The 144,179-nt window shown below is 32.6% G+C and overlaps 1 protein-coding gene across 4 annotated transcripts; it reads right to left on the reverse strand.

Annotated features, from left to right (window-relative positions):
* Nucleotides 1–14,684: 14,684 nt before the first annotated feature.
* Nucleotides 14,685–115,319, reverse strand: LOC127879568 (vascular endothelial growth factor receptor 1-like). Of its 4 annotated transcripts, XM_052426506.1 has the most exons (8): nt 97,659–98,273; nt 97,127–97,409; nt 19,370–19,500; nt 18,639–18,873; nt 18,390–18,410; nt 17,354–17,653; nt 16,603–16,632; nt 14,685–16,380 (listed from the first exon to the last, which is right to left on the reverse strand). In XM_052426506.1, the coding sequence occupies exons 2-8, from the start codon at nt 97,209–97,211 to the stop codon at nt 16,217–16,219; spliced, it is 966 nt and encodes a 321-aa protein (XP_052282466.1). In that variant the 5' UTR covers nt 97,212–97,409; nt 97,659–98,273; the 3' UTR covers nt 14,685–16,216. The 4 variants fall into 4 exon arrangements, with proteins under 4 accessions (XP_052282466.1, XP_052282469.1, XP_052282468.1 ...); XM_052426509.1 differs by lacking the exons at nt 97,127–97,409; nt 97,659–98,273 and adding an exon at nt 114,697–115,319; XM_052426508.1 differs by lacking the exons at nt 97,127–97,409; nt 97,659–98,273 and adding an exon at nt 37,991–38,274.
* Nucleotides 115,320–144,179: the final 28,860 nt, after the last annotated feature.

Below are 144,179 nucleotides of genomic sequence, written 5' to 3' on the forward strand. Positions count from 1 at the left end.
ACACTAGTTTTAATTATGTTGTTGGGCAATTATTTCTATGTCTATATAACATGGATGTAGGATGCAATTCACACTTTTTATATTTAACCACTTTATCCAGCAACAAATGTTTATCATAATATTGTCACAATATTGATAATTATATTAATGACAAATTACCGTATATGGTACACCTTAAGCTAGCACCGTACATGTATTTGCAAAGCATTATTAATTAAATTTTAGAATGGCAATTTTTCAGACAATCACAATCACTCAGCTTGCTTATTTTAATTTGCAATATCTACTACCCATTGGATTTGAACTGTAAGCATGTATTTTCACCTACGTGCGCCAATATCACTATAATTTTCAATTTGTCAAAGAAGCTATGTAAATGTTTGCTCATTTGATAGACTGTATTGTGTTTAAACTGTTGTTTTCGTCATTACGCAGGAGATTTAAGTCCTTGTTGAAATAAAATTCCGGTTAAAATAAATAAAATACTATTTACACAGACTTAAATGCGAATTTTCACATTTATTGTGTGCCAAATTGCATGCACGTTTAAATTAAATACTACAAGCTAATGTAATATTTGACAGAATCCATCTGCGTTAGTTTACTTAATATTTATGGTATAATCATAAGTGTGTGTGAAATAAGGTTGTATGGATATGAACGGTGCTTCGTTTTCATCGTTGGTGTTAACTGCTTAATTTAAATGTCACTGAAATGGTACTTTATCATCATTTATCATGACGACGAGACCACCGTATATGCAATGCATCAAATCGGCACCATTTCCATTTAATATTGTAACAAAATAATTTTATTTTTTTTAAAGGCTTGAGTATTAACTCTAGAAATTGTTGTACGTGTTATCTTACTGATCTACACGTGTTTCTAAAATGGAAGAAATAGGTCACTGACATGATGGCAAATTTAATGAGGCAGTCAAAGTATAAATTACCGGTTTTCTGTTCTTAGGCTAATAAAGTCAGCCTTGTAGAATTTAGTTAATTGATTCATCAGACCCAATTTGTTGTTAATTCTGTATAGTAAGACAAGGAAAGTGAAACAAATACTTGACCAGTTAATTGCCAAAAAACTCTTCATATGTTTTGTTCGTTTGGTAAGCTCAATATGCTAATGTGATGACAAAGTGATATGTTAAATGATGTTCGTTATAATTTATTGTTAATTGGTGTTGTGAAACTTACCAAATAACATATATAATATTATATCTCTTCTATATGAACCTTGTTGATGATCGACTTTTGCTACCAGAATCACATTTTATTTAAAAATATGGAATGGCTCTTAAGAGTTCCTTAACTTTATATTGAGTATCATATTATACTAGTGAAAGTTTTGATGTGTAGTCTGTTAGAAACATTTCATATACAGAACGTTAACATGTTATAACATCACATACCACAAAACCAAAAGTTAATTTTTTTTAAAATAAGATCATGCGTCAGCTGGTTAATAGTTATTATTCATTTAGCCCGTATGATCACATGGCACACTTTCTATACAAAATAAGTGAAAACAACAACAAAGTGAAATTACAGTAAGTGCATTGTGTGCTATGAAGATTGCATATATAATTTCAATTTGAAGTTTTTCTGCCATTTACTATCAATTATAAATGCCTTTCATGTTGATCATATATAATGATTGCTTTTCATAAACACAAACTTAAATACATTCAAAATAAATTTTATCCATATGTTTCTTTTCAAAAAGCTTTATACTTGTTCTTATTTGCTGTCGTGAGTTCAAACATAGCTGACTATGTTTGTTCTTATTTGCTGTCGTGATTTTAAACAAAGCTGACTATGCCTGTTCTTATTTTCTGTCGTGAGTTCAGACATAGCTGACTATGTCTGTTCTTATTTGCTGTCGTGAGTTCAGACATAGCTGACTATGCCTGTTCTTATTTGCTGTCGTGAGTTAAGACATAGCTGACTATGCCTGTTCTTATTTGCTGTCGTGAGCTAAGACATAGCTGACTATATCTGTTCTTATTTGCTGTCGTGAGTTCAGACATAGCTGACTATGCCTGTTCTTATTTGCTGTCGTGAGTTCAGACATAGCTGTCTATGCTTGTTCTTATTATTTGTCGTGAGTTCAAACATAGGTGACGTATAAGTACGACCGCACTTGAGTCGAAGGACTGATTAGTATCTTTATTAATTAACCGTGACTTGACTAGTATACATATAAATTGATTGCTTAAAGACAATTTATGACCATTTTTGTGAAAAGGAATATGTTGTCTTTTATATGAAGTAAAGCCAATTAAGAATTGTTTTGAGTGAACTATTAAAACTACAATCAAAGGCCTGGCGTACAACGCTTTTATTACCGTTTACTTATAACATGTGTAAAATATAAATTGTGAAAATTAATGTTAATGGCAATTATAAATGTTTGCGACATATAGCTATTGAACAAAAGGCGCCGACAATATTGCACTGTTTTCCCGAAAGCTTGAAGATGTATGTTTATAGTACAAGTCGGTTATTTTATTACAACAGTTTTACCACGACGCGTGCGTTTACTATGGTTTTTGAAATGTATTTGTTTGTAATTAGCTATTGTAAGGAAAAACTATTAAGGGCAGTATATTATTAATGGAAACAAACGAGTTGTAAGTGGAAAAACAGTCAAGCTAACGCAGTAAATATACTGCATACACACACCCAGACACGGATTAGTCGAAACGGAAATACACAAGTGAACGGAGTTTTAAAATATATTTTTCGATCGATCAAATTATTATATGTTTCGGTCATTTAAACAATAAACGCATTTGAATATGTACACAAAACGAGCTATAGGTTAGTGTATGTACACTATTAAACGATACCAAATTTACCTCTGTGAAGCAGTAATTGTGTTTATGAAGCACGCATGTACGGCCATTGAGAAAATAACATGTTAATGGTCTAGTACTTGTGTTAACAGCTCGAGATCCCAAATTTCTAGAATTATTTTTGCTAGTAAAGATGATTGATAAGTAGAACACGGAACCCATTCATTCTCCATGATTTACACTGTAGGCATACATTAAGGTATCAATTAATTTTTCGAGGTTAATACAACAAAAAACCATTAAACCAAACATTAGTGATGTTGTGGTGAAACGATATAAGTTTAATCATTGAAATAAACCATATTGGCTTTCCCTGACATGAAACAATACAAACTATGACATAAATAATCTTGGTGGGAAATAAGACATACATGAACCATGAGTAAATGTTTAAGAAAGACAATTTATGCTTGAATTGTCCAGATTACACAACCAGACGTGAAACTTATCATATCGTTTTCGTTTACAGTCGAACATATAATTATACATGTTTGTGATATTATATTTATATTATGTTGCAGCGGATCATCTTCAGCTTTACACATACGTTTTGCAAACATTCACTGTATAGTATATCTTCTTATCTAACGATTATTTGCAATTCAATATAGAAAGAACTTAAGAAAAACTTAAACATTTTAATAATGTTAAGATTCAAGGAAGTCAACATGTATGTTTTCACATATAAATCAGTTATTTTGAAAATGCAATATTGTGAGTAAAAATCCCACGGAGAAGTGTCAGTATAAGCCCACCGAGAAAAAGCTAACGGAGCAGTGGGAATGTTAGCCCTTAGAATACAATTCCGAAACAGTGTAATGTGTTAGCCTACAAAGTTAAAGCCTACGGAGCAGTGGCAGTGTTCGTCCTTAGAGAAAAACCCCACGTAGCAGTGGCTGTGTTAGCCGTTAGAGAAAAAGGCCACAGAAGAGTGCCATTGTAAGCCCTTAGAGAAAAAGCCCACGGAGCAGTTGCGGTGTTAGCCATTAGAAAAAATCCCATGGAGCAGTTGCAGTGTTATCCCTTAAAGAAAAAGGCCAAGTAGCAGTTGCAGTGTTAGCCCTTAGCGAAAAAGCCCACGGAGCATTTGCAGTGTTATCCTTTAGAGAAAAAGGCCAAGGAGCAATTGCAGTGTTAGCCCTTAAAGAAAAAGCCCACGTAGCAGTGGCAGTGTTAGCCTTTAGAGAAAAAGCCCACGAAGCAGTGGCAGTGTAAGTCCTTAGAGAAAAAGGCCAAGTAGCAGTGGTAGCCCTTAGAGAAAAAGCTCACGGGAGTAGTTGCAGTGTTAGCCCTTGGAGAAAAATCCCATGGAGCAATGGCAGTGTAAGCTCTTAAAGAAAAAGCCCACGGAGCAGTGGCAGTGTTGCCCTTAGAGAAAAAGCCCACGGAGCAGTGGCAGTGCTAGCCCTTAGAGAAAGAGCCCAGGAAGCAGTGACAGTGTTAGCCCTTAGAGAATAAGCCCACGGAGCAGTAGCAGTGTTAGCCCTTAGATAAAAAGCCCACGGAGCAGTGGCAGTGTTAGCCCTAAGAGAAAAAGCCCACGAAGCCGTGCAGTGTTGGCCCTTAGAGAAAAAGATTACGGAGCAGTGGCAGTGTTAACCCTGAGAGTAAAAGCCATCGGAACAGTGTTAATTTTAAGAGAACAAGTACACAGAGCGATGCTAGTCTAAAATAACACTATTCGATGAGATATTTATTAACACACGTATGCAGATATCTTGTTCTGTATGCACCGAATGCGTTTTATAAACATCATTTTATTTTTACAAACAAAGAAATGTTATCATTTTAATACCTCAGTTCACAATAACGTACATTTTATGTATGCTTTGAATTATAGTCCTTGGACTGGATCTTTAATGGTCGATTGAAGTGAAACCAAAGAGGCAGCTTATGACAACCCATGCATTATTGAGTAGAAAATCATACACTGATGAAAAAGACAGAAGAGCAATTAAGCCCAAAAAATTTGAAGGAATTATATGACTCCAATACCATTAACAGCATTAACAGATTGTGAACCTTTCCTCGCAAATATGATCGCATGTAAGGTTAGTGATACAAAATATTCCTTTATATTGGATCGATGTGAACGGCCAAAATTTCTGTATGATTACAGTAAGAGAGAATATTTAACAATAGCTGTATTACCTCAATACGTGCAACGTAGTGTGTATGAAGACATTTACAACTTAGGGATTAATTTAGATTGAGCGGGCACAAGAAAGTACATCTTCATACCATAATGATTGTAACTGATACAGTGGGTGTATTTAAACAGAAATTACCTTATTATCTAGTATTAATGGTTTTGACTGTATCAATTATGTAAGGACGTAGAGAAAGACGTATTTCCTTTATTACTGAAGGATTTATTTTATTGCAAATATTCAATAACGATAAGCTTAAGTCCCATTAATTCGTTTACACTGGTCCAAAATGCCAAGCGTATTTATTGAACACATACAACAATGCTAGGGAAACAATTGTGTCGGGTATAAAACATAAACTTAGTATACTATTGTTGCTACCTTTGTTTAGAACACCTTTGTTCTGTATTTACATATTTTAAAAAGTAAACGTGTTTTGAAATTGTGCTTTATGTCCACTTCTATGTTTTCTAGAACAATATCAAAACTTTTCATGAACCAAAATAGACCATGCAATATAAGAATAATGTAGCTATAATGATATATGGATATTAATTTAGGTAGTGAATGTAATAACGCACGTGTACATAGTGAGGTTGCTAATGATTTGTACTTAATCATTATGTATCACGTCTGTAACTGCGACGCATCTTTCATTGCCGCATAGGCCCGGCCTGTGTTTTTTTTGTGTTTATGACCTTTCAGTTATATATTTCTTGAAAATCGTACTCAAGGAATACGCATCTTTGATACATTCGTATAAATACAATACTTCCCTTGACCGATAAATAATAGTCTGTCTGGCAAGATGATGCTTAACATAACTACTTTTATAAAATCTGAACGTAAAGATATGCAATTTCGCATGGCTTTTGCTTTATATTTTGGGGGAATTTTTGACACTTTCTGCTTATTTGAAACTACCCGTCAAACATGTATAAGTATACTAATATCTTGTTGGAACTAGCAAATTATCTTATAATGAACTTATGCAGGTTCATAAATTGATACAGTCCATTTAAGCTAAAGAATTATGGTCAATAAAATTACGTGTTACCTTCCGAAACGGCAACGGATCATATCGGAAATTAACATGGTAAAATGCAGGATGCGCCTAGTATTGAAAGTGAAATTGGCCACAAAACCGCGTTAAAATGCCAAATACTATTGCCCACGGAACATTATGGTATTTTAGCTAATGGTTTACTTCAAAATTGGTTATGTACATAAAACATTTTATCAAAACGAACGAAAACAAATGAACCATACCTACCTCAAAGTCATGATATAGTTTAAAATATTTGTTTTTTTGTAACTTGGGAAAAAAAACCATATAATACTACTACTTTACATTGTTGTTACAATAATTCAAAATTATAATGAAATTGTAGGAAATTACTGGCACTTCAAATACGTGAGTATTTGCGTTTAAAAAGGATTGCATATTGATTTCACGCGAACCGGATAACACACGAAACCACAAAATACTGGCACCGGATAAAGTCCGGAAAAACAACACTGTATAATACACGAAATCGATTGATACATGTACAGATTATTACGTGATTTTCAGCAGCTTTTATAAACAACATGTTCACATCGTATGTTCAACGTTTAATATAGTACTTGAAGTTGGTGACGAATTTTGAACTACCGGTATGGCAGCAATTTCCAGCCATGTGCTTGTAACTGAAAGATATTCATAACGACATGCGTATATACTATAGGTTTCTAAGTTGTTGGAGAAAAAAAACGTACCGTAATCATTAAACGCAGATATTTGTTACGCGTATTAATTCTTGTAAGAAAAGCTTATGATCTTAACTTCCAGGTAATGCGCAATTGACATTAAACCCATGAAATGTCATTTCACTAGTACCACCTGTCGTATATTTAAATTCCAATTAACTGCTAGATTTATTTACATTTAACTTTAATTTTTAGGAGATGGCTGCATTAATGTAATTTGTTTGGGTTTATATTTATTTGTTTACAGAAATCATGCATTTGATTCTCCATCGAAGCGCGGAAAAAGCCAACGAAAATCCAAAAGATCCGATATAAGTAAACCGAATGAAGCCGTACGGGGCTGTGTGCCAATACGCTGCTACCACAAATGTGATGGATCGAAGATTCTGCCGCCTACCACTCGTCTAGGCATAACATTGCAGGACAATAGGATAGTGTACATTGTATTCTGTCAACCTAAAAAGAGACATTGAAGCTAACTTAATTTGGTTGACTCAGTGTTCAAACCTGCAACTTCCACATTAGGAGACCAAACTGTTCAACACGGAATAGAAGGAACTATGTTTAACTCTGTAATAGACACTTTTATACAGTCCAATGTTGTTAGTTCAAAGTCTATAGACAATAACAATACACAACAAAAATTATAATTATGTTTTTTAGTATCTACAACAAACCTTAAATTTTGATGCAAAAAAAAAAGTTTTTACAAGCTAAAACACATATTACAAATATGTGGCTAACTAAATATCGTTTGTAGCCAGTTTTGTCCTATATTTGTTGTCACACATTTTGCACTCATAATTATTATTGCCGACAACAATTTCAACTGAACATTCTACATGTAACCAGCTATCTAATGGTTGCTCGGTGGCTTTTTCATCTTCATGATTGTTGCAGTCCACCTCAAACAATAAATTATCATCTCAAGACTCAACATTGTATCTGTCTTCATAACTAGGGGGAATAGGTACAGATAAAAGCACACAACTCTCCTGCTTCTCTTCAGTCTCTGCAATTTCAAACCCGAAAAAAACATCGGTCGGTCGTGACATTTTGAAATAAATTATCATAATTATAGTAATTGACATGTGCTAGTGTTCCGATGTCATGGGTTTGAGCCTATCAACTGGCACACTTTTCCTCCTTGGTTACTTTACACATGCCATGGGCATAGCAGTTAACCAAAGCAGGATAAATTGTTCCAAACAATTTTAAAGTTAATGATACTCGGAAATTGTACACTTAATCAATCCACTGCTATAGTCAACCCAAGAAAGATCGAACAGTAGCCCTAAGTCCATTGAATTAACTTATCAACTGAGACTATACTTACCATATTCTATCTCGAACTTCAAAGTCAGATGTTAGGGCATTGAAGTCTGAAACAAAAACAATACAGTAATGAGTGGATAATGAAATGAAAACTTTTGTATGTTAAACATAAATCGTGTACAAATAAAATAGCTACTAGCTCTAAATGTTGATAATGAATTAATCCAAAAACGAGCAATACCTAACTATATGTGCATTTGAAGAGCGCAATTGTAAACAAGGGAAGTATCACGATTGGGGAACTATCTCAAAATCTTAACCGTAGGTTACACACAACTTATTTCCCATAATATTAAATATAATAATCAATTATAATTATAATGCCACAACAGTAAATAAAAATGGTTAAAAAAGACTAATTATACAACAATCATATTTTACAATTAACACTGCTGAACTGGTCTTAAAAATTTCTTTTTTTCAAATTATTATCGAATCGTGCATATAAATTTTATATTTAAACAATCAACGGGTTCGTATATCTTATAAATATTATAGTTGAATCGGTCGCTCAACAATAGCACGCGTTCTACATAATTTTTTTAGAACCAATACCATGTGTAACCTTAAATGCCTAGTTTTAATAACCTTTTTCACTGTAGGGTCAAGACATTTTTCATGCGTTAAGACAGTGGTCAGGGCTGAGGGACGAGAAGTAACAGACCATTTCATTTAACAATAAATAATCAATAACTTATTTAAATGATTACCATATCAGCAGAACCCAATACATTCTTTAAACCTGCTATACATGTACTTTAAATCATTAGTCTCGGCTATTATCCGGTGCCTACTTCATGCATTATCCGGTGCCAGCAATCGACAAATAAAATACATGCTTTTTTCTACAAACTAAACCGTCACTCATGATTTAACAATAATTATGCTGCCGTTTTCATCAGGAAACTAGCTCCGAAATTTGACTTTCATTGTTAATATGGACCAATATCTGCATTTAACTTCCGTTTCCACAGGTTTTGTGCATAAACTGTTGGACAATATAAGTTCCCACTGCATAATTACTGAGCAGGAGTATACAATTTACTGAATGAATGTCTTAGTTGTTCCGTAAAATATTGGTTTGGTGAAAAATGTTGACGTAAACAAGAGAATATTCAAATAAAAGTACACACTTACCTCAAAACAGTCAATATATTTCTGATATGATCCGGTGCCGTTTCGGGTATTAACCGGAAGCGTTCAAATGTTTTCGATATTATCCGTATTGGTTAGGCACCGTGATTTATAGCAATTTGCGGCGTTTGTTTGATTTAATTTATAGGTGTTTTTGAGTGCAAATTCATTTATGTTTTATGTGAACTTTTAAACATAATATGCTGGATATATCAATGATTTATTAAGACCGTTCATCGGAACATTAAACATTTAGTTTTTTCTATGCATGTATATTCAATTAATCATATATACATATGGCGCTAATCTTCTGCATTATATTTAAAACATGGCTCTGGCCAAAATGCATCCCAATCAGTATGTCTTCCTTAAGAATGTGTTAGTCATTTCCAAATATATAACCAAGTCATTTTCATGCAAGGAACTCGCGCAAATATTTGAATGGCAACATAATTATGAAGAAGTTTATTAAAATGTCATTAATCGTTAATGAAAATGTGCATAGTTACGCATGACGACTCACAAAAAATGTATGATATATGATATTAAATACGTTTACAAAATATCGTACGTGCACCGACTCTGTAATTGTAATTCAAAGTAAAGATAACGATTGAACAGTAATTCACTTATAGATTACAGCAGAAAATTATTTAAGACAAATAGGAAACAATATCGAGAGGCATTTTAAATATTGAAGGATGAAGGAGAAAGTTATGATTTTGTAACGTTTCCAGTTTTTATATTATATCTATTTAAATAATGATGATTTAGTGACATTAAGTTATTATGCTATTAATAAAAAGAAGCAGTATTAAGTCATAAGCACTCATCAATTGCAAATTGTTTCTGCGCAAATTTTACCTTTGTTTTACGTATGTACTACAAAGTTGCATATTTAATCACATTTAATAACAAACTCTTTCTTAACAGAGGAACATATATTTGGTCGCCTGATTATTGGACAATTTGCACTTGTTATAATTAAAAATACGATTTATTTTCGTCAAATGGAAAGGAAAGTTTGTATGTAATTGCTTGCAAAGCATAAATGAACACAACCATATGATGACGTGTTTCTGGATACATTAAAATCGTGTACAGCATAACATATTGACAGACAGGCATTTGCCACAAAATGCTCATTCATTTATGGTTAACCTGATTGACTTGTACTAAAGGTTTTGCTGTTGCTTATGCCGCAACGTAATACATTTGTTTGCTTGAGGAATGTCACATTTAGGTCGAAATCAAACGCAGAAGGAAACAAAACTATAGTGCGCATGGTCATATGGATTGTATGCCAAAATTGCATGTGTAAGAAACGCTGCAGGTCCTTTCAAGTATATAGCAAGCATCATTGCATGTTAATCTTCATAATTCATTCTCCGACTGGCATTTATTACCTTTTTCGGAGGGGTTATACAAATTAGCGCAACTCCATGTTAACTAAAAGAAATACATTTCTACTTTGCAATAGTACATATTCATTGGCACAGTGGACACAAACAAATTTTAAGCGCATTGATAGCTTTACTATAAATTATTTAAACTATTTGCTTTCTTAAATAACATGCATATTACAGTATATAATATCTGCTATAAATTCCGATGCATTTTGCAAGTTTATTTAGTTACTTATATTGCTAATGTATATACAAAAGTGTTTGGGTTTTGTCACAAAACTTGTATTACCTCGAAAGACGACTGCAGTGATGCAGCTCATATGGACTGTGGATGATATTGTCAAATCAAATATGTGCGGAATGCTTTTTGTTGCGGGACACTATTGCGTCAAATAAAGTATATGTGTTTTATAGGTTGTTTCATTCCTTTTAGAAAACAGCAGATTTACCAACAAACAAGAGACAGTTAATACAGTTAATAGAAAAGCATTTAAATGCAATAGAGACAATTTGCTATGACAATACATGAACATAAATCTTGATCTCTGTTCAGAAGATATTTGATACTTAAAACTTGTTTTATATGCTCTTTGACACAACGTTTAATATAAACCTTAATTTGCTTTGAAATATTGTTACTATATGACGACCAATTTCATTTGTTTGATTTAATGTTTGAGAACATGTATATTTAAAGACCATACACTCATATTCTAATGTAAGATTATGTGTGTAGCTCTGAAAAATGTATGTTTCCAAAGGACTGAGGTCATATTAATCCTTCTAAAATTTCAGTGTACCTAGTACTCAATTTGAGCACTCTTAGTAATCAATATGCAAAGAACAATAACTGGCGTAACATGTACTCATCACAAAATAAAATGTATGTCTCATTGCAGCTAATATCTCTTCAGCGTAACTCATTATTTTCTATTGAATTATTCAGTTAAAGGAGACAGTCGAGATAGCTCAAAATGAAGAATTTAGAGCTTCAATGACCAAGATGATATGCAGTCAACCCATGCACGTTAAGTTATTTACACGATGTCAATAACGGTTTGGTTAAAAGCTGTTCTTGTCCAGTTATAACACGGTCCGTTAATAAAGAATGTTTTATGTTGCGCTGAAACAGAATGGGGCATACTTAATGGTCAAGTTGTGGTTATACATGCTCTATTACTGCAGTACAAACAATAATATAAACGTATAATAAAAGACAATCGCATGTGTATGTCGCTTCAGAGTAATTGAAAATTGTTTAAAAAAGCAATATGTCGTTCATAGTTCTGTTCTTTATTGCTAGTTTAAATTTTATTTACAAGTGTACAAATACTTTTCTCACAAAAAGTGTTTTGTTTGTTTCTTGTAAAAACCTTCAACGCATTATGGTTAGATTTGTGTCATTTACGTACACTGTTGAAAACAGTTCCTAGTGTGCAGTGTACTTATTGACATTATTTATCTTTATCGATGGTCCGAGAAATACATTAAACAGTGAAACCACAATTTTATGATATTGATATACGCGTTATTTCATATTCCCTATGATGAGTATTTAACATGCAAACATACACATATTAAAATTAATAATTGCTCGGCTTCTCGTGTTAACTGGCACTTGTCCCACTCATTTTGTTCACATAGTTCAATATACATTGCTATGTTAAACAATTACGATCTTGAGCTTAACTTGTGACTTGTAGCTGGCATGTAATATTTCATGTATTCAAATCGTACTCTTATGACCGATATAAATTACCTCATCGTTGATGCATTATTTTTTAACTGATAAAACAATGATAATTATTTTAACTTTACTAAAGACGATTGTAACCTCATGTATTTTTATTTTACACAATATTGCTTAATAAAATGCACACGATATTGATTTTCGATTGACTACATATTTAAACTACGAGTGAACATTGAGCGAGCGAGTGAACGAAACAAATCGACCATCTACCCATGTCAGTACTGTTTCGTGCTGGAAGATTTAGCTTGATAATTTTGCTAAATAATGACGTCATGACGTCAAATACATAACGTAAAGTCAACAGCGTGAGTCTTGTATTGTTTACATTGAAATGTATATAAAAATATTCATCAGATTACTTTTGGCACAGAGATTTTTAAAACTACTACAAAGCATAACAAAAAAACCCGTAATTTATGTAACGGATCGATTTTTATTGACGTTTTGCCTTAATTTATGGTCTGGAGGGGGGCATAAATACAGTAGGCGTTACCAATGTAGATGTACAATACATCTTGATAAATTATTTACGACAGTATGGTGGTCCATTCAATGCAAATTACCTTTGCATAGCCAAGAGAATCTTGAATATATGCCAATCAGGGGATAATACATTTATTTATCGTAGTTCGAAAGTTTCTTGAAGAACATCGAATGACAATTTACAATGCAATGCTAAGAATGACATATAATCTCCATCACTGCATTGTACAACCAAAACTTGGCAGAGGCATTTGACAAACGTTAGAAGTTTTGAATACATCATATGTTATACCGTCTTTCTGCTTTGAACCATAACATATGAACTAGTAGTGAACATTTGTTTTCATGACGTATAAAACAAATATACGTATCATTATGTACGTTATATTGGTTTTATTTAAGATGTGATTTATACTATAATGTCTATTGTCAGTATATTCTTGTATTTAAATTTGGTAATGGATTCGTGTTTCATTATATCAAATGTTTTCTTTGTAATACATATTTAACTAAATTCCGATCACGCCACTGGAAACGAATATTTTAAACATAGTTAATAACCATCCGCTAGTAAATATAAGTTACCATGTGGGACGTCTCGCATACCCATAACGTTTAGCGTTGTCGACAGATTAATAATATTTATGATACGTAATGAAGAATTCGAAAATAAACTTCCAAGACCAAACAAACAGATTTGCATAGCCAAGTGTATTAAAATAAATCATCAACATATTTCTTTAATCATTTGCCAACAAAATCATAGAATCAAAATATTGATTACCTTTGAAGATATGGAATCATGTTCCTGATTCTTTCCGTCTGCGTTAAGCATAATTGCTAAATGTGTTCTGAAGATTTATTTTTATATAACTAATAAGACAGATTATTAAAAATATGCAGACTTGTTATACATTTCTGTTATGAAAAAATTACGTTAAATTAAAATTTTCTTACATTGGAGCTTTTTAAAGCACGTACTAATTTTTCAACGCCCTTAGCTTAAAGGGTTGTAGAACGAATGTAAATATAACATACTTAAATTGGAAAATACACTTCTTAGGCTTATTGGCCATCAATGATATGAGAGGATATGCATATTCTTTAAGTATGCACGAAACATTCTTTCAAAAAGTGTACTTATTCACATCTCTTGATGATTGCACGTGACGTGGAATTAGCCCATACGATTGAAATTGAATTTGCATTTACTAAGCTTATCTTACATTTATAGCAACTAGGGAAGATTGATGTTGTCTATCGTCGTCAAGAATGTGTGTCGGTGAATATTTAATGACGCTCTAAAGAACTATTCAATGATGTTATGTCATTTTACTGTGTGCTGCAGGAGTTCTTAAGAGAAGAGTTATATTATGCTTTGTCAAAATATTTCATGCTAAAATCTTTTTAATGACATTGGTGTTGACTTCGAATAATATAATTACAATTTCTATGTTGTATCTCTGTGCCTGATGTTTATACTTTACTATTACGAATACAATGTGTGTAAGCAGATAATAAATGCCTGTAGTGTTATTTGTATTCATGTTATGTGTTCAAATATAATTACATTTGCGAAGGCCGTAAACGTAATTTATGTGAATTTTAAATATATTACTTTTCATGCTACATTTATCTAAACTTGAAGTCGTATTGTCGTATGGAGCACGTCTTAAACGTCGCTTAGAAACTTTCCAACGCACATTTGCTTCTTGATAAACTATTTAAGAAAATTAGTTTTCTAAGCTTTTAGTTAATTATTTGTACGACCATTTTGCCCCAAACAACTTAATACATAAAAAGCAACAGCATTTAGGGTGTTTGACGTTTATTTGTAAATAGTAACAACATAAATTATTACATGACGACATATTATTCATGCACATGGTAGTCACCATGCCTTACAATAGCAAACAACATGTTTTTCAAGCTTAACCCGTATTTACAGGAATTGTACAACACGTACACATAATAACTGGCAAATATGTTCACAAATATTAATTCAATGTGATGAATGTCTTAAAAAACGAAATGAATTGTAACATATCACAAGACCTTATACAAATGATCATCGACGCTACCAGTAAAATTGTTTTTGATATTAAGTATACTAACATGTAAAAATACATCAAATGGAATTGTGATATTTTATTAAGAATTATACAAGGCGAAAACAGAAAACAAATTTAATCCTCGACGGGTTAAATTGTATTTTATATAAAGCATTTATACTAGTAAAAACAACCTCGTTCGTTTTAATTAGAACAATAACTTTTAGTTAGAACGTCTAGGATGAAACGCTTCGCTATAATTGCTGCAACATATATAACGTATTTGAGAGATTGCGCCTTTTGCTGTATTGCAAACAATCGTAAATCTGTCAATATTCAATTACTTTGGGCGAACTTATTTACGTCTGTGAAACGAATTTATGTTAGTGTAAAAAAACATGTTTTACACTAATTCCCATTTTATGACGAAGCGCAATCGAATTTAAGAGATGAAATACAGTCGTATTTTCAAATGTTGTAGCAAACAATTGATGCAAACAAATAATTCATTATGCAAACGAAATAAATAAAAAGAGGTATTCATAGCACAATCTATAAAAGTATATTGTTTTCGTCGTTGAAACATTCACGAAATGATGATTAGGTTACATACAACATAATATTTTGTTCACACATACGCAAAATATATGAATATAATAAAGACGCTCGAGTGGTTTAATGGTGTACGCAATCCCCAAACTTTAAATATATAACGCAGTAAAAGCAATCCGAAGTCGTAGATGTACTTATGGCAAATCTTTCTAGGCAAGGTAAGACCGTATTATCCTCGTATTTCTTGTATAACGTCAATGCCATAAGTAAGACGTAGATGAGTGTCGTTCGGTTACCGTTCATTTTGCATACTCATGTAGTTTTGTAAGATATATAAAGTTATTATTAATTTTCAAAAGTATTTTTTCCAACACACATACGTAGACACAATGTGTAGTCTATTATTATGTACGCGATGGTTATTGGCCAACGTTATGCAGAACCAAATTAAGTCAGTTTTCATAAAATGAACTCAATAAATTCATCCAGACATCGTGAATAAGATTTATTTCGTTTTACAAACAAACCCACATGAACGCACCTTACTGCATTTATTGTCTTTACACAAGTGGAAATGCTTCTGTGTAAAATCATTGACATTGTTCACTTCAAGGATTCATTAAATTCGCTATTCCTAGCAACATCAACGCTCCATTTTGAAAAAAAGTAATAACAATTTGTGTCCGCAGGTCCAACGGAACTCTTCAATCTTCATCGGGAATATAATTTCCAACCCATGGCTATGATGCACATATCTTCCAGAATAATGTTACTATGGAAAGTGCCGTTTGGAAACATAAGCTATTACTCAATGTAAGTGCTCGTGCGTCATTTTTTCCACGTGATGCCATCGCATCTGACGGGTCGTTATCAGTAGGTAATGACTCTCCATCCGTTTCCATATCTGAAGAAAATTGAAAAATTTAAAACCACCTTATGCTGTACATTTCACATCGAAATTCTAATTATACAAAGCAAATATGTTTTTTGTATTTAATGAACATATATTTGTTTTAAGGTATTAAACTTAAATACTGAAGCAATCATAGTTATTACATTATTATTTAACTATTTTGGTTTTAATTGGTTTTAATTAACTATTATAGAAAAAAAATATTCTGCGTACCTCGTTTTGGTTCTTTATGATTCTTTTTGTCTGAAAAAACAACAACAACATAATAATAACAACTTACACATTGTCAATGCTTTCATGATATTCTTATTAAAGGAATCGTGAACCAATAATGACGAAACAAAAAAAGTTCTAAAATACCGCATTTTTTAACAATTATGTGTTTAAATTGATTAAAATATCACGACTGGTATATTACATTATTTGAAAAAAGCTATTAAGTTTATATATTTTCAGTATATTCGGTAATACATTTTACTGGGTATAGGTACCAGGTAACTACCAGTTAACTATAAATAACGCCAGTAGATTGATCATCATCGTCACGTGGTAAACCCAGGAATGCTTATTGTGCATGCGTAGTGAATTGTATATATTTTATATATAAAATGATAATTCTACTTGCGTTCTTAATAGTGTGTATATCGTTTGTCACCTATTTTCGCGAAGTACTTTCGATTTCACATCGCAAAATTTCATTACCGAAAATACTAAAAATATGAATTCTGTTCAAGTAATGTAATATACAAGTCGTGATATTTAAATCAATAATAATTGTAAAAAATACGGTATTTAAGAACTTTTCGTTTTCGTCATTCGTAATTGACGGTCCCTTTAAAGAAAAAACAGTAAATAATAATATCATAATTATTCTTATAAAATAAATGCCATATAAATACATAGAAAAAGTTGTATCAATACAGATGATACATGATGAAATGGGATAGAGACATACTTTGCATACCATTAAGAATATGGACCTTGAACCCCTGTGCCAGCTTTTTAGTCAACCGACAAACGTAATGCCCTCTGTCACCCATTGTCACGCGTTTGATCACAAGTTCACTTATCAACGAACGTCCGGGTATTGGTTTCCGGTTCAATTGCAGAATCCGTCCGAACCATTCGGGCTTCATTTCGCTGATTGGTTCCCCATTGAAGAACCAGTCTACTGAGTCAGGGGCTTTCAAAGCCCCAGTGGCGTTGCAGACTAGTCGAATATCTTCCATTAGGCTTACGTACTCAGTCCCAGTCAACTCGACTTCTGTAAACGTTGATACACATGAAGCTTAATATTAAAAATATCTCGTATTAGAAGTTAAATATTAATATTAATATATTAATATAAAATATTAATACGTAATATTTTAAGTAAAAGTATTTTTTCAAATACGTGGTCTATGCCCTTTTGCTTACAAACGAATATTTTCGACCTTGTTATATCTCCAAGAAAATATCTCTTGCCTCGCTACCAATATCAATCGATTATTGGTAATGTTTTTTTCCAAAAATGATTGAGAACATAATTTGACGCCGAAATCTACTTAAATCCATCTTGAAATAAAATTTCCCATTCAAGTTCCCGATATTATTTGCGTACTTCTTATTGCAAGTGATTGGGTCATACATAATTATTATTTAAAAACTTTTTGGGTTGTACAAAACTTATTTTTTAAATCAACTTTAATCATACATTTTGTTAGACGCTATCAATATTTGAATTTGTCGAGTTTGATTAAACTGGAAGAGTTTTTAACAATTACAGTGATATTTATTAATGTGTGTGTCTTAAATTCAAATTAATTATTAAAACGATATCCACTACATTGATTGAAGATCTTGTTTTATTGTATGTCAGACCTTTGTTTAGTCATGTTTGATTATAGGTCTGTACATCCTATTTACCGCGGAAATATCCTATTAATTATAGACAAATCAAGCTGACATGCTGTAAACGTTTCTTTATTCTTGCATTCTTAGTCGAGTGAAACAACACGTACCTGGTGAATATTTTATCGGATCTGAAAAAAAATGCAACGCATTAGTTTGTATGTATCCAGACGTTATTACTATTTGTTTAATAAGAAACGATATTTTTTTGCAAATACCATACACTTTACAAAAACAGATTATGCACATTACTTACTGATACAGGAGGTTTTAATTCGACATATGTAATTATTTACTGAGGGCGCCAACACATTTAACATACTGTTAATGATATATTTATAAGCGTATATTCTCCATACCTAAAACGTTTAACGTTATATTGAACGTGTAGTTATTTGTTGCGCTGATTTGACACGCGTATGTGCCCTCTTGGTCCTTAGATACGTTCTTGATGATAAGGTCGTATCTGCTTTCCTCATTCTCCTCATCGCTAGGATTGATTATTTCAATCTCGACCTCAATGTCTTCGTCAGGGGTGAAGGTCGTCTTACCCAGTGTCAGAGGTGATTCATCGTCCGCCTTCCGCCAAACGACCTGTTGTCAATCGAAAAGTAGCATCTACACTATACGTGAACGTTAATGTCTACTCAATGGGTCATCCCTAAAAATAATATGTTTATAGATACATTGATTTCAATGGACAGGACAAGAAGCGATAATATGTAAACGTTGTATAAACATATTCGTTCACATATCTGTCAGTAGATATTAACACACACATTTCTAACCCAATCAATATTCGTGTAAAGTTTACATTTGCCAAACTTCTTCAAAACCCAAAGTTATTAATTCACATTATTGGAATGCATTGTACCATCCTTCATAAATAGTTAGCGAGGTTACACTAGTTTTGTGTTCATGTGTGTGTTGTGTTTGTTAAACATCTTTTGCATTGTGCTGCAACAGTGGTGGGTTTCGCAAATGATCACTTCCCCCAAAATACAAGACCGTGTCATGCGTTTAACAGTTTTCACCAGCTGGAACCGATGGCCTATCATTTGGTCAATATTTAAGAACAGTAATAACTTACAAACTTTGGACCAAGGTTATGAATCCTACATCGGAGGTGCGCGGTCTCACCCTCGTGGACTGTGATGTTCATGGGGACGGGCAGAAAGCTTGGGATGGAGGAAGGGTTGCTTCTGTAGTAGTCGTAAGCATCTGAAGAATTCAATTTTGTAGTTAATATCAAATAAGTTAGTATTGTTCACGACGTAGAATTGCTAAAAAAAAACAATTCATAATATTGTTTTTTTAACAACCAACATAAATCTGGCAATGGTCGTTTTGCGTGAGATTTCAGTACACTTGCGATGAATATATTACTATACGTTTTGCAAGCGAGTAAACTTATTAATTTGCATCCAATAAATCAATAGAATATCGAAAATATATCTCATATAGATATACGAGAAAATATAAGCATGCATTTCATGCTCATAAAGTTCACAAGCGTAAGGTCCTTGTTTGAAACCCATGCTTTCATTGTACACATACGTGATGCGTTATATACAAGATTCATAGTTTTGTATTTTGGCTCTCACAAGAACATGGTCTTTACAAAAAATGCAAACATATTTTGTTCGTTTTTCCTCGATGTACACAAATATTGTTCCAAGCAAGGTTAAAACAGGATACATAAGTTTTATAACACAGCATTTTCATAGGTTTTGCCAGTGTTGCAGTTCGTATAAATCACGCGATACTTGCATCATAGGAACTTGTGGAATTGCAGCAACTATAGCAATAACTACTCGCGCTGGATGTTTATAATAAAATCAGAACTGTGTCAGCGACATAGCACACAGGCTCCTGAATGTGTATTAATTATCATATGATATATAGTATTGGCAGGAAAACACTAACACGCACTTGTAAAAATCGCGCTTTATCATATATGCGCTAACGTGTTACACTTGCTCTTATGCTCTCATGTAATGCATAACAAAATAGCACATTATTTACACTATACTTCAATGGTGTGATCAGGCATCATTTGTAAGCATGATAGCGATAACAGATCCTCGTTATGTTATTGATCCGAGTTTTTCGTGTCGCATGCATTATCAGTGTGCATAATCAACGAGGTTTTATATTACATAATACGTATTATATATTATATATAAAGTTATAAACTAAACGAAGTTTGACAAAAAGCGCCATTACAAAACTACCCATTTGTGTACACAATATGTTTTTAATGAAAACAAACTAAAAACATCCAGATTGTTCAAAACTGTATAGTACACGTAAGCTTGCATTCTGTTAAGTTAGACATAAATGAAATTTCTTTAAAAAGGCACATACTCATAAAGCATATAACACTTATTTGAGCATATCAATGTGTATGTCATACATTAATCAAAGGTGTAATTTGCTTTGCTCAAATACCATAATCCCATAGTAAACAGTCATTAGTTTAATTACTTTTAAAGTCAAGAGGAACTCGACTATGACAATATAATGACACTACTTCTTCACGTATGTTTAATGTTTAGCTATTTTACAATAAACACGTTCACGGAACCTGTAGAACATTACAAAGTACAGGCGTCTAAACGTATTCAAAGAAAATGCTATTTTCCTAAGCTGTCGAAAATAGCACAACACATTTTTCAAACTCATCAACGCCCCTTCTGCAATTTCGATAAGATAATACCGCGCGTGCGCTGTGTGTAGCATACACCATATGGCTTGTATTATAAAGAATTAATTCATATATGCCGGCACTTCATGATAGGTATTATTATATATTATTTCAACTTTATATTTTATAGTTAAAAAATAAAATAATAATGCTTTACAAAAGTGGTTGAGCACGTTATGTTAATTGACGGCAATTATGGATGTCTAATTTCACTTGATTGTAAACTTAACAATTTAAACCATTGAATTGACCTTTATATTTAAAATTAGTTTGAACCTATTTCTTGAGCACGACATACCATCGCGTCATGCTGATCTCTTCAGTAAGTTTTTTCCAAATCAATTATTACAGAGTGGAAAATCACGTGTTAGACAAGATGACGACGTCCATACCGAGGCAGTTATTTTTCGCCGTTTTATACCCTTTATTACTTCTGTTTATTTTTTAAATGACGCTCACTTTCCAGCCATATCAGTAAAAGGTGATTAGCGTTTACTTCGTATTTTAATTCGCTTTATATCTCGACTTTACTCGGTGCAACTTTTCTTAGTGGAGCCCTAATTAGGTCATCCCGCCAAGAAATTTTGCACCGAGGAAAGTCGAGGTATAGAGCGAATATTACTTCGAAATAAAAGTCAGTAACTTTCTTTCTAATATGGCTGGAAAGTTAGCGGAATAAAAAATAATAATACAAATAGTAAAGGGTATTAACGACGAAAAATACCTGCCTCGGCATGGACTTGTCACGTGATTACCCCCTCTGATTATTATGCTCCGGATAAAGTGTTATAGACTGATTTCTTAAATCATACCTTTCATTTGACCTTGACTTTGGACCTTCGGACATTGCGAACTTATTTCTTTTCTCGACATACCGCCTTAAAATGAGTAGTACTTCTTCCAGATAATGTAAAACTACATCGATGCTGGCAAAACTAAGCATAGGAGTATAATTTCCAGCCCTCCGTTTGTCCGCTGAAGCATATGGTCGTTGTTAAACTGGCGTATTAACTCAAATCGAAAGGTTACGTGAATATCGCAAAAAAAGTCAGACTGACACCCTAATAGATTTACACATACTTAATCAAATTCCAAATAAGTGATAATTAACCACATTGAACCATAGTTATTTGTCGTCATAATTAAACTGTATATAGACAAATTTAAGAGCAACAACTGCATTCTCGACTTCAAAACATATTGGACATATGGTTGATATCAAACACAACTTAACCACAAAAAGCGTAGATTTCTATAGATCATACCAGATGAAAAGTTACCGCAAAATACTCTTCATTAAAAAGTCTTAATTAAGACTAATGTGGCCTCAAACCTTTTGATAATTAGAAAATATTCATGTAATACAAGCGCGTGTAACTCTAATAAGGTATCATATATTGAGATAAGTTGGGTTTCGAATAACGTTTATTGGCAATATTGACTCGAACAGGTGGTTTTATAACCTTGAAATTATGTACGAAAGTCGTTTGATCTCAGAATACGTAACGCGTTTTCGCTTACACTTTGCAAAAAGTGCAACTTTTACAAATATGTTTCGTTCTGACGCGGGCATAGCAATCGCGCAAACGTTCTTTTCATTTCAACGATTTTGGCATGTATTGGAGTTTGTCATTAAATGCTCTATATTGATGAATTTAAACATTGGATCTAAAAATCTCCAGTAAAAAGTCATTTTTTTAAAATATAAAATAAAATGTAACCCTCAACAGGAATCGAACCACTGACCCCTGGAGTCCTGGAGTAAAAAAGTCTCCCATTTAGACCACTCGGCCATCCGTGCTCATAAAACAAATGTTGTATTTTATACTTTATATAAGCAATCCTCGCACAGTTGCACAAAATAAAACGACAACAACAGAACTCTCCAAAATTATTCAATCGTTTCGCATTGCAACGCTTTATAATTTTCAGGTTTTTAAATCGTCAAAAGATGCATGTAATGGCTATTTTAGAGCATGGTAAATGTTCAGTATTACTGTTTGTTCACAAATATCGTAACTACAACGAAACTTTGCGAATATGAAACAATTGTTTTAATTGTGTCAATTAACCAAAACCTGAAAATGCCCCTTTAATACTTTCGCACATGAAGACATTTTGTGCAGATCCATAACAGAAAAGCCTATTCAAGATATAAAATACAAAATGCAAAAAAAATAAAAAAATAAAACGCGATAAGGTTAACAAACTCTGTCGTGCCAACTCATGATATATGTACGGAAACAATGTTTAATTCAACATGTTTTATTGTTTTAAACACATACTAAATTATTCAAGTGTGAGAGACAAGTTGTTCTGTATTGTTTTATTGCCGGTTGAATTCTATAGAGATTGCCTTTACTCTTTCAAGACGATTAAACTGAATTCGATCATAATGGAAACAAATAGTGGATGTTGTAAATCATATAGATAACTGTATATCATATAAATCTATATGTAATGAAAAAATCATTCATCCGTTCATACGGCTTGTATAGTTCTTTATTAAATATGTTCAGGTGGATTTTAACAATAATGAAAACGAAAGATGACGCGAAGCGTGTATATTTCTTAACAAACAGAACAAACCAACGTTTACAAATATCTGCATGTGTTATGTTAAATGTTGAAATAAGAGACACTTATAATCAATACTTGAGAGTAAAAACCCATTGCTAGGCCCCATTGAGATTAAATGTACCGTACAGTTTACACGATGTATCCTCAAAAGCATTTTCATTCTAAAATGGCTTTAATGCGCATACTATTATACTTACAAAATGTACCGTTTAACAAAACATGTTTAAATGACGAAAAAGCGATTAACAATTACTAATTTTAAAAAGTTGTATTCCTGCATATTTATTTATATAGTTCTATGGTCGAATATAATGTTATGTGAGTGCGCTTTACGGATATCAAAATCACAATCTTTTTACTTCTTATTTTCTAATTTTGTATTACATAGGCAGGCAAAACATGCATGTCAATTGGCGAAACATTTTTATCATGTAGACCATTGCTTTTAATAAGATTGCGTTTATGTGTAATCATTATTTGTAAATGATACAATTATAAAGCGTTGCAGACGCAAAAAAATATGAATATTAAGTATAAATTTTGTATCGCATTTTCCAAACATCTGTCTGGATAGTTGAATTGTTAAGGCGTTAGCCGGAAGGAGCTCTTCACTGCCGCTCTTTAAATATTCCTGTCATTAACATTTTGTCATCAAATTTGTTATTGAATGGCTCAAATATATACACTACACATATATTGCGCAACCATTTTAATACTGCTTACGTTTAATGTATGTCGAATACGTATCGACAGCTGTTTTAAGATGTAAACAGTGGTACTTTTTAATCTCCGTATAATACTGCTGCATAATGGAAGGCATCGTATGTGTTTGTTTTATATATAAATATTTTGTAATTACTGATAACACAGTTTGCATCACTGATCAAGTCATACAACAATATATTGCCTCTCCCGTATCGGCCCCGATTGTAATAAAACTCCTTTATTACTCAACCGAATAAGCTGCAATGACTCATGGCTGGAATCTGAATAATTACAGAAATAAATTAATGTCGCACTGCATCCGATCGAATTGACATGTTCGATTGAGACTGAATAGACGGTAAAAGTGAGCCGGTTGACTCATGGTTCCCTTATTAGTCAGATCAGTTTTAATGCAGCGTTGCTTAATATTATGCAGGAATTTCTTTAATATGGATAGAACATCTGTGCTCTTCAAGCATTTAATACGCTTCGTGAGGCTTCGTGTTCGTTTGTTTAAAGAAATCTATTGACTACTACTTTATTATGCTGCGACTGGTATTTTTTCGATTTATAAACTTAGCATTAAATACAGGTTATACATTTTTAATAATTAACATTATGTTTGTATAATAATAATAATTAGACCAACACTACTACTACTATTAATAATAATAATATTATTATAAATTATAATTATAATTTATATTATTATTATTAAAATAAAATAATAATAATAAAATTATATTAATAACAATACTTTTACTACTACTAAAAATAAAAATAATAATTAACATTGTTATTATTATTAATATTATAAATATTATTATCAATATTATATTTTTACTTTGATGCTTTGTTTTATTAATCCATCTTTCCGAAATCACAATTTGTTCAAAGATGATTTTACACAAATATTGATGAATATACACCAACCTTTAAACGTACAAAACATGTATCTGTTCAATAGCGTATGAAAATCGCTACCAAAACAACAGCGTTACATATTAAAACCATAAACACAATACGCCTCACCTTCTTGGCAGACTGTGCCAAACCCACACTGAAGCACCAAAAGACACACTATTTCGGCATTTAACACAGAGGTTAATTCCATTGCAGTTTTACGCAATCTAATTGTTTCGTAATTTCAACATCTAACACTTCCTTATAATTCGTAATGCAATCAATAATCACAGTGGCACTATGCTTGCAACAAATGGTCGTACGGTAGCAAGGTAGCACTACGCAGCGGATATTCCTCATCGAAAGGATAATGCAATAAGTCCTGACACAAATTTCGACTCCTATTATTTTAAAAATTACAGTTTAATCCATATACTATACGCACATGTATGTATTAATAAGACATTTGCTGTAATTCGTATTGATATATCTGTATAATTGTCACAAGGTGTGCTATCTTAATGTTTTATCGGTCCAATTCAATCAATATAACTTTTATAAATAAATACTAAGAAAAAAGTGTTCGAGTTAATCCACACACGTTCACAAACCTTAAACAGATCAGTTGGACAACGTTTACAACTTAGCTGAATGTCACAGATACGTTAAGCGTTGAATGGCGTGAAACCGCTTCAACAACACATCCGCTGAAGCAACTATTCGACCATGCCATGTCTCTACCAGATGGAAAAGCCAATGCCTCCAGCACGCTGGCTTTTGCTCCAAGAAAACCTATGGCAACTTTAGAGGCAGCCGCAATGCAGAATATACGTCGATCGGTTTAAAGGTGAATCGAGCTGGATATGATTTAACAAATGCCCGGCGTTCCTGCCAAACCAACATTATGGCTCAGTTAGCACCAGTCGCGTTATGTGGGCTGATAGTTTCAATGCAAACGTGATTATGGCCATCATTTTTCCAATAACCGTGTATGGTGTGGGTATGCAGATCAGTAATTTGTAATCTCTGATACGGAGACAATTTATTGTACGTAAAATCATACAATTAGACTGATGTTATAAAACAATGAGGCTTATTTGCGCATTGTAAATCATAAACGTCTCCTTATTTTACGTGTCAGGATATCAAATACTAGAAGAAATATTTTGAAATAACATAATAACATTCATGTGTAATTAAATAGAATATGTTATGATACGCAGAGTGCATGATGTTTTAACAATCTTAACAATTGGGGAATTATGAAATCACTTTATTTGCCACTTAAGCTTAAATGTCAAGCAAACACGTAATTACTTCATACGAAATATTTGGTTCAAAAGGAAATTATTCTTATAAATAAAGTTCTGTAAGCGCTTATAAATACGATTCGTTAAAAACACATTTTCTTAAAAATACGGTTGGGTAAAAACACGTTTCGGTAAAAACACGTTTCGTCAAACTATCATTATCGACAAGCATTTTCACACAAATACACACAAATGCACAAAGAAATCAGCGTAATCAATTCACAAGCCTGACAATGATTTAAATGGAAACACAACGACATAATGAGGACTGCTTAAAGACCTGTAAAGATATTATAAATACGCGGTGCACACTTTAACAACACTTCTTCACGCAAAAGCGGATAATAATTTTCTTTTCCGATACGAGTGTACACGAATTCCTCGCAGTTTGGTTAAAGTGACATTACCTCTCAAAATCAACGAACATTTCGTACAATGTTTCGTAAAATAAACTTAACCAATTAAAAATCAGTGTTCCTGGTGACAATTGCCGAAATTTCATTGCCAGATGTGGTCTGGTAAAATATATGTTTGTAGATACAAAATGCTCGTTTTTAGTATTGCTTTGCATATTTAATTCCATTTTAATTTCCCGCAACGATATATATTCATACGACAAATAAACACTAACAAGGTGTTCGTGTGTCGTATGAATAGATAAATTCGCGGAAAATTAAAATGGAATTAATTGTGTCAAAAATAAATAAAAACGAGCATTTTGTTTCTACGAAAATCTATGTAATAAAACCACATCTAGCGTTGAAATTGTGGCTTTTGCTATAAGGAACACTGATTAGTGAAGTGTTAACTTTATTTTAAGAAATACTTTTACGAAATTTTCGTTGATTTTGAGCGTTATAGACGCTTTAACTTAGAAGCAATATTTTAAATCTTGAAGGACTATTTCCAAAAAATGTCAACCGCACACGATAAAGACAAACAATAAAGAATTTCCGAACATTTGTTTAAATGTAGGGTATTTCTTTGTAGTTGTGGCTAATTTGTGGGTAAACGAGTTAAACGAAGTACGCCGACATTTTAGCAAGAAGTTCGTGTCCAGTATATGTATAGCGTTGTTAAAATGTAACGCGCCTTATTGATTACATATACAATAGAAAATGAAATAATAAGCCATGCGCATTGTATGAACGTATGATTTAATGCATGCTTTGTATTTATTTGTGTTATAACACTTTGCGCTTTTCTGATATAATGAAAATATAATCGAAACAATAATGATATGGTATTGAAGAAGCTTTATAGTAAATTAAGATTTGGAAAGTAGGTATCTTATCAACTCATATACAATACAAAGTCTATTACAACTATTTGTTTAACGGCATGGCTTTCTTAAACAACGAACACGATGTACACATCAATTAATAAGGTTCATACAAGGTATTTAGCTTGGTACCACGACACACGAAAGTAGATAAATGACAGTTACATTTACATTTAGGTCTGTACCTAAACAAATTTTCAAATTAAGCGTTTCTTTGAGTGTAAAAAAGGCCTAGACGTTGTACCGCACCAACAATTTCCTCTGTTATTGTGTAACGGCCTCTGGCAATTGAATACGGTCCGTCAGAATTCGATATTGGCAATGTCAGTTCTTGAAGGGTTTTGTTATAGCCTAAATCCCATTAGTTTAAACGGAGAAGATGTTGACATATTAACGTCAGTTTTAGATCTAGAGTCTAGAAGGTTCGTGGCTACAGGAGCTTATCGTACGGTACATAGTGTTTTCTAAATCTAAACCTGTTAAGGATGAATAGAATGAATAAAACTCATAGTAATAAGTTTTCTTCAATGATGAAGAGGCAAGTTAAGGTGTATGCTTACTTGCGTCGTTATTCGTCAGTAGATGAACGCATATGAAAGTAATCATACTTTTATACTCATGGTCATATATATCAAATAGGTGTTGTTCATATATATTCACACAACCGGTCCGAAATATATAAATTTTTGTATAATATGTTGTGTGTGCATTCATGATGAATTACACGGCAAAAGGAAACCACGATTCAATAAAAAAAATCAAAATTGAAGGTGGCTTTGATGTATTATTTTAGCATTTCACTACTCTTGCTCGCTAAAGAATTAAACACGGACTCTATAGTCACACAAATACCACTAATGCATAGGTAAAATTCAACTTATTGTGTGCGAATTCTCGCATGAAAACATATAATTTAACCTTTATGTCTAACTGAAGTCCCAGGAAACACCAAAGAGAGCCAACAGTATACATAATTATTAAAGGAAATGTGTACAACAAATAAGCTTAATTTTGCAATATGTCACTTGTTTGGAAGGAGTTTGCATTTCCTGATAATGCTACAAAATTGAAACAGAATGTTTTGGATGAAAACTAGTGAAATAACGCCAGATGCTGACCGAAAAGATGCGAATTACAGCGATCGTGTCCACCCATCTGTTATTTGTCATGGTGTTTGATGCATAAAAACAGATTCATATTTTTTCTTTATGAAATAAGGACATACGTAACACTGTTAGAAACTGATGGTGTATGGGATATACATATATCATACCAAACGAGAGCGAAGCTAACTAACTGTGTAACGATTATATCTGAACCAACTACTCGATTACTCGGGGTGTATGATATTACTCGGGGTGTATGACAAATACACCATGGGCACGTGACCGCTCTAAGCCAATCGGATTAGGTCATTTTTGTAAGAGGTGAGATATTAACCTATTTCTTAATTTATTTCATGCAGAGTATACGATTTATTCACATACTAAATCTGTTTATACTAAACGAAGTCCGTTAGAATAAAATTTATAATGAAACTCCAGAAAAATTTTCAAATGAGTAGTTCCTTTTACTGTAAGCTGAGTAGTTCCTTTTACTGTAATCCAGTAATATACGTTACAGAACAGAAATAATAACAACACTAGTTGAATTATTAAAGTAGGAGTTAACGGCTTGGCACGGACAATTCAAAGCATTGAGAACTTATACCGGTATGAAACAAAGACGTTATAATTATACTTCATATAGAAATTGTTTGTTATGAAATAGCATCGAATATTATAAGACCGTAACTGAGGCGTATTGGCTGTGTGCATTTCTTGAAGTCTGTCTTTATTTCCTCCCCGATCAGCTGCGATCAGCAATCAGCCAGGAATGTTAATGCACTACCGTCTAAACAGAACCAGTGTTGTCACTGCTATTACATTCGGGCCATATTATCTGTCATAAGCGAGGATAGTCGCCATTATTCATACCGCTATCGGTGAAATTGTTGCGAGACAGATTCCATATCGCTGCGAGTAAAACATTTACACCGATGGAACCTTCTCAAAAGATATGCACATTAAATACAGTTGTGATAGAGCCTATAATTAAAGTGATATTTTAAATGATTCGATGTACGAAGTGAATCTAAATTTAGTTTAAGTGCAGATTCGTTCATACGACACACGAACACTAACTCCAATCCTAATAAAAAGACAGTTCCGCTCGGCTTAGGGGACTGTACAGTCATGTAAAATATCGAATATAATTTATATTATATATAAGCAACTGGTAGCAAGATAAGTTGTACATAATTGGTCAGTAACCACATTTTAACTAACCCTTTTAACCTGTTAATTCTTTTCAGCTCAATTCAACAGTGAAAAATGCACATACTATCACTTTAAGAAGAAATATAAAAAAGAAAACACTGCAAGTCCGTTTGTGATCAATATGCATGGCTTTTCTTCTATTAATTTTTACAATGGTTATACCACTTGTTTATGTGTGTCGTTTTGTTATGCATATGAGAATGCTAATGCCAACTAAACATATGGGCATAATATACTTCGAAATTCACAATACAGCAACGTTCCAGGCAAATTGGTGTTGGCTCATGTAGCACAATTACATAGTTGACCAATAATTGACAACTCGTTTGTATGACCCTTCAGCAATGTTATATCACTCAACGTGTAATTATATACGTGCCTGTGTCGGCAATAATAAAGCCATAATATTGATGCGTACCGTTAATTTTTACTTACTGAAAATATGTATTGACTACATTTTGGGCCGCGAATATGGCTGAACATTGATTCACATAAACATTTTAAAAAGAAGGGAGTGAGAAAAAAAAATTTATTTAGATGTTTGTATCATTATTTTTTCTATTAACATGGGAGACTATTTTTCGCTATGAATACAACCGTGAAATAAAATACAGCATTACACCTAAATCATTCATTTTTCTCTATGCGTCTAGTGTTGTTCAATTTCCATGTCTATAACGCATACACGTTGATATACTTGACGCATATATAAGATTAAATCCTTGCACACTATGAAGTCATATTTAACTGTGCTTATGATTTATAGAGGAGATGATGAAAATCGGCAGTCAGTGTCGTTCCTAATGGTATATTATATTTATCAGACTGGTATGACGAACGATTAAAGCGATGTGAATTGAGGAACGATTAAAGCGGTGTGAATTGACGAACGATTAAAGCGGTGTGAATTAAGCAAGATATGCCTCTTAAAATAAGCTTTAAACATGTGTGTTTAACGGTTTAAACGTTCGAGTACACTAGTAGTGATGATAGTATTACGATTAGAGTTGAATCTTTTATTATTATTTTTTTACTAATTCGTAAATAAATGTTTGGACATTAACATATGTAACCAGTCCGATATGCTAGGTGGTTCAGATGTAAAAAGTGAATTTACTTTATTTATGTCGTTTCATCGACTTGGTATCTCTTTAATACGATAAGTCGTAGGGACGATATCGAGCATACTAACTCGTAGTAGTGACATTAGAAGTAGTTAGAGCTTGACAAATCTTGATTACGACCCGTCACTAGCCAATCAGAATTAATGTGTTCATGCATATTTAAAAAACTTCTTATACAAGGGTGGCCAACATAATTTCATAAGATATCGATACCATAGATTTGCGTTCTTAAATGCTTTTTACACTGCTCGTATTTTGATCCGATGATTGTGCATCAACTGCAATAAGGGTCTCTCGTTCCGACGACATACTAAGTATTTCACACGATTTATTTGTGTCGTTCCCGTGAGTAAATTATGTCGTGTCAATAACTAATTAATCGTTGACGCAACCTAATTTGTCGATCCCACAAGTTAGATATCTAAGTAAGTTATGGGGATATTATACATAAAATGATGCACATGTCATAACTGTGCCATCGTGTGCTTGATTATTGCGATATACATTTATAAGATATTTGAGGAAACGTATCCAATGATTGTTGAACAACTGACCATCAGTTACAAGACATGAAGTTCAAAAAGAAAATAATACATTAGAGCATATGACAAGTCGATAGTGTATCGTGTTGTATCCTTATTTTTGGTGTTGTGTAAATAGAAGTTCTTTGAATGAATCGATGCGAAGAAAACACAAGTTTATGTATGTAATAAAATGAGCTTTATGTTACCAACACTACTTAGGTACAGTTATGGTTTATTTACCACACGTTCTATTGGATTTGTTCAAAGGGTGGTCTGTTAAACCAATTGTATTGCAATATACCGTAACAGTACAAGATACTTTCACAAGGGAACGTAATTAGTTTTTCGTTGATTTACAACGCATGTGTATGTTATCCATATTACAAAACTGTTCAATCATATTATTCTCATGAATAATTACTGGTGGTAAGTATTATATATAATTATCAACGCTTTATTACATATAAAAGTCGTAAAAGATTGTCAAATTGTAACCCCTCAACATACAATCAAACTAAGCTTTAAAAGTAACTTTAGCATTAATCATTAATCATCTATAAGTTAATACTCATTAATAACATCTAGCAAAAAAGTTGTAAAACTACGAAACATTGCAACATGGTTTGGTTCAAGCATTTAAACTTATTTGTGTGAATTTAAATCGTCTAGCTGCATTATAATGGCATGTATACCACACATTAAACTGTGCGGTTTAGTAATACTTAATATTTGTTACTATCAAGACGTTTATTAATTGCCAGATTTGTTAAAATATGCAAACGTTTATTGAGTGTCATATATGTTCACATATAAATTCGTTATATTATTATGCTTTGTCTTTGCCATATTTCTTTTGTGATGATGTATTTGGCCGAAGGCAGCAGTTCGGTATGCAACTAATTTTTGAAACTTTGATTTATCACACATGTTGCATACCTAATGAATATATATATACAGTGCCCATTTTCATGCAAAATATCGTTTGTACGTTGGAGTTAACAGTTCCGACAATAGTTCATTGAAGTAGACGTTTTACATTTACCCCCCGCGACTGACATACAAAATACAAACAGATTTTGTCTCGTTTCACTTAGCATGTAGCAGCGGGATGTCCTTGTTAAACCTAATACTTGTTTAGAACCGTAATTGCACGAACAAAGCAGTAGCTGCACTCTTAAATGAATAACTTGCATTATTGTGCATGACAACAAAAAAGCGGGGTTTCTTTGATCTCAACTTATCAAATAATACCACTAAAAGTGTATTTGTCTGATAGTGTATTCTTTGTTTTATATTTAAACCTATTACTTTTCTTTATATTACATGTAGATAAACAAATATATCACGATATATCTTATATTCAATAATAATAATATATTAGTTTATCAATTAATTTGACGAGTTACATAATGTACCATGTAATACGTGTATATGACTAAATACATGTATAACTTACCGTTTCGAAATAATGAACACAACATAACACACACTACTAACACAAGATGAAAATTGAACTCCGTCAAGTAAAGTATCCCCATTTTCAAGTTAACTTCCATATCCAATATCATCTAAACTAAATGTCCTTTTAATTATAACATTTCCGCATTTAAAACAGTGGCTGTTGCATTTTGTTGGGATTTTCAGCCAAAAGTAAATCCTTTTCCATGTCAGCGTTGACTTTCTACGATTATTTATTAAAATCTCCGGATATCATTGCCGTCCATAATATGATCAAAATCGATAGTCGCCTCATTCTAACAAATCGCCGATGTTCATGACGTTGAAAGATCACAACAGAGACAAGTAATTTCAACGGGCTGAAACATTTAAACAAGAATATGAAGTACCAAAATTGTGGTGATTTTAATTTGCTAATACTATCATCATACGACATCGGACGAGGAAAAGCTTTTAAAGTATTCACCAGTTAGCGTGTAACTAAAGCTGAAGGATGCCATGTATTTACCGGAATATAACGTTATAGATGAAACACGCGTTAATTTAACTCGCTGTGTTAAAACAACGCCGCGTGGTTATTGTATTACGAACACGAGAATTAAAATCAATTCAAAAGATTTCTTTCTTCTTAATTAAAATGTCTATTACATGTCTTCAACATACTTGTGTTTGTGTCTTTAAAAACTATCAATAGTCGCGTACATAGTAAACTCCTTAATATAGAATCTTCCATAGCAAACATATTAATAATTAAATGTGTGCATACAATTTATCTAAAATGTTTCATGTGCTGATTAAAAATTAGTATAATCTGGAATTGTTCTCTGTACTCTGTAAAATAATGTGTGTACATTTACTTTTGATGTGATACGTATTTCCCAAAATAACGTGTTCAAATTGCGATTTTTTTAAATCGTACCTGTATCAAATATTACTATTTTAGAATTAAACATTCCGAACATATTACTCATAGTGTTATAAATAAGACGTAGAAAACGTATTCGTATAACCTTGTTATGTGCTTCTAAATTGAAGTGAATATTATCAATTTCATCCGTATCGTAATATTCGCTAAGGGCCAAACGTATTTTAGTAAGCATACTCATAAAGTCAAGTGAACATATTATGAATTTGAATACAATGGTTGTAAAAAAAATAACGGTTACATTTTCGTAAATATTAATATTCCGATTAATAATGTATTGTTATTGTCAACATCATCTTAATTATATCTATCACACTGCCTCCTTGTAAATGTTAGTCAAACAGCCGCCAATGAATCCCTTAAGTAAAGATTTGATATTGTAGCTAAGAATCAATGTCTATCATCTATATACGAACACATAATTCAGTTATTATCGTGCATATGATCTAAAGCATGAACCACAAGCGGCTTAGATATATAGCGTCTTTGAGATAAAGCGTTGTTTGCACAACTACACCATAACGCGAATATGAGTTGGGAGATGAATGCTTAGTGGTTTATTTAATAAAGCGTTTTGATAACTGATTTCGATAAACAAAACAGGAACATAAGCAAGTTTTTGATGATGTTTAATATATGGTTTATATATTCCCTATTAAAGAACATTATATGATAAGTGCCCACGAAGACCAACTGTGTTTTTAATGTCTTTTCATAATTGCTGATGCATACAAAACGCATCTTATTGCATTATACAACTTACTGACATTAAAGACGTTAGGTTACGATGTTTGAAAAACAACCATTACCTATTTTTACAATACTTGAACAACATAATCATACTTGGTCAACATGTAGCCTATTAAATGAAAAAATAATTAGTTTCGTTATTCATAATAATTTCTGTACGCCGTCCATTCAAGTATTTAGGATTCATGCGCATGTCAATTTTGTACGCTGTGTTCTGATAACTGGAAAGATTGATTAATAATAAAATTCACTTACAAATCAGTTAGTTGGTGTTTAAGCATAATGTGTATTACAAAACGTGCCATGAATGTTCGTAAATTTTGAAATATGTGTCTACTTTGATAATAGTTTGCATGAAAAAAACATTGGATGCTAAGTGAATATATTCATATATTGAGAATCACAATGCACATTTGTATCCTTTACAAATTTGTCTTGCGTCTTGTATTTGTGTTTTAATACATATGTTGTCTATAACGGAAAACATTGCCATAACTCTCATCTCGGACAAATCTTCGCTTCAAGCGACGAAATGAGTCTGTCATATAAAACAATTATTGAGAACACACTACACGATAATCATTGGATACCACGGGCAGTGTATTTTACTTGTAATTGTCACCTAAATTAATTTAAGCGAACTTTCATTTTAAGTATAGCATTTATTTACAAGAAATCTTTGCATACATATCACAACGCACGATGGTAAAACTAGCATGGCAAAATTGTCGTAACATTTAAACAAAAGTTTTATCTTGATTTCAAAGCAAGTATGGTTCAACAAAATATATTTGCATTCATCTCATGTTTTACAGAATCATTCTTGTTTGAGATATGTATAAAACAAATAAGCATTACATTCACAAAGGATAAATGAATATTAAAGTGATAGCAGTGCCTTTATGTACAATCAGTTTGTATTGAATCAAACATGTTTCGTTCTAAGTTTTTACTATTACAGTACATGCTTCGGTGTACGCTGCAATAGACAATGCTTTCTATCATTTGTGTTAATCAAAATACCTATTTGATACAGTGCCATGTTTGAACATAGTTGCTGATTAGTACTTACTATGCTTACATAGGATAGAATCATTAAATAGCCACCTGTATCCCTATATAAAATCAAGTACCGGATAATAAATGATACTTCATTATGGGATTGTGATTCGAATGTATAGTGTGTGCTCCTTCGAAATTATAATGATTGTTATATTTCAAAATTATAATTATTATTTTATATTTTATACTTACTGATTATATACTATATGCTGATATATATTATACAAGTACAGCTATAATTCGTAATTGTGCCATTGCTAGTTAACTTATATGTGGTTTGGATTCGTACTGTTATATTCATACTCCATCAAAATACAATTAATGTTTTACCTTAATGATTATACAAGTATTAAAAAGCATCCATATGACGCAATAAACACTGGTAACATGTTATTTAAAACGAGTTTTGCTCAATTATCTGTAAAGTTAATCCACAACTATTTTATAACATTTCTGCTTAATCCACTTACAGTACTACATTCATGTATTTTTTATTATTGTTTTGTTTAACACTAGAAATTTTAAAGTGTATGTGTTAAATAATCATGTTCTGTTCTGTATAAAATCAAGCAAGGTGTTAATACAATTCATTTTAACGATATGGCATAGATTGCCAAACATACATGTGTTTTCTCGACATTTCATCCCATTTCAATCTCGACGCCCATTTTTGCAAGTAACCTCACGCCCTAGACATTTTAATACAACCAATTGTATCGACCCAAAAGTCAAATAGATCTGATGTCATTAAATGTACAATTCGACATTAAATAAATAAAAAAGAGATATGCGCTAAGAGATTTGAACATAACTAAAATAATGAGACGTGAAGAATGCGAAGTTATTGCTTTATAATGCAATATCATGGAGTTTATGTAAATGTTAGAGATACGGTACGTTTCCTCAAGAATTAATATGAAATTAAACATTAAATAAAAGACCCTTTTATCGTATAGATTTCATAATGCACTTTCGTCACTATGCAAACCACGCATGATATAGAACACTGCAACAAATGCGATAGAAGGGCCCTACATGTTCGTAAAAAGGAAACACTTGCTATAAATAAATGTTAATGCCCTTTACGGTGCAATAATTGTTGAATTATTATGTGTATCTATGCGTGTCATGGTTGCACGGTAAACAATGCCAATGCCATTATTTGGCTGGTATATAACTACACAATGTGGTCGAGAAGCATGCAACATATTGGGATAAATTACTATTACATTACACTTTGAGGGATCGTAAGTGCATACCTTAGAACTGTTTCGCTATGCCATTTTACAAATCGACTACAAGTTTTTAAGTCTTCAATTATATTTGGTAATAACTACGTCATGTAAACATTAGTATATAACGTAAGCATTGTTGAGCACCGGAAACACAAAACTTTGCAAAAGCAATACAATGTTATTAAAACATCGTCTTCTTTACATACTGGTTTGTGGTTACATTGGATAAGCGCAATGTCAGGTTGACATATTAAACATGTACTTAATAGAAAACTGCGCGATTCTGGTAGGTTGAAGCTGACTGTTATAAATTTGGGAAAAAATATATAGACAGAAACGTGATAAATATTACATCAATAACGTCCCAAAAGTTTTGCTACAAATAAAAACAGAAATGCACAAGGTTTTACTTTGATTTAAATCTGTTTTGGAACGTATCGGTGTCTCAGAAGGTCCATACAAATTTCGTCCTATTCCATTACATTAGCACCAATAACATGTGCCAAAATATTAGTTAACATTATAATTTGGCTAAAGCAAGACATAACAGAAAAGACAAAATAGATAGGTATATAGCGCAGGCGTAACAAAAATAAAATAAAAAAGTGTTGATGTATATTAATACAAGTTCCGTCACGCATATATTAAATGTATAAGGTAAATATTGTCAAACAATCTAAAGACAATTTAATTACAATACTAGTCAATTTTAATAACTTGTTCATCAAGTACAATTATGTAAGTTTTATTTTTAAATGAAATGAATTAAAATACAATTACAGTGAAAATAAAATAAAACATATATTTTATGCAATAATAAAGTCTTACCTTTTACAGAACTTATGGAGTTAAGATAAACTAAAATTAAAATCCAATGATAGTTGTAATTAATCCAAAACTTTGTTATCATTTTTAATTACTTTGTCAATATTTGATATCGCCTTTCATTTAACACTATTACGACTTCCAAACGTTTAATTTGTATATGACGTTTCTTGAACGAATTGTTAAATCGACGTCAAAACTGCTTAAGCTATCGACTGTAAATATGTTAAACAACTCGTATTAACTATTTACGTCCAATGTATCAATGTTGCTTTTTATTAACACAAGTTCAAACAAATCCAAAAAGTGCGTTCCAAAACACTGCTGTAAATCAGAATGCATTTAGCAAAGCTTTGTACAACAACGCACACGCAAAATTCGACCTTCAGGTATCCAGCTACTTATGAGTCGATCTCAGTGTGTTCTCACCACACCACAAGTGTACTTACAGTATAGGAAATAATGAGGAACCGGTTCTTAATGGATTCCTGTGCTCGCCCACTAGGCTAGCGCCGCAAGCGCAAAAAGATAATACAATCATAACAATGCAATATTATCAACAGTATGCTCAGCTCTCTGTTGTTTTGCTGTATATGTAATGCAAATATCATGTTCGACAGACGGAAAAGACACATTTAAGTAATACAACGTTCTTTGTGTAAACTTAACTGCACTGAACGGTAAAGGCAAAACATTTAAATATATTTTTTGCATACCTGAAGCTTATAAATTTCCAGTCGTTGTTATTGTATGTGTACCGCCAAGCATGAATTTTGCAATATAACCTTTGAAATGTACGTTAATGAAGGAATGCCTACGTAAGTTAAGAAAACGAAAATCGCATTTAAGTATGTTGAAAAACACACAAATAAGACAGTAATGTTAAATAAACGGCTATGTCAAAAAATGCATCTTGTTAATTTCTACAGTTTAGAATAGTGCACCAAAAGTATATTTTGTTTTATTATTCAATTCCAATAGTAGTGTACAAACATTTTAATCCATAAATATTGTTCTAACAACGAATTCAGACTAAATGAAGAAATTCAAGTCTGAAAATATTACGATATAACATTTAAAAAACAGTTTAAAAAAACAACATTTTTACATTAACTGTTGTGACAATGCGTGAATAAGGACATCATTATTGCTGTCAAAAATATATAATCGATTTCATGGCGTTATCAGCGTGATATACTGACGTACCGGTTAAATATATGGCTTTTAATTTAAGGTTAATCGTTTAACTTGATAAATATCTGGCGGATGTATTGCATAATTCGTATGATTGCAACTATTATATAACTCGCCGATATGATAATTACACCGACAGTGTGTGCATTTAACGATCAGCAATCTTTTTTTTTAATAAAATGACAGACAGACAGACAGACAGTTTATTCAGACTTATACACAAGTACATCGTCTTCATACTTAAGTTTACATATTATTTTCTGTCACGTAACTAGGTATAACAAATAAACATTACATAACATAAATATACATTTAGGAATACAAATACAAATCAACTATCAAAGCGGTAATGAAACTTATGGAACAGTATTATTCAGAATCGTATTTCTTATAACAAGCGCTTCTTTTATATATTTACATACATTGTAAATTACTGATTTGTCACATGAAAGTAATAACTTGTGGATTTTATATACAGATGGGTTTACATAATAAATACGGCTTATAAATTTTTTCCTTAAATCAGAATAACAGCGGCATATACAAATAAAATGGTACTCATCTTCTAAATCCAAGTCATTGCAACATAAACAATAACGTTCATTACGTGGTATGTTATTTTGGGCGTATCTGCCAGTTTGAATTCTCAAAGGATGTGCAGAGACTCTTAGTCTTACAAAAAATAATCGCAGACGTCTAGGAAGTGAGTCTAAATATGTTTCATATTCCAAACAGCTTTTAAAAACTTTATACATATCTAATACCGTACTATTATTCATTTTACCGTACCACTCTTGTTTAAAATTGTCAACAAGTCTACATTTAAACTCGCTAATAAAACTATTAACTTGAACAACGTTTGGATTTTCAAAAACATAACCAAATCCAAAATAATTTAACATGCTCTTGACAGTTGAGACCCAGTTCGTATAACCTTTATTACAATCGTTCAAGGCTTGTTTGTACACATTTTGCATTATGATATTTTCATTTCTCAAAATTTTAAACCAATATTTAATAATTTTAACAAATCTGTTTATATACAATGGATATCTACCTAATTCTCCATAAACAGCAACATTAAATGTATTTATTTTCACCTGCAGCAAGCGTTTGCAAAATTTTAAATGTATACGTTCTATATCATCTGACTTCGTGAAACCCCACACTTCCGAGGCATAATTTAATATAGAACCCACAAAAGAGTCAAATAACTGGCAAAATATTTTCGGTTTTATGTCAAATTCATTGCATTTAAACAATAATGTATTCAATGCTTTAAGGGCTTTACCAACCAAATGTTCTTGGTTTAATTTAAAACTTCCAGTATAATTCAACACCGTGCCTAAATAGTTAAAGTTATCAACAACTTCGATATAATTACCATTGTATGACCATTTTTCATTTTCTTTTAATCCCCCTCTTTTCCGAAAAACCATTATTTTAGTTTTTGCAGTGTTAACATTTAGCCCCCAAGCATTGCAGTATACATACAATTTATCTAAATGTGATTGGACCTCAGCAGGTGACTTGCCTAAAATAGCCATGTCATCGGCAAAAAGTAATAAAATCAACACAATATCATCTATACTCAAACCAGAGTTAATGCTATCTTGTAAGTAAAGTTCAAGATCTTCGACAAATAAAGAAAACAAGATCGGCGACATTACCTCCCCTTGCCTCAGTCCAACCGCATAGCTAAAATAATCTGAATAAGATGAACATGATTTAACACGTGACTTAACATTCGCATACATATCCTTCACTATTCAAAGCAATTTACCTTGTATACCAGACTTAAACATTTTCAACCATAATGCATCGCGGTAAATACTATCAAAACATTTTAACATATCGACGTAAATAACATACAAACGTTTATTTTCATTCAAATAATTTTGAACAATTGACATCAGAATAAAAATAGCATCAACAGTTGAATAACCTTTTCTAAATCCGAACTGCGCATCCGAAATAATAGTGTTTTCATTGCAAAAAGTTTCAATGCGTTTATTTAAAATCGTGGTAAATAATTTTGAGAAACAGCTAACTAAGGTAATCCCTCTATAGTTATTTACATCATTAACTGAACCTTTTTATGCAAAGGGATTATAACCCCTTCTGTCCATTTATCTGGGAAAAAGCCCGATACAAAAATACCGTTAAACACATCGCATAAATGGGTAGATAAAATATCACTACATTCAAGAAAATATTCATTCAACATACAATCACTACCCGATGATTTATTACGTTTTAAATGTTTAATCGCATTACGAACTTCCTCAACAGATATAGGCAAGTCAAGTTCAGGAAATGAAGAATTTTCTAAGTTAAAATCATTATTTAAGCAGAAATCCTCTGCTTCAATATTACAAACATCTGATATATTACTACTTAGGTTTTCAAAAAACTTTGTAAATTCTTCTAAAGATATTTTATTTTTAATAACTCTATTTTTAGATTTGAAAAAACGCCAAAAGTCCCTTGGTTTGTGTTTTCTTAAATTTTCAATCTCAATCATTTTTTGCCTATAACAACATGCTTTCTTCTTTCGAATTAAGTCCTTATAAATCCTCTTACAGGTACATAAAAGTTCTCTATTTATATCAGTTTTACTTGAGTTAAAAATACGTAGAGCGTCGTGGTACACATTTCGTGCAGTATCGCACTCGTTATCAAACCAGTCTGCATTCTTAATACAGCTATTTACATTAAAACTAGGGTTAGTGTTATAAACGTATGTTTTACTAAATAACGGGTCCGCAACACTGCGAATGGTTTCAGTAAATCTATTCAAAACATCATTGATTGCCGTTCTACTTGAATAATCTACATGCTGTACAATAGAATTGAATACAGGTAACCTAGAAATAATACCTGAGCGAAATTGACCTCGTAACACATCGTCCCATTTATACTTGACATCAGTGTGAGACTTGTACTCAGCTGAGACATTGTTACATAATAATGAAAAATGTAACGGGGCGTGATCACTAAATTCATTAAAATCATGGACGGTAAAATCAGATATACTAGAAAAACTGTATTCGTTTGCCAACAAATAATCAATTACAGATGTACCGTTATTGGAATAAAAAGTTTGTTTACAACTATTACCAACTCTACCATTAGCAATACGTAAACACGTAGATTTACATAAATCAAGTAATTTTAATCCATGGCTATTTATTGAGATATCAACTGAGGCCCTTACAGGAGTGTTATCTGGACAGTAATCGTCATCATCATAAACAGTATTAATTTTATCATGTACAATGTAATCGAATTTATTGCCAACCCTAAAATGCATAGTATTCGAAAATAAATTTTATTAATATGACAGGTATAATACAAATCTGTAATTATCAATCAATTACATTGTGCGGATTGTGTAAATTGTTGATAAATCAAAATTAATTACAATGTCTATATACTTAACCAAATATAGCATACATTAAAAATACATCTAAGTATTTAGCGATTAAATGGGTAATAATTTTTAACACTTCATAAAATGTAAACCTACGACACAGTGTAGAACTCACGATTCTGTTGCCACCTATTAAATGTACATACAAATCAAACAACCTTTACGTTACCTGAATCCGTCAGTCGTCGTTTTTTTAAATTATGCAATGACCAACTCAAGTGTTACCTTGAATAAACCCTTGAATCGGTAAATTTTATGAACCCATTTATGCCTAGCGTCTAAAAAAAGGCCTTGGCAAACAGCATAATGCGGCGTCTAATCTGGGTCTACGCTGTTTGCTTAAAGAAATTTCTGTAAGAAATATTCTAAATATAGAAATAAATATACTAGACATCCGTAATTTTGGAAATAAATTGATCCAATTTAGAAGGATGGGAGAGTGCACTTGGATAAATGGGTTAAAATAATAATGTCGTTAATTGCGAATTATACCTAGCAGGCAATTTGAATTGATATGTTTAGTCGTTTGGGTCGTTTTGTAATTCAACGCGTTTGCCCTGTTTTTGTAATTATGCAACGACCGATTCAAGTGTGATATTTAATATACAATGGTATCGTTTAATTGTATACACTTATATTATCGTTTAATTCGATTAATATCGTGTAGGCCATTTTAATGGTTAGGATACGCCATTCAAAATTCAACACGTTTACCTCAATATGTTATGATGAAATTTCTAGACGAATATATGCCAATTGACACGTTTTACATATGATTCCAAACGATCGAAATGTATTATCCTATTCGTGTCATAATGTTATTAATTAGCCAAACAGTTAATTATATCATTTTATATAATATATGTTTTCATTGACATCAACACGTGAATAACCGAGATAATGTCTATCTAGTTATACGCTCACAATGTTATGTTTACTGACAAGACATAGCGCCGCATAAAACGTACCTATAGTTAATATATTGCATATTGTGGTCTTACAATTTGATTTGATGGACCTAACATTGACCCATATAATGTACTCAGACTATGATAGTTCTGTTGGGCATGAAATAATATTACACGAATGATTCTGATTCTAATTGATCAATATATAGATAGGTTCTACCTTTATGCACATATCTGCCATTTACGGTGTGCGATTATTTAATATGATATTGTCTGGAATGCGTTTGGGGTTGAATTACAGTATGCGGATTATATACTACATATACTGTATGAAATAGCATATGCATTTCATCCAGTTACATGTACTAGTAGTTTTTCCTACTTGTAAAGAAAATTGTCCACCGGCATTTTAAGTTTTTTTTTCTTGTGCAAATAACTATGTGAGCACATGCATTGCCATGGCGTCCAAACTTAACTGCTCTATTGTATAATTGTCAGTCAATGTTTTCATAATTAACAAAGTTCCAAATATTTTTTCAATAAAAAACGCGAACAACACTTCTATGGCATAGCACTGTTGAGTACGCGTCATTTTGTTGGATGACTCTTATTATCTTTATTTCATATTTTGTAATTGCGAGTTCATAAATTCAAATGATCCATCTACGTGATCACTAACTGCAAAATAAAAAAGGTGACATTATACTAAGTGTTAAATTGTAAAATTAATGAGAAAACATTTAAAAAATATTGAAAAATGTTCTGCGAAATATCATTTAAGGGACGTCTATTTTAGTAAGTTTATATTTAATTTGAAGTTATGATACAAATATCTAAAATAGAACCAGTTTGAAATGTTTCCATGACGTGTTTGTAATCATAAATAGTTAGTTTGTTGTCTTTTGCTTTCGCAGTTATTCCCGTTTTAACAATTTGAACAAGATATACGATCATCTTAATTACATACTGTATCTTAATATACAAAACTGTAAATTCACAAACCTCTTTTTAATACATAATATATTATATGGTGCTTTTGCAATACTCACTCTCTGAAAGTGCACAATAAAATCTCAGATGTACATACAGACTTGACTTTTAAACATATTATGTTTAGCGACAACATTATCATGCTCCATTCGAAAACAACGTCGAAATCAGAGTGGTCAAAACAATTAATATCACAAGCTCAATACACATGTCATTTGATGCTAGGAGTTCCAGTCACTGTGTAACAGAAGTAAGGCGTGATAGTAAGGCTACACATGCGCATGAGTGTGATCAGTAGATTACGCGATTAGAAGTACAGTTGGATCATACTATTAATGTAATATGACAAGATAGTACGATACTGAACATCTGCATTTCATTGCGGAAAATCAATACGTCGTCAATATTACATCTCATCTAAACAAACTAGATAGTCTAGTCAGCATATTTGTCGTTAACGATAAATAAGCATATGTCATACACTACTTCCTTCATAATATTATAACAATCCTACAAGAGATACTGCTCCATACTAATATCGTGATTGGAATGAAAAACAAGACTAGACGAACATATATTTGCCAAATATTACAAGCATTACTTAAATGCCAAAACTGACGAGGAGAGTGATCTGTATGTAAATGTGTATCCGTCTTAGATGTATTGTGCCTCTAGTAGTACCACATTTTAATGGATTTCCGTCTGTACCGGAGTAATGTTGTTGTTACTACAATCACGGAAAAATAATCTTACATAATAGAATAACCTTTGATATAATTCATATTGTTATCGTAGCCAATGTTTAGAAGCACTAAATATACTCTCTAGCGGTCTGCATTAACAGACAGTGTATACAAGTTTTACTTATATATAATAAGCAGTTTATGATGAGAATATTAACATAACACAAAACAAACAACAAAGAAATGCAAGGTAATTTAAAAAAAAAAAAATTCTTAAATATGGGAAACGTCCTATGTTAAGCTTATAATTTTATCGCATTAAATATGAAAATTACAAACACTGTTTATATTTTCAACACTACAGTACACTTACCGTCAGTGCACATAATCATACCGCTGAGTTGCAATTCTTTCATATCGATGTAAATACAACAAGCGCTAACAAATTGGAAGTAATTTTTCAATAAAATGCGTCAACCATTGTCTTCAGATAAATTCTAAATGTACATCATATGAGTGTGTAATGTTTCTTCAATAATAATATTGAATAATATTAATATTATCCGTTATTTGCTCATTCATTGATTATAACCGTCTAACATTGCGTCTAGTACAAACGCGGTAAACGTTAAAATGAGATGTGCTTTTATTTGTTTTCCGGATTAAAGGCATACACTGCACAATCAATCAGCACTTTTTTGCACATAACAAAGAGTTTTGGCAGCGAAATACGTTAAACGAAAATGTCCTAATGCGTAACCGAACGTCTCTTATGATGAAATATGATGCTGCAAGTTGGAACCTTAAACGATGTGCCATCCACGGAGAACATTATATGCATTTACTACTCGTCTTAATTCTCTCTTAACCGTGAATATGTACGTAATGATCATCTTATCGCAAGCATATTATTTAAGTTTTATTCTTTACACTTATAACTCGTTAACTTGAATTTCATTTTAAAGAATCTTATAAAGTCCCCCGGGGCTATGTTCTAATTTAACAGATCAGGGTATTATCAACAAACCTGCATGTCCGGATTCAACATTATATTGAAATTAACAACATAGATTCACGACACATTACGTGTTTAGACACATTATAACGACATGATAAAGCGCATGAAAGGATTATAACGTAAAGACAAAAGGAAATATCCTACACGAAATGTCCTATAATGTCACATTGACAATTGTTAATTGCATTCATATTGATTTCACAAGTTTCCAACCGTCGACATCACACATTCTAATTTGTTTCTATAAATGATTTTGATAAAATCTGAATGCGGCTACGGTCTTTAATATTTACGCCAGGATTTATCTGCTTTTTAATAAGAACACATAAGAGAAAATCCTTTTAATTCAGCAGCTCACCGTGAATTCGAGTCCCATTTAGACAAGTCATTTCATTATCTGTATTGGTTCTATTACAGGGACTTGAACAGATTACAGATAAATAAGAAATTGGTCTGGTGCATTGTAGGGTTATTAATCACATGGTATATAGACGGTCTAGATGGTTTTGAGAGAAAGCATTATGATGCCTGACTTATATGACATCTGATGCCTTTAAATATAAATTTTTGATTAATGATATGGCAAATATAACCTGCTTTTTCTAAATATTAAAGATGAGGACAAACGAATGTGTTTTTATTAAATACAAGTATTTATATAAGTCACAAACATTGAAGCTGATATTATTCAAATCATTAAATTATGCAAATACGTATTAGCTGTGAGTTAAATATCAAACATCCATATTGATGAATGCGTGTAGCATTCATATCATTATCCCGATTATATCAGTAGATGTATGTTCCATATGATACTCTTCTGGTCATGGTTATGCGATTCAGGAAATATTTGATTTAATTTACGTTGACACCAAATAGTTAAAAAGGACCGGAATGTAGATATATGTTTATACTTATTACGGAATAATACGGTATACCGTTAGTGTTTTCGTTGTTACACATTAAAATCCAGTGGGCGATGATGCGATTGTGCGAATAGTACGATTGCGACAATGCGATAGTACGATGACGACAGTGCGACAATACGATACTACGATGACGACAGTACGATAACGCGATAGTACGATGGCGAAAATGCGATAATATGTTGACGACAGTGCGACAATGCGATGGCGACAGTGTGATAGTACGAAGGCGACAATGCGACAATGGGATAGTGCGATAATACGATGACGACAGTGCGATAGTACGATGTCGACAATGCAACAAATGCGATAGTGCGATAGAACGATGGCGTCAGTGCGACAATCTGACAGTGCGATAAAACGATGACGACAGTGCGACAATACGATGGCGAAATTTCGATAGTATGATGGCGAAACTGCGATAGTTCGATAGTACGATGGCGACAATGCGATAATATGATGACGACAGTGAGACAATACGATGGCGACATTACGATAGTACGATGGCGACAAAACGATAACGCGATAGTACGATGCTGACAATGCAATGATACGATGGCGACAGTACGATATGACTATCGCATTGTCGCCGTCGTACTATCGTACTGTCGTCATCGTATTGTCGCACTGTCGCATTGTCGTCATCGTACTATCGCTTTGTCGTATTGTCGCCATCGTACTATCGCATTGTCGCCATCGTACTATCGCATCGTCGCTATCGTTCTATCGCACTATTGCATTGTCGCCCTCTGGCTTTTAATGTGTAGCCAAGATGGCACTTACGGTATTCCGTAACTTATGAACACCATTCCTTTCGTCATTGAGCAGTACCGGAAACAGTCATTGCATATACTCCTCCTCTATACAATCAGACAGCGGTTTTATTCCAAAACGTTTATCCGTTTAAGTGTATAATATTAATCGTATCGTTTTGCATATACATGTATATGTTTGCGTGAAACATGCTGTTTTATGCCACCTACAAGCATCGGTTTCGTTATGCGTTGCGCGTCGCAATAAAAGTGTGTCCCATCTGTACACTCGGTACGTACACAAGTTTGATCTTGAATAGGTGGCGGCTTATATTGTTGTCACATCTAGACAATGGCCAGCCTCAGGGTTGCAATAAAACAAGTCAGTGAATTATATGTTAGAGACATTACCACTCAATTGATATGGTCGGTGTATTGTATAAACAAATGCACGTAGCATTCTTATGTTATTTTGAGCCACACACAAGAGGTTCATTCAGACGTCATTCAAATGTGGCTTCATGGGAAGCCTACCTAATCGAGAATTCAATTGTGGTATACGCAAATGACTCAACAGAGAACTTGACAAACCTAATAAAAGAGAAATGATGTTTGCTTAATTTTCATGAGCAAGTATTCTGAAGACATTGCTGATTATTTTATTCGATTGTTACTGTTTTTCTACTGTATGCATGGTGTTCTATATTGATAGTCATAACGTTAATTTGTATATTTCATTGTCACTCATTGAAATTCACTGCCACAATTTCATCTTTGTAATTGTTTGGAGACCGTACAATTCTTCCAAATGTTAGTATTCAGAAAGACATCGCTAATAATTGCAGGAGATGCACGTGTTGCTTATTTCGAAAGCTAGGAACGCTCGCATATTACATTTGAATATATGTACTTTGCTGACTTAAGACATACTTGATTTTTCGGATCGCCGAACGATTTGAAACGTGGATAGTGATGACAATCAAAAACTAACTCGACTGTCTATATCTTCTTGTTGGCATTATAAGAACAGCATGCACATTAGGTAAATCGATGTGAAATAAAACGAGTATGTGGCAACATTGAATCATTCCATAAACAGATACATAAAATGCATACAATGGAGCAACAAGCAATCTTATGCAGTACATTTATTGCCATATAATTATTCACATACTTTTTTAGCGTAATAACTTAACATTTTATTACAAACAATACTATGTTCATATGCAGTTTTGAGGAGAAGGAGTAAGCATCGAATCATGTTCATTAATTTATATGCAGGGGTAAAACTTCGGTTTAATCTCATACCTCATAAGCCGATTTTTAAACTGCATTTCACTGTTATAAAGGACTGTTGATAAATTCGAATACTGTGTTTAAAAGCTCAGAGTATCGTGTATAGTTCAGGGCATACACAACAAGTCAACTTCAAATCTATACCACATAAGCTGTTAAGTAATGTATCCTTCTGTTATTTACCATTAAATATCTAACGGCTCTTATGTAGTGCAAAATAACAGTATCAGTATCAACATATTAGTAGAAGGTCAACACATATTGAGAGTGTCCTAGTGGTCGAGATATTAAAAACGTATAATTCATTAACCGTTTATCCTAATGGTATTATTCACATTGTGTTAAAATTCTAAGCTTATTGTATCGCTGTCTATAGCAACACGTTATTAGGGGTACAATGTTTCGATGTATTTTTGTAACTATGGAGTCTTTGTGTTCTGTTGCATTAATGCGATTGACAATCTTTTTACATTTAAAAAACTTAAATAGTTTATGGACTGAGTTTCGTTTTGGACTGCATGATGTTATTCATCGCACATGTAAATGAACTACATTGTGATTCAAACAGTTTGTATATATTTGAGGGTTTCGCCAACTTGTTAATTTGAACAATTACAATCCCATTAAAACAAACAACAATATTGATAAAATTTATAAATGGATATATGTGTTGATTGATTAAAGTGACCCCATAAAGTAGTTTGTACATTCACATTTATATTGATTTGGGAGTGTTTGAAGCATTCGAATGTACTTGAAAGTTTACATTTATTTTTATTGTTTGTAACTGTTACTGTAAACACGTATAATTTCCTTTAAATTTATTATAATTGTAAAATATTTAAAATAAAGTCGATACGGACAGTGTTTAGTTTAAATGATCAATGAAATATATAATGTTTAAGTTTTTTTATTTATCATTTAATTACTTTAAGTTGGTATAATACATATTTCATATGAATGCGTTTTTACTTTAAATATATGGAAGTTATTAACCATATCAACGATTTTTTTTCAGCGAAACTTTATGATTAAACATAACTAAGTCGTAAATATGTTTCGTATTAAAATTGGTCTCTCTTTTACTTTGATCAGTTATACGCCCACTAGAACTATTTGGGTACATTTTACTTATTGATATTAACGAACAGGTATAGATTTTGCTATATCACAACTTCAAACTATATCATAGTTATTGCAGTACCTCACTACTTGCGAAAACGGCGAATGTATTTATTACATAGACTGCATATAATGCTCACTGTTGTGGTGTTATGCACTCCCGTTGCTTGTTAATGCATCGGGTATTTAGGCTTATTATAAACACATGGTGTTGATTATTAAAAGAGTTAAATCGTATCATTTGTGTAGGTAAACCTGTGAACCGTATACCAGTACGTTACGAAATGATATACACTACGCTTGTAGATGGACCGCAATTCTCTAGATTATGTTTAGCCGTTTATAAATAGCTAACATATTAATGCTTATTTATATAAATTATGTAATAATATTGCAACGAAAAATATTATATTGGATGAAACGACAGTTATTTAATTGGATTTTAAACCCTCAGTATTAAATAGCGTCTAGACTTAGACACAAATTAAAGATATAATGCAATTTTTTAGTCGGTTAAACCGGTTTATTGCATCATTTAGTGTGTTGCGCTATGTTTTGTGTGTACTTGCTCATTGTTTCAAAGTGGTAAAGGATTTTATTAACGCTTCCGCTGGTGATTCACATTATATTATATTCACATTTAATTGATTTTTTATTGAAAATGAATCTAACCAAAAAAGTCCATCTACCCTTACTAGAACAAAAGCATTAAACTAGAAACAAAATAAACAAATCACTTTGTGGATTGCAAAATCCCTGTTCCCATATCAAGTGAGATTAACACGTATACTGCTCTGGTCGTAACATTATGTACATGACACTCCTTACTTTGTATTAATACGGAAAAGTAGAGAACATAATCAATGATATTCAATCAGAACGATCGGACACTCAACTGTTCATATAAACTTTATTAGACTAATGAGCACCTAATTTTACTTTAACACCACGAAGACAGATTTCCACACTGCGATGCTGTTATCCAAAGTCTTACCTTAGCAGGTTACGTTTTCTGTACACTTTCCAACTGTGACAACACGCCTACAGTTATGAATTTCAATATTTGCATACTTGATACTTCCCCGCAGAATTTTGCAACTTAGAATAAATATAGGTCATGGTTTGACTCTCTGAGTGTGATTATAAATAAGAAATAACACCATAACTAAACAATTACTGTTCCTATACACTTTTTTTCAAATTTTGCAAAGCTACATTTTACGATAATTTGATATTCTTTATCAAGATTAAAACTCACAGGTAGTCCTGAGTATCCAAAATGATGGCGTTCACTTCGTGGACTATAAGGGTTAAAAGTACCTGCATAGAACGTGTATACATAAGAGATACTCGTTTACGCATCCCTAATGGCTTTTCCATTTTACTTTTTACCACTCCTCAACATATTAAACTTGTTTTTGTTCCAATTAGATGTCCATTAAGCAGTTCAGTGCTTTATATTTTCTTTCCACAAAGCATTCTCCGATGATTAACAGAACCGAAGCAACACGCTTAAACTGTACGGGCCGGTCTCTTGGAAAACCGTGCTTAATTTATGTCCGTCCATACAGGCTAATCTGGGACAGAACGTTCCGCTTACACTGGATTTTCGTTTTAATAAGACTTCCCTTAAACGAAAGACGGCTTATCTGATAAGCATTTGCGGATATACGGGCTAATCTGTGACGATACTTGCATAAATAACGGGTTATTCTAGAGCGAGTATCATTATATTTTAGGTTCAACACATGCACATAAAAACGTTTAGAATCACATGTAGAAACCAACTGCACGGACTCTAGATTACACGGATATGAAACGGGACCGTTACGCCAAATATCTTGTTGTGTCTAAGTCACCTGACCGTGTCGTATCTGTCGATCTTTTATCGAAGCGCCGATGTTATACATTTGATGTACCCACTCACGTATTTTGTTAAATTATAGTTTCATTTCTAGGCCGATTTTGACAAATTATATATCATTAGAAAGCTTTCGTAATGTAGTTTTCAGATATATAAATATATATTAAGTTTTTCTTCTGATTTTGGCAGCTCGGCGAGTTATAACTTTAACTTTTGCAAATATCATACCGTTTTGGAGTTTTAGAATCTAGATTTACGGTTGACATGTTCGTGCTTTATACCGATTTGTAGCGTTTATATTTGGAGTTCAGTTTTAAAAATAACATCTTGCTTAGGAGAATAGAATTCTGTATATGATAGAAAAAAAATTGGTTTAAAAATGAAAGCAAGTAAGGAATGAAGGCGGAAATAAGCAGCGCGCGGTCTTAACGAACCGAACTGATGGCGCTTATGCTTTTGTTTAGATACCGGCCATTGAATTTCCTTTGCCACGATTATTATATTTTTTATGGAATATATTGAAATATTTTGTTCTAGAGACATATCCATAAAGCTAAGTATTAATGAAGCTTAATAAATTTACGATTTCAGCTCTTGATTATAACACAGAAAGGGTTTTAATTTTTTGATGAAACAGCGTATACAAATGTATAGCGGACCCTCTTGATATTTTTCGGCTTTGCATACTTCAAATATAATGGGTGTCAAAACATTCATCGTTTGTTGTTTATTATCAAAAAGGTAATTATGTAAAATTATATGAAAGGTTATTAACCATAAATTATCAATTAATTAAAATTATTTAAAGATTCTTGAAAATCACGGTCAACTGTCTATGCATGTATATTGAAATATCTTTATAAGTTAACAGAGTTATAAATATATAGAATTCTAAATTAAAACTCTGTATTATTTGTATTTTTCGGAAAGATTATTTAACCCCGTTGTGGTCAAATGAGAATGCTGTTTTTAATGATGTTGTTCCGTACACTACCATACACTCTTTATAGGACTACGAAATGACGGAGTTTTTTTTACCGGTACCCGCTAAATACGTTAAATGTTAAGTATTAGATTTTTTAAATGTTTAAAATGTACATGTATAGGTATTAAGCACTTATAATTATTGTAATTTAGCTGGCTGACATCTATACAGTATTAAGTTTATGGCAATCTGTATGGGCAGATGACTATAAATGTTTTCAATACGCTACATATCTTATAAACGCAAAATTGAGTATTTGGCGTTACATTACTCCAAGAAATGACCACTAATACCACGATAAGACATGGAGGTATCATAAAAAGTGTAATCTGACCAGACATTGCCACCTGTGGTTAGGGACCAATATACAAGTATAGGTCCCTGCTGTGGCGTATGACACCATAGTGTTATTTAGTATTGGTCGGCACAGTTTCTGATCATAACGAGATAATTGGTTTGTGCTGAACACAGGGGCAATAAAACCACAGATCTATCAATAAACAAGATTATTGAGATATCTTTTTTGAACACCGCGATAAAAATGCTCAAACCATGGACTCTAGATTACACGGATAAGAAACATGGCAACATTCTCAGAATCATCACTGCTATATGTGTAATCACCTAACAATTCGTCTAAAAATAATTTATATATTTGAGTTGAAGACGATGTACTGTTGTTTAAGTCTGAATAAACTATCTGTCTGCCTGTCTAAATCCAAGCCGTCATCGTCCCGGTGAAAAAAAATCTGATTTTCAATAGTTGGACATGATGCCCTGATGTCAAAATACGAAATGACCCGCGTAACACGGACCGTGATTTTTAAGAATCTGTAATAAATTGATAATTTAAAGTAAATAACATTTCAAATAATTATACATAATTACCTTGTTGATAATAAACAGCAAACGATGAATGTTTTTGACACCCATTTTATTTCAAGTATGCATGCAAAGCCGAATAATATCGAGAGGGTCCGCTATATACGCTGTTTCATCATAAATTTTACACCCTTTCTGTGTTATAAACAAGAGCTGAAATCGTTAATTTATTAAGATTCATTTATAATAAGCTTTATTGATATGTTTCGTGAACAAAATACTACAATATATTCCATAAAAAATATAATAAGATGGCAAAAGAAATTCAATGGCCGGTTTCTAAACAAAAGCATAATCGCCAAGACCGTAGCATCAGTTCAGTGCGTTAGGAACGCGCGCTACATTTTCCCGCCTTCATTCCTTAATTACTTTCGTTTTTAAACAATTTTTTTTTCTATCGTATACAGAATTCTATTCTCCTAAGCAAGATGTAATTTTTAAAACTGAACTCCAAATATAAACGCTACAAATTGGTATTAAGTACGAACATGTCAACCGTAAATCTAGATTCTAAAACTCCAAAACGGTATGATATTTGCAAAAGTTAAAGTTATAACTCGCCGGGCTGTCGAAATCAGAAGAAAAACTTATTATATATTGATATATCTGTTTACTACGTAACGTAAGCTTTCAAATGATATATAATTTGTCAAAATCGGCCGAGAAATGAAACTATAATTTAACAAAAGACGTGAGTGGGTACATCAAAATGTATAACCTCGGCGCTTCGCTGTACGCTAATCGTAAAAGATCGATAGCCACAACACGTTAAAACGCGCGGTGGTAAAACATAAAATGTGTATTTCTTGTGGTTAACTCGCTATAAATCCATTAATAACAACGGGAATATACTAAAAGTTAAATTTTTTTGAAAGAGGAATTAATAAGCAACAAGATAACGTATAAACCAATAAAATCGGATGAATAGTTTTTGCATAAGATTGAATTTACTACAGTAAGGGTCAAATACTCGATTCATCTCCTGTCAATATACACTCCGTGCCAACTGTGATTGTCGTTGTACTAAAAGAAATATACCTGACATATCTGCATTGAGTATATGGTTTTTCAAAATACACGTCTTTGTACTTTTGTCTTAAAATATGCACATCGAAAACACATTCTTGGTATTTCCCCTTAACCAGTTTGTAACAAATTGTTTGTAAATCATAGACAACCGCAACGATAGTGTGCCCTCGAAATCTAAAAATTATATCCAGCGAAAACGTTTGAAAAGGTGATGGGATTGTTAGGCATATTTATGAATGAATATAATTCAATTATTAGGCGTACCTTTTCAAAGCATTATTTAGTTTTTCAATAATATAGCAAAAGCGAATATTATAAATATATTGCTATTTCGTGCAGATTGTTTTAAACAATTTCTTGTCTTAAACATTATCAACTTGTAAACACGACGCATTGTTCGAGCACATAATGTATTAGATTTCCGTTAACTTAAGTATTGAGATTCATTGCATTGTTAAAATAAATGAATGTTCATGAGAGCAGAAGAAATTTAACAATCAATGTTATGTATATGCAAATACGTGATCACGTGTTATACAATTTGTACGAGCGTTAACTGCAACATATTATTGCAAACATACATACAAACACTTTCTGTTTGACACACACCAAGCTCATTACATACTTAACAATCTTTTTACACTATTTTGTTTTAATCTTTTTTACATCTGAAAATTACATATCTATGAGTCAAAAAGTCAGAGGCCAGTTTCTGTTCAACGTACATAATGTATATCAATGTTTTCATATCGATTTTTTTAAATAATTAAATACGCAAATTGGTGTCCGTCTTAAATGTATCATAAGCCTTTAACAGTCCTTCGTTTAAGTGTCAGTGTCTAGTGGTGTATTTATGTGTTGATTCTTTCATCTCGAGACAAACATATCACTATCCCCTACCTTAAGAAAAGAACAGTTGCCATTATTAATAGTTTTATCAGTGCAAATGTTGAGACAAATGTCATATATCTTCTAGCGTTTCTTCCTATCAGACAGGATTCATACGTTTTCATTCCCTTCCTTAAAGTACAACATTCCAAACAATAAACGAGAATTGGTGTAACCAGTATGAAAGAAAACATGGAATGCATACATTTTATATCAATTTGTAATTGATGTATCCGTGTTGTAACATTGCCACTTCAAAGAAAAAGGCCTTTAGAAATTAATCATGACTTAATTAAAAGTGATTCTCACATCTCTTATGAAAATAGTTGTATTTGTCATGTGATATGATTTATAAACATATCGCATTACTGTTCCAAGGTGGCAAGCTCAAATTACGTCATGTAAATATATAAAAAGACTTTACTGTACTGGAATATATAGTGTATTTCAACGATGCTGAATGATATGAGATATAACACGCTGAAATAGTATTTTTTTATAACAATTGTTTAGATTTGTGCACACTTTTTGTATGAAGTTATGAAGCAACTAGTAGTGAAAATAAATCATTCGTATAGACAACCTAATGTACGGGTTGAAAATCTTTAAAAATCAATATGTATGCGGTAGCAACATCTAAAACTAGAAGTTGCGCGGTAGAGGACGACGCGTATCCCCACGCCGCATAGATGTTATATTAAAAGGCAATTTTGGGTGGGCAAGGCCTATGTTGGTGTGGCCCCGGGATGGGTAATGTGGACATGGATGGTCGATATAGACCGTGTTGTCATAAGGGATATTCAGTATTAATCTGAAGTCAATTGGTGAATAAATGAAGTTATGTTAAAACAAAATTTGGGTGGGCGTGGTCAATGTTGGCGGGGCCCCCCAGGGCTGGTAATGGGGCCATGCATAGTTGAGATTGACCGTATTGTCATGAGAGAAGTTCAGTATCAATAAGAAGTGAAACGGTGTAGAAATGAAAACGTTATAGTAAAAGGCAATTGTGGGTGGGTGTGGCCTATGTGGGCGGGGCCCTGGAGTGGGTAATGTGGACATGGATGGTCGAAATAGACCGTTTTTTCATAAGAGATGTTCAGTATTAATTTAAATTCAGTTGGTGAATAAATGAATAAGTGATGTTAAAACTCAATTTTTGGTGGGCGTGGTCTATGTGGACCGGGGCGTTACAGGGTTTGTAATGGGGCCATGCATAGTTGAGATTGACCGAATTGTCATTAGCGATGTTCAGTATCAATTTGAAGTAAATCGGTGTAGAGATGAAGACGTTAATGTAAAATTACCTAAAAATATAAGTGAAAATCTCTGACCCGGCCCCATCGCAACCCCAACCCCCATAACTTTTGACCCAGGGGTCAGATAAAAATTCCAAATAGTGCACTATCGCACATATGCTTATAGCTACCATGTGTTTAAGTGTCAAGGTTCTAGTGCTAATATAGTGTTTTATCCAGGCCTAATCAGCGTGGCGCCCCGCCATGCCGCTTTTTTCGGAGCGAAACACTGCCCCTTTCAAAGCCAATTAGGGCCACGCGCCCTTTTATCTAGATCCATATGTATCAAGTCTTATCTGCTTTTGCAATCGTGTTATCTCGGTGTCCCCAAGACGCGCATATTAATGCATGGCTGCGTATTACGCAATAAAAGAGGGCCTATTACTCAAAAGGTGCTGTAAAAATCAATAATTATCCCGTAGCGGTTAATTTCGCGAGTTGGTATAAGATCCAAATACGACAATTTAACTCCGCCAGGCATTTTTGTGTGATGCATACGTCATTTTGATTGGCTAAGCGGCATTTTCAATGGAAACCAATCCGAAAAATGAGTATGTTCTTATGAAAACGGCGTGGGTTTTGTGTCCACGAATTAATGATAGTCAGGTTTCTAAATGACAAACAACGACGACCCAAACTTCTGGCGCATACTATTTATCTGAAATAAACCAGCAATAGTTGTTATTCAGTCGTCGCGTATGACTGTTTTTTTTCGCTCACTTACATGAGGTACAAATAAAATTTACCTAAATGAACGACGTTACGTATTGTTATTAAAACTAAAATGATCCGACATCTTTTGTTAATATCAGAATATTCGTAAAACACAAGTGCCGTGACGGAAAAGATTTGTATTACTTAATGATTAGCCGAAGTTCACGCTGTTTGAAATTTTCTGTGTTTAATGTATCATTAATTAATGAATAAAGACAAGATTTATAGTTAAAAAAGTGGCATTTATTAAAGGCATTACGAAACACATGTTATTTAGTTTATTCAGGGACGTATACGAAAACGTGTGTTTGTATACATCCCTGGTTTATTTAACCTTTTCATTCGGAAACAACGAGAGCATAAATGTGACGTCATTGCGCAAATCCGATGCACGCTAGTCATAAAAATCTGGAATTAAATTTAATTTCAGTTTAGAGCTGCCATGATCAGTTACATTTTCGTGTTTTGCATTCGATTTGAATGTTTTCCAAACATATAATAATATAAATGCACATGTCAACACAATAGCTGTGTATTTTAAGAATACAGTTCGCGTGAATTTTTCACGAAAATAACATTTAAAATGTATAAAGCCAAGTTTTAAGCTGTGATTAAAAGTTTCAAAAAGTTGAAACACCCAATGTGCCCTTTGTAAGAGAATCGCCGTGCGTAATGCCCTTTTTAAGTCATGCGCCATGCCCCTCTACCCTTCTAGATTAAACACTATAATAGTGTAGGAGGATATAGTGGCCATGACGAACGGACGGACGGACAGACGGCGGAGATAACCACATACTAGGAGATTGATCTGTATATTAATTTGTATCCGTCTTAGATGTAATTTGCCCCTAGTAGTATCACATTTTAATGGATTTCCGTCTGTACTTGAATAATGTTTTGTACTACAATCTCGGAAATAATAATCATCCATTTTTGGGGGACCTTTGAAATAATGCATAATGCCGATGTTGAGATTCACTGAATTTACTCTTCAGAGGTCTTAATTAGTAGACAATGTATATATATATATATATATATATATATATATATATATATATATATATATATATATAGCTCTTTATGCTGGAAATACGAACATACTACACAACAAACAACACAGAAATGCAAGGTAAATGTTGTGCATAATTTCTTTAATATGGGAAATGTTCATTACATAGCTTATCATGGTTATCGCGTAAAATATGAAAATTACACACACTTTTCATATTTCCAACACTACATTTCATTTTTAAATAATGCGCCTGCTCATACCGGGGAGATGTATTTAATTCTTTCAAATCATTGTAAATACAACAAGCACTACAATTGTAAATTGGAAGCATTTAGTTTCGATTAAATGTGTTAACAATTATTTTGTGAGAAATTGTTGATGAAAATAATATCAGTGTGTAATGGGTCTGCGAAGTCACACATTCTTATGTGCTTGAGTTGAGTTTACTTAGCTTACACAGCGATCCTAATAACAACGTGTATTATATCCGATTATATATCAGAATATTGAATTTATATTATTTGTTTGCATTTATTTTACCACATCCCCAATCATTTGGATAGTATTGTTTCAGACTAGTGAAAGATAAAAACAGGTTACCAACAAACATACATAATATGCAACATGTGTTTACCTATTGATTGTTTATACACTGATTCTTACCGTTTTTACACTGCGTCTATTACATACGCGGTAACCGTTCAAAAGTGTTGTGCTTTTAATTAATTTTCAGACTAGCCGCATACACTGCACGATCAATCAACACATTTTTGCGCATTACCGAGCGTTGTGGCAGCGAAACATGTTAAACGAAATGTATTACTCCAAACGTTTCTTTTGATGAAATCTGATGGTGCGAGTTTGAACCTTAAACGATGTGCCATCCACGGAGAACATTGCATGCATATACTACTCGTCTAAAGTCTCTCTTAACCGTGAATATATACGTATTGATAATCTAATCGCAAGCTTATTATTTAAGTTTGATTCTTTACACTAATGCCTCGTTAATATGAATTTCATTTTAAAGAATCTTATAACGTCATCCGGGCCATGTTCTGTCCGGATTCAACATTATATTGAAATTAACAACATGGCTTCACGATACATTACGTGTTTATACACATTCTAACTACATGCTCAAGCGCATGAAAGGATTATAACGTAGAGGCTAAAGGAAATATCCTACACGAAATATCCTATTATGTCACATTGACAATAGTTAATTGCATTCATATTGATTTCACAAGTTAATAACCGTCGACATCACACATTCTAATTTGTTTCTATAATGGATTTTGATAGAATCTGAATGCGGCTATGGCCTTAATTATTTACGCTATGTTGTCTCTGCCTTTAGATAAGAATAAATAAGAGAAAAATACGAACTTCGCAACAATGAAAACGACGCATATAAACACTGAATACAGGACAATACAAACAACACTACAGAGAAAAATAAATTTGATTGAAACCTACGTCAGCGACTTTTGCGACTCAATAAAAAGCAGGGAATTTTACGCACATCGTAACTTATTCCTATTATCATTCCTTTTCTGTAAATTGCCTGAAACTAAAACGTATTACTATTGAATCCAATACATTTTTGATATTTGTATGATAACATTATTAACCGATGAGCAAATAGGTAGACCGCATTTAAGCACTTTACGTCTCATTACAGATTGGCTCGTAATGAATACATCATGTCAAAAGAATCAAAACAAAATAAATATAGTGAAACAACATAACGTCTTAAATATTGTTTGTCTGACAAACACATTTTTCTCATACTTGCGTTGTTTGAATGATATAGTTAATCAGTTGGTGTAGATGCGTGTAAACTAGGGACACACGTTGTTTTTATGTGTAAGTGTTTTAAAATAATTCACGTTTTTGTAAAAATAAACACCAATTTATTGAAATACCGGTACTCATTAGCGCTCAAGTATCGTCCAAGATTAGCTAGTTAATTTATCACTTTGTTTAATATATATGCCATTACTATGCTTAAGAAAAACATACACAATCGTGCATTAACTCTTTTAATTTTACAATAAATGTGTCAAAAACACTGACCTAAACATGTATGTATTTAAGGTCAAACTTGTCATTTCAAATTCTCCGATTGTAATGGCGGTGTTGCTAACTGACGTTAACGGATTGCCAAATATTGACATTTTAAAGCTGAAAACAATTTCGCTTGTGTGAGACAGTACGCAGCTTATTGCTATAATTTGAACGCGGCAAAACATTTCTGTAATTTATATCAATTAAGCATGTACACATGTATCACTTTGACACAGATAATAATGATCTCGCAACATTTAAGCTTACAATTAACAAGTTCAGGTATTTTGTAATGAATGCCAATACCTTCCTGAGATATGTGTTAGTATCGTTTAGCCATATAGTTGTTGCTTATTAAATATCTTGAAAACGAGAATGCAAATGGCTAGATAAAACTTACAAGAAATTAACGGACTACTTGTCCTAAAGTATACCTGATTAGCCCACTGCTTAGTCCAAAGAGTTGCTTAGGTTCAAGTAAAATGTTTTGACAGCAATGTTAAATTTTTTCCCGTTAACTTAACCTCGTTAATACATTTTGGGTACACTGTTTTTTATGTCTTGTAATGCAGTTTTTAATTTAACTTTTTCATGACCTATTTATGTTTTAATTAAGACAATAGCATGCCAGTTTCGTTTCGCCACATTGAAATGTTACACAACGTATTTATTTAAAAGTATTTTTTAAATACGTCTTTTGGTATTGCAAGAATGAAAGTATAGATAGATTTATTTCAACATAAAATGCATAGATTTACATGGCAGCATGTTATATACACACAATAAGTAATAAAAAACAACCTGCATGTATAAACAAAGCCATGTCAATCAACATTATACGTTAAGGATTGCACAATAAAGGGTTTGCAATTAAACCCTTATTTCCATTGTGGTCCTTTAGTTATAATATTGTATGACATAGGAGACAACGTTTTATATCACAGTATATAGTAATATCACAGTGAATAATAATGAAAGACATGTAACATATTTAAGTTACACTAACCTAAATGCATAGAATATATTCTGATAAGTCCTAGACTAGACAATTATTAAGAAGTTATCACAATTTAAGTGTTTAAAAATTAACATAAAATTATTTGCCAAGCTAAAGAATAATCATACAGCAACTAGATAAGACACAATAAATCTATCTATATTGACATTCAAGTTAAATCAACAGTAAAAAATCTTAAAGAGATGCACATTAAAAATCTATCTGGCTTAAAAAATGCTCCCTAACACTGTGTTTAAAAGATGGAATACTTTTGGCATCTCTGATATGCTGAGGAAGAGAGTTCCAGAGAGTACACCCATTGAAAGCAAATGACTTTTTGCCAGAACCCTTGACCCTTGGAATGGCAAACCTATTGCAATCATGCATGTTTAGATCAGTATTAGGAGAGTCTGACTGTGTTCTAACTCTGAACCTAGTATTCTTATTGTGAATATTACTGACTGGAGTAAAATTATCTTCCATATATAGCGGAGCCAACTTAGAGCTTATTTTAAAAACATGACAAAGTGTGATCTGGTTTACTCGACTTTCAATAGGCAACCAGTTAAGTCTAGTAAAATGTTCTTTACCAATGTGAGACCTAGGATGTAAATTTAATATGAACCTGATAAGTTTATTTATTTTTTATTAAGATAAATTATTTTAAATGCTATTGGTTTAACATTTGAATAGTATTTTAGATAATCGAATTCGAAGTTTATGCTATGTCACGATTATTGAGTGTTGAAATTATCATTACAATATTTCAGTCATTTACATGAATGTCCGATAAACTGATAAGTACAATCGAATTACTGTACTAACAAATTCCTCTGTAAGAAAAATTATGTATGTCCTATTTTAAAAACATGATAATTTATTGATTATTTATACAATTGGAATTCTTGTGTAGGTAATATCGCCAATCAAGGTTGTATTTAAATTGTATTTTCTATATGATGTACATGTATTTATCTCATTTGTCGCATTAAATATGGTTCCATATCATGTATACCATAATAACATGTTACAGATATACGGCGTTGTACAATATGTACCCCTTGCAAATTAAACTGAAATAGAAATGATCTCGTACTGAACAGACATTAATTAAATATACCCTAATAAAATTGCTCTAGCATGTTAACAGCTGTATTGGAAAGTTCGTAGTTAAATTATTACTAACTTTAATTGCTCCAAATTATGTTTTCTTTGATAGTAAAACTTACTTTGTTTGAGAAAATGAGTGGCGACACTATGAATACTCTCACCTTTGCAATACGTATTCAATTGTATTTGATCGACTACATAAAAATGACTGCATGAAATTGGCTTACGAGATGCAAAAACGATTCTTTTCACTTATTTAGTTCTATTAAGCTGATATTACGGTTTAATTTAAGCGAGGATCGTCGTATTATGCGTTATTTTTGAATGAAAATAAAATGCATAATGTACCAACGCTTTTATTTCTCGAGAAAAAAAAAAATTGCCCATACAAACAGAAATATGTACGAAATGAACCTGGTAAACATGAAATGGTTTCAACACAAAGAAAAGATGAAGTAAAATAATTATAAGTAATGAACCGTATAAACTTATAACTTACAGTTAAACTATTTAACTAAACGGGTCCTTAACAAGAAAATCAAAACGAATATAAAGTCAACACTATTTAAACATTTATTATGAACTCATTTATAAAAGTTACTTAAAAAATGCGTTATGCTTTGCAGTGTAATATAAACTTATCTCGATCAAAGTTTAACTAAAACTTGCAATTTCCAGTTCAGATAATCCTTTTAATTCAGCACCTCACCGTGAATTTGATTCCCATTCAGACAAGTCATTTCATTATCTGTATTGGTTCTATGACATGGACTTGCACAGATTACATATTAATAAGAAATTGGTCTGGTGCATCGTCGGGTTATTAATAACATGGTATATAGATGGTTTTGAGAGAAAGCAAAATGACGCCTGACCTATATGACACCTGACGCTTTTAAATATAAATCTTTGAATAATGACATGAAAAAATATTACCTGCTTTTATAAATATTATAGATGGGGGCAAACGAACGCGTTTTTATTAAATACAAATATTCATATAAGTCACAAAGATAGAAGCTGATTTAATTCAAATCGTTAAATTATGCAAATAAGTATTAGCTGTGAGTTAAATATCAAACATCCAAATAGATGAATGCGTGTAGCATGCATATCATTAGCCCGAGTATATCAGTAGATGTAAGTTCCATATGGTATTCTTCTGGTCATGGTAATGTGATTCAGGAAATATTTGATTTACTTTACGTTGATACCGTATAGTTAAAAAGAACAGGAATGTAGACATATGTATAAACTTATTACGGAATAATATGGAATACCGATAGTTCCATCGTGGTTACACATTAAAATCTAGTGGGCTACAATGCGATAGTGCGATATTACGATTGCGACAATGCGACAGTACGATGACGACAGTGAGATAATACGATGACGACAGTACGATAACGCGATAGTGCGATGGCGACAGTGCGATAGTACAATGGCGACAATTCAATAATACGATGACGACATTACGATAACGCGATAGTACGATGGCGACAATGCGATAATACGTGGAAGACAGTGCGACAATACGATTGCAACAATGCTATAGTACAATGCGATTATACGATGACGACAGTGCTTCAATACAATGACGACAGTGCGATTGTACGATGGCGACAATGAGACAAATCCGATAGTACAATAAAACGATGACGACAGTGCGACATAACGATGGCGAAAGTGCGATAGTACGATGGCGACAATGCGATTATACGATGACGACAGTGCGACAATACGATTGCGACAGTGCGATAGTAAGATGGCGACCATACGATAACGCGAAAGTTCGATGGTGACATTGCAATGATACGATTGCGACAGTACGATATGACTATCGCATTGTACTATAGCACTGTCGCCATCCTATTGTCGCACTGTCGCATTGTCGTCATCGTACTATCGCGTTTTCGTATTGTCGCCATCGAACTAGCGCATTGTCGCCATCGAACTATCGCATTGTCGCCATCGTTCTTTCGCATTTTCGCCATCGTACTATCGGATTATCACATTGTCGCCCTCTGGATTTTAATGTGTAGCCACGAAAGCACTTACGGTATTCCGTAACTTATGAACACCGTCCGTGTCGTGATTGAGCAGTACCGGAAACAGCCGTTGCATATACTCCTCCTCCATAAAATCAGACAGCAGTTGTATTCCAAAACGTTTATCCGTTTAAGTGTATAATATTAATCGTATCGTTGTGTATATACATGTAAATGTTTGCGTGAAACATGCTGTTTTATGCCACCTACAAGCATCGGTTTCGGTATGCGTTGCGCGTCGCACTAAAAGTGTGTACCATCTGTACACTCGTTTCGTACACAAGTTTGATCTTGATTATGCGGCGGCCTATAGTGTTGTTACATCTAGACAATGGTCAGTCTCAGGGTTGCAATAAAACAAGTCAGGGTATTATCTGTTAGAGGCATTACCACTCAATTGATATAGTCGGTGTATTGTATGAACAAATGCACGTAGCATTCTTATGTTATTTTGAGCCAGACACAAGAGGTTCATTCTGACGTCATTCAAATGTGGTTTCATGGGAAGCCTACCTAATCGAGAATTCAATTGTTGTATACGCAAATGACTCAACAGAGAACTTGACAAACCTAATAAAAAAGAGAATTGATGTTTGCTTAATTTTTATGAGCATGTATCCGGAAGACATTGCTTATTATTTAATTACATTGTAACTGTTTTTCTACTGTTTACAAGGTGTCCTATATTGATTGTCATAATGTTAATGTGTTTGTTTCCTTGTCACTCATTGAAATTCACTGCCACACTGTCATCTTCGTAATTGTTTGGAGACAGTACAATGCTCCCAAATGTAAGTTTTCAGAAAGACATCGCTAAAAATTACAGGAGAAACGCGTGTTGCTATTTTCGAAAGCTGGAAGGCTCGCATATTACCTTTGTATATATGTACCTTGCTGATGTAAGACAAATGTGGTTTTGCCGAGCACCTAACGATTCAAAACGTGAATTGTGATGACAATACAAAATAACACGGCTACCTATATTTTCTTGTTGGCATTATAAGAGCAGCATGCACATTAGGTAAGTGCCAACACAGAATTATTCCATCAACATATACATCATATGGTTACAATGGTACCAATATGCAATATTATGCAGTATCTTTAATACCATATAATTAATCACATACTTTTTTAGTATAATAACTTAACAGTGTATTACACATAATACTATCATGTTTATATGCTGTTTTGAGGAGAAGTAGTAACCATCTTATCATTTTCATTTATTAATATGCAGGAGTAAAACTGTGTTGTCCTCTCATACCGTATAAGCCAATATTTAAAACTATATTTCAAAGCGCCTGTAATAATGGATCGTTAATAAATTCGAATGCTGTGTTTAAAAGCTCAAAGTATCGTGTATAGTTCAGGGAATAAACAACGAGCAAATTTCAGATCTATAACACATAAGCTGTTAAGGTATTTATCCTTCTATTATTTACCATTAAATGTCTAACGTAGTGCAAAATACCAGTATCAGTATCAACATAACAGTAGAAAGTCAACACTTATTGACAGTGTCTTAGCTGTCGAGATGTTAAGAACGCATGACTCACAAACCTTTTATCCTTATGGTATTATTCACATAGCGTTAAAATCCTTCGCTTACCGTATAGCTGTCTATGGCAACACATAATTAGGTGAACATCTTTCGACGAATGCTTGTAACTATGAAATCGTTGTGTTCTGTTGCAACAATGCATGCGTTTCGTCTATCTTACATTTTACGATAATGCGAGTGCCACTCTTTTTACGTTCAGAACACGTATAGTTTATGTACCGAGTTTCGTTTTTAACTACATGATGATATTCATCGCATACGTAAATTAATAACAATGTAATTCAAACACTAGTATATTGATTTGGGAGTGCTTGAAGTATTCGAATGTATTTGGAAGTTTACATTTATTTTTATTGTTTGTAACTGTTACTGTAAACACGTATAATTTCCTTTAAATTTATTATAATTGTACTATATTTAAAAAAAAAGTCGATACGGACAGTGTTTAGTTTAAATGATCGATGCAATATATAATGTTTAAGTTTTTTATTCATCATTAAATTACTTTTAGTTGGTATAATACATATTTCATATGAATGCGTTGTTACTTAAAATATATGGAAGTCATTAACCATATCAACGATTTTTTTCAGCGAAACTATATGATTAAACATAACTAAGACGTAAATATGTTTCGTATTAAAATTGGTCTCTCTTTTACTTTGATCAGAAATACGCCCACTAGAACTATTTGGGTACATTTTACTTTTTGATATTAACGAACAGGTATATATTTCACTATATCACAACTTCAAACTATATCATAGTTATTGCAGTACCTCACTACTTGCGAAAACGGCGAATGCATTTATTACATAGACTGCATATAATGCTCACTGTTGTGGTGTTATGCACTCCCGTTGCTTGTTAATGCATCGGGTATTTAGGCTTATTATAAACACATGATGTTGATTATTTAAAGGTTTAAATCGTACAACGGTATCATTTGTGTAGGTAAACCTGTGAACCGTATGCCAGTACGTTGCGAGATGGTATTCACTACGCTTGTAGATGGACCGCAATTCTCTAGATTGTGTTTAGCCGTTTATAAAAAGCTAACATATTAATGCTTATTTATATATAAATTATGTAATATTGCAACGAAAAATATTATATTGGATGAAACGACAGTTATTTCATTGGATTGTAAACCCTCAGTATTAAATAGCGTCTACACTTAAACACAAATTAAAGATATAATGCAGTTTTTTAGTCGGTTAAACCAGTTTATTGCATCATTTAGTTTGTTGCGCTATGTTTTGTGAGTACTTGCTCATTGTTTCAAAGTGGTAAAGGATTTTATTAACGCTTCCGCTGGTGATTCACATTCTATTATATTCACATTTAATTGATTTTTTATTGAATATGAATCTAACCAAAAAAGTCAATCTACCCTTACTAGAACAAAAGCTTTAAACTAGAAACAAAATAAACAAATCACGTTGTGGATTGAAAAATCCCTGTTCCCATATCACGTGAGATTAACACGTATAATGCTCTGGTCGTAACATTATGCATATGACAATCTTTACTTTGTATTAATACGGAAAAGTAGAGAACATAATCAAAGATATTCAATCAGAACGATCGGACACTCAACTGTTCATATAAACTTTATTAGACTAATGAGCACCTAATTTTACTTTAACACCACGAAGACAGATTTCCACACTGCGATGTTGTTATCCAAAAGTCTTACTTTAGCAGGTTACGTTTTCTGTACACTTTCCGACTATGAAATATACTACACGCCTACAGTTATGAATTTTATTATTTGCATACTTGATACTTCCCCGCAGAATTTTGAAACTTTATTTCAACTTAATTGAATAATTATAGGACATGGTTTGACTCTCTGAGTGTGATTATAAATAAGAAATAACACCATAACTAAACAATTACTGTTCCTATACACTTTTTTTTTCAAATTTTGCAAAGCTACATTTTACGATAATTTGATATTCTTTATCAAGATTAAAACTCACAGGTAGTCCTGAGTATTCAAAATGATGGCGTTCACTTCGTGGACTATAGATGTTAAAAGTACCTGCATAGAACGTGTATACATAAGAGATACTCGTTTACGCATTCCTAATGGCTTTTCTATTTTACTTTCTACCACTCCTCAACATATTAAACTTGTTTTTGTTCCAATTATATGTCCATTAAGCAGTTCAGTGCTTTATATTTCCTTTACACAAAGCATTATCCGATGATTAACAGAACCGAAGCAACACGCTTAAACTATACGGACCGGTCTCTTGGAAAACCGTGCTTAATTTATGTCCGTCCATACAGGCTCATCTGGGACAGAACGTTCCGCTTACACTGGATTTTCGTTTTAAAAAGACTTCCCTTAAACGAAAGACGGCGTATCTTATAAGCATTTGCGGATTTACGGGCTAATCTGTGACGTAACTTGCATAAATAACGGGTTATTCTAGAGCGAGTATCATTATATTTTTGGTTCAACACATGCACATAAAAACGTTTAGAATCACATATAGAAACCATCTGTGATTGTCGTTGTACTAAAAGAAATATACCTGACATATCGGCATTAAGTATATGTTTTTTCAACATACACTACTTTGTACTTTTGTCTTAAAATAATCACATCGAAAACACATTCTTGGTATTTCCCCTTAACCAGTTTGTAACAAATTGTTTGTTAATCATAGACAACCGCAACGATAGTGTGCCCTCTGAATCTAAAAATTATATCCAGCGAAAACGTTTGAAAAGGTGATGGGATTGTTTGGCATATTAAGGAATGAATATAATGCAATTATTAGGCGTACCTTTTCAAAGCATTATCTAGTTTTCCAATAATATAGCAATAGCGAATATTATAAATATATTGCTATTTCGTGCAGATTGTTTTAAACAATTTCTTGTCTTAAACATTATCAACATGTAAACACGATGCATTGTTCGAGCACATGATGTATTAGATTTCCGTTAACTTAAGTATTGAGATTCATTTCATTGTTAAAATAAATGAATATTTTCACGAGAGCGTAAGAAATTTAACATTCAATGTTATGCATATGCAAATACGTGATCACTTGTTATACAATTTGTACGAGCGTTAACTGCAACATATTATTGCAAACTTACATACAAACACTTTCTGTTTGACACACACCAAGCTAATTACATACTTTACAATCTTTTTACACTGTTTTGTTTTAATCTTTATTACATCTCAAAATTACATATCTATGAGTTAAAAAGTCAGAGGCCAGTTTCTGTTCAACGTACATAATGTATATTGATATTTTCATATTGATTTTTTTAAATAATTAAATACGCAAATTGGTATCCGTCTTAAATTTATCATAAGCCTTAAGCGGCCCTTCGTTTAAGTGTCAGTCTCTAGTGGTGTATTTACGTGTTGATTCTTTCATCTCGAGACAAACATATCACTATCTCCTACCTTAAGAAAAGAACAGTTGCCATTATGAATAGTTTTATCAGTGCAAATGATGAGAGACAAATGTCATATATCTTCCAGCGTTTCTTCCTATCAGACAGGATTCATACTTTTACATTCCCTTCCTTAAAGTACAACATTGCAAACAATAAACGAGAATTATTGTAACCAGTACGAAAAAAAACATGGAATGCATACATTTTATATCGATGTTGTAATTGATGTATCCGTGTTGTAACATTGTCATTTCAAAGAAAAGGCCTTTAGAAATTAATCATGACTTAATTAAAAGTGATTCTCATATCTCTTATGAAAATAGTTGTAGTTGTAATGTGATATGATTTATAAACATATCGCATGACTGTTCCAAGGTGGCAAGCTCAAAATACGTCATGTAAATATATAAAAAGAATTTACTGTACTGGACGCTATATAGTGTATTTCAACGATGCTGAATGATATGAGATATAACACGCTGAAATAGTATATTTTTATTACAATTGTTAAGATTTGTGCACACTTTTTGTATGAAATTATGAACCAACTCGTATTGAAAATAAATCATTCGTATGGATAACATAATGTACGGGTTGAAAAATCTTTAAAAATCAATATGCATGCGGTAGCAACATCTAAAACTAGAAGTTGCGTGGAAGAGGACGACGCGTATCCCCACGCCGCATAGATGTAACATTAAACGGCTATTTTGGGTGGTCAAGGCCTATGTTGGTGGGGCCCCGGGATAGGTTATGTGGACATGGATGGTCGATATAGACCGTGTTGTCATAAGGGATAATCAGTATTAATCTGAAGTAAATTGGAGAATAAATGAAGTTATGTTAAAACAAAATTTGGGTGGGCGTGGTCAATGTTGGCGGGGCGCCCCAGGGCTGGTAATGGGGCCAAGCATAGTTGAGATTGACCGTATTGTCATAAGAGAAGTTCAGTATCAATAAGAAGTGAAACGGTGTAGAAATGAAAAGGTTATAGTAAAAGGCAATTGTGGGTGGGTGTGGCCTATGTGGGCGGGGCCCTGGATTGGGTTATGTGGACATGGATGGTCGAAATAGACCGTGTTAAAACAAAATTTTGGGTGGGCGTGGTCTATGTGGAGCGGGGTGTCCCAGGGTTTGTAATGGGGCCATGCATAGTTGAGATTGACCGAATTGTCATAGGAGATGTTCAGTATCAATTTGAAGTAAATCGGTGTAGAAATGAAGACGTTAATGTAAAATTACCTAACAATATAAGTGAAAATCTCTGACCCGGCCCCATCCCAACCTCCATAACTTTTGACCCAGGGGTCAGATCAAAATTCCAAATAGTGCATTGTCGCACATATGCTCATAGCTACCATGTGTTTAAGTGTCAAGGTTCTGGTGCCAATATAGTGTTTTATCCAGGCCTAATCAGCGTGGCGCCACGCCATGCCCCTTTTTTCGGAGCGCCACACTGCCCCTTTCAAAGCAAATTAGGGACACGTGCCCTTTTATCTAGATCCATATGTATCAAATCTTATCTGCTTTGCAATCGTGTTATCTCGGTGTCCCCACGACGCGCATATTAATGCATGACTGCGTATGACGCAATAAAAGAGGGCCTATTACCCAAAAGGTGCTGTAAAAATCAATAATCATCCCGTAGGAGTTAATTGCGCGAGTTGGTATAAGATCCAAATACGACATTTTAACTCCGCCAGGCATTTTTTTGTGATGCATTCGTCATTTTGATTGGCTAAGCGGCATTTTCAATGGAAACCAATCAGAAAAATGAGTTTGTTCTTATGAAAACGGCGTGGGTTTTGTGTACACGAATTAATGATAGTCAGGTTTCTAAATGACAAACAACGACGACCCAAACTTCTGGCGCATACTATTTATCTGAAATAAACCAGCAAATTTTTTTATCCAGTCGTCGCGTATGACTGTTTTTTTCGCTCACTTACATGAGGTACAAATAAAATTTACCTAAATAAACGACGTTACCTATTGTTATTCAAACTAAAATGATCCGACATCTTTTGTTAATATCAGAATATTCGTAAGACACAAGGACCGTAACGGTAAAGATTGGTATTACTTAGTGATTAGCCGAGTTTTTAATACTGTGACTGTGTATATTACAAGTCAAGTCCTCGCCGATTTTAAAGAACTTTTATTTACATGTATAGCATTTTTTGTTTTTTAATGACAACCTGGTCCATGAGTGGCAAACCTGCATATACATGTACCGCCGTTCGTTTGACTCTCATTGTCACGAGGAACACGCGGATATTTCACGCTGTTTGAAACTTTCTTTGTTCAAAGTATCATTAATTAATGAATACAGACAAGATTTATAGTTAAAAAGTGGCATTTATTAAAGGCATTATGAAACACATGTTATTTAGTTTATTCAGGGACATATACAAACACGTGTGTTTGTATACATCCCTGGTTCATTTAACCTTTTCATTCGGAAACAACGAGAGCATGAATGTGACGTCATTGCGCAAATCCGATGCACGCTAGTCATAAACAACTGGAAAGTTTAATTTCAGTTTATAGCTGCCATGATCAGTTACATTTTCGTGTTTTGCATTCGATTTGAATGTTTTCCAAAAAATATAATAGTATAATAGTAAAAATGCACATGTCAACACAATAGCTGTGTATTTTAAGAATACAGTTCGCGTGTAATTTCCACAAAAATAACATTTAAAACGTATAAATCTAAGTTTTAAGCTGTGATTAAAATTTTTTAAAAGTTTAAACACCCAATGTGCCCGTTGTAAGAGAATCGCCGTTCGAAATGCCCTTTTTAAGTCATGCGCCATGCCCCTCTACCATTCTAGAGTAAACACTATAATAGTGTAATAGGATATAGTGGCCATGACGAACGGACGGGCGGACAGACGGCGGAGATAACCACAAACTAGGAGATTGATCTGTATGTAAATTTGTATCCGTCTTAGATGTAATATGCCCCTAGTAGTACCACATGTTAATGGATTTCCGTCTGCACCGGAATAATGTTTTGTACTACAATCTCGGAAATAATAATCTTCCATATTTGGGGGACCTTTAAAATAATGCATAATGCCGATGTTGAGAGACACTGAATTTACTCTTCAGAGGTCTTAATTAGTTATATAAATATATAAAGCTCTTTATGCTGGGAATACGAACATACACAACAAACAACACAGAAATGCAAGGTAAATGTTGTGCATAATTTCTTTAATATGGGCAATGTCCGTTACATAGCTTATCATATCATGGTTATCGCATAAAATATGAAAATCACACACACTTTTCATATTTCCAACACTACAGTTCATTTTTATATAATGCGCCTGATCATACCGGGGAGTTGTATGCAATTCTTTTAAATCACTGTAAACACAACAAGCACTACAATTGTAAATTGGAAGCAATTAGTTTCGATTAAATGTGTTAACAATTATTTTGAGAGAAATTGTTGATGAAAATAATATAAGTGAGTAATGGGTCTGCGAAGTCACACATTCTTATGTACTTGAGTTGAGTTTACTTAACTCACACAGCGATCCTAATAACAACGTGTATTATATCCTATTATATATCACAATATTGAATTTATATGATTTGTTTGCATGTATTTTACCACATTCCCAATCATTTGGATAATATTGTTTCAGACTAGTGAAAGATAAAAACAGGTTACCAACAAACATTCATAATATGCAACATGTGTTTACCTATTGATTGTTTATACACTGATTCTAACCGTTTTTACACTGCGTCTATTACATACGCGGTAACCGTTCAAAAGAGTTGTGCTTTGAATTGATTTTCAGACTAACCGCATACACTGCACGATCAATCAACACATTTTTGCGCATTACCAAGCGTTGTGGCAGCGAAACATGTTAAACGAAATGTATTATAGGTTCAATGGGCCGGGTGCTTTTTTATATGTATATATTATTGTTTATACCATACGAAATGCACATGTCACTATAATAAACTATTTACTAACTTTACTTACTTACTGTATTACTCCATACGTTTCTTTTGATGAAATCTGATGCTGCGAGTTTGAACCTTAAAGGGGTCTTTTTACAGATTTTGGCATATTTTGAAGTTTGTCATTAAATGCTTTATATTGATAAATGTAAATATTGGATTCTAAAAAGCTCCAGTTAAAAATCAAGAATTAAATTAAAAAAAAGAAAAAAAAGTAGCCGGTACCAGGGCTCGAACCAGTGACCCCCGGAGTCCTGGAGTTAGTCTGAAGTAAAAACGCATTAGCCCTCTCGGCTATTCCGCCGGGTATACACAGTGTAGGTATTTGTACCTTATATAAGCAATCTTCGTAGTTTCGTAAATTTAGACGACAACAACAGAACTCTCCAAATTATTCAATCGTTTCGCGTTGCAACGCTTTATAATTTTTAGGTTTTCAAATCGTCAAAAGATACATATAATGGCTGTATTGGACTATGGTAAATGTTCAGTAATACTGTTTCCTCACAAATATCATAACTTAAAAGAGAATTTGCGAATCTGAAACAACTTTTTTAAATTTTGTCAATTTACCAAACCGTGAAAAGATCCCTTTAAATTATGTGCCATCCACGGAGAACATTGCATGCATATACTACTCGTCTAAAGTCTCTCATAACCGTGAATATGTACGTATTGATAATCTTATCGCAAGCTTATTATTTAAGTTAATATGAATTTCATTTTAAAGAATCTTATAACGTCATCCGGGCCATGTTCTAAGTAACAGTTCAGGGTTTTATCAACAAACCTACATGTCCGGATTAAACATTATATTGAAATTAACAACATGGATTCACGATACATTACGTGTTTATACACATTCTAACAACATGCTAAAGCGCATGAAAGGATTATAACGTAAAGGCTAAAGGAAATATCCTACACGAAATATCCTATTATGTCACTTTGACAATAGTTAATTGCATTCATATTGATTTCACAAGTTAACAACCGTCGACATCACACATTCTAATTTGTTTCTATAATTGATTTTGATAGAATCAGAATGCGGCTATGGCCTTAATTATTTACTCTATGTTCTCTCTCTCTAAGATAAGAATAAATAAGAGAAAAATACGAACTTCGCAACAATGAAAACATCGCATATAAACACTGAATACAGGACAATACAAACAACACTACAGAGAAAAATAAATTAGATTGAAACCTACGTCAGCGACTTTGGCGACTCAATAAAAAGCAGGGAATTTTACGCACATCGTAACTTATTCCTATTATCATTCCTTTTCTGTAAATTGCCTGAAACTAAAACGTATTACTATTGAATGCAATAAATTTTAGATATTTATAAGATAACATTATTAACCGATGAGCAAAACAGGAAGACCGCATTTAAGCACTTTAAGTCTCATTACAGCTTGGCTCGTAATGAATACATCATGTCAAAAGAATCAAAACAAAAAAAATATAGTGAAACAACATAACGTCTTAAATATTGTTTGTCTGACAAACACATTTTTCTCATACTTGCGTTGTTTGAATGATATAGTTAATCAGTTGGTGTAGATGCGTTAAAACTAGGGGCACACGTTGTTTTAATTTGTAAGTGTTTAAAAATAATTCACGTTTTTGTAAAAATAAACACCAAATTATTGAAATACCGGTACTCATTCGCGCTCAAGTATCGTCCAAGATTAGCTAGTTAATTTATCACTTTGTTTAATATATATGCCATTACTATGCTTAAGAAAAACATACACAATCGTGCATTAACTCTTTTAATTTTACAATAAATGTGTCAATAACACTGACCTATACATGTATGTATTTAAGGTCAAACTTGTCATTTCAAATTCTCCGATTGTAATGGCGGTGTTGCTTACTGACGTTAACTGAAAACAATTTCGCTTGTGTGAGACAGTAAGCAGCTTATTGCTATAATTTAAACGCGGCAAAGCATTTCTGTAATTTATATCAATTAAGCATGTACACATGTATCACTTTGACACAAATAATAATGATCTCGTAACATTTTAGCTTACAATTAACAAGTTCAGGTATTTTCTAATGAATGTCAATACCTTCCTGAGATATGTGTTAGTATCGTTTAGCCATATAGTTGTTGTTTATTAAATATCTTGAAAACGAGAATGCAAATGGCTAGATAATACTAACAAGAAATTAACGGACTACTTGTCCTAAAGTATACCTGATTAGCACACTGCTTAGTCCAAAGAGTTGCTTAGGTTTAAGTAAAATGTTTTGACAGCAATGTTAAATTTTTTCCCGTTAACTTAACCTCGTTAATACATTTTGGGTACACTGTTTTTTATGTCTTGTAATGCAGTTTTTAATTTACCTTTTTCATGACCTATTTATGTTTTAATTAAGACAATAGCATGCCAGTTTCGTTTCGCCACATTGAAATGTTACACAACGTATTTATTTAAAAGTATTTTTTTTAAATACGTCTTTTGGTATTGCAAGAATGAAAGTATTTATTTTTTATTAAGATAAATTATTTTAAATGCTATTGGTTTAACATTTGAATAGTATTTTAGATAATCGAATTCGAAGTTTATGCTATGTCACGATTATTGAGTGTTGAAATCATTACAATATTTCAGTCATTTACATGAATGTCCGATAAACTGATAAGTACAATCGAATTACTGTACTTACAAATTCCTCTGTAAGAAAAATTATGTATGTCCTATTTTAAAAACATGATAATTTATTGAATATTTATACATTTGGAATTCTTGTGTAGGTAATATCACCAATCAAGGTTGTATTTAAATTGTATTTTCTATATGATGTACATGTATTTATCTCATTTGTCGCATTAAATATGGTTCCATATCATGTATACCATAATAACATGTTACAAATATACGGCGTTGTACAATATGTACCCCTTGCAAATTAAACTGAAATAGAAATGATCTCGTACTGAACAGACATTAATTAAATATACCCTAATAAATTTGCTCTAGCATGTTAACAGCTGTATTGGAAAGTTCGTAGTTAAATTATTACTAACTTTAATTGCTCCAAATTATGTTTTCTTTGATAGTAAAACTTACTTTGTTTGAGAAAATGAGTGGCGACACTATGAATACTCTCACCTTTGCAATACGTATTCAATTGTATTTGATCGACTACATAAAAATGACTGCATGAAATTAGCTTACGAGATGCAAAAACGATTCTTTTCACTTATTTAGTTCTATTAAGCTGATATTACGGTTTAATTTTAGCGAGGATCGTCGTATTATGCGTTATCTTTGAATGAAAATAAAATGCATAATGTACCAACGCTTTTATTTCTCGAGAAAAAAAAATTTGCCCATACAAACAGAAATATGTACGAAATGAACCTGGTAAACATGAAATGGTTTCAACACAAAGAAAAGATTAAGTAAAATAATTATAAGTAATGAACCGTATAAACTTATAACTTACAGTTAAACTATTTAACTAAACGGGTCCTTAACAAGAAAATCAAAACGAATATAAAGTCAACACTATTTAAACATTTAATATGAACTCATTTATAAAAGTTACTTAAAGCGGGTATATACGATTTTTTATATGTGTTTCATCGTAATATATTGATAAAATATGTTACGATAACACAAAATAGGCAAGAAAAATTATACATTAAAGCCTAATTTCATAAAATGCAGCAAAGACAAATTAGCGCCCCGAGCCGATAGTGACGTACATATTTTCCTACAATAACCGAAGCATTCGTCTTTGTATTAGTATCGGAGATAGTGTTCGTGTGTCGTATGAATAGATATCGTTGCAGGAATTCAAATAAACCGTTAAACTAAGTTTAGATGCACATCGTACATGTATGGTATACATGCTGGCGAATTCGGCTGTACAGCCGTTTTCAATTTCAGAATTAAATATCTGGCTTATTTCGCATTTTTCGACATATGTTCTTCTTAACTTTTATTTTAATTTATATTGAAATAAATATATAATAAGTTGTTTACACAGTTTATATAAATTAATAAATATTTGACAAAATCGTATATACCCGCTTTAAAAAATGCGTTATGCTTTGCAGTGTAATATAAACTTATCTCGATCAAAGTTTAACTAAAACTTGCAATTTTCAGTTCAGATAATCCTTTTAATTCAGCACCTCACCGTGAATTTGATTCCCATTCAGACAAGTAATTTCATTATCCGTATTGGTTCTATGACATGGACTTGCACAGATTACATATTAATAAGAAATTGGTCTGGTGCATCGTCGGGTTATTAATAACATGGTATATATATGGTTTTGAGAGAAAGCAAAACCTATATGACACCTGACGCTTTTAAATATAAATCTTTGAATAATGACATGAAAAAATATTACCTGCTTTTATAAATATTATAGATGGGGGCAAACGAACGCGTTTTTATTAAATACAAATATTCATATAAGTCACAAAGATAGAAGCTGATTTTATTCAAATCGTTAAATTATGCAAATAAGTATTAGCTGTGAGTTAAATATCAAACATCCATAAAGATGAATGCGTGTAGCATGCATATCATTAGCCCGAGTATATCAGTAGATGTAAGTTCCATATGGTATTCTTCTGGTCATGGTAATGTGATTCAGGAAATATTTGATTTACTTTACGTTGATACCGTATAGTTAAAAAGAACAGGAATGTAGACATATGTATAAACTTATTACGGAATAATATGGAATACCGATAGTTCCATCGTGGTTACACATGAAAATCTAGTGGGCTACAATGCGATAGTGCGATATTACGATTGCGACAATGCGACAGTACGATGACGACAGTGAGATAATACGATGACGACAGTACGATAACGCGATAGTACGATGGCGACAGTGCGATAGTACAATGGCGACAATTCAATAATACGATGACGACATTACGATAACGCGATAGTACGATGGCGACAATGCGATAATACGTTGAAGACAGTGCGACAATACGATTGCAATAATGCTATAGTACGAAAGCGACAGTGCGACAATGCGATTATACGATGACGACAGTGCTTCAATACAATGACGACAGTGCGATTGTACGATGGCGACAATGAGACAAATCCGATTAATACAATAAAACGATGACGACAGTGCGACATTACGATGGCGAAAGTGCGATAGTACGATGGCGACAATGCGATAATACGATGACGACAGTGCGACAATACGATTGCGACAGTGCGATAGTAAGATGGCGACCATACGATAACGCGAAAGTTCGATGGTGACATTGCAATGATACGATTGCGACAGTACGATATGACTATCGCATTGTACTATAGCACTGTCGCCATCCTATTGTCGCACTGTCGCATTGTCGTCATCGTACTATCGCGTTGTCGCATTGTTGCCATCGAACTATCGCATTGTCGCCATCGTTCTTTCGCATTTTCGCCATCGTACTAGCGCATTGTCGCCATCGAACTAGCGCATTGTCGCCATCGTTCTTTCGCATTTTCGCAATCGTACTATCGGATTATCACATTGTCGCCCTCTGGATTTTAATGTGTAGCCACGATAGCACTTACGGTATTCCGTAACTTATGAACACCGTCTGTGTCGTGATTGAGCAGTACCGGAAACAGCCGTTGCATATACTCCTCCTCCATATAATCAGACAGCAGTTTTATTCCAAAACGTTTATCCGTTTAAGTGTATAATATCAATCGTATCGTTTTGTATTAAAATGTATATATTTACGTAAAACATGCTGTTTTATGCCACCTACAAGCATCGGTTTCGTTATACGTTGCGCGTCGCGCGTCCCACTAAAAGTGTTTACCATCTGTACACTCGTTTCGTACACAAGTTTGATCTTGAATATGCGGCGGCTAATATTTTTGTTACATCTAGACAATGGCCAGTCTCAGGGTTGCAATAAAACAAGTCAGTGTATTGTATAAACAAATTCCCGCAGCCTTCTTATATTGTTTTGAGCCAGACACAAGAGGTTTATTCAGACATAATTCAAATGTGGCTTGGATTATCTTCATGGGAAGCCTACCTAGTCGAGAATTCAATTGTTGTATACGCAAATAAATCAACATAGAACTCAAAAAACATAATAAAAGAGAATTGATGTTTGCTTAATTTTTATGAGCATGTTTTCGGAAGACATTGCTTATTATTTAATTACAATGTAACTGTTTTTCTACTGTGTAAAAGGTGTTCTATATTGATAGTCATAATGTTAATGTGTTTGTTTCCTGGTCACTGATTGAAACTCACTGCCACACTGTCATCTTCGTAATTGTTTGGAGACAGTACAATGCTCCCAAATGTAAGTTTTCAGAAAGACATCTCTAAAAATTACACGAGAAACGCGTGTTGCTTATTTCGAAAGCTGGAAGGCTCGCATATTACCTTTGTATATATGTACCTAGTTGACAAATGACAAAGTTGGTTTTAACGAGCATCGAACGATTTAAAACGTGAATTGTGATGACAATACAAAATAACACGGCTACCTATATCTTCTTGTTGGCATTATAAGAACAGCATGCACATTAGGTAAATTGATGTGAAATGCAACGGGTATGTGCCAACACAGAATTATTCCATCAACATATACATAATATGGTTACAATGGAACCAATAAGCAATCTCATGCAGTATCTTTATTACCATATAATTACACAATTTTTGAGTATAATAACTTAACATTGCATTACACATAATACTATATGTATATGCTGTTTTGAGGAAAAGGAGTAACCATCGTATCATTTTCATTTATTTATATGCAGGAGTAAAACTGTGTTGTCATCTCATACCGTATAAGCCGATTTTTTTAAACTGCATTTCAAGGCGCCTGTAATAATGGATTGTTAATAAATTCGAATGCTGTGTTTAAAAGCTCAAAGTAGCGTGTATAGTTCAGGGAATAAACAACGAGCTAATTTCAGATCTATAACACATAAGCTGTTAAGGTGTGTATCCTTCTATTATTTAACATTAAATGTCTAACGTAGTGCAAAATACCAGTATCAGTATCAACATAACAGTAGAAAGTCAACACTTATTGACAGTGTCTTAGTTGTCGAGATGTTAAAAACGCATGACTCATAAACCTTTTATCCTTATGGTATTATTCACATAGCGTTAAAATCCTTAGCTTGACGTATAGCTGTCTATGGCAACACATAGTTAGGTGAACATCATTCGATGAATGCTTGTAACTATGAAATCGTTGTGTTATGTTGCATTGATGCATGCGTTTCGTCTATCTTACATTTCACGATAATGCGAGTGCCAATCTAACAATGTAATTCAAACACCTATATATATATAAAGGGTTTCGACAACTTGTTAATTTGAACAATAATCACATTTAAACAAACAACAATATTGATACAATTTATAAATGTATTTATGTGTTGATTGATTTAAGTGACCCCATATAGTAGTCTGCACATTCACATTTACGAGTATATTGATTTGGGAGTGCTTGAAGCATTCGAATGTATTTGGAAGTTTACATTTATTTTTATTGTTTGTAACTGTTACAGTAAACACGTATAATTTTCTTTAAATTTATTATAATTGTACTATATTTAAAATAAAGTCGATACGGACTTTGTTTAGTTTAAATGATCGACGAATATATAATGTTTAAGTTTTTTTATATTTATCATTTAATTATTTTAAGTTGGTATAATACATATTTCATATGAATGCGTTGTTACTTTAAATATATGAAAGTTATTAACCATATCAACGATTTTTTTCAGCGAAACTTTATGATTAAACATAACTAAGACGTAAATATTTTTCGTATTAAAATTGGTCTCTCTTTTACTTTGATCAGTAATACGCCCACTAGAACTATTTGGGTACATTTTACTTTTTGATATTAACGAACAGGTATGGTATAGATTTCGCTATATCACAACTTCAAACTATATCATAGTTATTGCAGTACCTCCCTGCTTGCGAAAACGGCGAATGTATTATTACATAGACTGCATATAATGCTCACTGTTGTGGTGTTATGCACTCCCGTTGCTTGTTAATGCATCGGGTATTTAGGCTTATTATAAACACATGATGTTGATTATTAAAAGGTTTAAATCGTACAGCGGTATCATTTGTGTAGGTAAACCTGTGAACCGTATGCCAGTACGTTACGAAATGATATACACTACGCTTGTAGATGGACCGCAATTCTCTAGATTGTGTTCAGCCGTTTATAAATAGCTTACATATTAATGCTTATTTATATATAAATTATGTAATAATATTGCAACGAAAAATATTATATTGGATGAAGCGACAGTTTTTTCATTGGATTGTAAACCCTCAGTATAAAATAGCGTCTACTCTTAAACACAAATTAAAGATATAATGCAGTTTTTTAGTCGGTTAAACCAGTTTATTGCGTCATTTAGTGTGTTGCGCTATGTTTCGTGTGTACTGGCTCATTGTTTCAAAGTGGTAAAGGATTTTATTAACGCTTTCGCTGGTGATTCACATTCTATTATATTCACATTTAATTGATTTTTATTGAATATGAATCTTTCCAAAAAAGTCCATCTACCCTTACTAGAACAAAAGCATTACACTAGAAACAAAATAAACAATTGACGTTGTGAATTGCAAAATCCCTGTTCCCATATCACGTGAGATGAACACGTATAATGCTCTGGTCGTAACATTATGCATATGACAATCTTTACTTTGTATTAATACGGAAAAGTAGAAAACATAATCAAAGATATTCAATCAGAACGATCGGACACTCAACTGTTCAAATAGACTTTATTAGACCAATGAGCACCTAATTTTACTTTAACACCACGAAGACAGATTTCCACACTGCGATGCTGTTATCCAAAAGTCTTACTTTAGCAGGTTACGTTTTCTGTACACTTTCCAACTGTGACTACACGCCTACAGTCATGAATTTCAATATTTGCATACTTGATACTTCCCCGCAGAATTTTGCAACTTAGAATAAATATAGGACATGGTTTGACTCTCTGAGTGTGATTATAAATAAGAAATAACACCATAACTAAACAATTACTGTTGCTATACACTTTCTTTCAAATTTTGCAAAGCTACATTTTACGATAATTTGATATTCTTTATCAAGATTAAAACTCACAGGTAGTCCTGAGTATCCAAAATGATGGCGTTCACTTCGTGGACTATAGATGTTAAAAGTACCTGCATAGAACGTGTATACATAAGAGATACTCGTTTACGCATCCCTAATGGCTTTTCCATTTTACTTTCTACCACTCCTCAACATATTAAACTTGTTTTTGTTCCAATTATATGTCCATTAAGCAGTTCAGTGCTTTATATTTCCTTTCCACAAAGCATTATCCGATGATGAACAGAACTGAAGCAACACGCTTAAACTATACGGACCGGTCTCTTGGAAAACCGTGCTTAATTTATGTCCGTCCATACAGGCTCATCTGGGACAGAATGTTCCGCTTACACTGGATTTTCGTTTTAATAAGACTTCCCTTAAACGAAAGACGGCTTATCTGATAAGCATTTGCGGATTTACGGGCTAATCTGTGACGATACTTGCATAAATAACGGGTTATTCTAGAGCGAGTATCATTATATTTTTGGTTCAACACAGGCACATAAAAACGTTTAGAATCACATATAGAAACCAACTGTGATTGTCGTTGTACTAAAAGAAATATACCTGACTTATCGGCATTTAGTATATGTTTTTTCAACATACACTTCTTTGTACTTTTGTCTTTAAAATAAACACATCGTCAACACATGCTTGGTATTTCCCATTAACCAGTTCATAACAAATTGTTTGTAAATCATAAACATAAATAACAACAGTGTGTCCTCTGTATCTAAAAAATGTAGCCTTCAAAACGTTTAAAAGGGTGATTCTATTATCAGGAATATTCATGTATTAATATAATGCAAATATAAAAAGCTATTCTTCAAGCGCATTACCTTGTTTTCCTATTATATAGCAAAAGCGAATATTATACATTTGTTGCTATTTCGGTCAGATTGTTGTAAGCAATATATTGTCTTAAACATTATCAGCTAGTAAACATGATGTATTGTTCAAGTTCATAATGCTACAGAATTAGATTTCTGATAACTTAATTATTGAAAATGAAATTGCATGGGTTTTTAAAATGGACATTTCATGACATGTTATACAATTTTTACCAACGTTAACTTCAACACGTCAACATATCAATACATATTGCGTCTTAATAATCTATGTACACTTTTATGTTTTTAATTTTTGCACCAACTTATAAATGCTAATAAGAAGAGTGTGTGTCATATTATAATGGTATGGTATACACGAATTAGAGTCAACATTTGATTTGTTATTTATCTGTATTACATTACAATAACATATCCTCATCAAAGTCATATCATATTGCATTTTTGTGATGCACCACGGCATTAAACCAGTCCCTTTTTTAAATACACTCGAAAATATACTGAGACATTTTATGCGAATCGTCTAAACACTGACTATATTGTATTCCGGAAATTATATTCCATAGTTTGGTTGATAAAGTATTTTTTTTAAACCTTAAAGGCCCCAAATCACCATGAAGTGACCATAAAAGTAATAAAAATAACATGATAATATTTCCTGAGGAAAGATATTAACAGTGAGACGTTAATACCACGATCAGATAGATAACTCCATACGTAAATTGGTATCCGTCGTAAATGTATCATGAACCTCTAGTGGCCTTTCGTTTAAGTGCATCTCTGACTCTAGAGGAGAATTTATGTGTTGATACTTTAATCTCGAAACGAACATATCACTATCCCCTACCTTTAGAAAGAACAATTGCCATTATTAATAGTTTGATCAGTGCAAATGATGAGAGACAAATGGCATATATCTTTCAGCGTTTCGTCCTATCAGAACGTTTGCACTACCTCGTAAAAGTGCAATATTGCAAACAATAAACGATTTGTGTAACCAGTATGAAAGAATACATGGAAAAACAAAAAAACTGCATACAGTCTATACTTCTTTTGAAATGTATGTACTCGTGTTGTAGCATGGCTTGTTCTAAGCACAGGTAGCAGTTCCATAAATTTGCCCCCCGGACTCTACTCCCCCCCCGAGCTTACCCAGGGGTTCCAGATTGTTCAATGTACAGCTATTGTGCATATTTTGAGTTTTAAACAACGAGTTTTGACCTGTTGAAAAAATAACACTCGTATTAAGTTTTGCAATGACTTAAATTGTCAATTTTCAAACAAGTATGGTTGCAGATGTTCAAAGATATTTCTCTTTAAGTTCGATAAATACCAGCTAAACACTTGAATAAATGCTTACTAAACATAGCATGAATTAAGTTGTTACTGCTCAAATATAGTAATACATAAGATTGCATATGATTACGTTTATACATAGACATTTTAGGTTAGTAAATATGATAGGCCCTTTGAAAATTAACTTTCGAAATAAAGATTAAAAATAATTGAAATGTTATGCATCGTACGAACTACTATCACATGTGGTTAAGTGTTGAAAGTGACGCATACAGATACAAACACACTTGTGACATCCATTCCATGGATTAATGTCGGTCGATTAGTTAAAAAGAAAATACGATTTTTTAGTGAATAATTCTTAAATTTCTGTCTAGTGATCTTGTTCAAGTGTCTTTGAACTTTTAAGATGTGTACAGAGCTGGGAAGCAGGTCTTTTGCACAATAACTCTATTCACATTAGTCGGTACCGAAGTACATCGATACGACCCAGGCGTAAATAAACAAAAAAGGCAATGCAAAGTATAAGGGAAAATATGAATGACTATTACAAACATATGTCTTAAACCATTAAATATATGGCGACGCCGGACCAAGACTCACCATTGTCATGCTGGTGGGGGTATTTAAGAGCCCTGTCCTGGATCCACAGTGTTTTAACCTCTTTATAATTACATTCGAAGAACAAAAGTGCCACATGTGTTTTATGTTTTATTCACTACATTACCATCCTCTTTAGATACCATTTTAGTATATGGTTTAATAACTAATATATTTAAAATTGTATTCTTTTCAAAAGTGTAGGTAAATGAACCCTTGAAAATTAAATATTGCATAGGGTGTAATCAATAATAAAAAAAACGATCTTCACATAGGCCCCTCTAGTAAAGTTTACAGCATCATCATAGATGTTGTTGCGAGTTCCGAGGGCAATAAATCAAACCCTTTGAAATACGATTCTTTTGATGATACAGTTGGGTTTTTACGATTATTCGCAACTGCGGCTCACCTATGAATGTGTTATTGTTGACGAAAAAACATGAATTAATGTTCGCAGTAAATTGTGAATTAATAAGTCATTACGTCTAATATAACTGATATACAATGTTATTGCTAACACGCGCATTATTAAATAAGCATTATATAGTAATTAAAACACATTCAATTCAATGAATGCACACAACTATTAAGATCAGTACCAAACAGACTCGTTATAACAGGATTCAGCTATTCATACATGTGTGCCAATGTAATGAGCTAATATGACAGGCGACATAAAATTTAGTGTATTCGTGTTTGCATTTCCGGTGCTCTTTATTTTATTTGGCACATACATGATGTAAACTTGGTTTAATTGATAGTTTTCCACTTACAAATACGAAAACGTGTGCATTTAGCCAAAAGCAACAAAGATCGGATTATGTCAATTTTTCTATTATAATAAGCGATGTTAAGTGTGCATACCGTCGTTAACAATCTTACTATAGACATGCGGATGGTAATTGAACAATAATTTCGGTAGACTTTAGTTATTCAATCTATTGTTCCGAATATGCTCTTTTAAGTCTGAATTAATAATTGCCTTTGTTTGCCTTATTTTGTAAATGACAGTCGCTTCGAATGTTTTCCGACTATGTGCCTAAAACTTCGAAAAATTGGCAAATATCAAAAATAAAAAGCACTATAATACACGATTAGTTATATCAATAGCGTCCCTTGTAAAGGGGTGGCAATAAAGCTCGAGTTCACGTGTACGATACCACATTACGTTTTTCAACCTTTTTTGAACGGTTGTTATAATTACTCCGCCTGAACAACATATTATTGTGTTGTTAAAACCATACAGGAAATGGCGTGTAAGAAATCCGAAAACATGTGAAAAAATGTAGTTTTTTCCCCAGTCAATTTGCCCTTGTATTAAACAGTATGGAAAACGTGTGTGTTTGTGCATTCCAGTCTTAAGATGTGTAATTCCTTCCTGATCCGTGTGTGTACCATGTAAACATAATTGTTGTTGAACTATGAGTTGACCCATGATTTTCCAACATTTTTAGATAATTCAGCATATGTTTGCACATGTTTTTATATGGGAACTTTATTATAGCTTTTGTAAACACATGATGTATATCCTGAAAATTGATGGTATATAGAAATAATATGTGTTCAGTGAATTATGTGCTTTTCACGACATGTATATGTAGATAACACCATGAACTTCATTTTTTATGACGGACTAAAATTTCCAGTTCAGTAACGTTCAGTTTAATCTTTATACTAATCTGTAAATCAACGCAAACACTAAAACTAGCAGTACAAGAAAGCAAAAGATGAGCTTAAATGCCAATAAAAGTTGTAATGACAACATCGTACTAAATGCAAACAAAATAATGTACTTATGCACACAATTAAATTGCTTAACGGCACGTGCGTGACTGATAACGCACTTTACAAGGATATTGCAGTTCAAAGACGCAAATGATTTTAAACTCAATCAGATGAATGTATCCTTTTTATAATTAATACTTTAAAAAAAAGTTGAATACAAGTTTTTTAGAGTAATAAATCGAGTAAAACCGGCACGATTTCATTAAATATTTATATAATAATTTAGAAAGTACTCGAATAACGGAAGGTTCACATGTTATATTGGCATTAATGTAATTTAAGTTTCGTTCAGTTTGCATTTACTTTTCTAAAGAAATGTACTTAACATGTAAATAGTAATTTCTATGATGAATAGGTCGTTTGCTTTTAAGTTGATAAAAGAAAGTCGACCCAAAAAGAATAAACCGTTAACCTGAACTGTTAGAGTATGTATATATGACGATGATGTTTCAACACGCTAAGGTTATTGCAACTGTAAAGATGGTATAGATACGGCTAACAAAGCTTGATGAAATTTGAAACATTTTTTTCTCCTCACAAGAAAGTTCATGAGTACTGAGTAGAGAACAAGGCAGAAGTGAAGGAATGTTTATAGAATCCTGACCATTTGTGTTTTATTCTTTATGTTAGAAGCGAACATTTATATTTCCACACAACTTTGCTTTGCGAATGGAGTGCAGAACATTTTGGCAATCTGATTAATATTGAATAAATGCATGAAGCAATGCATTGCCATGTTAAATTGTTTGTGAATGGAATCAATAAGGACAAGTTTGAGTGCCTTTAGGAAATTTATTTTGAAAGATCACATAGAGATTTGACAAATGCGCATTTAGTTAATGTTTTGCAAGGAATAGATATTATATTAAGAAATTAAACAATCATATATAAATTGCAAGTACAAACATACGATAGCATTATGGTATCTATATGCAAAGTAATAAGCAGTTTATTTTAGTTGTTCACACAATAAGATATGTTTCATATGTTATGCAAAATTTGAAAGTCTTAACTGCAGCATGTTTCATACATATTCAATTTTGGCACGCATATTAATAGAAAAACGGTTCGGTGCCTAAACCATGTTACATCAACACTACGCTGATGCATTTCATACTATTTAAATACATTAATAGTGCGTTAAGTCGTCAATATTGTGTATAAGTGTATTGTCAATTATATAACTCAAGATTATGCACTCATCAAACAAAGCTAGGTATTTAGGCCTACTGTGATGCCTCGATTAAGCAACACTTCCAAGTAGAATCTAATGCATTTAAAACAAGTTGTAAAACATGTCATATGCAAAACGAACGAAAAGTTTTCATTAAAGAATCACATCGTTCAACTGATGGAGAAGAAGGTTGTCGTAAGTATAGAAATCCGATCGAACTATGTATAATAGTGTGTTTTATTGGTCACATTATGTGATGAGAATATCCATTTAGAATCCACGAGCTCGTTTGGTTCTTCACAGATGACGGATATCGATTTTCAGCTTAGACAAGGAAGCGTCTATTCAAAGTAAATTTTATGGAAAATTCCAAATTTGTATTAAGAATAAAGCCTCAAAGTAAATGTGACAAATAACAAGTGAAGCTGCAAAACAATTTCTCGCCTCATGCCGATTGCATCTCAGTACTAAATCCAATTCGTTATTTGCCTAGAATTGCCAATTCCATCCAAACATCATTTTGTTGTATAAACAATTATGTGTGGCAGTTCAATTCATTGCAAGAGAGACAAGAGTGATTGATTTGAAATGAATTACATATGGTCTGCATTGGGATGAGGGGAATGCAAGAATACCATGCATTCAACTGTGATCTAACTGAGAATATAACGAAGTCTCTACCAACACTAATGAGAGCCTATTTAGCTGAATCCATCACATTTATTTGAGATCTTAGTGTTTTTCTATATTTCGTTTTAGCGATAATATTACAAAAAGCAATGTTTGAATAATGATACGAAGTGTCTGTTCCCGTTCCCCGTTTTGATAAAAAAAAGTAAACGTTAAACGAGTATCTTGGGAGAAAAGTGATGAATTGCTTGTCTTAGTAACGAAAATGCCACTTGTCAGCATAACATCGTGAAAGGTAAGCGATTGTTAACTTTACTTAACTTAAGACGTGTCTTCTTATGGCGAGGGCGGCGCAACAGTGTGTTTAAACAAATTTATTTGAAATTGACATTTAAAACCAAAACAAATGTGTACATAGCCAGAACATCGCCCACTAATGTTAATTATTTTATAAAGTATAATAATAACGGCATAATATTTGAACACATGTTTCTTATTAGAGTTTCCTCAATTCAATCTTTAGATCATCGTGTTGTTTTGCTTCCATTATGGGTTAAGATACAACATTGTATTATGATGTTAATTGATTAATCTAACTTATGCTTGTTATCGACTTATTGCAAAAAGTTACAATTCATCTGCATAAACACGAGAGAATACACGTACTTCATAAAGTATCCTTTAACTTAAAGGAAGACGGAAGACATATCCATTCGGTAAATAAGCAATTAAACAGTTCTCGTGCATAACAATCACACATTTTTTATGAAAATTAAACTAGTTTGGTTACCCTATGTCTGCTACATCCTAATTCAATACAATTTATATGATACAATAAAACCAGGTTTTTATATTTTTAAGCACATAACAGTTTACGTTTTGCAGCAATAAAAAAATACGTAAACATATCCTTCTTACATGTTATCACACGATTTATGATCGAATGATCAAATCCCAGGTATATAACGATTAAAGTAATAAAAACACGTCGTTTCGACCTGCGGAGTTTGTATTTTTAATACGAATTCACCTTCAACGTGTTTGTATAAATTAACTTTGTATTATTGATAAACCGGGATTTTCTTTTTGGCTGAATTTCTCGTCAAATCCTTTTAAATAGCGAATGTTTAATATAATTAATTTAAAAGAGCACACTAATGTTTTATTTATTGAAACCAATGAATTACCTTTTCCCGCTTGTACGTAACGAACAATTGCAAGATTGATGGATAACAATTAAGACAACAGTTTAGATGAAATAGTAACTTAACATCGTCGGAAAGTCATTCATGTTAAATTGGCATGCACTTTGCTAGAAATGTTTCCGCTAGTCTGTGCTGCTGGTTATGTTCACACGACTCTTCGACACGATTCTCGGATTGACACAAAATGCGATAAACTTGTCGTTTCATGTATATATGTATCAAGGCTTTGAGTGAGCTGGATTCTGTATTTGATATATGCAATATTGAAACTACCCATATAATACATGTACCTTATAATATAAAAAACACTTATTTCGTTCATCAGATTAACTTCCCTTTGTATTTAAGAAGCTATTGTGTATTTTATGTTCATGTCGTTAAGCACTAAAACTTGCACCTTTAATTAACATTCGTTTCAAGAAACCGAAGTCACAGATGTGCCAACGCAAACATAATGTGTTAATACAGCTTTCATTATTTTTTGATTAGCTAATGCGTATGTTTATCGTTTTGTTCCGTCAGTTGTCTGTATCTTATAGAATTACAAAAGCGTTCATTTAACAAAAAATGATTTTTACGATTGGTTTCGCCTCAAATCTTAAAAACAATGTTAAATATCGGTTTCTCTTTAAAATGCATGGCATAGCTGTATACGACTTTAGTTGTAAAGTTGTAAACGGTCGAACATAATATAAAGTCGAACACAGCTGTGTTTTATCTCGGTTGCTAACGGGTTTAAGATTTAGAAAGACCCAAGTGGCCATTTTTGCAAATCATCAGTCGTGATTTAATTGCATTGATAAGGCGCAAATCGTCATACCATACATTGAAAAGGGCTGTGACCAAAATAACTCAAAGAGAGTGGTAATCTAAAGGCCTCATCAAGTAACAAATGACAATTGTGGAAAGCGACAAACATTTTTGTTTTGTTTTGTTTTTGCATCGGGCACAATACTACCTGTTAATACTTGAAATAAAAGACACCAAATAGTTTTCACCCTAAATAAAGAAATCGCCGACAAAATCAATTTCATGTTTTCATTAATAAGGATTTGTTAACAAATGTTGTGCTTTACAAAAGCACCACCATCAACTGATTCGTTAACTTATTGAACACATATGCAAAACAAGTGTTTTTATTTATAGCTAATCTATTGATAAAATGCAAGAACAAAACAACAACATTTAAAACACATTTTATCGTGATTATTAATTTTATTATATCTTAAAATATAGATGCGATAAATATATTTGAAAACAATTTATCAGCATAAATAAAAAAAAAGTTTGATAAAGGTGAGACGAAACAACGTCATGCTCATCATCAGGGTCTTCAATTGTAAAGTACCTTTTAAAAAAATAGGATATCTAAAATATACTAGGAGCGCCGTTACAACATATAAAACAAGTATGAACATAATGTCATAGGATTGCTGGTAAAATCGGAGTTGTGTGTATCCAAAAACACATGTAAGCACATAAGTCTTCATAGATCAAATCAATGATGTCAGTTGTGTGTAATGTGCTATTATTACAAAGTAGATCTTTGTTTTTAACTGGTCATTTTGTTTATGAAATAAATCGATATCATTTAAAACAATATACGATATTGCGTTTGCAGACATTTCTTTTTCTAAATAGGTTATTATTACATTAAATACGATACAAATTGGATGAACAATATATTAAATTATCATCACACTCTTTCTATCTTTGCTATTTGCTTAATAAATAGAATAATAACAAATAAGTACAGCACTTCTAAATATTCATGGTTATTTAATACTATTTAAAGAAAGATAACTACAGCAAATTGCACACTATAAATTTGTTTTAATGTAGCACTAGACATTTCAATTGTTGAAAGAACAAAAAAGATGTTGTAATCCCTTAGTGCATTTAAGTACTTAATTTAAAATGTTCAAACTCTGCTAAGCATTTTATGTGTTTCGTACAAGTCAAAATTAAAACAGTTTACCTTAAACAAAACACTAGCGTACAACCATACTGTTTATGATCCTTACAACGTATGAACATTGTGGAAGTGTGGTATAGCTCTACCAGCTCTACTACCATGTCAATGCTAATTCCATGACGTTCTGGATTTTTAAAGATGATATTTGTGTACTGAAACTACTCTTTTAAACTGGCCTTAAAATGAGCTTACATGTAGCTCGATGCCACGAACGTCAAATCTTCATTCAACGATTTTTATCTCTTTGTGTGTTTGTCACACTGTTTGGATTTTAGAATTCAACTCAATCAGAAAGTTTTGTAGCCTTTGCCTGACTCATCATGACCTAGGGCTGTTTTAAGATTACCTAGTTCAATTATCACAAGCCTGACCAATGTCATCTTCTTTTCATGGTCAGTATCATACAACTAACATCAATCCTGATATCGTTTTATTGTTTCAGCAATGGACAAATAAAATACACATACAGTATCACGCTATGCACTGCTTTAGTAGATAATTCATGACTTACATAATTAAAATCACACTAATTAATTTAAAATAAAGTTATACTCAACTGGGCATACAACTAGGAAATGCCTTACTAGTGTTAATATATGTAGAATCATTTGGGACTAATCAGAGAACAATTTGGGTGACGCACGTCATCACAAACTGGAATTACTAAATATTGTTTTTACATCTTACGCAACATACAGTCTGCAACATGAACAGTTATTTTCTATGAGTAAAAATAACTGAATTAAAAATTTCCGCAGCGCAGGTCACATATGTTAAGTTAATTCCAATGTGTACCATTTTCACGTTGTGTCTTCCGTGCTATTGGCCCATGTTAGAAGATAAAGGTGGGTAAACACAGATCAATAAGATCTGTGTGTGAACTCATAGCTCAGGTGATCATTGTTTTTCAAACTTGTTACATCAATGATCGTTAGCTGACTCATCATTTTATCAGATCGATTTTGCCAGCCCGTTTCTCCAACTCCATGATATATAATGAAGTGACACCGAAAGATACACCGTGGGTTCCGACGATTACACAATTATAATGTCCTTTGTATCTAACCGAACATGTGATCTAGTACACAAATAATAAAGTAACAGTTCGTGTTGTTTTGAAACGGAAAATCATTCTTACATGCACGAGTAGCTAGATATCATTGGGAAAATACTAAATATAGTAATATTTAGCGCATCATAGCGCATCGAGTGTATCATAACAGCCAATATTCGTGTTTGGTTTCGGTCTGATCAACCTAATTATCGTTCACATTTTCCGAAATGTTTCGTCAACTCAACGTTTTGAAACGTATATTTTGAGTTGTTGTTGACAAAAATATTAAAATTGATAAACACTTTAGTTATGATATGAATCATGTGACCGAACTAGATAATTCTTTTAACTTGTTTTTTTCTGCCTTTAAATTACCTTAGGCTTTGGCAATTTATTGTTTAAATTTACAATTTAACCACAGTGACGTGCACGTTAATTTTCATTGCATAACAACTTCATCCGTCACAAATACCACAGAACGTTTTTGTGTCATTCAAATAGTCCTATACCAAAATAGTAAACATCGATTACTTTACTGACTACATATTTAATTTAAACATTGTGCGTTGTTTAGAGCCTCTTAAATATCTTATAAACAAGTTCGGGCCAACTCTATCTAAGCAACTATGAGGAAAACATAAAACATTCGGTGTTAATTCCAAAATAATACTTATATACGTGTTCGCATTAAAATTACAGTTACTTATATGTGATGGGCACTTGATTCTAGCTGTTACATTAACATGAATAGACATTAATAATAAAAAGCTGTATATTTGATTTGTATTACTAACGATAATGTGAAAAAAAGTGCTTAATCAAAATGTTAAACTATCATTATTTGTTAATATTTCATTACTTTTGGTGGAATTATACGACTGATATCTCGAAACAAGTTGATACCCGCGTTCATAGTTTAAACATTCATGTATGTGAGAAACGTTCAGTCCCTCGTAGGGTAATGTCGATTTGTTGTTTTGTTAATTTATTCCGGTCAACAGAGGCATTGAACAGAGTAGGCATAGGCTGGATAAAAATATCTTCTGAATTCACTAATGTTTTAATCAGTCCGTCGCGTTTGAAAACAAATCAATGATATTATGCTGAACACAGACAAAAACGCTATAAAAACTTGCTGTATTTTGTAGTATACCTGCTTGGTAGCCCGCTCGTTTAATTACCTACCATTCACGATAAGTCAACAATACAATTACTGAATTTTTAAGCATGTACTCGTATTTGTTTTATACATTTATGTGCTAATTGGTACGGTTGCGCACAATTTCATGCTCAATTAAACGTCGAGCGTGCTTTCAATTAAATTGATGGATGAGATGTGTTTTGTGCAAACCAATATTGCTTTGTCACAAAGGGGCATAACAGCCTTACTTATAAAACTTGTGTAAGAGCATTTAGTGTTTTATTAAACCTCAATTTAAGGGCGAATTTGAATCGCTAACCTGTAATACTTGTGTAATACTTGATCTACCAACTTCACGTGGTAAATTTTTAACCCAAGCGATAGCAAAGATTACGGCGTACACTCCAGGTTTTATTATTTCACTACGGTACACAGCCATCATGCAGTAATTTCGAATGTAACATACCGAGGGGATAAACGATCTGTTAGATATTCAATAGAACGTCTTCATTTTGCATTTGGTAAATAATCATGTCATGCTGCTTATTTCGACAAAGCGACATTTATGGCTCAATCACAAACGGTCACAAAATAAAATGCTAATACATTCTTGATTTACATACAGATTTACATACACAATGAATACGCGTTAATTGATATGTCGAACATACGTATATCATCAGATAACAAATATGTGTATGCAATACATTGTTTGAATACATGGATATGTAAACTTCTATTTCTAGTAATCTGAAAATTCGAGCATGAGATAAGATTTCAAGTTATTAAGGCATGTGTATGGCATAATTCAATAGAAATAACACAACACCTCAGAAAACTGTCATTATGTACAATTAAAATCTGAAACGGTATAGACACTTTATAGTGCTTCGTAAAACGCACATAGAACCATATCACGGGTTTTGAACAAACTCACAATAGTGAACAGACCAACAACTCAAGTGCTCTTTAAGAAGTTGATGCTTAAAATCACATATTACTTTAACTGTGTTGTAGGAGTAAATTGCGTGTTTAACAAATATTATAAATACGTGAATTTTATATTGCATCGCAATGATTTACTATTAGATGCATAGCTTTAGGCAGTTGATAAATTTTAATTAAATTTCACCGGCATAAATAAGTATCCTTAGCGACCGTTTCTAATAGGTTTTTAAAATAAATCCGCCATTGCATGTGTGTTGTGAGATAAGTCTTGATAAAGGATTACGACTTTTTGGACAAAAACAACTTGTTAGGTTTTTAAATACTGGCATTATAGACCTCAAGTATGAGATTTTGTTCATAGCAAAACCACGGAAACAGGAAACACACTGATTAAGAAAAACGCAGCCACAGCGGCAATGGATTCGATGATCTAAGTGTACACAAGTATCGATACATATATATCCTGTTAACGTGGTTACAATCAAATAAATAAGGTGTGTACATTCGGCTTTGATTTATCGGTACTATACAAATGTTGCGATTTTAAAAACTTCGCATTGTACAATGGAGACGTTTAGCAATCTTTTCAATACGTAATCAAATACTTCAATCATAACTTTACGTAGTAAAATATGTATTTTGTATATATATATGTATTATATTTCGTTGTTGGTGTTTTCAATCTAAAAATACCTTTATTAAATTATAGCGATAAGAATTGAGTATAAATTTATTTACCATCTTTACATCAGTGTTTTTTTTTTAAATAATTATCGCACACAATTGTTTTGTTAAGAGACACTTTATTCAAAGTTTAGGAGGCTAGCAAATGACGAGCTTATGCAATAGTGTCGTGTGAGGTTCAATTATATTTGTGGAAACATTAAATTCTTTCTCATCGTTCATAAGTATCTCTGTGATATTTGTACCAACAAAGGTTCATTAAAAGACACCACATATGTAAATAGGTTAGTATACGTTTTTAACACTAATGAATGTCAACAAATCTAAACATTACTAACTTACTGAAACAGTGGTAGCTCGTCTTATATAGTTTCTAAAGTTGCATCAATCATTACTTTCTTTAATTGCACGTCAATATTTAATTAAAAATAAATGCACTACAGGAACACATGCATACCTGTATGTCTCAGAAAAATCAGCAGCAACAATAGCGACGTCCTTCCCACGTGATGCCGTTTGAGCGCACTTCGCCTTATATCCATTACTGTTAATTTCCTATAATAAAATCCACTTGAGCTCGCACTTACTTAAATTAAGGAGCAATTACTTCAAATAGTTGCTTTTAAGGAATGCGTTTGTTTGAAATACACTCTCTTGATAATGTTGATGCATTAAGAAGTATCCAGGTTTTATAATCAGATAGAATAACGTGGATCCAATCCGTTGCAATAAGTCCGCTTCTAAAAATAAATATAATTGATATTGAAAGTTGTGCATTTAAATAAATGACGAGTTTTGAACAATTGTATCTAAAGTTCATATCATGACTGATTTTGCATGAATGTGAAATGTTATAATACTGAATAAAACCGTCATTCTTAATGGTGTTGTTACTCCTTAAAATGCAATCAAACGTACGAGTTATTTAGTACAGTATTGTCATTAATAAACGCAACACTGTGTCTATAGGTGAAATAAATCATACTTACACACTAAAAATAATCAAGTATATTTGAAAAGCCGGGAAATATGTATAGTTTGTCATTTTCCAAACTGGAAAATTGCTTTATCAAACGCATTTCTGTATCAAATAACGAAAATTATCCGCATCGTTGGCTGTTTAGTCATAAAAAAACACATCATAATTCGGTTAAATGTTCAAACACTTTCTCATAAGTTATTAACACATTAGGCTTATTTAACGTACGTAATAAATACTGTTGTTTTAAGAAGTTATTATTATAAGTACAAATTGCTCAATAGATATGTTTCAGGCATAACCACCGTTAAGTTCTGGACGCAAACGTACATACATTTCATAAAACTCACTTGAAAATATCCGCTAAAAGCACATAAAAATACACATCCATGACAAACTTGTGTTCACTTATATTCACTTATAATTTACCATAATACTCAACTTCATCGCAACACTTCTTCATCATTGAATATGCGATGCCCTTTAAAACCAAAACAAAATCTCTTCTAAAAATAAAACATCAATCCTAGTAGCCCGGCTTATTACTGATACAACGAAATACTTCGATTCTTTAAACGATTTATCTGCTCCAATGCCTCTCAAATATTTCATAAACCAGCCCAGGCGATAGGTATGAACGGCAGTGGTAGGATATTGTTATGAGACACGTCTTGCATTCGGCGATAATCCTGTAATACCATATTGGGATGAGTTCGTCTAACTATATCAGTATACAAAAAAAAACGCTATTAAACGAGGAATACAAGTGTTGGCTAATAAAAACAGATATAAAACAAGCTGTGTGAGGCAAAATTAACTACGCCTCGGCACGGTGTACTTTAAAATTCAGTATAAACATTTTAAATCTAGCATACACAATATTATTTAGATTTCATGTACAATAAGCGTTTTAGCATTTCATATTTAATTAAGCAAATTATCCTAATTAGTAATGATCGACTTCATATATTTCAGTAGCAATACCCGCAATCAGTTAATCTGCTAGAAATTGACGTTAATGATTTCTTAACATCTAAGCTGTAATGTGTTAAACAAGAATCGCTTCCTATTCATATTTATATGGGATGCATCGCTGCAAATCGTACACATAGACTTAACGTACATTGTAAAGAAGCATATACGATTGTATCTAGGCGACGTTTTTGTAATGAGCTCATTGAGCTGTTTACCTTCAATTCTTTTTTACCAATTATAATATATTACAATTATTGCGAGTGCAAATGATCGCCACAAAGACCGTTTGTACTTTAAAAAATCTCTGTGGATTTTATTGATGTTACATACAAAGTAATTTAAAAGAATAAACTTTAGACTGAATTTCATCTAGAATTTTACTTGTTTATGCCACTTGTAACGTAACGTTAATTCTTACATTAACAGGAAGCAGAAGACAAATCGTATCATATCTTCGAGGGCAGTAATTAAAAGCAGATGCACCACTTAAAATCAGGATAAAGCTGGGCTCACAGTTTTGGAACAACCTATGAAAACCAAACCCTTGGCGGTTGAAACAGGTTTACGAGAGCCAAAAGTTCACAATTTGTCAAGATTTATTTGCTTACCATTAACAAATAAAAACAGCATAACATCATAGCGTCTTCTTGTAGAACTTTCCAATTTGAATAGCCGGGATATAAGTGACACAAAGAAGATCACACACTCAATAATTGATTGATTAAAATGATAAATGTCAACATCAAACAAATGTGTTTTACAATCATCATTTTGTGTGAAAGCATTCGAGAAATAGTATTTGTATATAACAACACGAACGACAAAAGCTTCATCGCGAAATTACGGACGAAAGAGTTTTTTTACAAGATCGGTACTTTGGAAAGAAGCGCGATATAAACAGATGTAAAGTATACAATAACTTAACGGTTTCGACGGCGACCGCAGTAACAGTTGAGATATGATTTTTATTCATTCCAACATGGCTTAACATATGGCATTTAATAAATTATGTAGTTGTGTTACTGATGGCCCATGTTAATGAATTTAATAATGTAATGTCTTGTTTAATGTAGACAAAGCACGCAGAGATAAGCATTAAGTGTTTTTTTTTCTAAGATGTATTTTGTATGTGTATGCATTGCACATTTTCCAAAAACACCAAATGAAAAACAATGCGTTATATCCACAAAACATAACACTTGAACATCAACTTGCAGCGCAAAGGCCAGGTTTTAGCTTATGTAAACCGTTTGAATCATGGCGCACTTGCACCGCTAATAGATATAATTATGTTTGCATAGCTTTCAACAACATGTCTATTTTATTGCATCCAAATTCGCGATAAATGGTCATTCCTTGCCTTTGATATAATATTTGTATTTAAACAGCATTTGCTTCTTTGTTAAGTGTTTCCTTTATTATAGTTATATTTTAATTTTGCATTAGTTTCGGCGTATACGCGTTATTATAGACATACAAATAAACATTTTATCACAGTTATCTTCATTGATATGTGAATGGACGTTTAAATATTTGTCATTGAAAGATATCCTTCACAGTGCACTTTTGTTTTAATTGTTAATACCATCCTTTCACATTTTACACAATGACACACAGAAAGGCTGTACGATGTTAGTTATTTCTGCGTCTTAGTAAATTCGTTTAGAAGCATACCGGGTCACCATGTGCTCGGCTACTCCATATGACAGATGTTTAGTATCATCTTACCGTATCAGGTATCTTTTAATCACAATAAAGTGCGACATCCCATACAGTTAAAATAACAACTGCAACCAGTTTGCATGCGATAGGAACTATAGCAGTAACTGAACACAGCTGCTTTTGTTAGAACGGGAATTTTGATGTCATCGAATGGCTTATAACAACCGTTTTGCGCCTTTGTGATGAATGATATAAGCGAAGAACTGAAATACTAACATACTAAATGAAGTTGTTTAGCGATATTAATTTAAACTAATAAAATGAGCGTTAAATACATGTTTCTAAATATCGCATTGTGCATGTATAACTTGATAGTACGTACACACTCTTCGCCTGCGTTTTATTACATTACAAACAAATACCTCATTTTAACAGACCTTTTCAGATATGTTTATGAAAGATGCACATACACGAATACAATAGCATTTGATCGTTACAGTTCTATAAAATGGCTAATCGTATTTAGTATAATACTTTTTTAAAAACTTAGTGTATTTACTTATTTCGTTGTTTATCTTTGTTTATAAACATTGGCGACATTGTGTTCGGATAGTTTAAATACATGCGCAATAAATCTCGATAAAACAAATTTAGACATTTAGTGCATGAAATCCATCCAATTAATTGTGACTGTCATCACTTCAGTTTGACTGTCATAAAACCTTTCACGTCATCTAACGTTCGTGCAATATTGACTGTACATACATTTGGTGGTTGTCAAATAGAAGTATCACAAATAAATAACAAGTGTCACTACTTCTTCATAGATAATAAATGATCTTTGGGCTACTTTCAGAATGGTTTGTTGTTGTAGCTGTATATCTTTATCACTTTTTGACATATTAAATTAAGCTTGCTAGTAAGAATGAATCAACAAATGTTATCATAAAAGTTTATATTAATGTCTAGTCACACAGCTTACATGCACCATTATATGTTATTTATAAAAGCGGTTTTAATTGATACATGACCGACGAAAGTATCCATGTTTCATAAACAATGTCGAACGCAATAATACGTGTGTGTTTAGTTTACACGATTATTATTGAATCCATTTTTAGGTTTTCTTTACCCGACATAACAATACTTGTATTGTTCAAAAGATATTAAAATATTTAACGTTCACATATTCTCCACATTTTTAATTTTCTAACACCATTACTTAAAATCAATGCATTATACTTGTTGATATACGCCATGTACAGCATTAAAGTGTTATTATAAAGCTATAGAGCTTTGGTATTAAAACCGCCATGTTAAAGAACCAATTAAATTAATTTCAGGCATACAAGTGACATAGTTTGGTCCGTCAAATGAATAACAACAAAACTAATAAACAAGTACCCGTTGATACAGTACCTGTGAGTGTAAGAGAGACCTCGCATCGCAGACATTTATTGTCCTGTCTAAGACACGATATGTTTCTATACAAACTATGCTGCGACGTGAAAATTACCCGATGCATTCACAAATTCAGTACATCTGTTAGGGTCATTGTGCAGTGAACAAAGACACGCTCGGTGATTTTATTGTCAAATTAAGCGATATTTCACCCGGTTACACAAACCAGGTGACCACTTGAGCTTGATAATCTGTTTTAACACTTAACATGACAATCTCTCTGATTTCATAGTGTTTATTCACATGGCCCAGCAATTCTCATATAAATGATTTGCACATATCTTTTTATCGAATAATACTGGGTCATTACAATACATTTACATAAAACAACTTAATGATTGTTGCTATTGAATGTAAGATTTTTGTTAAATTCATATTATTTACAAGTTGGAAAGGTCAAGTAGTATACTCAAACGTTCTGATATATATTACAAGATTTGTATTACAACTGATGTGTTTGTTTAAATGATTGCCCGTGTAGAATATGAAATCAAGAAGGGTTTTGCACAAATATGCAAATATTTGACCGTTCAAAGCCTATGACTACACACTTTATTCCAGTTATTTCATGATTGTATGCACAATGTATTTCTGTGGTTTTGGAAGTTTTCATTGCAAATATTGGAATATCTACCGGTACATTTCCATGCCAAATAGCAACACGTTTCTGCAAATGTGTCACCATTCGAGATAAAGGGTCAGTAATTTTTTTTAGACTAATTTGTCAATAAAAAACATTTTGATCTAGTCCAATCTTACGTACCGGCGGTACAAAATGAATACAATCGATACCATGATATTTTAAATCCTGTTTGGTAGGAAACCCGCCACATCGGGACAATTTCTGAGCGAAATGATTATGCGACTTCCCACGAACAGCTCTACAACTTCAGTAATGAAAAACTAACATTGAACATAATTTTCTACTGGACATGTTTCTTTTAATTATTGGTAAATAGTTTTCCCGATCATATTATGCGAGGTTCGCTCTTTAAATCACGGACTTATTGCACCATAGGACTAACAGAAAGGCTAAGAGATCTTTATTTTGTTTGCTTGCTTTATTCAAAGTTAACTAACTTACACGCAAGTATCTCACGAGACATTGCGATTGCAGATGTCAGATGTTGGGTGCCTTTTTGCCGTATCGTACAATCATAGTAAAATTCGAACTCGAACGTCGTTAAAATAGCAGCTGCAACGAGTACGCATGTCAAAGGGTCAACAACAGTAACCGAAGACAGCGGATGTTGTATTAACAGAAAAATTTGGAACGTCATTGAATAATTTATTAAAACTGTTTCTACAATTCCTTTTGCGTTGAACGAGGCGAACAAAAATCGCAATTTGATCTAGTGTGTCAATATATTTGCAAACATTTTAAATACATGCTAATTTTAAGCATTAAACCCTTTTTGGGTTGATGTTTTGAAAAGCTTCCCACTTTATTGTCGGAAATAAGAAATAAACACCGATGATTTCTTGTATTATCCACTTTTTTATAATCCAAATATATTGATAGGAAATAAACGTTTTTTCTTTAAGACCTTGTTTGTAGCTGGAACTCATTGTATAGGTGTAAAATGGAACTCTTGTTTATCTCTCTTGTTGAATTAAATAGAAAATACGATTTGAACATAAATTTCATTCATTACACAGGGGTGACAAGAGCAATTGATAAATTTGTGAACAAGTATTTTGTATCTTTTACTACCCATCAAATAAGCAAACCTTTTTTGCCGAAATTTTAAACTTTTACTGGAAATAGAAATCTGTGCAAAAATACTATACACAATTCTAAATAAAAAAAATAAACAACCATCAGTTAAAGCAAAAAGGTGTACAAAACTCACTACAATTATAAATGAAAAAAAGAATGGCATTGTTTATTTGAGCTATCCCTTTTAATAACCAGTGATGTAAAGATTTAGTGGTTCAAATATAAGTTCATTCACAGGATATTGGGAACACAAAGGCTTTTGAATAAAATGAAAATTACTGATGACCCATAATGTTCATTTTGCAAAAAAGTGAGGAAAATTTAAAACATTTATTCTGGGAATGTCAGATATCTACAGAAATTATTGATGAAATGTTACCAGAACAATAGTTTTCTTTAAAGAACATGACACTCTTTCTACTTGGATATTCATTTAAGTCTGCTATAGCGATACATTATGTTATTTTGTTTATTAGGTTATACTGGTACAAGTGTAAAATGCATTCCAAGCATAACGGAAGTAAAAAAATACATTAAGTATGAATACGATAATTTGAAAAAAAAAATCAATTTAAAAAACTTATTTAGAATGCTTTGACAGTGAATGTGAACCGTTTACTGCTATTGTCTCAGAAACTTATAATTCAAATTTGATGATTGTTGTAGTTTAAAGCACTTTTTACTAGTACTATTTAAAGCACACCGTTGCTCAAATAAAATGTAGGACCTATTTAGCATAAATTATAACTCTATGCACCTTTTATTGCTATGCCTTTTTCACCTGTTATTACAATGTAAACATTATGTGTTGTCTTTTCACACTGGAATATTTTTTTTTTCTTATATATACTTTGCATATGTTTTTTTTCTTTAAACATACAACTTCATATAATTGTAAAGTTTACAAGACACTTCACTAACTTATATGCTTTATCTGGTGAAGACTACTAATATATATATATCTTAAGATATGAGTTGGTGGCATTACATGCTTGCTTTGTTTCTTTCTGATTGCAAATCCTTCTTTTTCAAATGCATACTGTACTTGTACGTGTTTGCAATTTCGAAATAAAATGTGTTGGCAGAAACATTAACCCATTTATGCCTAGTGGACTCTCCCATCCTTTTAAATTGGAACATTTTTTTTCCAAAATTAGGGATGTCTAGTATATTTATTTCTATATTTATAATATTTCTTACATGAATTCCGTGAAGCAAACAGCGCAGACCCTGATGAGACGCCGCAGCATGCGTCGTCTCATCTGGGTATTCGCTGTTTATCAATGCCTTTTTTCTAGACGCTATGCATATATGGGTTAAGCATTATAATGGATTGTGTTCGTCGCTAGAAAAACAATTGAGCCTTGTTCTGAGAAAATTGGGCTTCATGCATGTGCGTAAAGTGTCATCCCAGATTTGCCTGTGCAGTCCGCGTCTAAACGTGATTTTTGGTAAGGAGGGACTTCCTTGAAACTAAAAATACCATAAAAGCGGAAAGTGTCGTCCCTGATTAGCCTGCACAGGCAAATCTGGAACGACACTTTACGAACATGCATTAAGCCCAGTTTTCTCAGAACAAAACTCAAATATGATCATGAGTTCAAATATAATAGGTAATTATTATAACTAGCATAGTTTTAAAGCTGACACAAAATCAATCTTTGCATTCGGAATACTACGATATGAAGATACGACCAGAATAATTATTTACTTGAAAACAATTGTATTCATAACTAGAATACCAAATTAAGTTGTTGGACGTTATACATGCAACATGAAACTTGCAACAGTAAATGCAATGATCTATAGATCACATTTTAAATAACATGTGTGTCTGTGAAAAAAGTATTCATGACGACACGTTCAGCCTGCGATGGACGAACGTCTAAAATCTTCGCCTGGACAAGGCCGTGAATGAATAACATTTATTTTAGAAGTGATTACAGATACAAATGAAAGGGCAATTGATAATTACACTTGTTGAAAGTTGTTAGCTCTTTTTTCTTCGACTTTTAAGTTTAATGATTGATGTTCTAATTAAGTTTTTATTTCTTTAATTATTTACATATTTACAGGACGCAGAGGATATTTAAAATATATTAGCGTTTTTTCATACTATCAATATAACGCATTCATAAATCAAATGAAATCATTTGATGTCGGATCTATATTTAATTATTGTGACTGTCGCCACTTGAGGTCGGCTGTCATAAAGCCATAAACGTTATTGAACTTGCATGCGATATTGATCTAATAAAAATCCCGATGATAAACAAGAAGTCATAAATTGTACGTGTCGGTTCTGTTTTTCATATTTAAAGCGATATAATCGTTTACCTATAAAGCCGTTGTATATTTTGTGCGGATTGTATACCTGACCACATTGTGTCACGTTGATGACACATTGAATTAAGATTATTTGAAATAATTATGAAATAAAGCTGTACTATATACTGTGGTTATTGGATTTTGTACCAAAATGTTTCATGTAAACTTGGTACATGTGTTGTGTCATTGTGAACATTTATACAAAGATGTTGTTTGGCAAACTCCAAGGATAAAATTGTAACGATTAAAGGGGATTTATGCAAGAGTATTCATAAGTAACCGCCATTTGCATCTAGTGTAAAGACAGTCCTTGCATCGTAAATGTTTAATGTCTCTTCAGAAAAAAGCTATACAATATCAAACCCACAAAGTGCCCAATACAATAGAGAATGCAGTGCAACTGTGTGTTTAGGGTCATCGTTTGGCTAATACACATGCTCGCGGCGTTTATAATTTCAAACTAAACATATATTTTAAAGGCTTATAAACTCGTTGACCACTTGATTATGTATGTGTGTGGCCTAACACAAACAACAAAACATATATGCGCAAATTTATTTAGAATGCTAATTTGTTAATGCCCACCAAAGCGTTTTGTATTATTTATCGAAATGTATGTGTTTTGTAAGACTAGGCCATTATAATAAAAGCCAGTGTATGAATCATCGTTGGTGTAATTTGGGTATGTGTCAGGAATGTGTAATATTAATAAATGATTATTGTATCTGATCGTTAGTATTGTAGGTGATGTCAAATACATATAATGTGAAGTTAACATAGTTCATACAACTTGCAATTCTTCCAATAAAACTAGGCTCATGCGAATTCAGTGACAGATTCAGGCTTCGGTTTTCGGTATCTTCTTCTCCCATACTTGCCGCACTGAGTAAATACAGAATACAGAATACATACATACTTAGAAACACACATATGTATACACTCACTCGTGCACCTCGTGTTTTTTAGTGTTATGGGGATACATTGCAACTTATCAATCAATCATATTAGAACGTTTACATTTTCAAATGTATAAGATCACTCCATTGATTTTTTTTTATTCATTCAGGAAGCAGTGTGGGAACAGTTATATATGCACGTTTAAACAACCAATTCATTACAGTAACTGGCTGGTTGACTTTTAAATAGGATGTTTTACCAGCTGAATACAATGTAGCTACCAGGTTTATGTCATTCACCGAAACTGAGTACATGATTTGTATTAAAAGTTCAATAACAATCGGTGTGTGTAAACAACGCTTAAATGATCATTTTCCCAACTTCATTCGACGATTATCTAAAGGGGAAGTGCTGTATTATTTGCCATTACGTGGCAAATCAATATTTATTAAATCCACGGTAAATTTCGATTATAAGTTTCACACACATGCTCACGTCCGGGTTCTTCGTTTTATATGAGCGGCGATTATGGTTTGTACCTCATAATTTAAGAAATCATTGCATTTGTATATGGTGGCAAACTTCAATCATGATAGCAAGCACTACTTTTAATTTTGCGTCAATTGTTTTGTTTTAAAAATAAAATATTTAGAGTATTATTGTATAGCACGCGGCATTATATGATTTCACATTTAATACCATTTGTTTCCATGCGTTAAAATGATAGTATTTTGTATGAATGCTGTGGTTTCAACATATATTACAATAACATTCGCTTTGCTTAAATAATTACGGTAACGAAGATAAACACAAACATTAAGCACAATTGCGCTGTTCAAATAATTTTTGTCCATCAGCTAAGTCTAAAGTTATTCCCAAATAAAACATAACATTAAATTTTAGTTTAACTAAATAACAACCCAGCTTTCGCCGCATCAAAAAAAACTGATTTGAAGACCACCCGTGTATTATTAAGTGTTTACAGCGTACGGCCAACGTTACCGTTGTCAGCGATCTGTGAAATACATTACGTTAAAATGACATGTACATATTATCTGAAATTACATTCAACATAATGAGGTGCACATATAATAGCATTACTCATAAACGTTACTGGAAGTAAGCGATGAACACAAAACATGTCCTAACAGATGCTGTCTTGTTTTCAGACTCACTAGTCGTTTATTCGATATATGTTGTTTTTTTATACAAACTTCTCATATTGTGCGTTTAAAAAAAATAATTTTACCTCACTAAACTTGAAACCACTTATTTTGCCCTAATGTAAGAAGCGTAAATTGAACATTTTTAAAATAAATTCAAAACCGTGTACTTAGTTAGTAAGTTAGCAAGCACGCAAAATGTGCATTCAATAATAGTGGTAAAGTACCACGATAGTAAAACATATCAGAAAATCGGGCCAAATTGGCCTATGGATCACAAACATAATGTTCATAAAGATATGAAAATAATGCATGCACTATAAACATTGATCAAAATTAAAGTAAATGCAAAGTTGTTTAGCAGTTCGACTGTAATTGTGGGTATAGATAGTTTGTTTTTCTCCGAGTGTAAGAAAGTATTGTGCTAGTTTTCAATGACTTATTTCCATAAAAATTATGCTTTTTACATAAACACCTTACTGATAAAACAGAGTTATGAAACAAGTACCTTTTAATGAAAATTATACACGAACATGGAACTGGGTTTCGTCTTCAATACTTTCCATGCTACACAATCTGCATACACGGGTTCGGCTGTACACCGATGTACTATCTGTTTACAGATCTTATTGGAGAATACCATATAATGCTTCGAAACAAGAACAACAAATTGTATGCAAATTTAAAACCGAAATCTGTCGCGTCCTTAACATTATCACGCTGTTATATTGCAGCTGTTATGAATTTGCCAACGTTCAGTTTCATTTCCAGATGTAATACTCAATTCGCAAGTACATTAAAAGTACACCTACATGTTTGTCACAAATTGTATTTATTGTTTGTTCGCCTTATATTTATTTAAAGACTCGTTTTATATGCTGTATTCCTAAATGTTAACATATTGTCATGTGATTAATACTTTATATTAACTGTATAACGTATACTTTATACAACCATACCTGTTTATTGACATATCTTCGAATTCATTAACGTTTCTATGATTTAAACATCGTCCAACTCATAAACGTTTACTCCTTCTCATACATACATCATCCTTCTCATTAACACATCATCATACTCATAAACATATGCATATAAATATATGTGTACGTAGTGACATTATCATTCTACTTATAACCACTCGATTACCAAATAAGGCTGTCGGTTTCGAACATTTTGATCGATTTTTACAGGTTTACTACAATAGCTGTAACAAGTATATGTATAATTTATTTGCTTTAATGAATTATAAATATTCATGTTGCCTATGTAAAACCAATCACTTTAAACATATATCGATGTTTAATTATTCTTACCAGACAACGGGATGTTGCATATCTTGAATAAAAGTCGAAATTGTATTTGTCCATCATACTGTAGTACCTAGCGTAGAACATCCCTACCACTTAGGCACTGAGAAGCTAACATTGAACATAATTTACCACTTGACATTTAAATTTAAATTATTGGTAAATACTGATACAGCAGTGTATATTATCCCGATTATATGACGAAAAGAAGGGATGCCCGCTTTCGAATTTCCGAACCTTATGAATAACAGGACAAACAGAAAGGCTGAAAGGTCTTTATTCGCTTGTTTGATTTATTCAGAGTGAACTCACTTATACGGAAACATCTCATGCGACGTTGCACTTTCAGATAACAGTTGCTTAGTGCCTTTTTGCCGTATCGTACAATCATTTTAAAGTTCGAACTCGGATAAAATAGCAGCCGCAACGAGTACGCATGTCAAAGGGTCAACAACAGTGACTGAAGACAGATGTTGTTGTATTAACGAAAATAGTTGAAAAGTAATTGAATAAATAATCGAAATCGTTTTTAAAATTCATTTTGTCTTGAATGAAGACTATCCGATTATCAGATTTTTAAGTTAACCTTAATTAAATCTATTGTGTCAATCTATTGGCAACCATTTAAAATGTATGTTAATTCAAAGCATTGCAATGGATTGTGTTCGTCGCTAGTACAAAGTACGCTTATATGAATGAGTGTATGTTATTACTATAACTAGCGTACTTTAAAAGCTTACAAAATATTCATATTTGCATCCGGAGTACAACGACATGAAGATACGACAATAATGAGTATTTACTTGAAAACCAATGAATTAGTGACTGGAATACTAAATGTAGTACTTGTGCGTTATATATATTTACAATTGCAACTGTAAATGCAATTATCTTTAGATCCCATTTTACATATCATGTGTGTCTGTAAAAGAATTGAATTGATGACGTAACGTTCCGCCTGCGGTGAATGAACGTCTAAAATCTTCGCCCTTCATTTGTCCACGCATGAAAAACATTTATTGTAGTAGTGATTACAGATGTAAAAGAAATAGAATTTGATCATTTTACTTGTCATCATCATCATCAAAGTTGTTGCTTTATTTACTTGGACTTAGTTAAGTTTAACGATGGATTTTCTTTCGTTGCTATGTCTGTGATTATTTACATATTTGAATGACACAGCGGATATTTAAACTATTTTAGCATTCGTTCATACTATCAATCTATCAATATAACGCCAGCATAAATCAAATTAAATCATTTGATTCCGGATCTAAATTTAATTATTGTGAGTGTCACCACTTCAAGTCGGTTGTTATAAAACCATAAACGTTATCAAACTTTCATGCAATATTGAACTTATAAAAATGCATGATGATTAACTTGAAGTTATAAATTATTCGTGTCATTTCTGGTTTGTAAATTTAAGTGATGTAATTATTAAACTATAAAACCGTGATTTACTATGTGTGGCTTTCATATCTTTTCACATGTGTCACGTTGACATATTAAATTAAAATAAATTGTAATAATTATTAAATATAACCTGTACCATATACAATGTTATTTGTTTTTTCTCGAAAAAAGTAAATGTTAAATTTGGTGCATGTATTGTGTCATTGTGAACACATATAGTGACCATATTTCGTCCTATCAAAATCTACTCTCCAAATATCATTAAAATACATAAAACCATTTCATTTAAACGAAAAATGTCATTAAAACGGAAAGTGTCGTCCCTGAATAGCCTGTGCGGACTGCACAGGTTAATCACGGACGACACTTTACGCACATGCATTATGCCCAGTTTTCTCAGAACACGACTCAAATATTAATACAGCCGTAAACTTAAAACAACGCTCGCATTTCATTATCTTAACTGTTACTTACTCGTTATCAATGGGTAAATAGCCCCATTAAGAAAATACTTGTAAGAAGACGACCTCTCTTTGCTATTATTTCACTCGAGGCAATGTGAGGTGATGAAGGTACTCGAATAATATCATAACACGAGTATACGACTACGTTTGTTTATTTTAAAGCCTGTATTATTCGATTGACACACCAACTATGACGATACGAATATCACAAAATAGGGCTTACGGGCGATCATCAACCAAACTTAAATGCGCCGGAAGTGTGTAATGGAACCCGTGTGTTGCAATGTGCGAAGTACACAGCATTCAGTCATATCTGTATACCTTTTGACATTTAAATAAAAACATGCTGTGCATATTTTGATATCCATAACATGTTTGCGGATAAATAAATTTTCGACTTTAAATAAAAAAATGCAACATTCCATGGACTGGTTAAATAAGCCAAGATCGATAAAGGTATAAAGGGACTGGTTTGTACCTAGACAACATGAACATAATTAATACATTACAACAAATTATAAATGGTTAGTATTACTGATGCAGTTATAAAGATATACCTGTGAAAATTGATATAAAGGTTCGCAAACGACAGCCTGATGGTAACAGCGACGAACTTATTACATGGCGGGGACTTTTATTTGTGTTTTCATATTTATATATCGCGAGATTATGAGTAGGACAATAATCTCACTACGTAGAAAGATAATTAAATGCATGTGTTAATGGGAAGGTTAAGTGTTAATCAAAAGGCCGATGCGTTAATGAGAAGGATGATCAGTTAATGAGAAGCAGTAAACGTTTATGGGTAGGGTGATGTTTTAATCATAAAAAAACGTTAACGAGTTCGAAGATATGTTAATACACAGAAAGGGTTGTATGTTATACAGATATACGGCAAAATTCATATGACTATATGTTGACATCTAGGAATATAATTTATAAAACAAGCCTCTACATACGTGGATATTAAACGAATTTAACAATACATATAGATTGTTCCAAAATGGAAGTTGTGCTTAAGTTTAATGTACTTACAAATAACTTTTACAAGTTTGTATCCACAATATTTCAAGAGATGATGTTAACAATACTTTAATTGACACATTTTTTAGTAGACTTTTAAAAACTCAGAAGTGTAATCACAATAAATGGACAGCGGTATGTATCGAAATGCATTGGTACAATATTCATATTTGGTTTATTTTGTCACAGATCGCGTATTCAACTGGGATGAACTTCTGGCAAAATCATAACAGCTTCAATATAGCGTGCTAAGGGTTTAACATACAATAAGGCGTTGTTGTGTCGGGCCATTATATGTTTTTTTCCAATTAGAGCTGTAACCAGATAGTCCATCGGTAGACAGCTGAACCCGTGTATGCAGGCTGTGTTACATTGGATGCATTGCAGAAGAAAACACAGTCCTGTTCTTTTGTTTTGTGTATTAGTTTTAAAAAGGTCTCGTTTCATAACTCTGTTTAATAAGTACGATGTTTATGTAAATGGAAATATGTCCAATAAAACTAGCCCAATACTCAGTTCTTACACTCGGAGAAAATCACACAAACCATACCGCCAGGAACAGTGGAACTTTGAAGCATCGCCCCGGTGCCATCTTTGTATTTACTGTAGTGTTGATCAATGTGTATACTATATGTATTATTTAGTTATTATTATATTTTTGATATATATGCCCATTTGTTTTGATATAGTTTACTATCGTGATTATTTACCACTATTTGCGTCTGGCTAACTTACTTACTGGCGTACTTAACGGATTGCATTTTTTATAATGTTAAAATAACGCTTTTTACTTTAAGGAACAATTAAAGGTTTCCTGTAGAGAGATTTATTATTATAAAATCTCATTAGATTATGCGAATGTATTAAAAATATTGCAAAAAATTAATATCCAACAAACGACTAAATGCGATGAACAAGGCTAAATGTAGGTTGTTGCCTTTGTTAACAATGAGTATTTAAACATTGCAATTGTGCTAAATGTGCTTTTGTTTCGTTACAGTGATTATTTGAACATAGCAAGGTGATATTGTTTGATTGTTTTATATGTTAAAACAACATCATTGATACATTATACTATCATCATATCACATGGAAACAATTCGTAATTAAGGTGGATTCAAATGTTGCCGCTTGCCATAAAATAAACCCTCAATATTTTATTGACAACACAAAACATTATATACAAAATTAAACGTCATTCCATACAAATTCTTTCGGTCAATATCAAACAGTTTTCTTTTGATTAATATTCTGATATAGGTTACCAATTTTGCGGTCAAGTTTTAAAAGACCAATTTCATATTTTCGGTTTGATTGTGTTTTAAAATTGATGAAAAATGTGTTTTTGACCCGGTGAATGTGTCTGTCACATGGTAAGAAAATTGTTTATCATAAACATTCGTTTTCATGAGTATTAGCAAATATTCAGCACTCTCAGTCCAATCGGTCTAGTATCCCACTCTAAAAGTACACATTCCGCTTGCAATGACATATAATCGAAATCGATATCAAGGCAGTTCATACTAAGCAATACAATAAGCATGTATGTAATATTAATGGTGTTATTAAATGAAAACAAATCACATCAAATCTCTGCAAGGTAGAAAACAAAAAGAAGAAAATGATGAAACAGAAACTTTTCAGATTTATGCAATATTGATTTTAATTGTGTTTACTCTGCATGTAAGTGATTCGTTGTAGTTATCGCCCTGTTTTACCCTTTCATCAAATTTCCTATGGATCTTAATATTATTCTGAATAGTAAGCGATTCCTTTGTGGGACACGACATGTACCTTCGTGGGACTTTTAAAAACAGGAAACTCATGATTGATATTTAAAAAAAAGTTTGAATCTTTACAATTACTTTCCATACATATCGAGCACTCATACGTTATATTTTTATATAAATAAATGCGAGTGCTTTCTATCGCACTGCAACTCAATGTACATCAGATATTGGAAAAAAATGTGTAGTTGTTTATTCTCCGCATAGGCTAAATATACTAAGTCGTTTGTCAGTTTCTTTATTAATTGTACTTCGTTCTTATTGCACTTGCCTTTTTTATTACGTTGTTTTAAGGCTGTTAGACTTGACAGATCAAATATACACGAGAGTCGCTGTTTGTTTAAGGATGATAAACTAAGACTCAACAAACCTTTATCATGAATTAATTTAAAATTGAATGGCAAAGATAAAGCGTTATTTGGAAAGGGCATATGCATATGATTGCACATAAGCGCCGGTCGATAACCGTTTTAATTTAAACGGAACACGGCGGTAATGGAAAACCAATTTAAAAATTAAAAAAATCAATAAATGGACAGTCCTGACATATAAAGCCTCAGCAAATTGTTTCCGTAAAATATATTTGCCACGATGCAGGTATCTTTCATCGCCAGATAATATAAGGAATCTAGCAATCGTAATGTGCACATACCGACATGTTAATTAATACATTTTTTAATACTATGGGACATCCGGGAATTCACAAAATAAGTAGCATTAGTGTGTGTAAAGCTTGCCGCACTTATGGAGTGTTTCGTTTGAAGAAAGTCTCTTCTTAACAAAAATCCATTTCCTGAATAGGGTTTTGTTAAATCAATGAACACATCTTTAAACTTACATACCTGTATGTCTAAAGACTATCAGAAGCATCAGTGGAAACGTTAATCCGATGTGTTGTGTTTTTCCAATCATGCTGCCTATCAGTTTTTATCATTCGATACACTTATCTCTGACAAATAAATCACATTCAAACGCTATAAAGCACGACCCATGTATAATTTCAAGACATATCAGACGCAGCTTTTCTACATATCGAGGACATTCCTTAATTTTTCACTCGGTTTGCGTTTGACGTGTTGATTTTTAACTCCGGAATAACATTTAAACTGAAAACACTTGTGCAGGAAGTCACATTTCATATTGGTTTTTATTTTGTCATGTTGAACACCATATAGCCCAGTTAATCATGTGTTAATATGTTTGCCACAACTTCCTCACTATCCCTTATTTCTTGCACACGCTATACCCAACGAGTATCACAGGCTAAGTCACACAGCATCTCGTACGCATTATCATTGTTCGTGTAAACTGCTTGTTATGAGAACTTATTACGTGAACATTGTTTGCACAAATATTTCAGTAATTATAAAGCTTAAACTGGTGCTTTGATGTTCATCCAGTTTATTTGCAATAAAATACACGCGGGATGCACTTTTTTTATCAAATAATGTAAAACAGAATACACATTGTGAGAACATTGCCTTCCAAAACGAAAATTCAATAGAAATGCACAATCTCTTTTTCAACATAGTCAAGCGCGCGATTATCTACACACCAATCTAATCTTACAGTTTTCATAAGGTTAATAACTTAAGGTGCTAAACTGTTATACTATAATACTCGAAATCCGGAATCTTAATATTAAAACAAACAACTTATTGCAAAAGATGCATATACATGTTCTTAAACAAAAAGCATATATAGTTCTCAATTTACACTGCTCAGTTATTATATAAAAATATGCAAAGACAAAATCTTGAAAATGCGAAATAATACTACTCAAATATGTTTGAAATATAATGGTGTAAACTTTATTTCAATATTTCGATTGATTTTTTTTGGCATCCAATAAACGATATCATTAATCACTTTGATTAGATTGTTTTAACATATCGTGCCTAATATTTTACTTCCAAACACATAATTCTATAAAACATGAACTCATGGTAAATACAAATTTTATACAGGCCACTTAGATACAAATATTTTAGAACATAAATGTCACATAGTGGATGGATATAATCTTATTATTATGGAGTAATATATTCTTTGGTGCGTCATATGATGTTTGTTAAAATATTAATTTTAATGTGTGATGGTTTCGAATAATCGTATTAATTGAATACGCATAACGTGTAAAAGTACATGTTCATGATATGGTGTTAAGGGTAAATAATAGGTTTTTGCGATGTATGTGTTGAAAAACTGTTATTATAAGAAACAAATATTAGAAGACTGCTTATTAAAATATTGATTAAATACGATGAATAGTTCTGAATACGCCTTTCCGAAACAGATAATCAAAATTGATATTTATAATTACTTGCGGCAACACGTGCGTAATATTATAATGTATTCGAGTCATAAAGATACAAAACACGACGACATTGTTTTTCTTTCCAAAGTAAACGATAAACAATACATTAAAGACGTCCGGTAACACGACCTTACCTTCTGTGTGTGCCGATTTGAGTTTTCGATCATTGTTTGTAAATTAACTCAAACACACTTACGTTTGCGATCAGTTATGCTACATTTGATTACGTTCGTTAAAATTGCTTTAAATTAATTAAAATAAATAAATAATGAATGATAAAACAAGTTTTGGAAGATCTCTGCATGACATGATATGTTCCTAGTAATTGTCCAAAGTCGCCACCTTCGGCGTTTTTAGGTCGTCGTAATGTATTCCCATGACGACAAAATGGCTGCTTTGGTGATCCTTCCGCGTGCTGATTCAGTGTTTGCGCCAAACAAGAACGCCAGTCCGGTATGACTGGGTTCAAAAGGATGTATTATCCAAAAATATACCAAAAGCCTCACGCTTGTATCAGTTTTAATATTTGCCGTTCGAAACGATATTGTTAAATAAAATATACAAAGTATAAAATACGTCACTCATTCACTCATAGTATGCGCACGGATGGCCGAGTGGTCTAAGCGAGAGACTTTTACCCCAGCTGTCAATGTTTCGAGACTAGTTGAGTGTTACCTTTTTTCTTTCTTTTATTGAATTCTGTTTTTTACTGGAGCCTTTTAGATCTAATGTTTCGTTTATCTGTGAAAAGCCCCCTTTAAACCTCAGCATTAGGCAACTGGAATTTCACTTCGTTTATATTCTTATATAGCCGAACAAGAATCATGTTACGACAGCCAATTTAGGCATAAATGAACTTAAAGTTTTAATGGTAAGTAATTTGTCTTGATAATACTTTTTTATATTTTGTCATTAACCGTCAGAACTATGTAGACTATTTACAAAAGGACAAAACATGTCATTTGCTGTTGAATAAGAATTTTATTAAATAGTGATTGCATTCGTCTTCACGATTGCTTATAAAGCACTTAAAACGTTTAAGGATCACAATGCAGACAATTAACAGTATAAATTTAAAATTGACTGTGTGTACACAATCACGGTAAAGAATACAAGTTTTGCTAAAATTTCAAATATTTCCAACAACTTTTCTATAATCATATATTTGTGGGTTGATACGCTTCTGTCCATAACTGTATGTACATGTAAATGTATGTTCACTTAATATATAATTAACGCAACATTGATAAATATGCTTAGTTTAAATATCAATTGGTTAACGTCCTCATTGAAATTGTTGATCGAACTTGCTTTATTGGCATAAAGTTAGAAAGCGTTAATTGATTTAATTTATTTTACATTCATACATGTTTGCCTAAAGACAATCAGGTGCGAAAGGATCGGGTTCGCTTCGATATATTGTTATGACTCCAGCATATGCCTGAAAACAAGCTTTTCTCCCGTAAATGAAATCGCTTACAAACAATTAAAGATGTTCCAATTTTTTTAGTGTTTTCTTCCGGCTTGAAATGCAGATCTTTTTTGGCCATCAGAATGTTTCCAATTAGCTACCGTCAAAAGCAATAAATGGCTTATTGCGATACGTATTTTACATGCGGTCATACTAAAAACAGATGTTTAAGTTTCACATTTATTATAATTAAAATACTATCGATTGCCAACAAGTTTCCTTTTTGTCACCAATCGTTGAATGTTAGTGCTGAACATGTTTTAATTAGTTCATGATTCGGGGTTTTTATTAATCAAGAAATGTATCTACTCAAAAACAAAACAAAACAGTAAACATCGCATGCCATAAATATATCTTGTCATACATCCCATATCATGGATATATCATGTGATTATGGTATTCTGTCAGTCTTTATATAATAATTATGACATTTAAAGGCCAAACAAAAGTTAATAAAACAAACTTTTGTATCTAGATGTTGCAACTCACCAGTATGTTTTCCACCGCAGAAGTTGCGATCATAAAATGTTATATTTATTAATGTTCGGTTCATTATGTAAATGGGTGTTTGTCTCTCTCATTCCATATAAACAACTTAATAAACAATAAGACATTAAACTTAATTTTGAGCGTATGCCTAGTAATATGAATCTTTGCATAGTAAAACCTGTCTGTAATGACCATTGAACAAAAGAACCTCAATGTGGATGCAATTTTACTCAACTTATGCAGACGATGGTCAATGCTTAACTGTTTTTAAGACGATTATAACAGCATATGCTTTGAATGACGACATTATGGCTGACACAAATGTAAACGACACTTGTGAACTATTTGAATCCACGCGAGAACACGAAAGTCGCGAGAGGAAAAATACAACGACACACTAAGCAAACTTGTAGATATTCGATACTGCCGTTGGAATAATAAAGCGATGTCGTCAAGTTCAATACGTAATATCATCAAGTGTGAGTCCATTACAATTGGCACTCTTTTTTGTTAAATTGTTTTTATGCTTGGAACCAGAGTGAAGTAGTTAATCCGAAACATTGACCTGTTGAACAGACTTGAACTGGATTACACTTAGATCAGATTTATTAACCACACCAAATAATAAAATAAATCCCGGTTTCAAAGAAACATGTGTATTGTATTTATGCTTCGCCTAGATTTATATTCGTGGAGGACATAGACAAATTTGGATGGCAAAACCAATGTGGGTCAATATCAATTGGTATGTTACGACATAACGTTGGTCAAGACAGCGCAAATAACCTTGCATGAGCAACGAGAATCTTGAATAACAGCCAATTAGAGGTGAATTTTGTATATTTTATCATCCGGAAAGAATCTTGGAGAACATCGAATGACGCTTTACAACAGTATACTTCTTATGATATGTAATCTGCATGAACGCATTCCTCAGATAAGAGCTGGCAGAGACATCTTGAGAAGTTAGATTCTAATAATCTCGCATTCTACTTAAATTATAACAAATGCACTAGTGCTTTGAAAAGTCGGTTTGAATTCGTGTAACATAAGTATACTTATTAGTATGTACGTTAATGTTGTTATATTTAAAATGTGATCTATACTTAAATGTTGGAGCCATTATATTATTCTATTATAAGTGGATTATTGTTTCTTTCTTTAACTGGTTAATACGTCTTTCAGGAACTTTTATTCACACCATTGCGAACGAATGTTATAGACATCTTTAGTAACCGTTACCCTTTCAATTGTATTTATCACTTGCGAAGTCATAAAAAACCCATACAGTTTAGTTGTGCCGGTAAATGTAGAACATTTCTGACATTTAATGTAGAGAAAATTAAAATAAACCTCCTGATCAAAACAAACACATATACACAGTCAAGTTTATTGTGTAAAAAATAAATTCAACGATCAACGACATCTTGATTTTATAATTATCTAAAAAGAAATGACATCAGAGTATTGATTTTAATTGCCAATATGAGATCATTAACTCTAGTACTTCCTTCTGCGTAAAATGTTCGTACTTAATGTGTTCCGAAGAAAAAATTGAAAGCGAAACGAAATATTTAGGTTGTTTATGAAGCAGGTGTATCTCTTTTTGGTAAGTTTTCACACATGACAAATATAACAGAAACATTTAGGTTATTTATATATGTACTCTATGAATATAATATGTAATAAACGTGTAACATCATTATCTTTATAGACTTATATTGAAGCTTTTATTTAGCACATTTCATTTATTTAACACTTAAGCTTGAAGTTCTTGGTTTCTTGACCGATATAAATATTGCTTATATAACATATTTAGATGGAAAATATTCTTAGACAAAACAAATCGATACGTGTATCAATTGTTAACTATTAATTAATTTATTAATTGAATAAGTGTATTGCCAAAAAATGTATCCATCAGCACTTTACATTCATTATTTATCATACAAAGCACGGAATCAAAATATAAACCATCTTTGATGACTACCGTAGATTCTTTTAATTTTCACGCATAATTCTTAATACATGTTATTTAATTCGAAAGGAAGAAATTAATGCGGAACACATATTAACGATGTCCAATGTTGTTGTTTTTCAAGCAACGAACTACAAATATTTACATCGCTCTATACTTAGTTTGTGTTGTGTCAAACGTTGTTATTATGTTTTATTATTTTTAAGTTTGTGAATGTTCTCTTTAAAGTTGCCACCATAAAGTTGTGTTGTGTTTTGCAAAGCATCAATTTCACCAAGCAAAGAATTTGGTATTTATAGTAATATGATTAATCCTTACATTCTGTTGAATGTCGTTACATGCAATAAATAACAAGTAAGTAATAGCACATGAAGTGGATCTATTAAAATTCAATTGAGTCAAAATAAATATATGTAAGATAGTTAGTGCTGCAAATTAAAGCAATGACACAATATAATTTAATGAGATTGATCAAATTTTATTTACGCTCTTAAGTGAGTTCAATACAAGAACTAATATAACGAGACGATATTGCACGGCTTTAAGATTTACTTGCATTAATTTGAAAGTCAATCTGAATATTTTTTCTGATGACGTGTTTGTAAGCAGTAAATCAATGCATGCTATGTTTATTATAGTCATATGGTGCTAAGTTTTAATTAAATAAGCACGCGAAATATATTTATGTTTGTTGGTCAGAATGTTACTTTAACTTTTAATGAATAATTCTCACGTCAACCCATGATTTATCTTTAATGCTACTAAACTTGAAGTTGTTTTGTTTTTGGATGATTCCGGGCTTACAATTGTCCAGGACGGATGAGTTGCGTAAAGGTAACATAAAGTGAGTGTAAGAGCAGAAACATTAGTGTTATGAACAATTTTAACACATACTTCATTTTTAGCAAATGCTGTAAAATATGTTATGAGGACTTTCCGACCGATGGTTTCTTCGTGGCAAACTACGACAGAACATAAGTATTTCTTAAGGTAGCGCACTTCTAATGGGCACATATCCAAATATAAACTAATTAACTATTTTCTTAATCAGCATCATTTTACCGAACTACATGCAAATTTGTAGGTAGGCTTTCCATGCTTTAAAAAAAAATATACCGTTTTTTTCAAAACCACCCCCACGCTCAGCTTTTGTACAGTTTATTTTCACCCCTGGGGTATATAAAAGTTCCATAATTCATATAAATTTCCAAATATGGGCATGCTGTTGGTGTGTATAGATAAAGTAAAGGTGTTTAAAATATAAACACGATGAAATTAGTATTCTTTTACAGACGTTAATTTTTTACAAATGTTTATCTATGGAAGAGCGCCATGGAATGTAAGTGATTTCAGCCATGTAAAAATTGGATCGGTTAAAAACAAAGTGTCATAAAATTCAAAATTATATCATTTAAGTTATATTTTAAACATAGTTTTTATAGAAACACTATAAACAGCAAAAAAAACAAGAAATAGACAGATTTACCGTTTACTTTTTGAAATAAAAATAAAAATGCAACATGCATCATTCGTATTTTCAGAAGTAAATCCCCCAATTTAGCCATAACGTTGTTTTAATTTAAAAAATTGAAGGGTGTGTTTTAAAAATTTCAACATATAAAACAAAAACCATCGCATTTATGCTACATTGAATCAAATTACGTTAGAAAAGAAATAAAACGTGTCGCAAAAAGTATGCGATGTCGGCAGGATTGGAACGTGCGCGGGAAGATCCCAAAAGATTTGTAGTCCATCGCCTTAAAGTAACATGACTATTCAAAATCAACGAAAATTTCGTACAATTGTTCGTAGAATAAACTTAAACCAATTAAAACTCAGTAGTCCTTATGGCAATTGCCGAAATTTCAACGTCAGATGTGGTCTGGTAAAATAGATGTTTGAAGATACAAAATGCTCGTTTTTATTTATTGTTTTGCATATCTATTCATACGACACATGAACACTTAAATGGTGTTCGTGTGTCGTATGAATATATATATTCGCGGGAATTAATTGTGGCCACACATAAATTAAAACGAGCATTTTGTATCTACAAAAATCTATGTAATCATACCACATCTAGCGTGTAATTTTGGCTATTGCTATAAGGAACACTGCTTGTTAAGGTGTTCACTTTATTTTACGAAATACTTAACGAAATTTTCGTTGATTTTGAGCGTTATATTGACTTTAACCACTAGGCCACGACAACTTTACATTTGTGCAAGCTTAAATTAGATATCCACAAGTAAACAGGTAAAAGGCTCGCCATCTTTGAAGAAATCGCGAAATCGTATTTTTTTCCGATGATATTTGGATCAAAGTCAATATATATTGTGAAAATAATGTATTCTAAAGGAATTACGTAAACATATAAGAAAATTCGAACTTTGAAAAAAAATGCATCTCTCGGAAATAACTGAGCATTGAAGATCGGCAATGATCGTAAAATAAATCGCGGGAAATTATTAGAGGTGAGCTACCTTAAGTCAGTAATTTAAGGACCAAGTTGGAGACCAGAAAAAAATACAAATAGACAGGTGTAAGGTTTATTACGTTTATTTGTGTAATAGCAACAACATTTATAATTACATGGCGACATATGATATATGCGCGCTGTTGTATTCATACCTTACAACAATAGACCACAACATTTGTATCGCTCTGAACCAGTATTTACAGGAATTGTATAACGCGTACACAAAATAGATGAACTATCTACTAAAAAGACGATGAGCGTCTTGAAGATAAGACATACGAGTATAAAGACTTCTGATGGAATAGTATCTTTATATAATGCATTATAAAAAGCTAAACAGAAAACACATTTTAAAACGCAAACACGTTTAAAAAATTGGTGAACTATTTACTCAACGCGATAAGCGTTTTCAAGATAAAACGTACGAAGAAATCCAATTAAATTGGGACATGGTATAAAGCATTTTCAACAGCAAAACAGAAAAACACATTTACTCCTCGACGTTACCAGTTTAATTGTGTTTTATAAAGCATGATTACATATTGTTACAACCTTTTTCGTTTTAATTAGAGCGATAACTTTGAATTAGAACAATTTGGGGGCAAAGCTTCTCTGGTATTGCTGTCATATATGGAACGTTTTTGAACAATATGCGAACATGGCAACTATAAACAAAAGTTCTTATATCTGTCAACATATTATTTACTATTGGTGAGATTAGTAACGATTGTTTACTAACGAAACTGGTCTCAACTGTAATATTTTTAAGAGAACCGGCCGTGTTTTAAAATAATTGACACTATATGAATCGCTTTATGAATATAGGTTATCTATTGTAAAATATAAATACAGACGTGTTCATGTTAATTTTTAGCAAACAATTGATGCAAACAAATCATACCCAATGGAAAGACAATAGATAAAAGATGTAATCATAGCACACACTATAAAAGCTATAGTATTTTCTTCCTTCAAAACTTTACGAAATGACGCATTAGGTTACAGCACAGTATTTGATTAACAAATAAGTATACTATATCTTTCCGAGGAAAGCGATCGAGCAATTAAATGTTGTGAACTTAATCTCAAATGCAAATACTTATTAACGGCAATCATAAGTAAGACAATGTAATATTTGCAACTCCATCAACACATTGAAAAAATCCAATGTTAATTCATATTGCATGCACAATGACTTCACCAAAACAATAATACCATAAAGATGTGGATGAAAAGAACGGCATTTTGGTTCGGTAATGTAAATTGTGTTAACATATTTAAACTTGTTTGAACAATGTGTTTATAACGTTGTAAATTCCTCACAATTACTCAGACATAATGGTAGGTATATTGTTATATATGCGAGAGGTATGCGCCAACATCATGCTGGCCCATACTGCTTCATTTGTTCTGAAATGACCTCAATAAATTCACGAAAATATGGTTTGTGTGATTTTGAGATTTTCCGAACAAATTCACATATATACCTCTTATTTCATATTTTATCTTAACTCCAGTGGAAATGGTTGAGCGCAAAAGCATTGCAATTATTCATGTCAACGATGACAATCTCTATTCCTAGAAACACAAACTCTCAATTTAAAAACAGTAATGAAAATGTGTGTCCGCAGAATCAACTACATTCACAATTCATCAACAATATAATTTTCAGAACTTTAATCAAAACAATTACTATAATGAACTGATCTTCCAGAATAATCTAACCATGGTAATTGTCGTTTGGAAACATAAGCTATAGCTTAAAAGAGGTGCGCATGCGACATTTCTACCATTTGACTCCATTGCGCCTGAAGGAGCATGATATGTATGAAATGAATCGCCATCGGTTTCCATATCTAAAGAAAATAACAGATTCTAATACCATCTTATGATATACATATACTATAGAATAGCCATTATTCAAACTGATATAAGTTTTCTTTAAAGTGTACGTATGTATATAAAGTTTCTTAAATACTCAAGTTAAAATATGTATAACGATTATTCAAATAGTATAGTTTAAATGAACAATTATGGGACACAATATTGTTTCGTACCTCGGTTTGGTTCGTTATGATTCTTTTTGTCTGAAAAAAAACGAACATGTCACATAAGTTACACCTATTCAATTATGCAATAGTGTCCTTGTTAAAGCAAAAACGACATTTAACAATGTCATATTAAATCAATCAAATGATACTAGATCATAACATACGGATGGGGCTAGTTTTAGCTAAATAAATTGGTCATTATGAAATGGGATGTAAACATACTTTGCATAACATTCAGAATATGGACTTTGAATCCCGGTGCCAGCTTTTTAGTCGACCGACAAACATAATGTCCTCTGTCATCCATGGTCACACGTTTGATCACAAGTTCACTTAGATTTCCGGTCGCTGATTGGTTCCCCATTGAAAAACCAGTCCACATCTTCAATAGCTTTCAACACACCTGTGGCGTTGCAGACGAGTCGAATGTCTTCCATTAGGCTGACGTACTCTGTCCCAGTCAACTCGAGTTCTACAAAAGTTGATAACATTAAGGCTGAACATTAAATACTGAAAATCTAATTTCATATCTTGAAAAGGAGGGCATGCGTTGAGTCATGAATACGGATCATTGAGTCTATACGTTTGGGCTTAGGGTTTTATGTACACATTCACTACTAACCATTCTTCTCCAACAAGGCCATGCATCGTGCGAATGCGGATAAGCGATGTTATAATACTGGTATATACATACTAACATTTAACACAAATTACCATGTATGGTAGAACGTTTAACAAGGCATTACGAGTAAAGTCTAAGAATGACCAATTAGGCAAAATCATTCAGCTGGCTTAACAGTAAAGCGTTTTGATAGTTTTCAATGACTAAGCATGCTTTGAAAATGAACTGCTCGCATGCACTTTCTCGGTCAGTTGATATTAACAAAACACTCAGATTTATTAAGTTTCAGTCACTTATGTGATACACTATTGCCTTAGAGAATCTGGTTAAAATAAAAACAAATAATTATACCTCACTAACCAAAGATTAATTTGATATATTACACGCGATTAAGACGTAAGAATAAGTATATCAAACGCAAATATGCAATATTAAAGATGTAAACAACATTACGTCTCAAAACGTCTCAGATAAGAAATAATGGCATATTAAATAGGTGGTCTATGTTATTAAAGTATAATTGCAATAAACATACGCTCAGAACAGGTGTCTTGACCGCGTTTACTTGAAACAAATGCTGGCATTAAGTAGATGATACTGTATTTCTATGTCCTCACACGAGTCAAGAACAATACGCACATGGAGTATATTTTATCGGATCTGAAAAAATAATGTCATGTGTTAGTTTTGTTTTATCAAGACACCATTATTATCTGGATAAGTTAATATGTGTTTTACAAATACCATCCACATTACAAAATAAGTTATATACATTATGGTTCTTATAATAATATTAACAACAAAGTTGAACTTATTGATCATGGTATTTGACAAGAGTATACACTACTGAGTACATACCTAAAACGTTTTACGTTATATTGAACGTGTAGTTATTTGTTGCGCTGATTTGACACGCGTATATGCCTTCTTGGTCCTTAGATACGTTCTTGATGATGAGGTCGTATCTGCTTTCATCGTTCTCGACATCCTGCGGGTTGATTATTTCAATCTGGACCTCGATGTCTTCGTCAGGGGTGAAGGTTGTCTTTTCGAGTGTATGAGGTTATTCTTCGTCCGCCTTACGCCAAACGATCTGTCGTCCATCGAAAAGTAGCATGTACAAAGTATACGAGAATATATTTGTACTACTGCTACCACGCCAAAAAAATATACATTAATTGCCAAGGACAAGAAAGCAAGCAATAATCTGTTCACGTTATATAAACATATTTGCTCACACATTAGTAAGGCGATATGAACACATAAAATCGAACCGCACAGCATTTGTTTAGATTTTGCACATTCAAAAATTCTATAAAGATAAATATTAATTCCACAATTATTTTTATGCAATTTACAATTGCTATTGTGTTTTCATTGAGAGCGAGAAACACACGTGCGACGTTTTTCTGTAAGTTGTTAAATTTATGTTGTTGAGTGCTTTAACACTTGTTGTTTCACAATTGATAACTTGCCATGAATACATGAATTCCTTTGCATATGACAGTTTTCACCGACAGACGTCGATGGCGCTATATTTGGTAAATTGTTGGAACACAGTAATACAAATTTTGGACCAAGGTTATGTATCCTACATCGTAGATGGGCGGTCTCGCCCTCATGTACCGTGATATTCGTGGGGACGGGCAGAAAGCTTGGAACGGAGGAATGGTTGCTTTTGTAGTAGTCGTAGGCATCTGCAGTGCATACGCACAATGTAGATGATAATTACTTGGTAACACTTGGTAACGAAGTAGAACTGCAAAACATGTTAATATTCATCATAGTTTTTTTATTCGTCTACATTTATCTGAAAATTAACTTTGTGCATGCACATTTTTGAAAACGTATTAACTTATTGAAATCGAGTACAATTCAACTATTTACGTCTAATGAATCACTATGATGTCAAACAATATATCGCATGAGGATAGACGAGACAATATAACCATGCATTTTATTATCATAGCGTTTCAAGCAAATAGGCAATGATGGCAAGTTATGCTTTATTTTAAACATATACAATGTGTTGTCTAATGATTTAGACGGTGTTTATTTAATATTTCAGCGCCAACTCAAGCATTTAAGCAAATATTGCATGTAAACATGTACACATGTAAACATAATTCGAAATAAGCATATACCAAAATTAAATGTGCTTTGGATTAGAAAACAAGGTCGATGTGACACTTATATGAATTCCTCTCCGTTTGTGTTGAGTTGCGACTGCAGTCATTGTGGTCAGAAGTCGAACTGTAAGTGTTAAGATTACATGTGAAAATGGTTGGAGAATACATTATCTAAAAGAATTATTTAAAAAGGAATGCAAAAACCTAACAAGAAAAAAAAATGTTATTTTATTTGTAAACCTGGTACACGGTCTGTTTTCGAGCAGGAGAGAGCCGTTACACATATGTTGCAAAGCGTTTCGTTGCTATGATATATCGCTGTACAGCGCGAAACAGAAGTTCGTTTTCTGCAAGAGAGAATCGATCAAAGCCATTTAACAGATTATTTGTAGTAATAGGGCACCGTATATCGGCAAAGCAGTGGGTTCTGAGGTTTGTATAATGTGGACATCTTAAGAGGAAATGTTCAATTGTTTCTGAAGATCCACAGGAACATAAGGGGGAGCTTACTAAAGACCTTCTGTACAGATCATGGTTCAAACCGCTACAGTCGAGTCGAAGACGTGTGTGTAGGATTTGCCCAGTTCGTGAACCGCAGTAAAAAAGAGGTGAGGATTTATTTTTTTCTTTTTGTAGGGCGTTTTTGAATGATTGTACGTCTGGTGAATTTTGTGTTGTTATGTGCAGTTGATTCCATTCCCGTATTGTTTTGGGTAAGAAAGATAAACTATATGCTTGCGTGCGTGCTCTGGCATGTCGGATGTGTCTTAAGTTGTATCCGCCTGATTGGGTTTGATTAATATGTGTAATTAGATCTGACATGTAGGGTGGTGAAAGTCCATGTGCCATTTTGTAAAATAGAAGTAGGCGATGTTGTTTCCTTCTTTCCGATAGTGTATCCCATTTGATGTCGTTGAGTAGCTTTTGGATGTTGCAATATTTTGTTGCTCCAGTACATATACGGGCAGCTTCCACTTGAACAGATTCAAGTTCTTGCTTTAGGTATTCGCTACAGTTGTCCCAGACCACATCAGAGTATTCAAGTGTAGGGCGGATAAGTGACAAATACATTTTTTCGAGACAGGAGCGGTTGAGGAAGAATTTAAGCGACCTAAGAATACCGATAAGTCGCCAAGCTTTTGACAGAGTAATTGAGATATGTGCGTTCCATTTTGCGTCAAAGGAAAGGGTTAGACCCAAGTGCTTGTGGGTGTCAACTTCTTCGATATTTAGAGAATTCATAATTAAAGGTGGGTGTTGTGATTTAAGCCTTTTCCTGCTAAAAATAATAGATTCAGTTTTCTCAGGGTTAAACGATACAAGCCAAGACTGGGACCACGAATGTATGGATGCAAGGTCGTTGTTTAGCGTGGTTGATGCAGTTACAGGATCTTCTACAATAATGTAGAGACTGGTGTCGTCGGCAAAGAGTCGGATGTTTGAGTTGACAGCAAAAACAATATCGTTAATATAGGCGAGAAAGAATAAGGGGCCAAGGATGGAGCCTTGAGGGACGCCTGCTTGTATATGGCGCCATGATGATGTAGAATTTGCATACACGACGCGTTGTTTGCGATTTGACAGGTAAGACATAATCCAGTTAAGTAGGGAGTCACATATTCCAAAAGACGAAAGTTTTGTGATGAGACCACGATGCCAGACTCGGTCGAAAGCTTTTGAAATATCGCAGAATACAGCACGCACTTCCTTGCCCTCGTCCATGGCCTGACATATGTCGTTGTAAAGACATGTAAGTTGATTTACGGTCGAGTCCCCTTTTATAAAGCCAGATTGGAAAGGGGTAATAAGATTATTTGTCGTTAGGTAATTATATATGTATTTGTGTATGCATCGCTCCATTAGTTTGCCGAGGCAACTAAGTAGGGAAATAGGGCGGTAGTTGGCGGGTTTAGAAGGATCTGATTTTTTGAAGATGGGCGCAACGTTTGCAAGCTTCCAAGAATCAGGAAAATACGAATTCTGCATGAGCTTATTATATGTTTGTATTTAATCGTTCTACGCAAATATCTTTCAACGCAAGGCTTCCGTACAGAATAAATCAGGGTTAAAACTAATCAAGTGTTGCAACCTTTTGTAAAAACACGATACTTGTTTAATAGGAACTTTGGCAGTGGCAGTAATTATAACTATTATTACTAGTCTGAATTTTGTTTTAATGAACACAGAATTGTGTCAAAGTCAACGCACACAATATGCTGAATGCGTCTTCAGTAACATATGATATAAAGTATTGTCAGGAAAACACGAACACGTACTTGAAAAAGCACGCTTTATGGTACATGGGACTTTGCGCTATCGTGTCACACTTGCTATTACGTTACCATGTAGCACATCGACTCTATGCATATTAGTCACATAATACGACACCGGCATCATGCAGCAATTGATAGGATCAACGCGATGAGTTCAATGATTATCGACATGCGATTGCTCCTTATGTGTCGAGTTGAATGCGGTAATAAGCGGCCGATATAGATTTGACCGTAAACATGAAATTCTATGTACTACGAACGCTGAGTACATACCTATGAAGCTTGATGCGTACATAAAGTTTTGTTCATACAAATAAATATTAAGTGATCATTGACCCCGATAAATATCTATATTTTTAATTACCAGCAACACATATCGTTTTTATCGCATACCACGCTGGTAAAACTTAAACGGCAGTTGGCAAATTATTTTGTTAAAATCTACCCATCTGTTTACTTAACATGTTTTAAGTGACATTAAATTAATAACAACAAACACAGTTTCTCTAAACTTTATAGAGAACTTGAGTAATGCATACATATACTATGTTTAACAATCGCACGATCATCAAACCGTTTCAACTGATTTGAGCATACAAATTGGTGACTATTTATTTGAGATGTAAAGTTGTATTTGTGTTCAAACATAATCGAAAAATTAACGGGTTTTAGCATTTTTTGCCAATACAATCTTGAGGACCTCAACCCTGGCAATATAATATGCACATTTCTTCACGTATGTTTCATTTTTTTTACCATGATAAAATAAAGGGAATATGTAGTAAATACAAAGTACTGGCGTCAAAACATTTTCAAAGAAATATTTATTTTCCTAAGCTGTCAAAAATGTACAACACATTTTTCAAACTCATTAACGCCCCTTCTGCAATTTCGATAAGATAATTCCGCGCGTGCGCTATGTGTAGCATACACCATATGGCGAATATTGTAAAGGATACAATCCTTATTACCGGCACTTCGAGATTTAATGTTCCACTTTTATTGAGCGCCAAGTAATAGTTAAATATTACATAATTAAAATACAATTATTATGATCCTTTAAGTATGATCGAGTACGTGATGTAAATGAAATCGAATTTATATTAAAACTTACTTCAATTGTAGTTGTTCATGCGATATATGTATATATTTATTTTGTCCTATTACAATTTATTTTCTTTTACACATATACATGGACACAGTTTATATAAACAACATATATACTCATATATACTATTTATAATATATTTACAATATTTTCTTTTAGAATATATTATTAATTGAGTAAAATGCAATATTTGTTGAACGCAACAATTTTCCTAGTATATTGTCTTCCTCGAACACACAAAAAGGAGGTCAGGTCCTTAGTCAAGGCATTAGTTTACCGCCGACATTTCTATAGATGTGACAAGAGGACATGTCTCCGTTTTAAGTTCAATAATTTGTTATTCATAACTGAATGAGAAATGTTTTCTACTTATTAACATGTATTACAAATATTAATGTCCTAACTCAACAAGAATGCCTATTATTTTTAAACCTAAGGGGACATCAAAGATTTGGTTTACGTGTAAATATCTTATTAATAAAATAAGTTACATGTTATTTTGTATTTGATATTAGAAGAGTTTCGATTAAGATATATTGCAAACATTGACTTGAGCACAAAGTTCCATAACTTCTAAATTATATATATATCATGATTGTGATTTCCGGATACTGTACATGGCGGGGTTCGCGCACACAATTAAATTGTGTATTTATAGCAATGTTCTTTTGTGCATAGGAGTCCAAAGCGATGAGCGAGCGTTATTGTTATACCGCTATATTACTTTCGCATCCGGACACATACTTTAAAAAACAACATAACATAACAACATTTATTTAATGAATAATAAGAAATACCAACACACTTTAAAAACAACGCAATAAAAGCTAAAGACTCCTTTGTGTCAGCTTGTGTTTTATTGATAATGACATATAGTCAATTAATTCAGTGTGAAAGTGGAATTGTTCTGCATTGATTGATTGCAATATTCTAAAGAGATTGCATTCACGCTTTTTAGACCATTTACATATACTCAATCAAACTGGAAACAAGTAAAAATAAAATATGCATAACTATGTTTATATAAGAAAAAAAAATCAATACAATTTGTATAGTTATTTAGTTAATATCTTCAGGACGATTTTAAACAATAATGAAGAACGAAAGATGAAGCGAAGCGTAGACATTCGTGGACAATGGGACAATGACATTCGTTTACAATAATACGCATATGTGCTGTAGAATAATGAAATAAACACACGAATCATCAATACTTGATAATTACAACCTCAATTGCTAGTCCTGATTGACAGAACACGTATCAATCATTTTAAACGATGCTTCAATAATACCATTTGCATTCAAAAATTCCGTTATAACGCATATATTCGACCCTGTAGTATTATTGCATTAACAAATAATTTATTTAACTTTCGCATATTAATATGTGTTTAATTTATTTGATGAATATAATGTTATTTTGCGCTTTAAACGGGCCTGTTAAAACAATGTTCAAATTGCAATTTGTAAACGTGTTGTTACATATTTTGAACATAAAAGATTACTGTTCGTAAGTGGTTTACTATAGTTAATAATGTTAATGATGTTGACCTGTACTTAAAACACAATTACGTTCACGAGTAAAAAGCTTTTGCTATCCGTTATAATCCTAAACATTTGAATACAGCGTATAAAATGAGCCACACAATATAACTGTCTAGATAGTCGAGTGGTTAAGGCTTTAGTTAGCATTGCAATGACGTTGTAAACATATAGAAAGATTTGATGAACACATTCGAAAAATCTGCGAACAAGCATAGTCTGAGGATGCCATTTCCCGGCAGCAACAGTGTCAACACTACACGTTTTTTCATTGAATGACTAAAAGGCATACACTTCACAGATATTGTGTAATAATTTAATATATTGATTAAAAGTTTACTTATATAGAAAGAGTATCGACTGTTTGTTAGATTTAAATTGTTGTCATATTTGGTTTATTATCCGTATTCCACTGTTGAATTATCGAAATCTTCTCGACTGTTTACCTCAATAATATGTTATTACTGATAACACTGCTTGAATCTCTCATCAAGTCATTAACAATCAATTGGAATTTCTGCCTACCCCCATTATTGCCCCTACTTTAACTTTTATCCGTTATTCGTCTATCCACCTTAACCTTTAATTAAACCAAGGGAAGTTTGGAAAAATTTTAAGTAAAAAAACTAATAGATCTTATAAAATACCGTTAGCGGAATTAACAGATTATTTTTCGAAGATTAGCTCGGATAATATGGATGCATCGAATTTAGAAGCGGAAAGTTTTAATTGTTGTAATAATTTTTTTATCCACCTAATAATGTGTATCATGAATTAGATGAACCGATAACGGTGCATGAAATAACAACTGCTGTAAACGCTTTAAAGCTTATGGAAGTGACGATATTTTAAATTAATATTTTATTGAATCTATTGGAATTCTGTCATCTCCTTTATGTGATTTATTTAACAATATACTAATTTCCGGTTATTTTCCGGACCAGTGGACAGAAGGTATTGTTATCCCCCTTCATAAATAAGGTTCCAAAGCCGATGTTAATAATTATAGAGGAATTACGTTAGTGAGTTGTTTGTCAAAGTTATTCACGACTGTTATAAATAAACGTGTTGAAAATATCTGTATAAAACATAACATCATTTCGGACGCCCAATTCGGATTCCGAAAAGGACGATCCACTACCGACGCAATTTTTATTTTATATTCTTTGATAAATCATTATTTATTTGAAAACAAACGCTTGTATGTTATTTTTGTCGATAAAATGTAATGCTTTGATACTATTTATAGACATGTTTTATGGTCAAAAATGTTTAAATGTGGATATTCAATGCAAAATATTTAGAATATATTGTGAGAGATATGTACCAAAAAGTTAAGTCATGTGTAAAATCAAATATTTAATCTCAGATTACTTTAGCTATGCTGTTGGCTTGCGTCTAGGAGAAGTTATGTCCCCTTTGTTGTTTTCTATCTTTGTGGAAGATCTTGAGCTGTTTTTGCAAAATAATATTGATCCAGGTTTGAAACTAGATGACATTGTTTTAAGTTTATTACTTTTTGCAGATGACATGGCCATTGTGTGTAAATCACCAGAGGAAATCCAGAACCATTTAGATAATTTATATACTTATTGTAATACCTGGGGACTGAAAGTTAATATTGATAAGACAAAGATAATTCATTTTTGAAAACGAGGTGGATTATTGCCAAATGAAAAATGAACATACAATGGCCATGCTATAGAAACGGTTAATGAGTTTATTTATTTAGGTGTTGTATTTAATTATACAGTTAGTTTTAATTTAAATCAAGAACATTTAATTGGCAGAGCTCTTAAAGCATTAAATGCATTGTTTTGTAAATGTCAAGATTTTGATCTAAAGCCAAAAATGGTATGCCAGTTATTTGATGCATTTGTTGGATCTATTTTAGGTTATTCAGCAGAAGTTGTGGGTTTTACAAAATCTAAGTAATTGGAAAGGATACTTCTGGAGTTCTGTAAAAGGCTTTTAAGAGTTAAAACAAATACCTGTAATGTATGTGTTTATGGTGAATTAGGAAGATATCCTCTCTTTATACATAGATACGTACGAATCGTACAATATTGATTTAAAATAGCAACCTCTGATAACAAAATAATCACAACTGTATACGACATTGGAGTTTCAGAATACACTAGAGTCTGTCGAAATTTGAATTACAACATCAAACAATTATTGGATAATTACGGATTCAGTTAAGTTTTTAACAGCGTTCATGATATTGATATTACATTTTTGAAGCCCATTCTAAAATCCAGAATTATTTATACATATAAACAAACTTGGCAACGTACACTAGAAGATAGTTCAATGTTAGATATTTATAGAACATTTAAGTCAAATCTTGAATATGAGATTTACCTAGACTTGGTTCCGAAAAATTTAAGGATTTATATTTGCCGAGTAAGATTATCTGTTCACCCCCTACGTATAAAGACTGGTAGATATCATGGAAACAGTATTGCTAGAGAAGAAATATATTGTCTGTGTTGTATCGTCACGGATATTGAGGACGAATTCATTCTGTATTTGTTCAGCATGTGTTGATATAAGAAAGAAATACATTAAACAATATTACTATAATAATCAATCTGTTATTAAGTATATACAACTGTTTCAATCAACCAATAGGTCTGAAATAATAAAACTTTGTTTATTTGTTAAGGAATCGTTTAGTATTAGATTTAATTTGTCAAATCGTATAACGTAATTTTCAAATTGTTCATCTTCTGTACTTCTGTATATATTTGTCTTGTAAATATTCATGTTTGTTGATATGCAATTGTGCATTGTGTTTGTCTGTCTGTCTGTCTGTTTGTATGGCTGTCTGTCTTTCTGTATGTCTGTCTGTATGTCTGTCTGTCTGTCTGTCTGTCTGTCTGTCCGTCTGTCTGTCTGTCTGTCTGTCTGTCTGTCTGTCTGTCTGTCTGTCTGTCTGTATGTCTGTCTGTCTGTCTGTTTGTCTGTTAGGTAGCACGACGCATATGATAATCCTCGCAGAATGTATACAGTATAGGTATAAGTCAATTAACAAACTTTGCATACTTGTTTATAAAACAGTGTATGCTCTCAAACGTTAATCCTTATAATATACGAACACATATGTCGAAATAAGATTTGTGATGCATTTTAGATACAGCATTGCAATTTTCACGAGCACTGCTGACTTAATGTTTTACCGGTAAAATTCAAGCAATTAATAGAATGTTGAAAAATGTATGTAATCTAGCGAATACCTCCGCTAATTAAAGCATTTAATAGCGTGTAACCGCTTTACTAACGTATTACTTGAATCATTTATCGAATCATGTATCTAACAGATTGTAAAAGCGAATGCCTCCAGTACGCTGGCTTTTGCTCCAAGATTACCTATGGCGACATTAGAGGAAGCCGTAATGCAGCAGATACATCGATCAGTTTAAATGTGAATCGAGCTGGGTATGATTTAATAAGTGCCCAGCGTTCCTGCCAGACCAATTAAATGGTTCAGTTAGCACCAGTCAAGTTATGTGGTCTGATAGCTTCAATGCAAACGTGATTATGAAACTTATTGCGCCAATTTCCGTTTATGTTGTCTGTATAGACATCAGTTATTTGATCATAACTGATACGAGGTAACTTTGTGTTGAGTAAAAACATTAAATAAATCTCAAATGTAGAAACAGTATCAGACAAATATGCACGCGATGAAATATAATATACTTTAAAAACATAATTTCATTGATGAATAGTTAAATATGATTTATTATGATATACTGAGTGCATAATTTAGTACACAATTAGACCCATATAAATAAAGTGTATTTTGTAAAACAAGTATCTTTAATCATTTTCAAACAAATACAAAAATATCACAAATAAATCAGTATTATACATTTACAAGCATAACGACAATATTAGGCCTGCGTAAAGACACTTAAGAATAGTATAAATACTCGGTGCACACTATAACGACATTCCTCACGCAAGAGTGAAACAAACTATGCTTTCCCAGATACAATTAGGCATACTTTCCTCGCAGCTTGGTTTGATTATAATCTATGTCATCTTAGCGAATCATTTCCTATGAAATGTCCGCTTCACACGATACACACAATACATAAATACTGTTTTGGGAATTTGTTTAAACGAATGATATTGTGTTATACTTAAGGCTGGATCAACGAGTGAAACGAAGTAAAACAACCTTGTAGCAAGATATCCGTTTCCGAAATTCGCATAGCGTTGTTTAAGTGTAGCGCGTGTTTGTTATTACATATACAAGAACGTTGCTATAAATGAGTAAATAAAGCATGCGCATTCTCTACATGTAAATGTATGATTTAATTCAGTTTTTTTTATTTATTTGTTTTATCACACTTGAAGTTTTTCTTGTGATACAAATAGCTAATCGAAATAATTTTTAATAATGTTAAACATGTGATAAAATAATTGTATTGACAAAGGTTTTGTTTTCTTAGATGGAAAGAAGGCAAGGAAATGAATATAGTTGCTTTTTTATTTCTACAAGTGTGTGTATCGATATTAAGATATGTTTTCCAATTATTTTTTTTAGTTTTTCAAAAATGCGTTGAACGGCGAGACGGTAAATGTCATACCAGGATTGCTGCAAGCATGTGCCAAAACGGTGTTCTTTTAAAAAAGTTAAATGTGGCTTTTTTATCATTTTTAGCTCGGGAACAACATGTTAGGAAAGCTAAAACTGTAAATAGTAAATTAAGATTTGGAAACAGGATATATGCAACTAATTATAACTATATCCTCTCGGCTCATATAAAATACATTTATATAATAAGTATTTGTGTAACGGCTTGCTAGCCTTCTTAAAGTGGGGGAACGATGAAAAAATCAGTAAAGAAGGATCAAATAATATTAAGACCTGATCCACAAGCACTACCATGTAATTAAAGAGACATGGCATTTATATTTACATTTACGGATGTATCTAAACACTTTTCCACAAGCGTTTCTTCGAGTGTAAAAAAGGCATAGACGTTGTGAAGCACCAGCAATTTCCTTTATTATTGTGAAACGGCCTCTGGCGATTGAATACAGTCCGCCAGAAGTTGATATTGGCGATGTCAGTTCTTGAAGGGTCTTGTTTAAGCCTTATTTCTATTAGTTCAAACGGAGAAGATGTTGGGAAATTAACGCCAGTTTAAGATCTAGTGTAGAAGGTTCATGGCTACCATAGCTTATCAAACGATAGATAAGCGTCGCGTTCTGAGAACACTCGACATAATGCATGTGCGTAAAGTGTCGTCCTAGATTAGCCTGTGCAGTCCGCACAGGCTAACCATAGACGACACTTTCCGCCTTTATGAATGTTTCGATCAAATGTAATCTCTTCATAGCAAAAATCCAATTTAGGCGGAAAGAGTCGTCCCTGATTATCCTGTGCGGACTGCACAGGCTTATCTGGGATGACACTTTACGCACATGCATTAAGCCCAGTTTTCTCAGAACACGACTCATATGTTCTTTTAAAATGATGAAAATGTGGTTTATTGTAAGTTCATAGGACTACCTTTCATTTATAAACATACAATGTGATAAGTGTTACCTCAAGGCGTAAAATGCAAGTTAAAATTAATGCTAACTTTTGCAAATATTTTCCATTAGGTGAACACCTACGTTAATTAGCACAATTGTGTACTTTTTGACGTACACTGAATAGTTGTTGTGAGCATATCAATGTTTTACACAAAGGTTAAGGCAAAATAAATGTCTGTACATAATATTGTGTTTAAATGTTTAACATAGGTAAAAAAAAACGATGACATAACAATAATCGACTAAAGCTTGCTTTGATATGTGTATCTATTATTAAAATAGTCTTGCTTCCTAAATATTTTAATCTGACTGTCACTGTTCCTAGTCAAACAAATGCAACTAATGAATTAGAGAATTTCAGCACATTGATTGCTGAATCTCGTAAAGAACCAACTAATTTATCTTTTTATGTTCAACTAAAGTGCAGGAAACGCCGAAGAAAGCCACAACTCAACATTCTTATTTTATAGAAACGTGCGCAACAAATACGGTTGTTTTGACAAAATTTGACTTATTTAGAAATGATTTGCATGTCCAAATAATGCTTTACAAAGAAACAGAGATTTCGTTCACAAACATAATGAGTAGCAGAGATGATTTAGTCAACGTGCTTCTTTACATTCATACTGGGTTCGGTATGTGTTGCATCAAAATGCGACCGTGACATATATTTTTCTAAATAGTTTTATTGTTGAAATTATTACATTTCACACACACGATTTGATAAACAATATATCACATACTACACGGATCCGTTCAATTACAATTTTAACAAAACTCCAGACCTAATATCAGGATATAAAATCATTTATCCGTCAGTTATTATTATACGAAAAATAAAATAAAGCATTCCATCAAGTTAATGGCTTTAGCTGGGGTAACCGGCTTTAATTGGCCAATGCTAAAACCGGTTTGACAATAAAAAATTATAAAAAATATATTATAACATGTGTATGGAGATTGATTTTTATGACAAACAATATCAAAAATGTATTTGAAGAACATGCATAGGGAATTTATGTCTGCACCATAAACATCAATAAACATTGCAAGCTATCTCGTAAAATGTCCAATCCTGATTGAATCTGGATATGTATATTATGAGAAAAGATTGCTCAAATGCACTTTGCATGTGGCGATGCTAATACACAAAGTGTTTTGTTTCTTCATCGATTTAAGATATATTGTCGTCTTCGCGTCATATACAAGTGACTGTGTCCTGTCAAACTAGACATAGGATAGTAAAAGTCGTCGCATTGCAGCATACTTCGATATACATTGTCTCAAGTAAATTGATTTTATTGTTGGCCCATGTAACAGAATAACGAAGTTGACTTATTATTGACAACACTTTTGCATGATGCATATGCAATGGTATATCCATCAACGTCGTATGCATACGTACTTGTGTCGGCAATACAAAAACCATCATATTGACGAGTGTCGGTAATCAATAAATACATAAATAGCAATATAACGGACTCTCATGGCTCAAATTAAGTAAAAAAACTATGTATTAACCATATCATTATGCTTAATGTTTGGTAATGCTTTATATGCCAAACGTATAAATGGTTTTGTCCTAGTGGTGGTCTATAAAAGCAATAGTTCTGTAAATGTACCGCAACAGTACACGTAAGTTATACAAATGTGCGTAATTGGTTTAACAACCGAGCGCATAATGCTCAATTATACTTGCGATATTGGCATAACGTTTTAACCATATTGCTGTTAAAGAACATATTTTTTTCTGGTATGTTATATACAAAATTCGCTTTCTGTTTTGTATAATAGCAGTTGAGTATTTCAAGCTTAAACGTAGACTCGAAATATGTATTACACATACCGTAATTAATCTATGTTCGGACACTCTAAGTTTTCGGACACCCCTTTTTTAAGGAAAAATAATTATTTTTCGTGACTCTTAATTTTCGGACACACGAGTTTTCGTCCATAATTAATGTCTCTAAGTTTTCGGACAGTATATTTTACAGCGCCTTTTTACCAAATTTTGGTCCTGTTTTCGATATCTAATTACTCTTTGATCATGGGGTTTTACAACCAGATTAACATCATAAAACATGGCAGGTGCATGCCTGAGGGCAACGGACCATTACATTTGCGTTATTGGGTTAATTACCTAGCAAACTGGTATTAAACAATGGTTTCACCCGATAGCATAAGCGTTATAATGACAATTACCAGGGGTAGTGCCAATTTACAGTTCAGTTATCTACCGCAATGGTACTACCCCTTCTCAGTAAAATAACTAAAATAAAATAGTATCGGTACATCACATGGTTAAACTACAACCTTGTAGTAACTTTCTGTCAAATAAATTGAACATTTAAAAGTATTTAAAATGCAATACAAACATATATAACTGTAATTTATACTATACGGCATGGTATTTTACCAGCGCGTGCTATTACCGTTAGTCGTTGATACAATTGACGCTATTTTTAGACACTTCAATTTTCTACTCTAAGTTTTCGGACACCTGAATTTTGTGAATATTTTTCGTATCTAAGTTTTCGGACACGAAAAAAATTAATTATTAAAAAAAAAAAACATAGAGTAATTACGGTAACTTAAATTAATAAAAGCGTATAACAAATAATGAAAAAACTAATTGTGAACGCCAAAGAAAGATACGAAAATACAATGGCTTCAACTCGCCCATTTTCATTTATAACAATCTTTTGAACGTTAAAGGTAAACCGTTGTTTTTCAAAATAGGATTATACATAGCTGTTCCCCTCAGTACCCTCCGCGATTGAACAACAAATCACAAAATAAAGTTTTCCCATAAAATGCTGCATGTAACAGTCATGGCAAAGTTGTTATTTTTGAACATCCTACATGTTTTTATAATTAACTGCACGAACGCAGTAATAGCTGCGCTTCAAAATAAATAACGTGCGTTTATGTGGATGATGACATTCAAGCGGTAATTCTGTAATTTGACACACCATACATCCTGTTTATTCAGAAAATCAACTACGGTAGCAAACTGACAATTTCACAGTAAGTAGTTTTTAACACAATTGTACTTCCCGAAACTCAACATTTACTATAATCATAATATGACTGCGCGATACAACTCCATTGATTCACATATTCATATATACTAAAATGATGTTATTGTTCATTTGCATACATATATATATATATAAGAACATTAGTAACATCTTATTTTATAATACGACTGTTAGTTTATTAGTCTGATAATGTATGTTTTAATCGGCTTATATGTTTATATTTATATGTATTAAGTGTAAGCCGGTATTTTCCTTTTTATTGACTTGTAAACTTGTAGATAAACAAATATGTAGCGATAAATCTCATATTTTAAAATAATATCTTCATAAACTACATAGACGGATAAAAACAATACCATGCAGTTAAGAATATTACTTAATGCAACTTATCGTTCCGAAAAAATGAAAAAAAGCATTATACAAAATTTCACAATAACAGTACATTCAAATTGAAGTCCCTCAAGTTGTCTATCCTCAGTGTTAGTTAAACTTCCCTATCCGAATTCATGCAATTTCTTTTTAATTATTAATAGCATACCACTTTTAAACCAATTGTGGTCTTGAATTATGCAAGCACTTAATGTTGGGAGTTTAACGTTAACCCTGTTTCATGTCAGCGTTGATATTTTCAAGTTATTCAATATAATCTCCTAATAGCATGACCGTTCACAATACTTTGAAAATCGATATGTGCCTCATTCGGAAAAAACTCCAATATTCAGTACAATTCATTTCCAAGATTACAAACGATACAATACATTTTAACAGGCCAAACATCCATACAAGCAGATGAAGCTGCGGACAATATTGTGGGTGATTTTATTTTGCGAATATTATCATGATACGAAATCACACGAGATAGCATCAAACAACATCTCAAGGATTTCAGACATTCACTTGGAGACTTATCTGACGCAACACGGAATTATATCTATAAAGCTCTCATATTTTTGAAAGGATTTGAAATTTGGACAAATACTAATTCATTACATATCAGGAAATTCATGAAAATGTAGTTTAACTACATGTCATTTATCAACAACAACATATAAAACTAAACAAATTAAAAAAGTCATTTCAAAAGTCAAAGTTTCCCAATCGTACAACGTACAATAATAAAAATGGGAACATTCACACATATCACACGTTTAAGGGGCTTATACCTGGTGTGTCCTCCCATGGTTCTAAGAAAATATACATGTCTCTTTCCTATTACAATTTAGTTAATTATTACACGTTGAGGGATGTTTACCACTTTTCCATGAGGGCCTGCTCTAATTCACGACGAGTGAGTGGGGTCAGTGGTCTTCTCCGTCACCGCCTGTCCAGTTCGTCCCAAAATTTCGTCGATTACATTTAGATCGAGTGACTTTGGAGGGAAAGGCAGCCGACGAATGTTTAGTTGTTGAAGTAAGACCTGCGTCGCGTGAGCTTGTGAGCAGGCGCTTTGTCCTTCAACAAAAGCCATGCCACGTTCTTCGGGCCGTTTGTGCGGAATTACAATTGGGAACACCATTTCCTGCTGATATCCAACAACGTTACGATACCCGTGTATTATCACCAAATCTATGCTAGTGTGAAGAAGCGGTGATAAAGGGAAAACATACAGCATAGCTTGTCGTAAAGGACATGTTCGTCTCCATGCACACGCCATAACGGAGTAGGCGCCATATGGATCACGCTGAAACAAACAGATGTCGTTTAGGCGTGCACCATGACGTCTTAACATGCGTAAACGTAATGGCAAAGGTTGAAGTAGCCCTCGTTTTTGAACAGGACTTTTGTCCATTCAGCTCTTGTCTTAAACTGTTGCTGACGAGCCCATCGGCAAAGCAACTATCTGTGGCGCGGTGTAAAAATGTTGCTCCGAAACGCCTGGCTCATAGTCCGTAATGGTCAGCAATTATTTCGGCATCTTGATACGTTCTGGTTACCTTCCTGCAAGATTGCTCTGGCCCTGCAAGATTGCTTTGGAACATCTGCTACTCTTCTAGTATGTTGGAACTAATGCCAAAGTCTAGCTATGGGGGGCACATGTTTACCAGAGACACGTACGACTTAAAAAAACAATCCATACTTTTTTTCAATAAACATTACGACATTTTTATGTATTTATATCTAATACAGTACCGATGTATACATATTTAACTTGATACTTTACAGAGTATTATTTAAACGCATAAACCTAAACGTCTTACTGACTTACCGGCCTGCAATATGCCTATTGCGCTGTTGCGCTCCTGAATATATAACTTACCGATATTGCTTTTATACATTTATTTATTGTTTTTCCTTTGTAAACACCTATTGAAAAAAGAGAAGTTGAATTAAAATTACAATACTATCGCGTGTCATCATTTTCACGTTCCAAAATATAAAACCACGCCTAATCCACGTGCTCACGCGTCCAATCGTCAGTGATGAATGATTTTATCGTGAGCTGACACCGAATGTAGTCCAATAATCGCATGTACAATTTAAAATCAAAATATTCTCCCATAACTGATATATTCAAGTTTGAAAAGTAAGTAAGTCTCTACCGAAGTGTATACCGAAATGCGATATTTAAGATTAAACACTACTTTGTTTTTTTGGTTAAGTTAAACGATCGTTGAATGTGCATTATACTACGACATATTTAAATAAAAAAAGTTCACAAGATTGCCGTGTAATTATAATGTCTAACAATGCCAATAGCATGCTTGTTTTTGTCTAAAGAGGCGTACCTATATTTGCTTATGCAGTTAACACAACATGAAGGTATCGCCGACAGCAACAGTGATAATAAGCGAAAGTATGACTTAAAATAATTTTACATGTTCCATGTTCCTATTAAACACCGTTTTGATATGTAACTGTTCTCTGTAATATAGGTATATAGCATTCGAGTGTATACTTGTACCTGAAGTAAGTGTCCAGACACTTATATAGTGTATAAGATACAATAAATTTCGAATAGAATGTTCAAATAGTCTGTGTGGAATCTTTCAGATCATATATCACTATGATGTTGGATTGAGCACACGATACCCCAAGTGTAATTAATAACACGCTGAACGCGATTTCAGATAGTTGCTAATAAAGTGCTGAATACAAGCATTTATTTCTAATAATAGACTTTATATTCGCTAAGGCATCAACCGTCTTCTCACTTAATCAACAAAAAATGTATTGACTTATCATTCAATGGATTTAATAAATTAGATGCTTACAATCTTCAATATAGTCCATCCAAAAGTGTTATCTGTTACATCTAAACTTAATCTATC

The sequence above is a fragment of the Dreissena polymorpha genome, chromosome 4, assembly GCF_020536995.1.
Source record: "Dreissena polymorpha isolate Duluth1 chromosome 4, UMN_Dpol_1.0, whole genome shotgun sequence".
Taxonomy (NCBI): domain Eukaryota; kingdom Metazoa; phylum Mollusca; class Bivalvia; order Myida; family Dreissenidae; genus Dreissena; species Dreissena polymorpha.

Bases quoted from the DNA above. Each gene is read 5' to 3' on its own strand.
- LOC127879568 (XM_052426506.1), bottom strand. From the start codon at position 97,211: ATGGATATAAGGCGAAGTGCGCTCAAACGGCATCACGTGGGAAGGACG. The intron at 19,501-97,126 runs GTATGCATGTGT...TGAATTCTTCAG, and splicing joins GATTTTTCTGAGACATACAG to ATGCTTACGACTACTACAGA. The intron at 18,411-18,638 runs GTATGGAGAATA...ATTTTTTTTCAG, and splicing joins TATAACGTTAAACGTTTTAG to ATCCGATAAAATATTCACCA.